General features: G+C 42.4%; 2 protein-coding genes and 1 long non-coding RNA gene across 5 annotated transcripts; 1 reads left to right on the top strand and 2 right to left on the bottom strand.

The window, feature by feature from the left end:
* Positions 1–30,234: 30,234 nt before the first annotated feature.
* Positions 30,235–105,023, top strand: Kiaa1210 (KIAA1210 ortholog). Of its 3 annotated transcripts, XM_048450394.3 has the most exons (12): positions 30,235–30,396; positions 31,877–31,913; positions 56,183–56,247; positions 62,024–62,171; positions 68,567–68,693; positions 68,874–68,999; positions 77,591–77,746; positions 88,615–88,720; positions 90,922–95,436; positions 96,372–96,559; positions 101,420–101,516; positions 103,398–105,023. In XM_048450394.3, the coding sequence occupies exons 3-12, from the start codon at positions 56,193–56,195 to the stop codon at positions 103,562–103,564; spliced, it is 5,685 nt and encodes a 1,894-aa protein (XP_048306351.3). In that variant the 5' UTR covers positions 30,235–30,396; positions 31,877–31,913; positions 56,183–56,192; the 3' UTR covers positions 103,565–105,023. The 3 variants fall into 3 exon arrangements, with proteins under 3 accessions (XP_048306351.3, XP_048306350.3, XP_048306352.3); XM_048450393.3 differs by lacking the exons at positions 30,235–30,396; positions 31,877–31,913 and adding an exon at positions 55,276–55,405; XM_048450395.3 differs by lacking the exons at positions 30,235–30,396; positions 31,877–31,913; positions 77,591–77,746 and adding an exon at positions 55,276–55,405.
* On the bottom strand, positions 80,691–91,741 carry LOC146889294 (uncharacterized). Its single transcript, XR_015000453.1, has 2 exons — positions 91,602–91,741; positions 80,691–82,120 (listed from the first exon to the last, which is right to left on the bottom strand). It is a non-coding gene; the product is annotated as an uncharacterized LOC146889294 (long non-coding RNA).
* A 29,128-nt stretch (positions 105,024–134,151) lies between the features above and the next one.
* On the bottom strand, positions 134,152–137,621 carry Ct47c1 (cancer/testis antigen family 47 member C1). Its single transcript, XM_048450302.3, has 4 exons — positions 136,537–137,621; positions 135,456–135,594; positions 134,767–134,809; positions 134,152–134,352 (listed from the first exon to the last, which is right to left on the bottom strand). The coding sequence occupies exons 1-3, from the start codon at positions 137,324–137,326 to the stop codon at positions 134,806–134,808; spliced, it is 933 nt and encodes a 310-aa protein (XP_048306259.1). The 5' UTR covers positions 137,327–137,621; the 3' UTR covers positions 134,152–134,352; positions 134,767–134,805.
* Between the last annotated feature and the right edge of the window lie 6,558 nt (positions 137,622–144,179).

Here is a 144,179-nt window from a genome sequence, read left to right as displayed (position 1 = left end):
AAGAAAGAAGGAAGTACCACACTGTCTGGCCTGGAACATATACATGCTGTTTCTCTGTACGACTGTCTTTCCTGACGTCTGAACTGGTTGACTCCTGATTAGAGTCGATTTGTTTGGTCTTTCTGGGATTTTTTTCCTTTCTTATTTTTTCCCCCCGGTGCTGGGTCTGAACTCAGGCCCTTGCACTTACTACATAAGCCTCAAGTTAAATAAGTTTTAAAGTCTCAGTTTTATAAATGTCACCTCCTCAGGGAAGTAGTCCTTGGCACTTCCACTCAGAGATATCTTTCTTATTGTACGGTCTCATTCAAATTAATTAATGTGGTCATAATTAATTAGTTATTCATGCAACTGTTAATTGTCACCTCTTTAATTGACTAGACCGTAGCTCTCTAGGAGGCCATGGCTGTGGAGTTCACTTTTTAATCTTCAGTCCCCGTAAAACTGCCAGTGTTTTGCGGCTGCTCGGATATTTCCGGAGTATGCGCATGAAGAAAAGCAGCCGTGAGCAGTTCTAAGTACTGTGCCTTTAAGGCAGGGAGGGAATTTATGGGGCTATAGGGAATAAGGGATTAGGGAATGCTGTGCAGAAACAGCTGGCTAGCCAAGAGCCCTCTCTGCAGCCCCTTTTCTCCTTCCCTAGTCAAACCCTCTTGCCTGCTGCTGAGAGGCCTCGAAAAGGGAAACGGTTTTAGAAGGTGCTAGGGACCCGTTTTCTGAGGCTTGCACTGCTGAATGCTGGCAGTTTCTCTGGGCGGCTGTTTCCCTTTCGGTTTGGCAACACTACTGGAAAGCATCTGTGGACGGTTAAGAAGTAACCCTTACAGTGTGATGTCGCGGTAATGGGAGACCTTTCTTAAACCTCCACCACAAGGAGGACCCCCCACCCCCGCCCCTTCCCTTGTTTTCTTCCCTGCTAGGCTGTGAGCCAGTACAACAGCACTGCATCTCCAGGGCTCAGTACAAGAGAGCCCATCAATTACTTACTAAGTGAAGGAACGGCTTAATGAGCACAGACAATCCCATGAATTGATTGGGAGCATCTTTCCCCTCCCCCCCACCTCCACGCCTGATCAAATAGTTTTACCTCATGCTTTCCCTGGGAGCTCTCTACCCACTTTTTGACAAAAAGCAACCAAATATGAGGCGTCCTGCTTCCTGGAACACCACATGGGGCTAGATACACAGAGAGGATTCTTTAAGGGACAGCCCAGGGACCTCCTGACTATAAAGGTTCGATGTTTAAGACTTTAAATACAACCCCAACCCTTATCCAAACCTTCATGGCCTAAGAGCTCTGCTCTGTTTTCCACACTGGCAGCCAGCAAAGGACGAACTAATGCAAGCAAAGGGCTTCTGGGAGCCCTCTTCCAAGCGCTGTTTTCATTTCCATGGCCCACTTTTCACAAGCGTTCTGGTGGGGGCACCGGTGGAGAGACAGAGAGAGAGTCTCCAGAGCCTGGTGGGAGCTAGCAGGGGTGGGGGTGGGACCCAGAGGTCTGGTACCACTTCAAGCTTCCTTTTTTAGGGAGGCCCCAATTTGGCTCTCTCTTCAGTCTGGGATGGGGAGGAGCTTTCAGGGGATGTGAGAAGAGCTGCCCCCCCCCCCCCCCCCGTTCCTGCTATGATAAAGAGAGGTTCTAAGGGAGTGCCTGAGAAGACTCTGGAGGGAGAGCTCCCCCTCCTCATGAGAGACACTGCTTGCTCAGGGAGATACTCAAACCCCAAACTGTTTTCTCTGCCTTTAAATAAGTCACTGAGCCTTCAGAGTTGGGAGGGTGGGAAGCCAGCTCAAGCAGCACCCCAAACCTGCCAGGCCCTTTTTGGCAGCAGCTCCCTCATTTAGGGAATAAGAGATGAGGGAATGACAGGAAAGCAGCTGGCTAGCCAAGAGCCCTCCCTGCAGCTGCCTCTCTCCTTCCCTAGTCAAACCCTCTTGCCTGCTGCTGAGAGGCCTCGAAAAGGGAAAAGGTTTTAGAAGGTGCTAGGGACCCGTTTTCTGAGGCTTCTAGGCTATTTCATTTTCCTGTAGAAAGAACTAGGGAGGCCCAGCTACAACTCCCTGGAAAGAGGCTCCAAGCCAGAAAAGCTACATTTCCCAAGCCTTAGCTTCTTCCTGTGGGCACTATGTGATGTGGGAAATGCCTGGCCCCAGTGGGGGCATGAGTTTATTCACTGTGTCAGCATGTCTGGCTTCAAGGATTGCAAATGGGTACTGACTGGTCCTGCTCTGCTGGTGTGGTCAGGAGCAAGGGATACAATAGAAAGGGTAGTTCCGCAGTCAAGGTGAGAAGTCTTTCTTTCCTTCCAGGCCTCACAGGACATCTCTGAGGGAAGTTATGCTGTTAGGCCACCAACCCTGAACAAAGGGCTAACTGAGGTGCCTATTTAGCATATCAAAGTGGACCTGGTCCCTAGGTTCTCCCAGCATCCCCCAGTACCTACCTGTTACTGGGTATGGCTGTCATACCATGCTCCCTACTCGAAACTTCTCCAGCCTAGGGACTGGACTGCTCTTCCTCCAGCTGCCCTTCCATATAGAATACAGCTATCTTGGTTACTCAGCCTTTTGTCCGCCTTTTACTCCCCTCTCCTCGCATGACCGCTCAGTCTGGTCATGTCCACTCTGGACTCTGCCAGATGTCCCTGCTTCTGGCTATGTTCTCCTTTTCATCTACAATGAACCTTCTCCTCCACCATATCTAGGAGCAGTCCTGTCTTTTTTTTCCCAGTCAGTGCCCACAGGGAGCTGTTTACATGGGATGCTGTAAAAGTGCCTTGAACATTTCAGTAGGCAAAGATCTCCCCTAACCAGGGAGCTGAACTTTCCTTCTCCTATATTAGAACAAACTTCTAGCTTTAAACAGTCTGCCATTAGGAAACATCGTGAGCACCCACTAAGTGCTTCCTGAGGCAGGTACTTGTGCTAAGCGTATAGAGTATAGGAATGCCTAAGACATGGTTGGCTTCTTTAGCTGAATTAATGAAGACAGCAAAAGGAGAAGGTAGGAAAGAAATCTTCCTTCAGTGTACTGGCTTATAATTTACAAAGTGAAAATATCCTCAGTGCCCCCCCTCTCTGTGTCTGTCTACACACACACACACACACACACACACACACACAGAGAGAGAGAGAGAGAGAGAGAGAGAGAGAGAGAGCAAATCTTTCTTTGTCTCACCAGTCAGATCCCAAATAATCACATGGAGACTTATTATGAATTATGAAAGCTTGACCAACAGCTCAGGCTTATTTCCAACTATCTCTTACATTTTAAATTAGCCCCACTCCCTTAATTTACATACTGCCACATGGCTCCTGACTTGTTACCTTGTTATCTCCTATACGTCATACATCCTCTGTGTCTCCTTGTGACTCCTGCTTCTTCTTCCCAGCATCCTCTGTGCCTGGAAATCCTGCCTAGTTATTGGCCATTCATCTCTTTATTAAACCAATCAGAGTGACACATTTTTATACACTGTAATCAAATATTCTGCAACACACACACACACACACACACACACACACAGTTTTTATGTTTATAACACTCACTTTCCAGACTCTAGAAATGAATTATTCTCTACTTTTGTGTCCAATAGTGTATCATAAGATTCTATACACAGACCTTTGGGGGAATGGTCCAGATCCACACTATAGCAATCCTTCTTATTAAGAAAGGGTCCTGCTCAATGCCCTGGAGAAAGGTTTGCTGTACAGAGAGTGCAAGAGTCTGAGCAGATAGACCTTCTGGTATTTCCTTAACAATCATGCCCAGGCAATGAAATCTCCATAAAAACTCAGCTGAACCCATAGAGGTTCCTGGAGGGTGGTATTGCTCAGAGGAGAAGGAAACTTCCCCCCTCTCCCACGTCCCACACCGTGTGTCTCTTCACACTGACCGTTTTCAATATCATTGAATATAAAACAGGAAGCATAACTGGCTTCCTGAGTTCTTTGAGCTGCTGGAACAATTTAATCAAACCCAGGAGGAGGTTGCGGGGAACTGTGCTGCCAGTTAATTAGAAACACTGATACAATCAACCTGTCTGTGAGATCCAGTACTCGGAAGTGTCAGAACTGAATTCCAATGGAGGACATCCAGCTATAGTTGGTCCACTACAGAATTCCTTGCCTGTGTGTTGGTAGCAAGAAACACCTAGACCTTTTGACATAATCTGTATTGTAAGTGTGCAGTGGGGGAAACTGAGAATTTGGGGGTTGCTTTTCTAATGCACAAATCGTTCCACTTAACCCCTTCAAAGTTTTTTTCTTTCTTCTCCCCATACCACATCAAACACAGGGCTGCGAACATACCAGCCAAGTGGTCCACCATTGAGTCATATCCCCAACTTCCTTTAAATGTTTTTCTGTGTGTGATGAAATGTAGTATCAGAGAGAATAAGCCCCTTTCCCAAGATTGCAAAGCATATTAAGACTAGGCTTCAAAGCACCACAATTTAAGGTCAAGGCGGGCTTTTCCCCTATAAAATATTGCCCATCTTTGATCTCCAAGATATCCTTACTAAGATATAAATGAGAACGGGGCTAACGACTGTGCCTTCATTACCCACTAGCACCTCAGCAACGATTGCCATGAAGAGACCTGAAAGAAAGACACAAACAGACGAACTAGAAGGCCCTTTCAGGCTCCAATTAAACATTTTATTTATTATTTGTGATCAATAAAGTAAATATTTTATTATTATTCACATATTTTGTAAGAACCATTGCAAAAAGACCTCAGGTACTCTTTACTCACCAGTTTGCAGTGGTGACATCTCTGCACTTCACAATTAGGACAGTAGCATCAACACAGTCAACATTCAGAACGTCCATCACTACGAGCATGCTCTCATGTTCTCGATTTGTAGCTTCGTGAACTTGCCTCTCACCCAGTCCCATCTGTAACCCTTGGAAACAACTACTTTTCCATTTCTATAACTCGATCTTTCAAGAATGCTATAGAATGCGATCATGTAACATATGGCCCTTCAGGATTGACTTGTTTTTTTTTTGTCTACTCCACACAATTTCCTAAAGATTTGTCCTAGTAGCTGCATGCATTGATACTCAGTTCTCTATTGTTGAATATTATTGCATAGTACAGACATGTCAATTTACTTAACCATTCATCTGTTGAAAAAAATATGGCCTGATTTTAGCTTTTGGCTGTAATGGATACGGATCCATATCTATATGTAGGGGTGTGAGTGTTGGGGGGGGGTGTTTGCATACACGCATGTTTTCACTTTCCTGGGACAGAGATGTAAAAATGTAATTATTGGACCATATTTTTGTTGAATACTTAAATACTTTTTATAAGAAATCATCTAACCATTTTTCCAGAGTGGTTGTATCATAGCATTTTATATACCCACCAATAACATATGAATGTCTCACATTCTCCAAGACCTCCTCAATATTTAATATTGTTACTATTTATTTATATTTTACTCTCTCTGATAAGTATCTCATTGTAATTTTGATTTTCATTTCCCTAATGGTTGGTAGCATTGAATATATATTTTTATGTACTTACTTTCTATTTATATATCTTTTTTCGGTGAAAAGTCAGTTTCTGTCACTTGGCCATTTTAGATTGATTGTATATTAGTCAATTCTCCACCATTATAACAAGAATATGAAATAGTCAACTTTTTTGACTGAGTTTTTGGGGTTTCAGTCCATAACCAGTTGCTCTGTTAGCTTAGGCCTATACTACAAATTGTGTAGCAAAACCGCTCACCACATCTAACTGATCCAGGAAGAAAAAGAGAGAAAGAAAGAATAAAAGGACCCCTTGGTTCTTTCTTTTTTTTAAAAAAAAAATTTATTTATTTATTAAAAATTTCCACCTCCTCCCCGCCTCCCTTTTCCCTCCCCCTCCCCACCTCCCGCTCCCTCTCTAGTCCTAAGAGCAGTCAGGGCTCCCTGCCCCGTTGGAAGTACAAGTTCCTCCCCCCTCCATCCAGGTCTATAAAGGTAAGCATCCAAACAAACCAGGCTCCCACAAAGTCAGTCCATGCAGTAGAATCAAAACCCAGTGCCATTGTCCTTGGCTTCTCAGTCAGCCTTCATTGCCAGCCACATTCAGAGTGACCAGTTGCCTTGGTTCTTTCAAGACACTCCTCCAATAACCTAAAACTCTCTGATGAGGTGCCATTGTCCTTGGCTTCTCAGTCAGCCTTCATTGCCAGCCACATTCAGAGTGACCAGTTGCCTTGGTTCTTTCAAGATACTCCTCCAATAACCTAAAACTCTCCGATGAGGTTCACTTCTTGAAGATTCTAGAATATATCAGTAGCTTGATGGGAACCAAGTTTTTAGTACATGGATTATATCAAAGATTCAAATTTTAACATTATTATTTAGCAAAAACTAGATATTTAACGTTGGGACTCTTACATCTCTTCACCACTGACCTGCAGCCTCAGGCCTCCAGTGAAATTTGAACATTATATATTCTAGATACTAGACCTTTATTGACTATATGGTTTGCAAATATCTGTCATCTAATCTGTAGCTTATCTTACAATTCCTTAACAGGGTCTCTCTTAGATCAAACATCTTTATTTTGATCATGTACTGCTTAGCAACTTTTCTTTTATGAATTATGCTTTTGACTGTTTGCATACTCTAACATCCTGAAGATTTTTCTCATTTTTTGTTTTCCTTTTTTGTAACTAAACTATTTTATTAACATTTTAATCCACTGACCAACTTTTTCAATGCAAAATTTTATAAAGCAAATATAATATTTATACATATATTGATTGAGATAATTGATAACTATTTATTTTTTCTATTGATTTTATTGAGCTATACATTTTTCGCCACTCCCTTCCCTTCATCTCCCCTCCCCTTCAACCCTCTCCCATGGTCCCCATACTCCCAGTTTACTCAGGAGATCTTGTCTTTTTCTACTTTCCATGTAGATTAGATCCATGTATGTCTGTCTTAGGGTTCTCGTTGTCTAGGTTCTCTGGAATTGTGAATTGTAGGCTGGTTTCCTTTGCTTTATGTCTAAAAACCACTTATGAGTGAGTACAAATGTCATTTGTCTTTCTGGGTCTGGGTTACCTCACTCAATGTGATGCCTTCTAGCTCCATCCATTTGCCTGCAAATTTCAAGGTGTCGTTATTTTTTTTCTGCTGTGTAGCACTCCATTGTGTAAAAGTGTCACATTTTTCTTATCTGCTCTTCCATCGAGGGGTATTTATGTTGTTTCCAGGTTCTGGCTATGACAAACAATGTCCTTGTGGTATGACTGAGCATCTTTTGGATTTATACCCAAAAGTGGTATTATTGGGTCTTGAGGAAAGTTGGTTCCTAATTTTCTGAGAAATCGCCACACTGACATCCAAAGGGACTGTACCAGCTTGCATTCCCACCAGCAATGCAGGAGTGTTCCCTTTTCCCCACAACCTCTCCAGCATAAGTTGTCATCAGCGTTTATTGAACTTGGCAATTCTTACAGGTGTAAGATGGAGTATCAGAGTTGTTTTGAGTTGCATTTCTCTGATGACTAAGGATGTTGAACATTTCCTTAAGTGTCTTTCAGTCATTTTAGATTCCTCTGTTGAGAGTTCTCTATTTAGATCTGTACTCCATTTTTTGGTTGGTTTTTGTTTTTTTTCTTTTTTATTGATTTTTATTGAGCTCTACATTTTTCTCTGCTCCCCTCCCTGTGTCTCCCTTCCCCTTTAACCCTCTTCCAAGGTCCCCATGCTCCCAATTTACTCAGGAGATCTTGTCTTTTTCTACTTTCTACTTCTCATGTAGATTATATCTATGTAAGTCTCTCTTGGGGCCCTCATTGATGTCTAGATTCTCTGGGATTGTGATTTGTAGGCTAGTTTTCTTTGCTTTACGTTTAAAAACCACCTATGAGTCAGTACATCTGATAATTGTCTTTCTGGGTCTGGGTTACCTCACTCAAAATTATGTTTTCTAGCTCCATCCATTTGCCTACAAAATCCGAGATCTTGTTTTTTGTTTTTGTTTTTTTTTCTGCTGTGTAGTACTCTACTGTGTAAATGTACCACATTTTCCTTATCCATTCTTCGGTCGAGGGGCATTTAGGTTGTTTCCAGTTCTGGCTATGACAAACAAGGCTACAATGAACATAGTTGAGCACATGTCGTCCTTGTGGTACGATTGAGCATCCTTTGGATATGTACCCAAAAGTGGTATTGCTGGGTCTTGAGGAAGGTTGTTTCCTAATTTTCTGTGAAATCACCACACTGACATCCAAAGGGGTTGTACCAGCTTGCATTGCCACCAGCAATGCAGAATTGTTCCCTTTACCCCATAACCTCTCCAGCATAAGTTGTCATCAGTGTTTTTGATCTTGGCCATTCTTACAGGTATAAGATGGAATCTCAGAGTTGTTTTGATTTGCATTTCTCTGATGACTAAGGATGTTGAACATTTCCTTAAGTGTCTTTCAGCCATTTTAGATTCCTCTGTTGAAAGTTCTTTGTTTAGGTCTGTACTCCATTTTTTATTGGATTATTTGTTCTTTTGGTGTCCAATTTCTTGAGTTCTTTGTTATTTTGGAGATCAGACCTCTGTCTGATATGGGGTTAGTGAAGATTTTTTTCCCTTTCTGTAGACTGTCGTTTTGTCTTGTTGACCGTGTCCTTTTGCATTAAACTAGCACATAATTTCAGAAACAGTTGACATTTTTATGTGTAAAATTTTCTAATCCACGAACAGATATATGTCTATTTATTTAGATTCTTTTATTAGTGTACCAAGTAAGTTCTATACATATTTTTGGATTAATATTTAAATATCTTCGGTTTTATAATTGGTATTGTATTTTTAATCTCTGTGTCCATGAATTTGTTGCTAGTATGAAAGAATAAGTGGGCTTTTCTGTATGGATGTCCTGTACTGCATATTCTGTGTATCCTATGTTCTGTATTATATTCTGATGTCTTACTGAATTCTTCTAAGGTTTTTTGTTTGTTTGTTAGTTTTTTTTAATTGAGTAAGATTTTCCTTTGCTTCATGTTGTATGGAAAAGTTTATTGCTACTACTCATTACTTCCTATATGATCCAAGTTATGCTCCTAATGGCCTCAGGTAAGACGGCACTTAAGCAGGATGTATCTTTTGGCATGAGGAGTGAAGGGCAAATTCTGATAAAAATAAAGTCTGCAACAACATAAACAATGACAAAAGTTACATTACTTGTAGGCATGTGACAATTAAGGCTCAACATGAAAGGGAAATCTTAGTAAAATTGTCAAGTTGCTCTAATAAATGATTATTATGTGAATGCCCTCTTAATATTTGAAAACAATAACGATTGTTAATTTATAACTTTTAATGCCAATTAAGAACCTGTTTCCCAAGGAAATACGAATTAAAACTGCTCCAATCAGAATGGCTATCTTCATGAAAAATTACAACTAATGCTGACAAGGATATGGGGAAAGAGGAGTTCTCGTTCACTGCTGGTGGCAGGGAGATGAGGGAAGAGGAGTGGGTTGTGAGGGAAAGATCATCCAAAACTAAATGCGTGTGAAAATGTCATAAAGAAACCTGGTTGAATTTTATACTAATTTTAAAAAAATTAAAAAGAAGTTTGAAAAAAATTAAAACAAAAATATATACAGACAGATTATTTCAAAAAGTATACATCAAAAAGTAAATAGGAATTGGTCATAATGGCGCACACCTTTAACCCCAGCACTCTGAAGGCAGAGGCAAGCAGAACTCTTGGATTTTGGGATCAGCCTGGTCTACACCCTGAGTTTCAGGCCTGTCAGGCCTACACAGTGAGGCCTGTCCCCCCAAATCTTTTTAAAAAGTAAATAGGAAGCTGCAGATATAGTTCACTGGTTAAGAGTGCTTTGTGCTTTTCCAGAGGACCCAAGTTGGGTTACTGGCACCTGCATCAGGTGGCTCACAACTAAGTGCAACTCAACTCCAGGAGATCTGAAGATCTGATGCCTTTTTCTGAAGACCCAGGGCAGCAGCATATGCATGGCGTATACTCACTGAGACAGACAGATGCACGTGCATTCTCTCTCTCTCTCTCTCTCTCTCTCTCTCTCTCGCTCTCTCTCTCTCACACACACACACACACACACACTCAAATTAGAAAGTGAAAAATTGTAAATACACTGAAGACATTATTTCATTTGAGCAGAGTATACATGTATATGAAGGAGAAGAACCTATTACATGAGTCCAGTAGGAAAGACCCACAACTCTCAAAAGCTCATCTTGATGAACTGTTAGACAAACTTGTTTTACAATGACCTTAAATTATTATTGATGTCATTAGAAAGATATCAGATAAAGATATTTGTGTCCACCCATGAATTCAACTCGGTTCAAAATACAAGTAGAGAAAAACTTGACTGGCCTGACTCTAAAGGACATTATTAAACTCATTCTCCAGCTTCGATTATTTCGTCATAATATTTATTTTCAAGAATGAAATAAAAAGGGCACAGCCCACAGATCTGCTTAGAGAATCAACCATTGATAATATATTTGTAACTTTTGGAGCATTTAATTCAGCTTGAACATTCCTTACAAATTGCACCATGTTCTCCTATTACAGGCGACCCAGTTTTTTTCCATAGGGAACTTTCCCAGGCCTTTGAAACTACTGTTTACTGTCAAGTTTAGCTTTTGTGTTTAGATTTTATGAAAAGCATGTGTCTTCTAACCAAAATTTCTCACTATGCTGCATTCGGGAGTATTTGGGAGTTAAACTGAGAGAACTAGAGCTGTCCCACGCATTTTATTTGGATAAAGATGGTCTTCTTTATGTCACCAGGTTTGAAAAAAAAATTGGTGCTAGTAGGGCCTCCTCATGCTCTGTCTTTAGAGATTCTCTAAGTATGGTAAGTCTTAAAGAAAAACTGGTAAAAGGTGGTTAAAAACAACAACAACAAAAAGAAAACGAAGCACAAAGAAAAAACTAAAGGTGAAGGGCTGATGTGACTGGTGTAAACGGGGATAAGGTCAGGTAGACTTGGGACGCTTGACTTTTTCTTTTGCTGATGTTGAGTCTGCCTTGCACAAGTCCAGGATGCCTCCCGGTGGCTCCAGTTTAATAGCTTCCCTTTTTTTGTGTACTAGGGGCCTCTGGTGGCCACGCTTAGTTTTTCAGCCTGTGTTCTGGGCAGGTTCTTCCATCATTTCAAGATTCCTCAGACTGCGTGCCTTGAGCTAAGGTCCTAGCAGTTAGGCTCCAGCAGCTCGCAGGGGTTCTTAACCTGGGGATCGAGTGACCCTTTCACAGGGGTCACCTAAGATCATCAGGAAACACAGATATTTACATTACAATTCGTAACAGTAGCAAAATTGCAGTTATGAAGTAAACAACGAAAATAATTTTATGGTTGGGGGGGGGTCACCACGACATGAGGGACTGTATTAAGGGGTTGCAGCATTAGGAGGGTTGGGAAGCACTGCTAACTGGAGGGTGTCTGACAAGTTTGTTGGGGGTAGGGGAAGTAAGTATAGCACTAAGACCCACACAGGCGGAAAACTCATCTTCGCCTTTGCAAACCGCCCAACCATGGAGCCCTGTGCACGGGCAATCCAGCTGCAGACACCAGGGGTGCAGCTGGAATTTCAGGGTTCTTAGGCTCTAGGCTGTAAATGGCAGAGAGGTCGTTCCAGAGGTTAACCCACCTACTGACACTAGGCACAGGAGTGTCAAAACCTAGAGCTATTTTTTACTTGATAGTTTGCTCCTAGCCACCAAGGACGGGAGTATGTTTACCCGTGTACTTCTCTGCTTGAAGCAAGCCTCCTGGTTTTTAAATGGGAAGCATCAGGCTCTCCTGTCCATAGCTGTTTTCTGGCTCTGCCTCTCAACCTGGACCATAGCAGCACTCGCTCATATTCAGTTTGTGACCCCGCTGCATTTTTTCCTTTCTGAGCACACATATGCACCGTGCACGCCACCATACCAAACCAGTGTGTGCAAAAACACGTGGACCCAGGTTAAAAATTAAGGTATGTCATAAATTATAGTGGTTTTACTGTATCTACCAAGTTTTCTGGTCTTGTAGAAGTATAATGGTTTAATTGCAGGAAATTAAAGCGTTTTAATAGTTTTCTATCATCATTCTCAGCTTATAAGAATCCAATTAGTACATCTTTCATTGTATTGTAGTGTATAATTTTAAAAATTGCTGTTTGAATTGCATGCAGACTTGAGATTTTATGAACTAATCATTAAGTGAATTTTGGCTGGCGATTAGGGCAGAATGTCCAACAGCTTTCGAGATGGGGATGACACAGCCATAGATAAGGGTGGCTTCAAAAGCTTTGGAAATGGTCTTAAACACTCTTTGTCCAGTTTGTACTATATGTATTTCTGCAAAGTCCTGTTCTCAACATTAATGACTATAAGATAAAAATATGAATCAAGTTTAAAAATCATTGTAGTTGCTCTACATCCTGCAAATCAAATATTCAGCCAAGACGTAAAAGAGCACCTCTATGTCTGTGTCATTGCTATGCAAATTTACTCTAGTATCTAATAAATGCTAAATTATATGTATGTCAGAGAATTGTTTCAAAATAAATTTCTTCTTATGTAACATCAGTAAATATTTGATTTACTTTATTTGTTTTATTCCTATATATTTTGGGTAATATAAATATTTTTTCAGATGAAAAAGAGTCATAAATGGAAACATTTTGAGAAATTCTGATGCTCTAGAGATGGATCTGTTTTTATCTTTTTAAATTTCCCCCAAGATTCTATTTATGGAAAAGCAAATATTCTTTTTTGAAAAGCAAATATTCTATATTGGTTTTTAAAATAAGGAGTTCTGCAGCTTTCTTTCAGTCTTGTTTGTTTAGTTGGCTCCTTATCAACTACAGAATACCAAAACAAAGAGGGAGTTGTTTCTTTAGGTACAGGAAACACAGCCAAGTCTGCTTGCTCGGACATGTGATAACAAGTTCTCTGGAGACTGAGGCAGGGCAATCATGAGTCTTTGGTTATCTTAGGCAATTTAGTGTGCCTCTATAAAACTTAAAAAGAGGGCTGCGAATGGAGCTCAGAGGTAGAGCTCTGTCCTAGCAGGCATGAGATCCTAAATTCAATTCCCAGAATCACAAAACAGCAACCCTTTTTTTTTAAAAAAGAGGCAAACTCCAGGGCTGTCCTTTTGATACTGTTGACTGGTAAGCCTTCAGGGAGCATCACTTACAGGGTGGGACTGGCTAAAATGTCTTCATGAGCTTCTTGATAGAAAATTTGGTTAAGGAAATAAACAGAAATTATTATAAACAGAAATGATTAACAGCAAGAGAAGAAAGAAGGAGTGCACACATAGAAGGGTGGCCCCCATTTCTCCATTTGATGCAAACCCAGTACTAAAGAAGACTTTAAAATAGGGGAGAATTAGCATGGGATTGGTAAGTACAGATTCACTGGTGTCCGTTCAGGTTATTAAATTGATAATCATCCCTGGGTAGGATGGAAAAGCGCCACCAGTCTCTGGCCATTCCCCTCTTGCTTGTTTCATATGAAGGTGAAAGGGAAGGGAAACTGTGTATCACGGGGGAGGGAAAGGACTGGGAAATGCCACTCACTAGGTCAAAGAAAGAAAAGTGACAAGCTGTGCCTGAACGTTTGAGGGAGAAAACAGATTTCTAGATCTTTCTAAGGTCAGCGAAACCCACTGCCCCTCCTAACCTTTATTTCCTTTTTCCTTCTTCATCCCAATGGGGTCCCCTGAGTAACACCAGCAGGCTGTCGCCTTATAAGTGAAGGGAGTGGGGGAGAGCCATGCAGCTGCTGCTGGCTACTTCTCTGCTTTCTCGTAGGATGGCCTAGCTTATATATACTGCAGTAACCCAGAGGAGGCAGCATTAATAAGAGCTGCCTGTATTTCCTGAGTGGATCTGTTCCCAGGCCTTTCGGGGGTCCTTACCTGAATAGTCTTCCTAAGCCTCACACCAGAGCTGGAGCTATCTCAGTGTTAGAGTGTGCCTGGTTCAATTTCAAGTGCCGCAAAAGAGGAAGCAAAGGCCCCCTAGGAACTCTCTGAGGCTTGCTATTTCTTTTTCACAAAAATTACAGTGGTAGAGAAACATATGCCGTGTGTGTGTGTGTGTGTGTGTGTGTGTGTGTGTGTGTGTGTGTGTGTGAAAACCCAGGCTGGTCTTAAATTCACCATCTTCTTGCCTTGTCCTCTTCAGCATGTACCTTCCTGGGATGTGAGGAAAGAAATGGAACAGAGGAAGGAACTCATGAGATGCAAAAGGGGAGGGGGACTATTGAGAGCAGAAGGTGCGGTGAGGTTGGGAGAGAGAGAGAGAAGGAGCCAGGGGTGGGTATTGCATCTGAAACGAACATGGATGTGTGTCTTGTCATTATTTCAGTCCCATGTCCTATTTTATAACTGGCTTCTTTGTTTTCTGAGTTCTCTGTATCTTCTAGAAACTAATCCTCCAGCAGATGTATATATATATAGGTGGCAAAGATTTTCTACCATTTTGTAGACTTCCTCTTCAGTCAGCCATCAGTTCCCTTTGCGGTAATACAAAAGGATGTTGTGTAGTAAAGTATGTAGTCAAGGTTGACCTTGCATCCCTAACCCTACTGCCTCTGACACCCAACTATTAGGATAATAGGTGTGTGTTACAACGTCTGAAACAACAGTTGCGATTCCCAGCTGAGTAACACTACTGAACTTTGTTAGCCTTCAGATGGCACATGGTATGCCAACCTCATGAGGCCACCAAGACTTTATAACTTCTGAGTGCCCCCAAGCCCCTCAGTTTGGTATGTAGTGTGCTTTCCTGTGAACCTCCCCTTCAGGTCTCTCCGTCTATAGGTCTGAAGTGGGGCCTGGAAATCTGCTTGTATTGACCAAAATCTTGTCTTGAGAAAAGGGATGCAGTGAGTAAGAGCATGGAGTTTGGAGTTCGATACATCTAGGCTTAACGCTTGGTTCTGTCTCATTATTAGCCATGTAATCTTGGATAAGTCACTGGGGTTTTCTGTGGCATGGGCTGCCTTGGAGAGCCTCTGGGCTAGTGGTGCACTAAGACTTAGGTTAAGTAGCATATCTAAAGCGTGTGCATAGTGCCACACATCCAAAATCTCTAAACCTCTTACTCTCTAATTCAAAATAAAATAAAATCGCAATCGGATGGTAATTATTATTCTTGTTTAAAACAGCCCAGAATGACAGACCATGGAAGGACTCTAGCTCTTTTCCACCCAAGGATGAAGTTTATAAGGGTTTTTTTGTTTTTCTTCTCGAATTGTAGAGGTAAAGCATCAACAGGGATGTGGTGGGACCCATCTGGGATGCCGGTCCTTAGGAAGTGGAGGCAGGAGAATGAGGAGTTCAAGGTCGCCATAAGCTACACACCAAGCTTGAGGCCAACCTGAAGTACAAGTGATTCACCCTCAAAAAAAAAACCCAAACAACAACAACAACAACAAAAAACCAACCACCACCAACAAAACAGCCTCAGAAAGATGACTGCATTGGCACATGTCTGTAATCCTTGCACTGAAGAAGCCAAGGCGAGAGGATCAATAGTCCCGGGACAGTTTGACTCCACAGCAAGGGCCTTTTTAAAAGAAGTGTGAGAAAAGTCGCTTTAAAGCACGGACGCTCAGGGTTTCATTGCCTTCTGCTGGCAAAATTGTTATTATCAAACTGCCCAGGCCAGGCTGAATCTGAAATGTTTCATTCTCTAGAGGCGCCTTTGTTAGTTGGGGACCAAGTTATCGCTATTGATTGACACTCGGCGCATCAGGCAGAAAGCCTGTGATAGCAAAGCCAGCCCAATTTGGCAAGTATGTTTCCTTAGTCACAGTGAAGATTTGATGAAAGAATGTGCCTGAGTCCGGGCTCCTCTGTCTCACCATGCAGGAAAACAACCGAAAACTCACGTCCAGCTCTGAGGAAGCAGGAACAGCGACATGTTCCATATAGCACAACTCCACTTAATGCCAACGGCCTTTATTAGCTTTAACATCTGGGGGACCCAGGGCTCTAAAACACTAGTGGTAGGTTTGAATTACCTCCCTGCCAAGAGGGGAAAAAAATCTCTGCTTAATTTCAGAGTCTCTGAGGACAAGGTTCTGGAGAGAGGCTGGACCAGAAAGCCTCTAACATCTTCCCGAGGCTGATCCTGGACTTTTAACCCAGTGATGCTGCCCATGAACCTGAGGCTTGTGGCTTTTCTGCAACTTCTCGTACCTACACCATGCTGCCTCCAAAGTAACTGAATTTTCTCACAGTTCCCTTACCATTCCTTCCTCACCCTATCTCCATCTGATACACACCTATTCTATGGGAGGGGAGGGGATGGGAGAGAGAGAAAGAGAGAGAGAGAGAGAGAGAGAGAGAGAGAGAGAGAGAGAGAGAGCGCTCTGGGGTGCTGGCCAGTTAGCTTAGCTGACCTGCTAAGGACAGTCTTTGCATGGGTGCTAGGGGTTTGAGCTCAGATTCTCAGATTTCACAGCAAGCGTGCTTACCCACTGAGCAAACGCGCCTTTCCGTCTGACTTCTATAACTCTTATCTCCTGTCTCTATGCTTGCACTAGCCTTCGGAAATTAAGACGCAACATGGCTTTAGCCTCACTGGGCTTCTGGCTTCCTACAATACAACTTGGATTTTCTTGGGATGCAGCAGGGGGTGCTTTGGGCAACCGTTCTGCCTGAGTACATGTAGCCCTGGTCGTTATGCTTAGGCAAGCATTCCCGATTGCCTCTACCCTCAGAAGGGTGAGTAGACAAGCTGCGGATGCAAAGGATTGTAAATGGGCTCCGAGAGCACACTTGTGCAGATCTCTGCAACTGAGATGACACAAGCGAATGAGCAAGTCACCCGTCCTTCTGTCCTCAACCAGGATCCCTGCCTATCCTGCAAGTCACCCGTCCTTCTGTCCTCTAACCAGGGTCCCTGCCTATCCTCCTGTGATGAAGGAATCAGAGACCAGGCAGAGGCTGGCCAGTAATAGAAAGAACTTTGAGGGCCACGCTGGGGCCATGACTAGCAAGCGTGTGGCTCCTTTTCTTTCAAGAGACCTCTGACTACAATAGAGGCAATAGAGACTTGCTTGATAGCTCTGAATTTTTCAGCAAAGGAGAAACTTAACCTGTTCAAAATCTTGTGGAAGGAGCTTGGTGGTGATTTCGGAGAAACTAAGGTGGAAGCAGAGAGCTCATTTTGTCACCCTACTTGTTAGAAGGTAACCAAATATCTGAAGCTACCATTCTGTCCTGATCAAGTCAGTCTGATAACCGTACGGAGTGTGTGTGTGTGTGTGTGTGTGTGTGTGTGTGTGTGTGTGTGTGTGTATGTATGTATGTATGTTACACCAATGTGTGTAAATGTGCTTGGAAGTGTATTTGCCTGTGTGGGAATGTTGTGTGGAAACCAGAGGTTGAGGTTGGGATGTCTTTCTCAAGTGTTTCTCCATTCTATTTCTAGAGATGGGGTCTCTCACTGAGCCAGAAGTTCATTATTTCTGCTAGTCTTGATGGCCAGCAAGCTCCAGTAACTCCACCCACCCCATAGTAATAGCTTTATAGGCATGTGCACCCATGCAGAGATTTCATGTAGGTGTTGGGAATTGGAACTTAGGTCCTCATTCCTCATGCTTGCACTAAAAATATTTTACCCACGGATCCATATTCCCATCCCTGTTAGTAAACTCTAGGAAGTGTCAAGGCCTCCTGGTTATTTGGGATTCCTGCCCAGGCTGGGCATAGACACCAATAGAGTCTAAGATTGTGATCCTAGTATATGTTCAGGTAATCGTGTCAATTTGTTTGATGATGTTCGTTTTTTTTTTTTCCCTAAAGGAAGCTTAAGAAAAGCATTTGAGGGAACCCTATATCATCCTAAGGAATAAAATCTTCCAATCTGAAATAATTTTCCTTAAGGGTAACCATGATGATGAGAAAATCAGAGCAATAGCAGCATTTGGAGATGGCTCTCAGGCTAATTCTTCCTTGATGCTCATAGACTGGTTTGAAGGTGGTTTTCTGTATCCATTGTCATGTTTTGTTTTTGTTTTTGTTTTTGATGAGGAAGCATCTTAGGTGAAGAAACCTGATATGGTGGCTAATTAACCTGATTACCAACTTGATGGGATCAAGAATCACAAAGGAGACAGAGCTCGGGGCACGCCTGTCAGGGAATTATTATATTGAGCTGAGTTGCTGAAACCCATCCTGGCAGTGAGTGGTACAATCCCATAGACTGGGATGGGAGGTCTGGATTAAATGAAGAGGAAACTTTAACTGAGCAACAATATCCATCTCACTCGAAGCTGACTGCGAATGCAATATGACCAACTGCCTCAAACACCTGCCCCTGTGGCTTCGCTCATGAACGACTGTGTCCTCCATGAGCCTTTCCTCCTCTCGTTGCCCTTTTCAGACATTTTGTTCCGGCAACAAGACAAGTAACTAATCCACCCATATAGGACCCTATCATGTTGAATATAAGAAACTAGGAAGAAAGATCCCGTGCTGCCAGATCAAGACCCCTAAATGGTAATGGGTTGTTTGGAACTCAAAAACAGCTTCCAAATCCATTCACGACACACCCTCTCTACTGAACTGCACCGACTCATCAGCTCTCTTGGAAACAAATGGTATTTGTCTCAATAGTTCCTTTGCAGTAAAAGTTTATGCCCTCACCACTATCTACAAAAACCGAATCCTTTAGCCAAATCTGCCTGAGTTAAGCCCCTGTTTCCCAAACACCTTCATGCCTTCACAGAACCTGTGAGGTAATACGAATGAGAGGATAGCCCCAGTCCCAGCTAAATCCTGTCTGACACTCTTCTTTTGAGAACTTCAGACAGTTTCTATAAACAAGAGGGGAAAGACTTGAACTGAAAGAATTCCCCTTTTCACCCCCAGTGTGATAAATCTTCACTACTTTTCAAGACCTCCTCAAGCCGGACGTGGCTTTTGGCTTCCCCTACTGCAACTTCTCCTTTGCACATGAACGCTCCCTGTGGGGCCCTGAACAGGCTATCACATTGTAACTGTCTGCTCGAACCCAGGCCCTCCGAGAGCAAGAACCATATTTTATCCCTTTCTACTTTCGGCACTCAACACAAGACTTAATCCAAGGCAGGTATTCAAATAAAGGCTTATGGATGGAATGAATTAATGGCTCCATTAAATCCTTATCCCAGAGAACAATAGGTCAGTGTATAAAGAATATTCCCTGACTTTGGAAGGGACAGAATGAGAAATTTTTTAAGGGTCTGGCCTCGACCTTGACCGGTGTTCCATGTGCTTGACTGCTTGTTCCCAGTGAAACTCTTCCACCTCCGTTCCCCAGATAAGAAGCACTCATAGTAACCATCCTGCTAGCTACTCGATCCTTTGTTTGCATAGTTGCTCTGACCTTTTCAACATCATCCCTGATCCTTTGGGCCTAATTACGACTTCCACGTGCAGAAAGACCACAACTTTCCGCATGCAGAAAGGCCATGCTCTTTTCCATTTACTCTCCTTAGGACACTTTAAGGACTCGTGGCCTGGACAAGTCCCGCACCCAGGCCAGAGCACTGTTCTGGGTTTGTTAGCTCAGATTGTCAGAGCAGAAAGAGTCCCAGGAAATCATCTGTTTCTGATGTGTCATTGCGCAGAAGGCCCTGAGATGTGGGGGGCAAAGTGCCTTGCCTGACATCCCCTGCGGAGTGCAGTGAAAAGAATCCCGGGGTGGAGGTAACACGTTTCGGTGGTTAGTTGGTACTGGAGTGCTGAGCGAGAGGACAGGACTGAGGATAACTTTCTGAGCTGCAAAATTGAGCGGCAGGGGAAAGTTTAGGGCATTGCAGATTAAGGGGTGAAAAGGGCTCAGTTTGGGGTGGGTTAAACCTTGCAGGACCCATGGGACACGCAGGTAAAGATATCTAATTGAACAAAAACATAGAAGTCAGGGTATGGGATTGAGCGCAGTGTTAGAGTGGGTTCCTAGAACATGCCAGTCCTTGGGTTTCATTTGCAGTACCAGCAAAGTGAGCGAGGGAGAGAGAGAGAGAGAGACAGAGACTTGGGACAGTTGAGTAACATGCAAGGATATATTCTCTTTTCTAATGTCACATGTTTATAATCTGCCACATGTACATCCTCGATTTCTCACAGTTCTTAATGACATTTCTCTAAATTAAGAGGGCAATGAAAAAAGGAGCCTGATTCCTTGCAGTTAGGTGCTGATGACTCGGAAGACAGCCAGGGTTTATTTAAGGTCTTTTGCTGGGGATAAGAAGTACCAATAGACCAAGCTTAGAGAGATTTTCCCGATTCTTGCCCTCTTGGGATGGGTTGATACTTCTCTCCTCACCATCAAATAGTTCATGACCTGACGCATTTCCTGGAGGATCTTACTACAGCTTGGCTCCAGATCGACAGGGTAGGGCTATCCACCCCACCTTTATGAATAAGACAAATGGCATACAGAGTGCAAGCAGCTTGCTCGAGAGTGCACATTTAGAATTCGGTACAGCCGGGCTTCTAACCTACAGCTGTCTACGCTAAAATGCTTGTTCTTAATCATATTCAGCCTACTTAGGAGGGTCATTGGACTGTAACTTCGGTTGTTTTTTATTTCAGAAACCCTCCTGTAGTAAGAGGTATGGCAAGCTGTGTCCCGCCGCCCGGCTAGCTTAACCCCTGAAATAACAACACCAAAATTGTATTAATTAGATTACTGTCTGGCCCATTATATCTAGCCTCTTACTGGCTAACTCCCACATCTTGATGTGTATCGCCACTTGACTGTGGCTTACCGGCATGAGTCTAACCAGCGTCCATCTTGGGCAGGAGAATCATGGCGTCTGCCACACTTTCCTTCTTCCTAGCATTCTGTTCTTTCTGCTCCATCCACCTAAGGGCTACCCTATCAAAAGGCCAAGGCAGCTTCTTTATTCAACCAATGAAATCAATACAAATACAGAAGGACTTTCTGCACCACCCTCCCAGTTTCCTTTCATCTTCAGGGAGTAACTGCTGGACTATTCTGTCAGTGAGTCAGCCACCTGTGACTGCTACCGACTTCTCAAGAAAAGCTCTCCTTCATGTAGAGAATAGAAGGTGAGGCCAAAGCATTCAAAATCATGCCCTGTGCTCAAGGACCCACCTATGAAAAGGGACCCATGAAATGACTTGAATGGAATGTGAATTCACAGTGTGTGCCTGGGACTGCGTGTCAATCACCAAAGGCAAAGTTTCCTAGAGGTGACAAGTGAATGTTAGCTGGTTCATACAAAAGGGGAGCATAAGGGGTGAGCTATTTGAGGTAACAGTGGGAAAATTCAGAAATCACTAGAACTTGGAAGGACCAGAAAAGTACATCATTATTAGATCCTTGCTCATTTCTTCCTCCTCTTCCTTTTTCTTCTTCTCCTCCTCTCCCTCCTTCTTCTCCTCTTTTTCCTTCTTCCTCCTTTTCCTCTTTCTCCCTTCTCTGTCTTCCCTCCTTTCCTACCCCTCAGAGTCTGACCATCTTAGCTCAATGTCTTTAAACTGCTCAAACTCGTGATTCTCATGCCTCATAAATGTTAGTATGACGGACAGGCAAGCACATTTCTCATCTTCTTCATGAGTAAACACAAAAAGAGGAGCAGGGAGCTGCCTGGATTAGGGTTCCTGTCATATCAACCAGTGTCCTTCTATTTATGGGCAGGAAAGGTGCAGGACCTCTATACATGAAGTTTTGGGGGTACTGACTAGGAGGTCAAGTGCAGGAAGAATCAGCTAAGTCCCCGCCACAAAGCTGCCTTGTTCACAGTTCTTTTGCACGTCAGCAAATCCTGGAAAGTCTTGTTTTGATTTTGCTCAGCTCCATAGGCCTTCTTGACTCTGGCAACAGCATGTGGTTTGCTCTTGCCATGTGCCCCTGCACTCCTGACCGACAGTGACCATTTCATTTGGCCCATGCCCAAACTGGAGCATCAGTGGGACATGCTTCTCGGTTCTCTTTGCCCAGCAGGAAACTTTTTCAGTAAAGAACTAAAGTCGCTTTATTCCAACGACAATTTATAGATTAAAAAAAAATGGAGCCATAGAGTTTTCATTTATAAAGTCTTGGCTGTCCTGCTGTTTGGACAGGAAATGCCAGATTTTTATACGGTGTCAAAAAGTAATTGACTTCCCCTCTGCTCCCACAAAAAATGTTGCTCTTCACATCTAAAGATGTGGGGGCTGGAGTTCCACCTTGCTTGGCTCCTAGCCTACCTCGTCATGGAGGACACATAAATTAGACACCATCCCTTTCTTCTGGGTCTGTATTGATCTCTGCTCATCAACAGAGATTGCCAAGTCACAGAGGAAAAAAACACCTCTTTCCGTTTCACATCCAGAACTTGTTGGCAGTGGGACTTAGGTTTGGGCAATGCGGATAGCAGAGGAGGTGCCATTCTTGATTCCTGAGAGGGTGTTCTGTGGGTCCCCAACTTTTCCCTGGAGTCTCAGGGCTCTGCCTCTTACCCTGACGTTTTCTTTTGCAGGTAGGACTTCACCTTCTATGCATCTCAGGACTTCAGTCTCTCAACCTTGAATACTACACTCAGAAGAACGGTCATCCTCTTGAGGTAGCTACATGATTCTAGATCAATATATGTTTCTTGTTAGGATCCAGGATGGCCTGCTTCGAGTTAAGCATCAGCACAAAGCAGACTAATTGGGCTATGGGAGGAAGGAAGTATGCAGTTCATGTGACCTATAAATCTGTCTCACCTAATCAGAATATGGTCATCTTAAGAAAGGGGACTTGAGCTAGCGGTGACTCACGTGTTTAATCACAGCCCCTGGGAGGCAGAGGCAGGCGAATCTCCGAGTTCAAGGCCAGCCTGGTCTACAGAGTGAGTTCCAGGGCAGCCAGGGATGTTACACAGAGGAAGCCTGTCTCTCACCACCCCCAAGGGACTTGGAGGACCTTTAATACTCAGAGAAAATCCCTCTGCTTTTCTCCTCTTCCTCCTTCCCTGCTTCCTCTTTTCCCATCTTGTTCCTCCTTGGCAGTGCTGAGGCTCAAACTCTAGGAGCTCATATTTAGAAGGCAAAGCACTCTACAAACTGAGCTATGATCCCAGCTCCTGGATATTTTTCTGGTTTAGGTTTGAATTTTATTTAGTGTTGATATCAAGTCTCACTGTATAACCCAGGCTGGCCTTGGAATTACTATGTAACCTAAACAGGCATTGAACTCACGATCCTCTTGCTCCAGCCCTTTCAATGTTGAGATTACAGAAGAAAACTAAAACAGCCAGCTATAATTGGGGATCTTAAGGTAAGAAATTTGTATTTTGGAAATACACCTATGTATCATTTTACTCTTCTGTAATTATTTTATTTTTAAATATTCCTTCTTTTATAAATTCATAAAGGTTTATCAAGCACTCTACTTTTTGGGCACTATGCTGTCTATGATGACAAGCCAACTCAATGAAGTGTTAGCCAACTTATTTTTAAAATTACAGCTATCCTAGTGAGTGTGAGATAGTGCATCATTATGGTTCTGATTTGCATTTTTCAAAAGACTTGTTCACTTACGTATTCTTTGAAGAAATGTCTATGTCTTTTTCTCAGATTTTAATCAGGCAGCTTGTTTTGTTTGTTGAGTTGTAGGAGTCCTTTATGTATTTTGGATATTAATCCCTTATCATATAGCTGGTTTTTAAATATTTTTTTCCATTCCATTGTTGTGCTCACGTTTATAGAATGGCTTTTCTCAAGATGACAGTACCATTTCTGATGCTCCAAGTCTACAATTGACTAAAATATGAACAACACATCATGCACCAACTAAGTAACAACAAACATTTATTAAGTGTTTACTAAGTCTCAGGCATTATTCTTAATGCTGTATATTAATTCATTTAGATAACTACTTAACATTACTTTCATACTTATTTTTCTAATGAGTAAATTGGGTTGCAGAGAGTTTGTAATTTGCCTAAAGTCATCCAGCCAGTAGGTACCCACACTGGGATGCTCCCAAACACTCCAGTTTAAATCCCATGCATGGGCCGGGTGGTGGTGGCGCACGCCTTTAATCCCAACACTCGGGAAGCAGAGGCAGGCAGATCTCTGTGAGTTCGAGGTCAGCCTGGTCCACAGAGTGAGTTCCAGGACAGGCTCCAAAGCTACAGAGAAACCCTGTCTCACCGCCTCCCCCAAATCCCATGCATGCAATCATTCTTTTATGCTACCCTATACTGTGCCTTTTCCAAGATAGGAAGGAAGCCTACGAAGTATCTAGAGAGAAGAGGTGGCTTTCGCATCTGAGGTTAGAGAAAAGTAAGGTTTTGTTGGCATGGGAAAATCCAGAGCACATTAAAGTCATTTGGAATAAGGGAGAGAGGCCTTTGTGAAGGCAAACTCAGGGTAAACTGAGAGTTTTGGGGTCCAGTCACAAGATGCGAATAGTCATTCCATCCTCCTTGGACCTTTGTCTGCTTGGAGTCACACTGGAAATATATGCTTCTTAGCTATATTTCTGTGTGGTTGTGTAACAGAAAAGTAAACATGGCTTCCCGCACAGTGTTCAATTAGACCTTTATAATGATTCTGCCATCCAGGAAATGTGGACGGCATTTCTATTATATAGATGGTGACACTGAGGCCCAGGAAGCATAAATGGCTTATCTAAAACCTCATTATGTGGCAAAGTTAGAGGACAACAAGACCCTTGGACCTTTTCATCTCCCAATGAATATTTTGTACAACTATCAAAAGGACAAGTGTTTTCTTCTGCATGTGGGCCAAATAGAAGAACAAAGCCAGATTTGCTAACCTTTCTGTGACCTGGGCCAGAACCATCCTCATGGTTCCCACACGAAAGTTTTGTGGGTCATTAACTGGTCACTCCTCAGACTCCTGCTCAGCAGGGGGTACTTGGCTAGGACCATTGGTTTAAGAATCAAGGATCCAAACATTCAGCTAACTCTCGGCATCACAGTGCCTCCCTCTGAGGAAGCAGGAATAACTCAACGTGAAAGGAGCAGAGTATAGTGTCCTCTCCACTCCAAACACGTAGCAACTGAGTAGTTGCCTAAAGCCATGCAGCTAAGTGTTGGAGCTTCGGACTTCAATACCAATCTTAGTGTTGATTTGTTCATTTTTATAGTTGCATATTCATTGTACACAGCACTGGGCTCCCTAAAGACAAACTCCCATGTACAGTAAGTACTTCAACAGGCTTCTTTATCTCCCTCTCCCTCCCCATGTTCCTTCTAACCTTCTCCCCTATCCCCAGTCTCCATTCTGCTTTGTTGCCATGTATTTATAAGTAATTTTATGCATCAATATAAAATCTACAATCCACAAATGAGAGGAAGCATGTCATGTTTGTATCTTTTCATTTTGCTTTCTTTGCTCAAGATAATGATTTCCAGTTGCATGTATTTTCGAGTAAGCCACATAATGTCCTTCTTCACTAAAACTTCCCTGTACATGTATCCCATCTTCCTTATCTGCTCATCTATTGGTGAGCTCCTAGGCTGATTCCATATCTCGGATATTGTGACTGCTGCTACAATAAACAGACATCCAAGTATTTCTGAGCCATGCTTTAGACTCCTTGAGGTAGATGTCCAGGAGCAGTATATCTGGGTAACACCAAGATACCAAGCTGCCAAGAAGCATTGCAGGGGGTGTAGACTTTCACCATGGGGCACGATATTACAATGAGGTTGAGATATTTCAAGTGTTGCCACTGAAGACCTTGTGGACAGCCTGGGTAAACGGTAGGCAGCAGGCTGGAGAGCAAGCAGCCAGCTAGTATGAATACGAATATGTGTGATAAACAAAGACCATGTAAATGAGAATCAAACAGGGCCATCTTTTCAGAACTCAGGTTGGCCTGGAACTTGCTATGCAGCTCAGGGTGCCTTTGAATTCCAATTCTAAGCTCCCAAGAGTTGTGTTACAGGCATATACCCAACTTGGAGAATTTTGATATTAACACAAATAGAGTTAAAATTATCTGATTGATACCAATTTATTCATGTGTGTACCACATTGTCAAGTGTTAAATAGTAGTTTCCTGTGTGGGGGAAAAGAAAATTCATATTAATAGTGTTTTGTGGGAGTAGGGTACAGGGCCTGGGGTCCTGAAGACGTGATCAACCTACTGAAACTAAGATGAAGAAGGGAGAAAAGTATTCAAGAACAGATGCTTCTAAATTTCAGTGGTGTGGGAGTGAGGGGAATCCAAGGCAATTTTTAGAAGGCCCTCTATTCAGAACACCTTTCTGGTCAGCCAGTTGTCTTCATTCACCTGTGCCTTGTCCCGCTTAGTACAACTGTCTTATCGAAAGGTGGATTAGATGGAGAAAGGAAAGACACTGCTCACCCCCATTTCCACCCAGAGGCAATCAATGTTAGGGAAGTTGAGAGCCACTGGTCTAGGGAAGGTACCAGGAGCTCTTTCTTCAGTGTCTTAAGGAAGGAAATGAAAACTGAAGCCCAGCAGGAGGCTGTTTGGGTAGGCCAGTGTGAATCGTTGGGTACTGACACAGGGGGTCACTTTTCTCTCAGGTGCCTGGGCAAGGAATCCTATACTGTCCTTTGCCTGCCTAGCTAAATGCTAAACATGCTGTAAAACTGAGCCAAGCAAGTCTCCTGTCACCACCAGGAGTGGCATCCTTGGCTGGGTCCTTCCTGATGGTTGGGGCAGGATGTAGGATTTGGACAGATCTGCCCATAGGGGAAGTTCCGGGCCCAGCTTCTTCTGATCCCAAAGGCAGCAGCTGGGGAGCCTCGGCAGTTCTGTTCCAAGTTCCGGGCTGAGAGTAATGCGGAAGTTAAATGTGTGTGCTTTTTCTATCCCGGTGATTTTTAGGTTGGAGATCATTTTGGCCATGGTTGAAGGCGAGAGGAAAGAAAATTGGATTTGTCCTGAACATTCTTCCATTCCCAGGTTCTTGAAGGCCAGGGGTTTGGGGAAAGTGGAAAGAATTATTTCACATTTCTCTCACAGCTAGAAGAGAGGAAATGAATGCATCCAGAAAAAAAATTGGCAAGAGCCTTCCATATTCTTTCACCTTTACTTCCAACATCTGCGGCCCCATCTGAGCCCCAGGTTCCTCTTAGGAAGACAGGCAGATCACACAGGCAAGAGGTGAACGTGCTTGGAATGCTCATGACATCTGTTTACAAACTATTGTCATCTCTACTCAGTCAAGAGGTCCCTTAGGACCACACCTGGAGCCAAGTTTGTGTTATTGACTATTTTAAACATTCGGTATAATCCAGACTTCCTCCAAGTCTGATTGCTCTCCTCTACCACACACGTAAAACCCAAACCTGACTGTGATATGTGATTGGGATGTTCCTGGCTCTTTTTTTCCCCTCAATCCCCTTCAGAGGCCTCCTAGCAAAGGTGATGCCAATGACTGAAGATTGTTTGATGATAGAGGAGGAAAAAGCAGTTTGGATTGGGAGCCCACATAGTAGGCTCCCTTTATCAGAGATTTGTTTGCAGTACTTTTCACTACCCATGGTCAACCACAGTTCAAAATTACATTGCTATAACACACACACACACACACACACACACACACACACACACACACACGAGAGAGAGAGAGAGAGAGAGAGAGAGAGAGAGAGAGAGAGAGATAACACATTCATACAACATTAATCATCATGGTATGCTGCCATAATTATCTATTCATTATTACTTCTTATTGTCACTCTCTTCTACACCATACTAGGCCAACATTTTCCTTCCAGAAGTCTGTCATAAATAATGAAATAATGATGGGTCTTGGGATATGTCATCATTTCCAATGCTATGATGATAGATTCCACAGAACAGTACCTAAGAATCATTTTACCAAAAGCTTTAGTTACTCTGCACCAGCTACTATGGTGAATGAAAAAAAAAGTGCCTGAATCTCCAGAGGCTTAAAATGTAAGCTAAGGAGACAAGGTGTGCGTGTGTGAAACAAGCTGAAAATAATAAAAGACAACACTTGACGTAAGATCAATTTCCTATCAGGGTTTGAGCCTTCTGAAGGGACCGTGTGAAGTCATATTATCATTTCGGTCCTTATAACAATTCTTTGGTCTTGGATGTGTTAGTGTCTTAATTTTGAGCCAAAGACTACATCATTTTCTCTCACACAGTTGATAAAGGCAGACAGAGCTATACCCTCAACTTCTTATTTTGGCAACACCTGACAAGTAGAGAGAAGTGGAAAAAATGCTAAAGGCTCATGTGTGTGTGTCTGTGTATTTTATTTGTGTGTATTTCACTTAGATTAACCAACTATTCACTTTTATGGTTGCTTTATCATTCTTTTCTGTCTCTGTGTACACAGAAGCACAAAACCCATGCATTTTCTGACCGAATTGAGGCTCCATTGCAAGCGTCACTGTGTTTCGTTCTGAATATTTCAGCACACATCTGAAAACATCTTCCTACAAGATCGCCATGCAGTTATCACACCGCAGAAACTTCACCTGGAGACAGGATTTGCTTGCTCCTTATTAATATTTCGGGGTACTAGGATTGAACCTGGGGCCTTGCATACAAACAACTCTAGACTGGGCTTTGTCCTAAGTTCTCTTTAGACTTTTTAATTTTGAGACAGGATCTCATCGTTTCCTATGGTGTCTTTGATCTCTCTCTCTCTCTCTCTCTCTCTCTCTCTCTCTCTCTCTCTCTCCAGTATTGGATTTTCAATCCTCCTGTCTCTGCTAGGATTCTCTGCTAGAAGCTGCCTCTTCTAGCTTCTCCTGAGAAGCTAGGATTACAGGCTGGTGCCACCAGACTCAGTGCAGATCAGAACTTGAATCTTTCTGTGACTACAGAGACTAATTCCAAGTGTTCTAGAAGACCAGTAGAGGGTTTCACCAGTAAAGTCTTGGTATTCCAGGGCAGATTTTTCTGTGGATTTTCGGTTATTCATAGGCAAACAACCATAAACTGTGCATGACATAAGAATAAAATCAACTCTGTGTGGGTTTTTGAGAAATGCTACTTATTTGTCTTCTGAATTAGCATCTCTGGCCAGTATTAAAATTGGCCCTCCTTGAGGGAGGAGGAATTATATGAGCAAAGGGGTCAAGACCATGATGGGGAAACCCGCAGAGACAGCTGACCTGAGCTAGTGGAAGCTCACTGACATCACACTGGAAGCTGGGGAACCTTTGTGGGACTGAACTAGGCCTAGCCCAGTGGTGTCTATTGATCCCTATGCGTATGTGCACAGGAAAAAGCTTGACCTTGTTTTCTGGGTCTCTTCCAAAAAGTAGAAGCCTACATCTATGTATGTTTGCTTCTCCCTCTAGACAACTCATATGTCATATGTTACACACTTGTGTATTTCAAATGCCAAGCCAGGGTCACATCTTTGTAGATCTGCATTTGGAAAAAAAATCCCCTAGTGAATGTTTCAGAGAGTGGGTTGATTGGCAATATCCTCAAATCCATGTAATGGGCTCATCTTGTATCTCAAAGAAGGGAAAGATTTTACACCCTAAAACTATTGGTGGAGACAGGGGCGTAGGGTCCTGTTATGAAGCTCAGACTGGCTTAGAACTCATGATCCTTATGCTTCAATCTCGCCCCCAATGACTAAGCAAACCTTTAATATTTTGGTTGTGGCCTCAGAATGGTTTACGGAGTAAATGACTTTCTTTACAGTCGGTTAAGGAAAGTTTTGAATTCAGTAGTTCTCAGCCTTCCTAATGCTGCTTTTTGTTGCTACTGCATGACTGTGTTTTTGCTACTGTTGTGAATCATAATGGAAATATGTGATGTGCAAAGTGGTCTTAGGTGACCCCTGTAGCCCCCTAAAGGTCTCAACCTCCCTGTAGAGAACCCTGGTTGAGACGGTTCAAAAGCAGTGAAATTCCTTTTCTGTCCCTGACACATACACACCCACCCCCGCCACACACACACTCTGCTTCCCACTCGCAGGTTAGTTTCAAATTCCAGAAATCGACTCCTTTTATATTTCCTTCCCAAAGTCCTTGAGTGTCTTTCCCTGCCCTGGTAGATTTCTACTCTGCTCTTTTCAGAATTTTCTACCTGTTCATCCCTTGGATTCCTTAGCCCTTCGGGGTTCAGAGAAATGTGAAAGAGCATGTGGAAGTTAGCACTGAGGATGCGGAGGAAAAGTGGGTGTTCACAATTCCTAATCTTATAAGAAACAAGTCCAACCCTTTCTGGATCTGGTTCAGGAGACAGTTCTTTTGGCGAGTCCTTGCATCCGCCCACAAGTTGGGAGCCGTGTGTATGTGGGAACTTGGAGAAGAAAGGTACCCCCACGTGGCAGTTACCAAGGTTGTGTCCACAGCGCAGGCTTCTAGGCACTTCAAAGGGCGAGCTGCACAAAGAACTAGCGGCTGGCTGAGAAGCTCCATGGCTGGCAAATAAGGTTGCCTGAAGACTTAATGTAAGTGGCTGGTGCTGCCGATCTGGCCCCACTAGACAATGCAGTGGTTTGTGGCAGAGGCCCGAAAGGCTGCATAGGGAGTAGAGCGTAGGGTGTAGGGTGCAGGGTGTAGGGTGTAGGGTGTTGCACCTGCTCTAGAAGGATGTTTGCAGGAAAGAGGGGAAGTGATAAGTAACCCTGGGAGGAGATGAGGGGATGCAGGAGGTGCCCTTCTTAGGAGCTGAACTTGTAGTGTCCCTCACGTGTGTGTGTGTGTGTGTGTGTGTGTGTGTGTGTGTGTGTGTACATAGGTGGAGCAGTGTACAGCTGAGAGAGCTTGCACAGAGGTGCAAGCTTGGCCCAGCTTCTAAGACTTGCCGGTCAGGGTGCTAAGCAGAGACAAGTTCATCCCTTGAGAAGCAATCTGGAGTCTCTGAAGCCTCCGGACTTCTCCGTGTTTGGGCATTTTCTTCTTCCTGCCGTACAGAGTGAGTGATTAGCAAATGCTAGTGTTTCCCCCAAACTACTGCGGTACTTGATTAATTTACTGACTTCATAAAGACACAGAGGAGGGAGGTACTGCGGGGGAAACTCTGCAGGGCTGCAGGGGATAGGAAAGTACCTGCTATTTGGGCCATTCCCTAGGTATTTTATGGCAGTTTGGCTTCACCAATATTTGTAAAAAGTGACTCAAAAATTGAAGAGGGGGGGCCTTTTACATGGAGGGTTCTGCAGGACACACAGGCTGTGGAGAGAGACTTGGACAAGAGTACAGGCCTTGACTCGCATATGTAATAAACAAAACAAAATAAAATAAAAAAAAAAACCAACCTTGTCAGGGTTTACTAAACGACTAAACGCACCTCCCAAGCCTGGATTAAAATCCTAAAGCTAAACCAGTATTAACTGACAAAAACACTCATTAGCATTCATAGTGAGGATTCCACTAAATATTGTTTTGCAATTACACTGAATAGAGTTGTTCTGACACCAGGCAACAACAGCCACAGCCTCATTGACTGAAAGTAAACAAATTTTGAGATGGAAGGGGGACCTTGGTGACAAGAGAAGAGAAAGGAACCAGAAGAAAGGAGAATTTGGAATCAAGAAAATCACCTTGTATTTTTAAAAAACCTGTCCCAAATTTCTAAATCTATTCCAAGCTTGAATCCATTTTGAAAATGTGTTCTATGTAGTTATTCGGTTACTCAACGGAGCATTTTTTTTCAAAATAGTATATTCTTTATGCGATGTGAACTCACTCTGTAGCACAGGCTAGCCTCAAGCTTAGACCTTCCTTGCCACTGCCTTCTAAGTGCTGGGGTTACAAGTGTGCGCTCTGCCACATCTGGCTTTCAGCGTATTCTTAATGTATGTGTATTGTCGCCAATAGGGAGAGTATAACCAAGACAGATATAGTCAGTCATGCACTTAATCGGTGAGAATGTTGGTAGACATGGTCATTTGCCGTTCACTAACAAAGCTATTTGTCCATTTACAGAACTCTCTCCGGCTAACGCTTCATCTTGGGTGCTAAGGTGAGCTGGTTTGGGCATGGTGATGTGGAATTAAAACCATTTTCTGCTTTTTTTTTCCCCTCAACGTCACTTGCACATCACGCTCCCAGTCCCCTGGTGGGGACAAGATATGGAGCATTAACAATTAACAGATCTATAGTAAACTTCATTAGGGCTCTATTAGGGAAAAAGGGCTCTTGGCCGAGGGTACTGATCATAGGGAGAACTTGAAACTCACTATAGTGAAAATTAACCTTGTGGCCACACATTTGTGCCTTGTGGGCCTGGTCTCTGGGAACCCTGCTGATCTCTGTAGGCAGTGTCCCTGGCAACTATTTTACAGGACCATCTCCAGATCTCTCCCCTCACTGCTGTGCCTGGTCTACGACCTTGGGCAGATGCTGTGCACATTTACAGGGCTGCTTCTGTGTAACTCGCTATATCGTCAGATGACAGAGAAGTTGAGAGTGGATGGTGAATGCTTGGACATAAAGGGTGAGGATGGTCACGATGGTGGGAGGTGACAATGTCACCACGCCCAGATGAGCTGGTCCTCTCTTGGAACTCAGGGCCAGTTCATATGAGATTTTTCTTCTTGCAAACTACTTGCTTTTTCAGGGCTCCTTCAGCCCAGCATTGGTTTTCCATGACAGGATCTGCTGCAGCCTGAGGTATTTGGGGTGGAAAAGGGAGACTCTGTGGACACAAAAGCCTGTTTTCATGGTCTCAGGTGGATAAATCTGGACTCGAGCTCAAGGGGCAGATCATTTTAAAAGCAACCCAGGGACTGTAGCTCAGTGGGGAGAGTACTTGCTTCGAATGTACAAAGTCCCCGTTTTGATCTCCAACACGGAATAACCGTGGCACGGTGTTGCACACCTGTTATCCCAGCACCTGGGAGGTAGAGGAAGGAAGATCAGAAGTTCAAGGTCATTCTCTGCCTCAGAGAGTTTGAGGCCAGCTTGTCATATATGAGGCCCTATCCATCCTCTCCCAAAATGAGAACAAGAAGGCAAAAAGTTAAAGGTGTGTGTGTGGGGGGGGAGGTTAAGCAGTCAGGGTCTATATAAATATATGGCATGGACTCTCTCACAGGACCTGAACTATGAAGGAGACCCAGTAGACAGCAACGGTATGCACTATACAGCTAGCTTTGGGCTGACTCCGCCAAGTGAAACGGTTCCGTTTCCTTCTTGGAGCCAAGCGAGCACAACATCAGCACAACATCTGGCACAAATGCCTGCAGAAGGATGTTGATTGAATCAAACTCCTAGCAGAGGAGTTAGCTTCTGAGCAGGTGCTCATCCCAGGAAATCACAGTTTGGAAGAGCTGACCTGTGGAACTGTGGCTCAGCAGAATCTAAGGAAAGGAAGACAAAGGTGCTTATAGGTAAACAGGGGGAGGAGCTTAGGTTTTCCTTTCTGCGCTTTTGTTTGAGTTCAGGAGAGGAAACCTGGGGGAAAAGCATGCTACTTAAATATTCATGACTCCGCCAGTAGCCCTGGGGCACTTGCCATGGTACCAGTCATTTACTGTTTGCGCCCCACAGGGGTTTTCCTAGAATCACCATTTGGCTGTATCACTAGGATTACATAACTTTTAAAAATCCCAATTGGCATTGCAAATGGAATCTACCAAACAAACTAACAAGCCCCCCTCAGCCCCAAACTCAGACTTGGGTCTGTCTCCTCTCTAGCTTCCAAATGCACTGGAGATTTTGTCTCTAGAAATATACATTTAGGGCTGGAGAGATGGCTCAGCGGTTAAGAGCATTGTGTGCTCTTCCAGAGGTTCTGAGTTCAATTCCCAGCAACCACACGGTGGCTCACAACCATCTGTATTGAGGTCTGGTGCCCTCTTCTGGCCTGCAGGCATACATGAACACAGAATATTGTATAATAAATAGATAAATATTTTTTAAAAAGAAATATGCATTTATTATATGAGTTGGAGGTGTTTGGGCTCTTTAGCCAGTGGTAGAAATGGGTATGTTGAAGCCACCCAGTTCCCAGCAAATGTCGACCCCCTTCTAAGGCTCTCTCTGGAACTTTGCTCGAATGGAATGAGTTGCTGGGATACCACCTTTGATGTTTAAACTGTGAACTGGCTATTGTAGGTATAGCTTTTGCTCCAGATAACTAGTTATTAAGTCTTGTCATCGCCATAGCCATAGAATGACATCAGGTAACCAGAGAATTATCAACATGTCAATAACCATGCCTAGTGAAAGAAGAAAGAAAATAGCTCCAGTCTTGCCTATGTGACGCCATGTTGTAGACGGGAGATGAAGGAGTCACAAAAGAGTTTGGAACATGATCAAAGCCTGTTAAGGGTAGGAAAACTGAGCCCACGGGTGGGAAAATGTTCTGTGGTTCATTTGTCAACTATAAGATGAGACTTCTGCATAATACAGGATAGAGAAAGGATCCTTATTAACAGTAGAACAAAAACATGTATCAAGGGAACTGTGACATCCGGGGGGTCTTCTGCAAAGATCCACTCGCCCTAAGGCAGAATAGTGTGCTATGATAAATTTGTTTTTGGCATTCTCCTATGATATACCATTCCTGTCCTGAGCACAGTTTCCACAACTGGGCTTGTGTCTTGTCAATCTCTCTGGACTTTTCTTCTCCAAGCCTCTGGAAGCCAAGGCTGTAGATTTCCCCTTGGCGGATACCTTGCCATTCTGCCGCTCAGAATGTACCTTTGGATATATTGACATGTGCTGGTAAGTCTTTGGGCATTTGTGAATTAACCCTTAATGATGTGCATTTGTGAATTAACCCTTAACGACGTGCATTTGTGAATTAACCCTTAACGATGTGCATTGATGGGCCCTGTGTGCTTACTGGTGGTCATCTGGAGGAACTGGTCAGGGTAATGAGACACTCATACCATGCTAGTCAGTTTCTCCTCAGTAAAAAATAGAATTCAGAAAGGCAAGACTGACAGCTCTGTAGTCCTGATTGTGAAATAGTTATTATTTGTCATGCACTCGTAATGCTCCCCAGACCGGATGCAAAACTTCTTTGATACCCCTGGAAGCAATGTGGATTGCTACTTGAAGTTGGAGACGACAAATAATTGACTTTTGCTGAGATCCAGTTGCTAATAATCAGGGTCCCACGCATGTCCCCAAAGTGGCCCACAGCCTTGGATCTACTTCCCGATGTCACCTGCAACCAGTTCTCCTGAACCTGAAGACTGACTGTATGCCAGCTGCATCCAGGGAACAATAATGGTGGCAAAGTTTGCCTCCACATGAGTTCTCAGTTGAGAAAGACAAGTTTAGGCCATTAGAAAGTGCCAGGAATGTGAGGCTGTGATTTCTTAGCCAGTGAGCTCAGACCCTGCTTCCCTTCCTCAACGTAACTCAGAGTGTGTTCGATGGCCATTATAATGATCCTTACAGCACTCTGATTCCCTATTCTCTCATCTTCCCTGCTTTTAAAAATTAATTTATTCGGTGCTGGAGAGAGGACTCCACAGTAAAGAGCACTGGCTACTCTTCTAGAGGACCCAAGTTCAATTCCCAGTGCCCATGGTGGTGCCAAGCTGGCTCCAGGCATGGATGCAATACACAGACATATATGCAGGCAAAATACTCACACACACAAACATAAGTACATATATACAAACATAATTTATTCTATTTCAATTAAAATATAATTACATCATTTCCCCACTGTTTACTCTGTTCAGCCCCTTCCAGGTCCCTGATGTTCCTTCTCAAATATATAGCCTCTTTTCTTTATATGTATGTACACACACACGGCACATAACTGCAATCTGATGATTCGATTTAGTGTTGCTGGTATATTTTGGTTTGGGGGCTGGCCACTCGGTATTGAATCATCAATTAGGAGGCTCATCCTTTCTGCCTCTTTCAGCATTCATTAATTGCCTGTAGCAATTCACCTAGGGGTGGGACCCCATGAGATTTCCCTCATCCACGTTGTCATGTCTAGTGGTGTTGTCCTTGCTCAGGTCTTCTTAGGCAGACACACTGTCATATCTGGAGGACAAAATCTCACAGCAGACTGCCCAGTCCTCTGGCTCTTAAAATCGTTCTGACCCCTACAGATCTTCTGTGATGTTTCTGAACCTTAGGTGTGGGGATTGTGTTGGAGATGTATCGACTGGAGCTGGACACCTCACTGTAGTGATATTTCATTTGTGTTTTAATAAATAAAGCTTGCCTGAAGTTCAGAGAGTAAAACAGCCCCACTGGTCAGCCTTACAGACGAGGCAGTGATGACACACACCTTTAATCCCAGGAGCCACACTAGTTTGCCATAGAAAACTGGGTGGTAGTAGTGCATGCATTTAATCCCAGCCCTAGAGAGGATTATAAAACAGGAGGAGACAGCTCTCGGACACAGTCTCATTCTGAGATTCCTGGAGGCAGGCTCACCATATCTGACTGAGGGAGAGGTAAGGCTGTTTTGCTTTTCTGATCTTCAGATTGAACTCCAATTTATGTCTCTGAATTTTTTCTTTCTTTTTTTTTTTTGAGACAGGGTTTTTCTGTTTAATAGTTCTGACTGTCCTGGAACTCACTTTGTAGACCAGGTTGACCTTGAACTCACTGAAATCTGCCTGTGTCTATCTTCCAAGTGCTGGGATTAAAGGCATGCGCCGCCACTGCCCCATCTCTGTCTCTGGATTTTTAATAATCATTTTATACCACATGATTGATTGTCCTCTGTAGTTTGACCAGTTGGAGCTTTCTGCAATGGTTCTGTCTGCTGCACAGGGAAACTTCCTGAGTGGTGAGAGCTAATCAACAAATCTCTCCTGTCCCCGGCCCCCACCAGGTTATTTATTTATCCATTTATTTATTCACTTATTTACTTACTTATTGTGCTGAAGGAGGAACTTGGGACCTTGTACATGCTGGAAAATCCCCATCACTGAGACAAACCCCTACTTCCCCCTAATTTTAATGGAATGATGTTTAAACTCTAATTCTCAGGCAAGTAAGACGCAGTGCACACTGCATTTTGCTAATGACATTTACCCTGTGGTCTAGGCCTATCGGGTTTTGTTCTCAAGAACAGTGTGAGGATTATTAGGTGTTAATGGAGAGACAGGCACATGGGTAGAGGATAAGTGCTGTCCCTTGGGTAATTTCTTGACTTTTGATTATTTACAGCATAGTTAAAACTATTTGCCTTTGTAAAATTCACTTAGGAGGGAACATTTTGGAAAGTGTTTTGAGATTTCTCTGATGGTACAGTTGATAGGTTTCATTTGGACTGTAGAAACATCCCAGGGAGACACCCGCTTGTCATTCCATGGTTCAGCGTCCTTTGGAAAAGTCCCGTTTCAGCAGGAACCTAAATTTCAGCCCGTTTTATAGGAATGCATATATTTGTTTGTAAACTTTTTTTTGTTTTCCAGCAGAAATGTCAAATGAATAACTGTATATGCTTATGCTATAGAGAAGGATGCAGCTTGTGTGAATGTGTAGGTGTGCACAAATGCTTTTGGTATGTGCACTGCAAGGCCCGAGAAGAAAGTCCATTGTCCTGTTTTCATTCTGTCTGTCTTATTCCCTGGAGACAGAGTTTCTCACTGAACCTCGAGTTAGACTGGATGGCCAGAAAACCCCAATGATCCTATCTCCACACTCCACAACACTGTGGTTATAGATATCCATGGACACACCTAGCTATTTTTTTCTTACACCTGGGTGCTAGAGATCTGAGCTCAGGTCCTTACGCTTGCTTGGACAGCGAGTGCATTTACCACTGAGCCATCTGTGCCACCCTCAAGCTTGATGCCTTAATGTAGTGCATACATTGCGGTATGATTAACAGGTTTGTTTCTTTACATAATTCGCTTCTCACACTAATTTCCTTGGACAGTCCTTGGACAGCACATTTTCTGCTGAGCTAACTACCATCCTAAGAGTTGGTTCACCGATTTCTCAAGTAACGTAATTCTTTGTCATTTGCTACTTCCAGAAATAAGTAACCAAAGTGTGGTGCGTAATAGCATTGTCATTTCCCGCTCAACTCTCTACACTTTCCTATCTTCTTGGTTTTACTTTATAAACCAATCTATCTCTTAAACATACATCACATAGTTCCTAGTTATGGTTCATAGCCATCCAGTTTGAAGAGCTAGTCATTCTATTTTTCCCTTCTTGCCATAATCACCATAGTTCAGATGAAGTTTTTATGACTTTAATAGCTATTAAAGCCACTCATTCAACATAAGCAAATGCACTTTCTAATCCACCAGAAAAATGTGTCAACAAGCTGGCTGACTTTCCGAAGGCCAGGTTAAGTTAGTAAGTAAAAAGCTTTGCCATTTAATTACTTCAAGTATATACGATACCCTTTATCTATAGATCCCAACTTCCAAGGGAGGTGGAGGGCACTTTTACTCCCTCCAGAACATTTGACCAAAGCCCTGAGATATTATTTTGGTTGTCAAAAGTGGAAGAAGGGTACGATACTGACATCTAGTGGGCACAGGCCAGAGATGTCACTAAAATATCCATGGGCTCTTTTCTTCCAAATGTGCTGCTAGAGAAAAATACAATCTTTAACTAAACCAAGGCATAGGTATGGAGACTAAGGTAATGAGGAAGACCAGCATTGAGAGTTTTCAGATTGTCCCTGACCAAGAGAAGTTTCTTCAGTGATGGACATAATCCCTGCCTGCGCTGTTTAATGTAACAGCCATAATATAAGTTGCCATATATGATTGGTGTCTTCTTTACAAAACTCTGCTTTGTTACCTTTAACTTTTAAATATTTATTTCTTTTTCAAAAATTGACAAAATATATTTGCTTTTAGTGTACTTATTTATAGATAATTAAGAAACGTAAGGAATTTGTGAATCATTTACTTCCAAATATCAATAAAATAGAATTTAAATTTCTCTCCATTAAAATGACAAATTAATATCAAGAGTTGAATAAGAGATTATATAATATGATGTTGCACTATGGATGAAGTCTGTTTAGATAGCATACTGAATAGTCCATCAAAACAATCTATGTTGTGTTGAGAATTGCAATATCATTAATTATTTTTTAATGTTTTTCTTTGTTATCTAAGTTATTTTGTACAATATACTTTGATGATATTATTTCCACTCTTCTAACCCTTCCCAAATTGTGCCCCCTCCTACCCATCCAACTTCATGTTCTTTCTGTTTCAAAAAAAATGAGAAAACAAACCCTGGAGTGTGGCTGATGCAGCCAGTGTCCGTCCTTTAGAGAAATCTGACTCTCCTGCTGATAGCGCTCGGTTGCCAACAGCGCCTTAGCTAGCTGTGGTCCTACATGTCTTCTTCCCCTCTTGCACGCTGGAGTTGTCTGGCTTTAGCTTGTGCAGGTCCCATGCGTGCTCTCACAGTCTCTGTGAGTTCAAATGTGCATGAGTCCTGTTGTGTCTGGAAAAGGCTGTTTCCTGGGACTCACCCACCACCTTTTACTCTTACAGTCTTTTCGTACCATTTTCCACACAGATCCCCTAGCCTCAAGGGGCGGGGTGTATATAGACATATTTTTTATGTATCTGATGTTTTGCCTACATATATATCTGTATATCATCTGTGGGCCTGATGCCCACGGAGGTCAGAAGGTGCCAAATCCCCTGGAATTGCAGTTACATGGTAAGTCATCTGATTTGGATGCTGGGAATCCAACCTGGGCCATGTGGAAGAGCAGTAAGTGTTGCTAACGACTGAGTTATCTCTCCACCCTCCACGGAATTCTGCTTTAGGGGCGCTGTCCAGTACAGCATGAGATTATGTTCACAATACCACTTCCTCGCTTTGTTGCCTTGTGTCTGTCACTTACTGTAGAAGGAGTGGCAGGCTGCGTCCCGACACCCGGCTCCCAGCTAGCTTTACCCGAAATAATTACATGGAAACTATATTCTTTTAAACGCTGCCTGGCCCATTATCTGTAGCCTCTTATTGGCTAACTCTCACATCTTGACTCAACCCATTTCTAATAATCTGTATGTCACCATGAGGTCGTGGCTTACCGGGAGGATTCTAACTCATGTCCATCTTGGGCAAGAGAAGTATGGCATCTGCCTCACTTCCCTTCTTCCCAGCATTCTATTCTGTCTACTCCACCCACCTATGTTCTGACCTATCAGGCTAAGCAGTTTCTTTATTAACCAATGAAAGTAACACATAGACAGATGACCCTCCTCTATCAACTTATGCCATTTGAGTATCAGTTCCCCCATCTCTAAAACAGGAATTAGTCAAGAGAGCACTGTTGAGGCCTGCGAGTGCCGCCTGCAATGATGGATGGGATGAACATGTGCAGTACAATCTCCAGTGCAGAGGGCTGCTGGATATAATTGACAGAGGTCTCTGGTAACGTTTAGCAGTTGGTATTATGTAAATGGAAGGCTTAAGAACAAAAACTCCCCTGAGATACCATTTAAATGCTTCTGTAGAAGCAGAGGCCTAGCTTTTGGGCCTTATAGTAACTCTAGAGGCGTGTCCCTATGCCTCTTTGGATCTTGGCTGGTGCCTCATCTCTAGGTGGGAATAATGACCATTGACCCTCACAGGAAGGCCGTTTGCCCAGTGGTCCACCACACGGAGTTGCAGGGAAATGGAAGGGGCTCACAGAGTGTTCCACCCTCTTTAAGCTTCAAGCTTAGGCTGGTAGTTTGTCCAGAGCGATGCTGTCCTATTGCTGGGGGATTATCCTCAGTCTGAAAGAAGAGTGTCCGGACTGGAGGGTTGCACTGGAGAGAAGCAGGAAGGCAGCTGCTCCTCACAGTGCTGGGTCCTACCTGCTCTTACTTACCTGGCCAGTAGCGTGGCAAAACAGCTCGTTGGATGTTTGGGGCTAGGAGACCAGAGCACTGTATGGACTGGACTGATTCCAGGTTTCTAATGAAAGAGTAAGGTACCTGGCTCAAAGGAAGAAAAGAGAGCATCTCATGGCAGCTCCTTAGCTAGGGAGCCACCATGCTGTCAGAAGCCATAGCTACTCAAGAGCTCTGTCACCTACTTAAACCAAGAGACGTGCACTTATGTATGTACTTACTTACATATACTAAAACATTTTGGCTTCATGCAGTAGAAGGAGCATGAGACTTCGGAGTCAGAGAGGAGAGGAGAAGAGAGATCATTTCTACCATGAGGAGGGAAGTCTTTCCATGGGGAAGCAGAGTCAACATGTTTGAACTATGCCTATACTGTCCCCCATGCAGAGATCTTCCCACACGCAGAGATTCATCGCATTATCTGTAATAGAAGTGCCCTTCTCCATTTTGACCACTGTTGTGAGCTTTCTAAAGTACATAGTAGGTATTCAAATGACTGTTAGTAAGTTAATGAGCCATCATCATTAGCCTACGATATAGGCACTAAACAGCTCCATTTAGCAATTTAGGCCCCAGTTCCATGTTTTGCCCAAGATCAGAATACAGAAAAGTGAGGCAGGATTCAAACCTAGATTTGTCTGACTCCATAGCTACCCCCGCTTTGCAAATGTGTTATATTTCCTCCCCCAAAAGATCATTGTGTTTGATTGCTTTGTTTCTGAGAAATATCTTCTGAGAAGCTACTGAATCAGAGAAGCAAGAGAATGGCCCAAAGACGTGATTTTATCATTTCCACATGTTTGCCTACCTACTTGAGCTATCTCCCAAATTCGGTTGCTCGACACATTCTATCGCGTCTATTTTATAGGGCAGGGAACTGAGGTGTAAGAGTGTGTCTGACTTGGTCAAGTTCATACAACTGGTCAGAGTCTACAGCAGTGCTTCTCCAGCTTCCTAGTGCTGCGACCCTTTAATCCGGTTCCTCAGGTTGTAGTGACCCCAACCATTAAAGTATTTTCATTGCAATTTCATAACTGTAATTTTGCTACTGTTAGGAATAAAATATCTGACAGTCATGTGACCCCAAAGGGGTTAAGAACGAACCCCTGGCCTACATTAACTGGAGCTTCTGATTTAAAAAAAAAAAAACAAAAAAACAACAACCTTAAATTCTGTTAGGAAGACTTTCATCCAAAGCAGTCAAGACTTGGTGGGGGAAATCAGCAATAGGCTTTGTATTGTTTGAGCCGTAACGATTTTTGAAAGTAGAAACATAAAGTAGTTTATTCATCTGATTTGAACTCAAGTATGAACATTTCATGCCGAGTTATCTGTTTCAAACAACAGCTTTTAACTATGGAACTCTGTCTACTCCAGCACGTATGGGAGATGTTCCGAGTGAGGGCTAGAGAAGAGATAGGAGCCTGGGAAAGTCTAGATATGGATAAGAAAATAACAGTGACACAGTAGGTATTGTTTTTCAGAAGAAGAATGAGGTTCCTGAAGACCAATTGACGTGTGTTGTATTTGTATAGGCTTCGTTCCTTATTCCCCACCGTGTGGCCTTCATGGGCCAAAGAGCAGATTCTACAAGCTGAGGGTCTTGGTGTTACTTCTGCATCCTCATTTGAACGTTGTTTTCCCATAAACCTACCTGTCCTGGGAAAATGGAAAGTCAGTCAGAGGGAAACTCTTTTGAGACCCATGGAGGTGGTATGGGACAAACCTGTGACCCCAGGGTTGCAGAGACCGGGAAAGGAACCCTTGGCATTATCTGGCTAGATAGCGTAGCCTAATTAACTGATCATCTCCCGGCCAGCCAGAGACTGTATTATAAAACCAGGCAGGTGGTTCTTGAGGAGGAACAACGTCTGTAGCACCCACCCACTCCTGGACAAAGGGAAAATCAAGAAAAGTTTCTTTAGAAGCAGAGGAAAGAGTTTGATGAATTTTCAAGTCTAAATCTATAAACATTTTTTAAATGGGAAAAAAGTCACTTAAATTTCTAAACTACCAGAAAAAAAAGAGTTGTACTGAAAACATAGCAGGCTTTCAGGTCCTCATCTTACAGCCAGGCCAGTGGGCTGACTTGGGCAGAATTTGTAGGGAAGCTGCAAAGTGTGACCTCACTAAGAGGAACTGGAAGTTTGGGAAGAGGATCTTGGCGACTATGGAATCCATACTGTCTGGACAGACATGAGCTCTAAACTCCAAATCTAGCTTATCCTCTGAGTGCTTAGATGAGGAAACTGAGGCCCAGTGAAAAGACTTGTTTTGCTTAAATGTCATGCATCTAACTGATGCTAGGGCTCAGGTTTATGATCTTTAAAAATCCTGGGAGTCCCCCATGGAGACTCAAATTTTGCAACTTGGCTTTTGTTTTTAAATAACCTTCTGCTAGGTCTTAGAGGCGGCTCCCTGATTAAGAATGCCTGCTGCTCTTGCAGCGGACCCAAGATAGCTTTGGAGCATCTCCAGGTCGGACGGCTTATAACAGCCTGTAACTCCAACTTCAGGAGATCCCATGTCCTCTTCCAACCCCGGCTGGTAACCGCATACACATGGCGTACATACATACAGCACTCCATACACATAAATACAAATACATCTTTAAAAAATGCCACTCTCCCCCAAACCAAAAGCTATTTTCCTTTTTTGGTCACAGTTTTGTCCGAAGCTCATTCAAATGACATTTTATTCACCTCTCTCACCTTGTCTCCTGCTTTCTTATGACTTGTGACGTTTGCTGTTGATTTATAGGCTTCTCTTTGAACTCTGACTGCCCACCATCACCCTTATCTGCAGTCAAAGTTTGCAGAACTCCCTGGGCTTCTTCTTCTGTGTGCGCATGTGCAACTCTCCACACACGATCGAATTTATTCCTCACGTATTTCCTTCACCCTAGTCACAGCAGTCTGGACGCGAGCAGGCCCATCACTGAAGTGTCCTTGCTGGGCACTTGGAGGGCAGCAGAGACTTTACTTTCAGTGTGGCCCCTTTGTTATCCAGCCCCTAATAACTAGGGATTCTTGTGCCTAAGACACAGCAGAATTTTCAGTCCTCCTGCTTCTCTTTACCACTTTCCCTCAAGGGAGTGTTCCCTAATGGAAAGAGCTTTGTAAGAATCAGTGATTTCTTACCGTGGCAGTCAGTCCTGTTTCTTTTCTTGCTTAGGAATGATGTGAAGTAAATTAGTATGGAATACTTGGAATGCAGGCCCTTGGGTTGGGTGTTTTGGGGGAGGAGGGGGCAAAAAAGAAACTCCTTTCTGCTCTTGGCTTTGGACTTTCCCTCCCTCCTTCCCTCCCTCTGTCCCTTCCTCCCTCCCTCCATCCCTCTCTCCCTCCCTTCTTCCCTCCCTCCATCCCTCTCTCCCTCCCTTCTTCCCTCCCTCCATCCCTCTCTCCCTCCCTTCTTCCCTCCCTCCATCCCTCTCTCCCTCCCTTCCATACTTTCTTCCTTATGTGTTTTGTTTTGTTTTGTTTTTTTAAAACAGCATCTGATTCTGTAGCCCCAACAGGCTGATATAGACTAAACTGGCATAAAGATCCCCTGCCTTTGCCTCCCAAGTCCTGGGATCAAAAACACACGCTACAGTGCCTAGCTTTATTCCTTTGTTTTAAGCCAAGATTTCCCTATTGTAGCTCACACTGACTTTGAACTTGAAATCCTCTTTCCTGCTTCAGCCTCCAAGGTGCTGGGATTACAGATGTGTCATCATGTCTAGGGTTCTGAACCTTTCTCCCTTCTCTTACAAGCTGCACTCTGTCCTTGCCCAGTCCTAGGCCATGTTTCAAGTCAGCCCCTTGTCTATTGTCCTGTGGAGCTCTAGGGCCCCAGGACACTCCATTTCCCAATCCATTGCTCTGCTGCCTCCTTCTGTGCCCTGCCAACACTGTTCTAGAAGTTTCACAATTTTGCTCCAACCCCGAACCAAAGAAGCATGAGTCAAATTCAACAGCAATCTTGACTCTGAACCAAAAGATCTGAGCAAGGCAGTCCCATCCCAGTGTCGAGGCTGGAGTCCTCAGGATCTTCCGAACCACCTAGAATCTGCGACTGTCATTTGCTTTCTCTGCCTCTTCTCTAGCTCTCCTGTGTTGACCCCTAGTGTCTCAGAGTTCACATGACCCACAGAGGAATTGGAACAGTAAATGGTGCATTGCTTCCATGACAAGGGCCTTTAATACTGTTGCTTTAAATAGAGTCATCCTCAGCAGCACCTCTTATGCTGGCATGTTCTCCTTAAAAAGTGCTTCTCTCTCTCTCTCTCTCTCTCTCTCTCTCTCTCTCTCTCTCTCTCTCTCTCTCTGTGTGTGTGTGTGTGTGTGTGTGTGTGTTTCTGTGGACCTGCACCTATGTGTACACATTGGCTGGAGAACAACCTCGGTTGTCTTCTTCCTTGGGTTCTGTCTACCTTGTTTTGTGAAACAGGCCCTTTCATTGATTTGGAGTTCACCAAGTAGGCTAGCTGGGCAGCCCAGTGAGCCCCAGAGATCTGCCTGTCTGCATCTCCATCCCTGGGGTTATAAGATCCCTCTGATACACCTGGCTTTTGAAAGTGCAGTTTCTAGGGATCACGTTCAGGTCCTCAATGCCGGCAAGTCAAGGGCTTTACTGGCTGAGCCATTTCTCCAGCCCAGGCCAGACCTTTTGGCGTTGTGACATAACGCTCTCTTCTACAAAGTTTATGCCTACGAACCGCAATGATCAAAATTGTAAAAGTCTCTCATAACAATTGAAATAAGTGTATGGTTTTGTGTTTAGCTGTATTCACACCTGTCCTCAGGCACATGCAACCTGTAGGCCAGGAGTGAAGCATGCCTGGAAAGTCCTCCTGTGTCCGTGGAGGTTTCCTATGATCACTTCCTTATGTCTGTTGCCTCCCCCAACATCTGCCTTTACATCTGTAGCCTCCTTCAAACCTAAATCTCAGCATCCTACTCTGGCTTGCTTGCTGACCACTAAACGTGCTTTGTGGTATATGGTGGCTACACCTCTCCAGCTTACTAACCATCCTCACCCCCAACTCTGCCCTCTGGGCCCCTGTATGATGCATGCAGACAATACACCTTGTAGTTCTCTGTCTTGTAAATCTTAGGGATGAAAATGTCTGTCTAGTTAGCTTTTCTGTGCCTCGAAGAAGTACTTTTTAAAGATTTGTTCTATTATTTTTAATGATGTATATGGGGGGTGGTCTATGTGTCAGTAAGTGTGTGTCATTTCTTGGGGCTGAAGAAGCCGAAAGCTACGGTTCTCTGGGAGCTGCCATTCCAGGTGGGTGTGAGCCACCCAATGTGGGGGATGGGAATTGATTTTAGGTTCTCTTCAAGAGCAGCGCATACTCAGAACTATCGAGCCCCCTCTCCCTTGCTCCTTCCGGGCACTCCTGTCTTCAATGTTATTTCCTAGCTCATGAAGATGGATACGAAGCTGTCTCCATGCGCTGTGGTGAATGGGTAAAAGTCAGGCTTAACAAATAGACTCTATTCCCAGGGAAGAAAGGGCAGAAGCACATTGCAGATCATAAGCGATATGATAGGACAGCTGGAAAGTGCCGCGAAATAGATGGCCGACCCAGAGAGAAGGAACAAGAAGACAGCAGCTTCAGCCCTGTAAACTCCCCATTAGAGGACGGGAAGCCAAAGCCTCCCCCAGGGTAAGGCGGGTGGTGCTGGCGAGTAAGACTAGACTCCTACAAACAGCTCTGGGATCCTCACTCCAGCAGAGGTTCCGGTGAGTGGCTGCTCTGGCTGCCCTGGTCAGCAGTGCTGAGGACATTCGTTCTGGCTTGCCCTGTGTCTTAGAAGGCTATGGCTTGGTGCTGGATCAGAAAGCACTGACATGGGTCCTGACGTAACAGATCTCAGTACTCCACCTGCTCCCCCCACCCCAGCACACTTGGGAGACATTCCTTGGCTTGGAAATTACTTACCCAAAGCATAAGTGTGTGTGTGTTCCTCTCAAGTTGGTGAGAACCTACCTAGGACATAGATGGTGTCCATGTGTAGCAGCCTCTGCAATAATTATAATACCACTGAGTAACTGACCTTCAACACCTCAGGGTTCGGCATCAGCTTGAACTGGTGAAAAAGTCACCCAGCTCAATTGACTCCCTGTAGGCCCCACTGTTAGTGAATTCAGAATGAAGCTGTGGCAATGCATTGTTTTGGAGCTTTAGGTTTTTATTCTTATTTTTGTCTTTTCCTCTTTGTGGTTTCTATTTTCCCGTATTCTTATTGTTTGCATTTTATTTTTTAAAGTGACATTATTTTTATTCCTCTTCTTACATTTATATAATGAGGCTTACACGTTTTCCTCTATTGTGAAAAAAGTTCTTTGAATCTTTTTTCTCTCGCTCTTCCTAATAGTCTTCCCGTCCCTTCTGCTTGTTTCTCTTTTCATTTAAGCTACATTCTTCTTTCCCACTCCTCTTTTATTTCATTCAATTACCCTCTCTATTTTTCACCATAAGTAATTTGACTCATGGCTCACATTTTTTTGTTCATTTATTTTTAATTAGTATACAGAACAAGTTTCACTAAGGCCTTTTTATGCCTTGATTGAGCCTCCCTCGGCCTCTCCCCATCTACCCACCTTTGCTTGTGTCCTTTTGGCTCCTGGCGGCCTTCTTTTCATCTTCACGCCTCATTTATTCCATCACCTCGCCCAGTTCTCTTCCTTCAGATGTCTGTTTTTCTCCCTGCCTTGAGACGGTTTCTGGTTCAAGAACTTTACACACACTCACTCACTCCCATATAAACACACATGCCTGAAGGTTGGACGTTACACTCTGTGTGTGACAGAACCTGCGGTATTTCCGATTTGGGGATAGCTCACATAATATACTCGTATTCCGATCAATTCTTTTCTTTTGTAATTTTTTTTGTCTTTACAGTGGAATAAAATTCCCGTGTGTGTGTGTATTGCGTTTTCGTTATCCATCAGTTGGTGGACATCGATGCTGATTCAATGTCCTTGCTCTTATGAAACGGCTGCAATAAACACAGATGAGCAAGTATCTCTGTTGGAGGACATGGAGTCCTTTGAGTGTGTGTTCAAGAGTGGGACAGCTGGGTCATATATGATTTCTAGAATTAGTCTTTTGAGAAACCTCCATGTTAATTTTCATGCTGACTCAACTAGTTTATACTCTCACCAACAATGAATACGTATTCTTCACCCCCACAGTCTTTGCAGCCTTTGTTTTCTGATGCTAGCCATTCTGACTGCAATGAGAAGGAATCTTAGAGTAATTTTTGTTTGCCTTTCCCTGATGGATAGGAATGCCAAACACCTTTCCAAGTATTTGATGTACATTTGTATTTATTATTTTTACTTAAATATTTTATTGAAAATTTTCTCATACAATATATTCTGATCATGTTGACACCACTGCCATTATCAAAATAACAATAGTAGATTTCCTTCTATGGCCTATGACTTCACCAGCCAAGAGTTTTTGGTCAGGTTTATAGTACCATGTTTAAATTCTTCCCGTGGAATGTGCCTTACATCCATCCAATCAAAAAGTGATTGGTTTCCTTGAAAACACTCATGCCACTATTGAATGAGTAGGCACATCTTTCCTGGCTGGTTGATATTTTAATTCATAGGATTCACATCTAGGGAAGACCATCAATGACTTTTCTCCCCCAGTAGCCTGCATAACATCTTCCTCAACTATGAGAAATAGCCAGCAGGGGAGAAACTTGCAGGCAAGTTCCAGCAACAGCATGTCTTCAACAATAAGATCTTACAGCCCAGTTCTAGTGGCAAACCAAGAGCAATGACAATGGCTTGTATTGCTTTGGGAGCCTTTAGGGTCTCCTATACCTGCACCCATAAGGAAGTATCCCATTGGGATTTTTCTTAAATAACATGGCTTCTGGGAGTGCATCCTTCAATCTCTCTTTTAAATTTGTATTTTTAATTAGCTTACCAAAATGTTTCCATATAGCTTTTTATACACGTTTGGCTCGGTTTAATCCTTCCCCCAGTCCATTGTCTTCCCCAACACTCACTCCCCATCCTCACTTAAACCTTTCCACCCCCATTATTCCGTGACAGCATTAGTCATGCCACATATGTTCTACTGTCCTTCTCCCCTTAAAGCCTCTCCTTCCCACCCCTACTGGTCCCTGTCTAATATATTGGCCTACACAGACATTCCAGGTTAAAAACACAGATCTCAAATTTAAAGTTGGGATTCACACGTGAAAGAGAACATGGCCCATTTGTCTTTTGGGGCCTGAGTTACTTCACTTGATATAAATATTTTTCACTTCCATTCATTTATCTGAAATTTTCACATTTTCATTTTTGTTTTCAGCAGAATCAATTTCATTGTGGACCACATTTTTATTACCCATCTATCAATTAGCAGCCATCTTTGGTGATCCCATACAGATCTTTGCATATATGCATAAGAGTGTTACGGCTGGAACGTATACATAATAGTTTTATTTTTAGCTTTTCTGAAGTTTCCATGGTAGCTGCATCAGTCCAAACTTCCACCAATAGTGAATAAGTTTTCTCCTTTCCCCACATCCTGGCAAGAAATTTCTTGTTACCCATTTTCTTTAGGGTAGACATTTAGTCTGGGATCAGATGGAATCTCAAAGAAGACTTGATTCTTGGTTCAATAGATTCTGTATACTGTTCTGCCATTTTTAGTTCTGTAATTTTTAGGGCTGTCATGATTGTTTCTTTACCCACTTCTTTTGTGTTTGGATTTTTTCTCTGAGACCCTAAGGTACATTTTAAAGTTGCTTATTTGAAACCTCTCTGAATTTTTTATTTAGGCATTTAGAGTTATGGACTTATGTCTTAAGACTTCTTCCCTTGTAAATCCTAGATTTTGGATTTTGGTATTTTGTGTCTTCATTTTCATTCAGTTCTAGGAATTTTAAAATGTTCTTGACTTTTGCAGTGACTCATTTAATAGTAACATGCTGTATAATTTCCATGAGTTTGTCAATTTTCTGTGGTTTCTCTCGCTTTTGATTTCTAGATATATTCTACTGTGATCAGATAGTATGCAAAATGTTATTTTCATTTTCCCATATATTTTGAGAAGTTCTTTGTGTCCTTAAATAGGATCTGGTTTACAGAAACTTTCATGGGCTACCGAGAAGATTCTGTATTCTGCGGTGTTTGGATAGACTGTTGTGTAGATGTTGGTTAAGTTCATTTGTTATGTGTCTTAATTACTGTTCCATTGCTATGGAGAGATACCACGACCAAGGCAACTCTTATAAAAGAAAGCATTTGATGGGTGACTTGCTTACAGTTTTAGAGGTTTAGTCCATGATCTTGATGGTGGGAAGTGTGGCGGCAGGCAGGCATGGTGCTGGAGAAGTAGCTGAGAACTTTGTATCCTGATCTGCAGGCAGAAAGAGGCCTGGTGTGATCTTTTGAAACCTCAAAGCCCACTCCCAGTGACACACCTTCTCCAACAAGGCCACAACTCTTAGTCATTCTAATCCTTCTCAAACACATTAACCATAATACTGAAATAGGATGGTTAATGTGTGACTTTATTTATGGAATGTGGTGCACCTCTGCCAAATGACTATTTGTTCAGAACCACAAGTCATCTTGGTGGACTGTCCCCTTAACTACTATGAAATGACCTTTCTGTATATTCATCAGATCTGGTTTGAAATCTATTTTGTGAGATATTAGATTAGTTCCATCTTTTTGTTTCCCAGTTCCATTTGCCTGAAATACCTTTTTTCCATCTTTCCACCCTAAGATAGCATCATCCATCTTTAAAAGCAAAATGTATTATTAAGGGCAAGAAATAATTGATTCTGTTTTTATTTTTAAGTCCAATCTGCAGGTCTGTATTTTTTAATTAGAAAGCTGAGATCATTAACATCCAGAATTATTATGGGAAAATGTATTTGGTTTCTGTCACTGTTGATTTTGTAGTGTTTGGTGGTTTTCTAATTCTCATTCGTTAAAATCCTGTGGTTGGATATTTAATCCCATTCCTGTAGACTCTTGAATGTGTTTATCACTCTCTTCCATCCAAAGCCTCTGTAGAGTTGGCTTAGTATTCATAAACCCCTTTAGTGTGCTTTTTATCATGGGGCATTTTTATCTCTCCTTACATTATGATAAATGTTTTTGCTAGATATAATAGCTTTGGCTGGCAGTGATGACCTTTCAGAACTTGAATTATATCTTGTTATGTCTTCCTGGCTTTTAGTATTTATTTATTTATAAATCAGTTATTCCGTTGGACCTGCCTTTGTATGCCACTTGGTGGTTTTTTTCTTTCTTGCCGTTCTCAATGTTCTTTCTTTGTTCTTTTCTGTCTCTGCCTATTTGTGGTTCACTTTTTCTAGACATGGAGAATTTTCTGAACAATTTTTTATTTAAAAAATTTATTTATTTTACCTCACGCTCACAGTTCCTCTCCCTCCTCTCCTCCCAGCCCCTCCCCCGACTCCCCTCTACCTCCCCACCCGCATCCACTCCTCCTCTATCTCCATTCAGAAAGGGACCGGCGTCCCATGACAGGGGAAATTTTTGCTGTGGTTGTAAAGAAAATATTTTCCATACCTTTTGCATGGAGCTCTTCTGTGTCTAGAATTTGTTAATTTGGTCATTCCAAGATGTCTCAAATATCTTTCACTTTCGATTTATGTGTTTTTAAAATATTTATTGTCATCTTTGATAGAGCGTACCAATTCCTCTACCTTGTCTCTGTACTCTGATATTTCGTCACCCCCATTCATTCAATGGTGAGACTTTCTACAGAACGTTTTGTTTGACTTACTAAAAGTTTTATTTTCAGCATTGCTTAAGTTTCACGTTTTCTTAATATTTTTATCTCCTTGCTGAATTCTGTTTTAATGTCCGGCATTTGTCTTTCTTACTTCATTCTGCTGTTTGTTTTCTCTTAAAATTCCTTAAACCATTTATTTGCTTCTTTAAATATTGTTATCATTATTCATTTGAATGATGCAGCTGGTCACATAACACCCATAATCAGAAAATAGAGATGGACGCATGCATGGATGCTGCTCGTTTTGCTTTTTCCATTTCATACATTTAGAGATCCTTTGCTCAGGGAATAGTCCTACCCACAGTTAAGATGCGTCTCTCCACATCGCTGACCGTAATGAATTTAATTCCCCCTAGGAGTGCCCAGAAGTCCACCCAAGTGATTCTAGAGTCTATCAACTTGATAATTAATTAAGTTAATATTTAGACTGTTTTCTATTTCCCTACTATTATGAATCTAGCCTCAATAAACATGGATGTGCCAGGAACTCTGCAGTACGATGTAGAATCTTTTAGGTGTTTTTTGGGAGTAGTATAGCCAAGTAGAAATGAAAACCTTAGTGAATCAAAAAAAATACAGTGAAAAGTGTCACAAATAGATTAGACCAAGCAGCAGAAAAAAATATCAGGCACAGAAGGGTGGACACAGAAGCACAGAAGGAATTTAGAGTCCCAAATAGACATGACTAGAGAAGAGTTTCTCCATAACTTAACATTGAAGTCAAGATATCAAAGTCACAAAACAAAGAACTAGTATCAAAAGCTGTAAGAGAAAAATGCCAAGCACTTAAAGAGAAAAGATATCAGAACATCATAAGTGGATCCAGCAGCAAACTAAAAGCCTGAAACACGTAATATGGAAGATGCCAAAACCCTGACAGCAAATAACTGTTATCCAGGATTGATAAATCCAGTAATGCTGTCTTTAAAATGTGTGGAGAGGGGCTGGAGAGATGTCTCAGAGCGCTTTAGAGCACTGGTTGCTCTTCCAGAGGACCCAGGTTTGATTCCCAGCAGCTACGGCTGGCTCACAACAGTCTGTGACTCCATTTCTAGGGGCTCTGACAGCTTCTTCTGGCCTCTACGGGCACTGCATGCACATGGTGCCTAGACATACATCCCAGGTTAAGCATCCAGACACATTAAATCATTTTAAAAAAGATAGGTAAATAAATCTTAAAAAATAAAAGAAAACTATGGAGAAATAAAGACATTTAAAGACAGGTAGAAAATAAAACAATCTGTGGCCACCAGGCTAGCATTTCAGGAGATAATGAAAATAATCTCAACAAGCCAGGAGGAAAAAGGCAGTAAGCAGCACGTCTTCATTGTTTTTGCATTAGCTGCTGCCTCCAGGTTCCTGCCAGAGTGCCTTCCGATGATTCTGCTCATGAGTGAGGTAGCAGCTGCTTCTTTGTGCAGTCGAAGGGATGCCTGTGGATTTAAGATCTAAGGAGATCAGAGGAGGGGTCCAGAAGGCTTGCAACTGTCAGCCTAACTGAGACTCTTCAGGGGTCTCATTTTCTGGGAGGCGTTGTTATTCATTGAGTGTACACCCACTAAGGATAGCAGAATCGCCTCTACTTAGGCCAACTCCTCCCTATTAAGAGGAATTTTTATTCAGAGGCCGCTCTATTTCACACCAGACAGAACTGAGAGAACAAAGGCTATTTGTTGAGAGCATAGGGTGACCCGCAGATTGTGTCTTCCAACCCACACAGAATGGACTAAAGGTTCTCAAGAAGAAACCAGAAAGTTACGAGTTGCTGTCACGAGGGGTACGGGTGATCCAGTGTGGGACAAAGGCACACTCTTGGGGCCTGGTTTCTCATCTTTGCTTCTTGACTCCATATCCAAGGTCCAGGGAGTGGCTTCTGGTGTCTCCCCTCCCTAGTCCCTGTTGCCGACTCCCCTCCCTGGTGTCTCTGGAATTGTAAGGACAGGGAAGAATTAAGTCAAACCCCACATAATCCGACCAGCTAAGGGAAATTCATAGCCCATGCCAACATCCACTTCACTTTCTTTTACCTCTGTTCCTGCCCCACTTTTTGAAGAGGTTCAGTTCTCTCAACTAATGTATTATTGACTGTTAAGATCTGTAATAGCAGTAACCATGGCAAAAACTAATAAAATAAAAAAAATCTGAGGCACACTCTGCTTGAAACAGAGGTGAAGGCTAGTGAGGAGTTTGGGGACAGTGCCTGTAACACATGCTCCCAGTAATACCCTCACCCAGACTTCGTCTCCAAGTTTCAGTCACCTCTCACCAATACCAGCAAATTACAAACCCATCAGTGGGTGAATTTATTTATTAGGTCAAAGCTCTTGAGTTACATTTGTTTATTTATAATAGATTCGCCTATGTAATCCAGAAACTCAGTATGTAGACCATAGTGACTGGCCTTGAACTCACAGACATCCTCCTGCCTCTGCCTCCCAAGTGTTGGGATTAAAGGAGCGCACTACCATGCCCAGCAAATCGTCTTGATGATTCTCTCCACCAGCTTCTCTTCAACAATGCCTTTGAGAGAACACTTCATAGCCAAACCCTAATACTGAAGCTAGCCCAAACTTCTGAGCTCAAGTCATCCTCCTGCCTCAGCCTTCTGAGTGCATGGATTACAGACATGCACCACTATAAGGTTTCTTGATGGCTGTTAACCAAAGGTTGCTCTCAGCCATGAGACTGAGAACACCCAGCTGCCTGATGCTCTCTGCCTTTGTGGTCTTTACACCATGACAATTTGTTCTGTCAAGGCCAACAAAAGCATCTGCGACAGCCTCAAATCTCAGACTTGTGTATCTAACATCTAGACCCTATTTTACGGGGCTCACATAGTTAGGTTAGGCCCACCCACATCCAAGGGGAGGGAAAAAACAGGGCATGCATACTGGGATTGCAAAGCTTGGGATCTAACCGCTTGTAGTGAGTACCTTGTGTGCATAGAGTTCCTAGGCAATGATGCTACTTAGCTAAGCAAGATGCTGTCCCTGACCACCAGGTGATGCCAGTTATGGAAGATGTATGTGCAAAGAGCCAAGAGCATGATGGGCTAGACATGGCTGTTTGAGTCACCAAGAACAAAAGGGAACTTAAAGGTATGGGCGTTTGGGGAGATGGTGTTCCAGGCATAATGGACAGGCTGTGCACAGTTCAGAAAAAGCAAAATAACATAGTATGTTTAGGGGATGATTCTAGGACACCACAACTTGGGGATGAGCATACAGGAGGCTGCTGGGAGATGGAGGGGAAAGGCTCCCCCTCCAGAAAGTGTAGAAAGTTAGTGTTTTAACCTTTAAGCAGCAGACACTTGGTGACTAAGTTTAAAGAGAGAAAGGAGCTAATGCAACTGGTGGGGCAGTTTAGTGTGACAAGAAAAATGCAAACCCACTGTTCATCTTTTACTGTGATTCCACGTTGAACCGATATTTTATTTCAATCAGATTCAATAAAATACCTTATCAAAAATAATTCCACCTGTTTTCAGGGTTGCTCGTTTTTAAAGTGTCGCTGCTAGGGAATTCTTAATTGTGCATATGGCTGACAATTGTGTTTCTGTTAATGTTTGTTGGGCCAGGACTTTATTGTTGATTAAAAAAAAAAAAAAGAGGGCCAAGGACAGAGCCCGGATACTATGTTTCAAAGTCAGGGCTAGGAGAATGGGCCATTAGAGGAGCCTGGGAAGGACCAGCCAATAAAAAAAGAGGAAAATTTGGGGAGTGTGATGTTCTGCACAGGAACTGATACAAATGTTTTAAAAGGGAGAGCAGGAAAGAGAGAGATACTGTGGGAAAGCTGGCTCTGGGCAGAGCAGTTCTGTTCCTGGGACCAAGGCAGGTGGCTTTGGAGTTCTCTCTGGGACAAGCACCGAGAATTCCGAGGGAAGCCATAGAAAAAGTGAGTAGAGACAACTCATGGATTTTGTCCCACAGAAGATGTGAAGGAAACAGGGAAAGACTTGCTGTAAAGGGGAAGTTTATTCACTTTGCCGTGATTGTGGACTTGGTGATGAGTGGAGATGGTCCGTGGACCCGCCTGAGATGAGGGCTTGCTGGACATGTCATGGGGCATTTAGGATCAGTTGAGGGAAATGAGACATGTATTCCAGGAAAAAAAAATTCAGACTGAACTCTGGGGTTTAAATGGAATTGCTTCTCGTAGTGACACCGAGTTGCAGGAGAGTTAAAATACCCCTTTGTCTTTGCTCCCCCTTTGTCTTTTGTAAGTTTCTCTTTATTAACTCTCCTTCTACCACTGGGGATGGTGAATCAAGGGCAGTGTGAGCCTAAGAGGGCCTGGCGTCATGTGAAAAAGGCTCCTCTGCCAGGGGCTTCTGAAGTTCAGACATAGTTTCTTCCCCTCGGTGTGGGGTGAGTGCTGAGAAGTACCGCAAGTGTCACAGTGAGTCCCCATTCATTAATCCCAAACACTACCCCCCATCCTGCAGCCCTAGGCAAGATAACTTATAAATCCATGTATTTGCCTCTTCTGATCATTTCCTATTATTGGGATTACTGTCTTTTTAAGAGATGATACCTACCTCTAGTGACAATTACATTTGTATTTTTTTCTTGAATAGTTAAAGAATATAACTTAAGGCAAGATGATTTTTTTTTTTACAGTATCCTATATATTGAAGGAATCATCTTTTTCTCTTATATTCTGCATTCCTAGTGAGTTTACCATGGCTGAGTCATTAAGTGAAGTGTCCAGCAGCATGGAAGGTTTGGAAGATGAGGGTAAGTCACCCGATAAAATCTTAATGTCCAGTGCTGGATTCACTGTGTACCATCATCAGGAAAAAGCCCAGTCTTATCAGAAAGGGGACCAATAGAGGGGACTAGAAGGGAAGAGGGGTTTTAAAGGAGGGGCGAGGAAGAAATAAAAATAGAATCTACATGACACAAAAGCAAAATGGGGGTTACTAGGTCTAGGAAGTGGACCAGTGGAGAGGATTGAAGGATGGAGGAGGGCGGGGCATGGGAGGGGAGGAGCAACAAGGCCTAAAATCTTTGCAGACACTGCTCCTCACTAAGGTAGAAGTAGTTCTGTTTCTTTAGAAATAAAAAGCAGAACAGAACCATAACATCATGAATTCCATTAAGATTTCATTGCAAATAGTAATTCAGATTCAGCCTAGGGAGGAGTAAAGGGGATAGAAACAAAAGAGGCCACCACAAGCATCTAAGTTCAGAACATGAAACAGCTCATATGCATATCCTAGCTGTCCATGTTTATGCATATGTGGGTGTGAGTGCCGAACGGGCCACCATGATGGGAACTGTGGAAGAGGCATTGAGGAAGGGAAGAGGCCGCAGAGGAACACAGCCACCAGGCTGCTGGGAGTGGAAGGGGGCGGGAAGAGTAGAATGGGGTGAGGAAATGGGAGGAGAATCCAACAACAACAACAACAACAAAACCTTACTTGAAAATGCTGCAATGAAACCTATGTGTGCTAATTAAAAAATAAAAATATTAAATTAAAAAGTAAAATTACACCTCATTTGCAAACCTTCTCCAAATACATATTCATTGACTAAGCTGTGGTGCCATCTATGAGTGATAGATGAACCTGAAAGGAACGATAGAAACAGAGAGATAAATCAGAAGGACTGATTATGATTTTCTTTCTATTATTAGTGTATATTAATTATATAAAATAATGGGTTTCATTGTCAAGGTTTTATATATGTATGTATCTCAATTTTCATATGGTCGCCCCATTACTATTTCTCTTCCAAAAGTATATTTAAATGGAACTATGAGACACAAAGTGAAAATTTACTTTAAAGATAGAACCAAATGTAATAGCTAATTGGGTTGTTATTTTTTATTTATTTGCTGAGTTTTCTTCAGTCATGCATGGCTTTAAGACTGTCTATCTAGAACTCCATATGACTTCCTGCGGGGAGGTGAGCTCACTGAACGAACGTGTGAGGTGTGACACACTGAGATTGCTCACAGAGCCTTGAGTGCTCTTGAGCTCTGGTTATCAGGGTCTCAGAGAGTTTAGGCACTCCAGAATATTCACGAAATGGATGCTTGGATGAATGAGTGAATGGATGGATGAAGGAATGAGTGGGATGCCTACTCACTAAAGCAGACCCAACTAAGTTGTCAGCTGACTGAGACTCATGCCTACGGGTGAGGGCAGCCATGTGCTAATCTTGATGAAGGGTGGATAGCGAGAAATACTTTTGCTCTGTTCTCTAGAATTTTCAAAACATTAATTTTAAAAAAAATTAAAAAGGCCATTTGGAGATGGAAGGTAGGAAAAGTTAGGTGTGTGCACATGCGCATGTGTGCACGTGTCTGTCTGTCTGTGTTTATTTCCCGAGCATCAAAGCAAGAGAATAAGGCTGTCATTTTATATTATGCATTTTAAAGCTGTGTTCAACCCAGATGGGATGGATTGCCCACGTGTATGATGGATAAACAAGCACAGGAAGCAGCAGCAACAATTTCTTCACTGGTTTTAGTTGTGATTTCTTCTGCAGGTGTTATGGAGCAGCCTTTAAAGGGCTGTTTCGTGGTACGTGACACGTTCATTCAGGTTTTGTTGAGAAATGATACTGAAAGTTGCTTGTTGTTTGGAAATCAACGGCTTTGTTAGAGAAAGCCAGATAGCTACCGCTCTCAGGTGTCACCACTGTGTTTTCTGGCTGTAATAGTGACACCTTGTGGTGACATGAGTTAAAGGCATATAGGTGACATATATACTCCTGGGTATAAAGTTTTTACCCCATACCTGCCTAACTACCCTTTATATTTTTAGTGGCTTTTGGAAACAAGAATTTTGTGGCTCATTTGCTTGGCAATTTAAAGGCAATCCTTACAAAAAGAAAACTTGAAAAAGCATCTTTATATACTCAAACATCTGGCAAACCTCTTTGACTGTATTAGGACTTCACAATTGTGTGTCTAGCAGCTGGTTACTGTCTAAGGTAGTGCCCTGCTTCCACACCACTGTTCAGGATCAGTGAGCAACCCACACGCCATGTTTTCCAGTTTGGCCTCTTTGTGTTGCCCCAAATCCCTGCTAGCAAAGCTAAGCAAACCCCATGCTCAAAGTAATTAGACCCCAAGGGTACGATGGAAACATTCTTTATCCTCTAGTGCCCCTAGTGGAAAGAGACATGCATCGTTTAAAGTATTTTGAATCCTTCTGGGAAAAGAAGTTGCTGCTTCCCTCCAAAGAATGCAGAATGGGTGAAAAATGGAATCGGTGCCTACCGGATGCTAGTACACAAGTCATCCTGTTAAGTCAGGAGGATAAGGTGTGTGAGAGTGTGATTTTTTCTGCTTGTGTCATGATTACACTTGGCAAGCTCGGTTTTGCAGCCTTAACCATTTATTGGTACTTTTACTCAGCTATCCCACGTTCACTGGTTGTGTAGCAAATGGAGCTATCGGCTGTGGCTGCATCGATCTTGTCTTTGTTGCTTTGTAAGAACCCTGAAACATCTAGCTTTGCTTTCCTGGCATCCATTCCTGGATTCTGAAGCAAGGGGGGCAGTAGGCTTTGTATTTCTAGGCATGGTGAACATTTATAAAGTCAATCTTGGTCCTCCGGTTTCGAAAGCAGATCGTAGTGCTTCTAATGGTTGCAATGTAGCAGGTTCTTTCCTGCTTAGCCCAACTCTTCCTTAAGGGCCTGCACACTAATGTGATTGGTGGGTTTGGAACTGGCTCAGGCTGGCTCAAACTGGTTCAAGCTGGTTTCAGAAACTGATTCAACATGGCCATAGTAGAAAGTGTGCACACCAGGGCATTTCCCTACGAGGGGCTAAATGTGAAGCATTTTCGAGGACAAAATCGCAATTATAATTGCATCAATTAGAACTAACTGCAGATTACCTTAGTCCTACAATCCCAGCACTGGGGGAATAGAGACAGGAAGAGCGAGGGTTTGTAGCTCCCCTCATCTGTGAAGTGAGATCCTGTATTTTTTTAACTGTATGATTTCCTAGATTTAAAAAAATTAGATTATTAAAAAAGAAAGGGAAGCCTGAGATAGAGGCACTCACCTGCATTCCAGTACTCTTGGTAACAGCAAGTGGATGGATCAACAGTCTAAGGACAGCCTAGGCTACGTATCAAAATCCTTAAAAAAAACTCATAGTTTTATAGATTTACAAATTTAAAAGATTAAGAGATTGATAGGGTAGGCCTAAAATACCAGGATTTGGAGGTGGAGGTAGGAGGGTGAAGAGTTTTGAGGCTAGCCTCATCCATATAGTGAGACCATGTTTTTTTTTTTCCCTCACAACTTTGATGTAAGAAACTAGAAACTTAAATAAGAACACCTAGCCTTGGTGGTGGCATACCACAGCGATGCCAGAACTCAGTGGTATGGAAACAGGAGGATTGTGAGTTCCAGGCCAACCTGGGCTACAGTGTGAGACTTTGGTTTTTAAACTACCACAATTTCTAAGATTTAAATAATAAAAGACTGAAAGAGGAAGCCTAGCCTGCAGTGGTGGATTATAATACATCAACTAGGGCACAGTCAAGCCTGGGGTCGTAGCAAATGCCTATAATACCAAACTCTGTATGTGGAGGGAGAAAGATCAAGAGGTTGAGGATAGTCTGGGCTATAGAGTAAGCCTCAGTTTTTCTTTGTTTGGCTGTTTTTTTTGTTTGGTTTGGTTTTTTTTTTTTTTTTTTTTTTTTTTTTTTTTTTTTTTTTTTTTTTTTTTTGAGATAGGGTTTCTCTGTAGCTATGGAGCCTGTCCTGGAACTTGCTCTATAGACCAGGCTGGCCTCGAACTCAGAGATCCACCTGTCTCTGCCTCCTGAGTGCTGGGATTAAAGGTGTGCACCATCACTGCCCTGCAAGGCTTAGTTTGTTTGTTTGTTTTTTTTTAACCACCACAGATTTCTAGATTAAAGAAATTAAAGAGTAAAACATAAGGCCAGGATTGAGTTGGTATTACTCTGGGTGTGGAGGTCAGAGAATTCCAAAAGTGAGGGCAGCCTGGGCTATAGAATGAGCCCCTGTTGCTTTAATCCCCACACTTTCCTACATTTAAGCATTTAAAAGGTTAAAAGAGATAGTCAAGCCTGGGGTGCTGGCACGGGCCTGTAATATGATCCCTGAGGGTGTAGAAGGCAGAAGGTGGAATTTAAGGACAACCTAGGCTACAAAGAGAAGCCTTTCTAGAAAAGAAACATGCGCACACAATTCCCTTAATCAGAAGATTAAGGGAGCAGGTCAAGCCTTGGTAGGTGTCATAGGCCTATAGTAGCAGCACTTGTGGTGTGGAAGCCAAAGGATCAAAGGTGCGAAGTTAGTTTAGGCTACATATTAGGACCTTAAAAATCCTCACAATTTCATTTATTAAAAATAATAGAATATTGAAAGAGAAGGCAATGCTAGAGTGGTGGCACGGGCCTGCGATACCAGAGCTTAAGTTTGGAGACGGGAATCAAGAGTATGGGGCTGGCCTTTACCACATCGTGAGCTCTCATTTTTAAAACCCCCTCAATTTTATAGATTTAAGAAATTAGTTTAAAAGAGAAGGCAAGGCCTAGGTGGTTTTATTTATTGCAGGCCTACAAGACCAAGACTTGGGGTGTGGAGGCAGGAGAATTGAAAGTTTGAGATCTGTTTTTTTTTTTTTAAAACCGCTAGAATGTCCCACATTTACAAAATTAAAACATTAAAAGACAAAGTCAGGTCTGGATGGTGGCACAGACCTGCAATCACAGCACGGGGTGCTGAGACAGGAGGATCCAGAACTTTTGACCGGTTTGATCTACAGGGTTTTGTTTGCTTGCTTTTTATTTTGTTTTGGTTTTTTTTGCTCTTGCTTTGTTTTGTTCTTATCCTCCCCACTTTCCTAGATTTGATACATTAAAAATTCAAACAGAAGGCCAAAGTCAGGGTGGTGGCATAGGGTTGTTATTCCAGCCCCCTGGCTGCACAGGCAGGAGGAACCTAAGTTTGAGGCCACCCTGGCTTACAGAGTAAGACCCTGTGCTTTTTAAAAATCCCTACAATTTCCTAGATTTGAGCAATTAGAAGAATAAAGATAAGGCCATATCTGAGGGTGAGTATCACAGGCCTGTAATATCAGCACTAGGGAGCTTCAGGCAGGAAGATCACAATTTCGAGGCCAGGTGGTCTATATATATTGACATCCTGGGCCTTCCCTTCAACAAATTTAAATAAAATAAAATAAAGAAGGATGAAAGCTAAAAAAATAAAATGTAGATGAGCTTTCTCAGTCATTGAAATTAACAAGCAAATTGGTACTTTGTGAGTATTGGCCTGGATTGAAGCTACCTTAAGACCCCAAGCTATATCCTGGGTTGTTCCTTCCCACAGCAATCCAGACACCTGCTTACAGAGTTTCTAAGGAAGTCACAAACACATGAGGTATGGTGGGTACCAGAGGCAAAATCTTCAAGGCACCTGAGACCATAGCCCTCTTCCTGCCGCCACAGCTCGGTTTCTGCCCTACCTTCACTTCTTCTGCCGCACTCAGCCTCATGTCCGTTTCTCAATTCCAGGAAAGAAGAAATTCAAGTTTAAAGCCTTTAAGAGCCTTTTTGGCAAGAAGAAGAAGAAAGAGCCAGAAGATGTCCAGGAAGGGAGAGTGACAAAGCCAAGTTTTTCCAGTAGCAGTCTGAAGCCAGTTATGGAAATCAAAGTGCACACGTAAGCCCAGATGGGGTCAGGGACCGGGGCTGGAGCTGGATCCAAACATGCACAAGCAGGTAGAACAATCAGACTCCAGGCCTACTGTTCACAAGGAGCTCGTGGTCCTTTTCAGAAAGTCAGGATGGCTCATGTCATGCAGAGGTTTGGTCTTTTGGCCTGTTTTGTTTACCTCATCTCCAGACTGCAGATCAGGAAAATGGAATCTAGGTTCCTAAGTAATAAAATCTCAGGAAAAGGAGTGTTGAAGCATAGAAGAACTTAGCCATAAAATCTTTGGTTGCTTTAAAGTACACAATCAAACTAGCATGCTCAATCCATCTTTCAGCCTCCCCCCCACACTGCCCCAGACACTGGGCGGTCATAGGGATATGGGGAAACTGTTTCTCAGCCACTCATTGACATCCATTCACATTATATATGGTGTTCCAATTTAAACATTACCTTTCTCTTTCATTGGGATCTCCTGTACCTGCAGCTGTCCCTCTAAGGAACACTTTGGTCAATTCTCAGGATGTTAAGCTGCAGACATCTGGAGGTGCCACACAGAGTTCATTATTGCTCCTCACCATTCTCTGAGGCTCTGCCATACCAAGACTTTCCCAGTACTCCCCTCTCCCAAACACTTGCCATGGCATTATGACATTAAAGTATCTGTGATTCTTTAATGAATGTATCCACGATGAGGACTTTCAGATAGCTTTGCTAAGAGGAAGGGTGTTGAAAAAAAGGGCTCATTTCATACTGTTCAAGCAATACCATTGTAGAACATTGTCTCAGAGTTCAAAGTAAGACTAGAAGAAGTCTGTCTACACAACAGAGGGGTGGGGGATGGAGGGAATATCTAGCATATTCTGCATTGTTTCTGCAAATTGGTAATGACTATTTCTATAAAAATGGTAACTTCTCACTCCCAAATGGTTTGTTTACTCTGCTGTTTTTGCCACTGTCTTAGTTAGGGTTTCTGTTGCTGTGAAGAGACATGATTACCATGGCAACTCTTATGAAGGAAAATATTTATTTGAAGTGGGGGCTTACAGTTACAGAGATTTAGACCATTATCATCACTGTAGGACATGGCAGCATGCAGGCAGACATGATGCCAAAGAAGGAGCTGAGAGTTAATACATCTTGACCCTCAGGCAACAGGAAGTAGTCTGAGACACTGTGCTTGGCTTGAGCATGTAGGAAGAGGGCCTGCTTGTTCACTCCAACCACCCAGCTAGCTTAGCCCTGAAATAACCACACAGAAACTGTATTAATTAAATCACTGCTTGGCCCATTAGCTCTAACTTCTTATTGGCTAACTCTTGCATCTTAATTTAACCCATTTCTATTAATCTGTGCATCACCACAAGGTCATGGCCTACCAGCAAAGTTTCAGCACATCTATTTCCAGCAGCTCCATGGTGTCTCTCTGACTCTGCCCTTCTTCCTACCAGCATTCAGTTCCATCTTCCCCGCCTACCTAAGTTCTGTCCTATCAACAGGCCAAGGCAGTTTCTTTATTCATTAATGCTAATCACAACACACAGAAGGGACTCCCACATCATGAGTATATATGAGACCTCAAATCCACCCCCACAGTGACACACTTCCTCCAACAAGGCCATACCCACTCCAACAAGGCTACATCTCCTAACAGTGCCATTCCCTATGAGCTTATGAGGACCATACATTCAAAGTACTATAGCCATACTAAGAAAGGTTGAAAGAGACAGCAGGCTGTACATATATATATCCATATATTTTTGTATGTATGTAACAATAGTAATTAAAGAAAACGACCCTGAATTTGCAAGGGAGGGAAGGTTTAGAGGTAAGAAGAGCGAGGGGAAAATGTAGGTGGAGTTTTTCTATAATAAGAGGTACTTACAAATTACCACACAGAGGCTTACATTACCTATAAATGCTCAGCTGATGGCTTAGGGTTATTACTAACTAGCTCTAATATTTAAATTAATCCATTTTTTAATCTACATTTTGCCACTTGGCTTGTGGCTTGTTACCTCCTTTTCTACACGTCCTGCTTGCTCAGCAGTTGATTGGCATCTGCTGTGACTGCCCTGACTCTGCCCTTCTCTCTCAGCATTCTCCCAGTGTCAGGATGCCTTGTCCAATCTCTTTCTGCCCTGCTATTGACCAGTCAACTTTATTATTAATAATGAGTAAAATCCACATTTTCCCCCTTTTTGTTTAGTTAAAGGGGAAGGTTTTAACTTTAACATAGTAAGATTATATATAACAAAACAGTTATTAAGACTTACAGTAACAATATCCAATTCATTTGTATTTGGCAAAATTAGAGAAAATAATCTATTATCTATCTTATTTTGGTGAATATCTAATTTACATTTTATCCTAACTAAGGAAAACTTTAACTATGACTATTTAGTCTTCAACTCTGTCAAAGACTCCAGAAGGGTGAAATGTTACCTAATGACAGGGACATCAGGTTGCCTGGACAGTCACCCAAAGTTCCCTGTAATATTGTGGCATCCAACTCTGCCCTACAGGCCTAGCATATCTGACAGACTATCCTGTGAAGAAGGGAATTTTGAAGAACTGTCCTACCTTGTCTTGGCAAAGTTTGGCATTCACCTTTCTTGAGTCCTACTGGTCCAATTTGAACAGTGACTACTAGCAACTGAAGCAAGGGAAGTTTATTTGTCTATGACTAGATTTTGCCATAAAGAAAGAAAACTCTATAAAGAGTTTCTTCAATGCCTATTTTCTTCTCTGAAATATATTGATGCTGCCAGGAACAGATGTGTCTCATTGTCATGAAAAGCCTTAGGTTATTAACCATATTAAATGTCATATTCTGTAGGTCTTTGAAATGTTCAAAGATCATCTATCTATCTAAATATATGTTTATGACTTTGAAAATGTATCTAGCATGACTGTAAGTTTGACTATTATAAATGACTATTAATCTGTATTTTTAAATTACATATTACATTTTTAATTGAGCTGTATAAACATAATACCTTAAACAAGAGTAGAAATATGCATACAGTATAATAAAATTAACTAAATTTGTATCGATAAACTAAAATCAATATCAATGTAAAATGTTTTGAGATTAACTATTGTTTTTTTGGTTTAAAGTAGATTAAATAATCTACCCCTTCTCCCCATCATTTTTATAGTGTATTCACCTTTTTCTTTTAGAAAGAGACATTTAATTTTTTGTTTAGTCCTTTTTGACCATGACCAATAACAATTTATAACCAACCCACCTTAAATGTAAACAAACTTATAATCAGCATTTTGGAAATGTGGGTGTAGTTTTCTAAACTACTTCCTGCTGATTGAGGGCACTGGTAATCTTTGGAGAAACCCTAAGGTAAAGAGAATAATTGTTAAGTCTTAGCTGGAGTATTTTGTGAGACTGGATGATCTCAGCCTTGAAGTTGGGTCATCTGGACTGTCTTTATTGGTATATTGTCCCCTTGCTCTGAAAATATATAAACTTTTAAAGGTAACATACATATCTGTATCAATCTAAGTATTGACTGTGCAGAGTACACAAGTTAGCCAATGAATCTTTGTTTTATGTGTTTAAGCAGGCAAAATATACATTACATGTCTTGTAGTTTCTTTAGGTTTATTTTCTCATATCTGTAGTCAAGATTTCAGGGGCTCTTCCTTGATCAAACCTGATTTTCTTTAACCAAGAATGAATCCATAGCCCCTTATTTTATGTGAAAATAAAAGCATAACCTTTCCCCCAAAGTAACATATCTTTTAACTTAAATTTTGAAGTTATTTTTAAAATATAGAGGTTGATTCAATCTATTGGTTTTTATTGTCCAGTGTCTCTTAGAAGCCAAAAATTTCGAAGATAACACAATAATATACAGTATTCAGACTCTGTGTATTTTACATTTTATGTGACTTATTTTTATTACTCTATTCTTTTTTAAGGATTTTATTTTAAAACTATATTATTTTACATCTAAGATTGTATATATTCTTTTTTCTGTCTCCCAAGCCTACACACATTTTTTAATACATTGTGACCCATTTAGAGGCTTTTTTTTGTTTGAATTGGTTCTTACTGTGCATCTTTAATCCTTCCTGTCTACATGTGTAAAAGGAGCAGCAGGCTGCATTCCAACTGCCTGGCTCCCTGGCTAGTTTACACCTGAAATAATTACATGGAAACTGTATTCATTTAAACATTGCCTGGCCCATTAGATCTAGCCTCTTATTGGCTAACTCTCATATCTTGACTAACCCATTTCTAGTAATCTGTATGCCACCACAAGGTCGTGGCTTACCGGCATGAGTCTAGCCAGCGTCCTTCTTGGGAAGGGGTGTCTGCCTCATTGCCTTCTTCCCAGCATCCTGTTCGCTCTACTCCACCTATATAAATTCTGTCCTATCAAAAAGCCAAGGCAGTTTCTTCATTAACCAATGAAAGTAACACATAGACAGATGACCCTCCTATATCATGCATGAGCAAAACTCATAAACCCATCATGCAGTGTGCTGGCAGAGCTCTCAAGCCTGTAGGCAGCTGTAATATGACGGGGCTGGCTTGTTGGGGTATCTGTTCCCGCCCGGTACACCACAGCCGTCAAGTCCCAGAGAAAATCAATCACACAGAGATCTCTATAAGTTATAAAGCTGATTGGCCCATTAGGTCAGGCTACTTATTAGCTCTTATAACTTATGTTACCCCATTATCCTTATCTACGTTAGCACATGGCTCAGTACATTTTTCAGTGGGGCGGCTTACATCTTTCCTCTCTGGTGGTCTGGGCAGAACTGGGGAGGGAGCTTCCTGCTTCCCAGAATACTTCCAGTCTCTTTGCTCCACCTCTACTTCCTGTCTGGCTTTCCCACCTATACTTCCTGCCTGGCCAATCAGCATTTTATTAAAATATGGTTGACAGACTACAGACAATTCTCCCGCAGGCAGCAGCTAGGAGAAGCCTCTCTGTGCTGAGACCCATGGGAGAGATTGCAGGAATCCACTATGCCATTTAAGCTCAAGACCACGTGCTGCAGCCTGGAGATGTGTCTCTGTACCATGGCCTACATGAGAGACACAAATTAGGAAGCTGTTCTTTGTTATATTTCTGTGTGTCTAGAATCCCTCCCTTTTTAAAAGTCTTTTCAGGCTTTATGTGGACGTATGCCTGCCACAGAGTGCCACATGTAGGCAGAGTTTTCCTGTCCTGGGAGTCGCTTACAAATTATCACACAGAGACTTATATTACTTATAAATGCTCAGCTGATGACTAGGGTTATTACTAACTAGATCTTACATTTGAATTAACTCATTTTTATTAATCTACATTTTGCCATGTGGCTCATGGCTGGTTACCTCATTTTCTACACGCCTTGTTTGCTTGGCAGCTGGCTGGTGTCTGTTATGTGATGCTTTAATCTTTTGGCTTTTTGAGGGGCTCACCACCCAGCTCTCAAATAAATCGTACACTGAGGCTTATTCTTACTTATAATTGCCCAGCCTTAACTTGACTTGTTTCTTGACAGTTTTTCTTAACTTAAATTATCTTGATTACCTTTTGCCTCTGGGCCTTTATCTTTTCCTATTTTTATATACCTTTCTTTACTTCTTTCTCTATGGCTTGCTGACCTCTTCTTGTTCTTTTGCCCCTTCTCTTCATCATTTCTCCTTTCTTTTTTTATACTGTCTGCCTGCCAGCCCTGACTATTCTTTCGCCTGACTCACTATTGGCCATTTAGCTCTTCATTAAGCCATCAGGTGTTTTAGACAGGCAAAGAATCACAGCTTCACAGAGTTAAACAAATGTATCATAAACAAAATTCATACACCTTAAAATAATATTCTCCAGCACTACCCTGACTCCTTCTCTCCCAGTATTCTCCCTGTGTCTGGCTGTCTTGGCCAATCTCTTTCTTCCCTGCTATCAGTCTTTATTTTTAACAAGTATAATCTCCAACAGGGAAATGACATACTTATATTTATGAGGCTTCACTAAGAAACTGATAGAAACAGATTCAGAGACCCACAACCAAACATTAGGCAGAACTTGGGGAATCCAGCTTTCAGAAAAGGGGTAGGAAAGATTGTAGGAGTCAGTGGGGGTCAAAGGCATCACAAGAAATCCCACAGAATCAACTAACCTGGGCTCGCAGGGACTCACAGAGACTGAATCGACAATCAGGAAGCCTGCATGGAATTAACCTAGGTCCTCTGCACATATGCTAAAGTTGTGTATCTTGGTCTTTGTGTTTTTGTATTCTTACTGCCCATCTCACAGACTGATTTATGGTTCAATACATATGCATCTCTGCATTCTTTTTGCGCTGTCTCTGGTATCTATATCACGAAAATACCTTGTACTTTGATTCTTAATCTTGGACTGCTTTTAAAAGACTTTTTTCTTTCCATGTAGGCCTAAGAGTAGCATGGGAGCCAAGTCCATATCCCATGATAGTGTCTTCTGTTTGGAATCTGAGCCTGAAAAATTGGCAAACAAACTGCTCTTGCCTCCAGGGCCCCAGAGAAGCAGACCACAGGAGGTAACGATGAATTTGACCTCAGTATTTAAATAGGTGTGTACTTATGTAACATGGCCAACACAGAGTGTTGGCTGCTGTTAGTGTACTTAACACACTACAAGGATACCATCATTATTTTGATAGTGGGGCGTTCACTATGTGCTAACATACCAAACTCAAGCTTTTCTCTCTCTCCCACAGAGATTTCCTATTTCCAGAACTCTGCCTAGAGTGACAGGAACTGATGTCCTTGGAGCTCTGAGTAGATCTGTGGGCCACTGTGATCCTAGAAGTGAACTCTGGGTGTCAGGCTCCAAGGTTGCTGAGGTAATACCATGGAAATGTGTGGAGCATGGGCAACTAAGTTAGATAGACAGATTGTCTTAGTCAGAATTTCTATTGTTGTGAAGAGATACCGTGACCATGAAAAAACTCTTCTAAAGGAAAACATTTAACTGGGGATGACTTATAATCTCAGAGGTTTAGTCCATTATTATCATGGCAACAAACATGACAACATGCAGGTAGACATGGTGTTGGAGAAAAAGATAAAAATTCTATATCTTTATCCATAGGAAGAGACTGTGTGCCATAATGGGCATAGTTTGAACATATAAGACCTCAAAGCCTTCCCCCATAGTGATATATTTCCTCCAGTAAGGCCACACCTACTCCAACAAGGCCACACCTCCTAACTTTGCCATTCCTTATGTGCCTATGGGGGCCATTTTCATTCAAACCAGTACATTCTACTCCTTGACCCCTATATACTCATAGCCATGCCATAGTCCAATTTCAAAAGTCCCCATAGTCTATAACAGTGCCAGTATTGTTTAGAAGTCTGAAGTTCAAAGTCTCTTCTGAGACTCATGCGATCTCTTAACTGTAATTCCTTGTAAAATCAAAATGAAAAAGCAGATCACACACTTCTAATGCATAATAACACATGGCATAGATTACAATTTCAAAATGTAGTTAAATGAACATAAATGAGAAAATCCTGGACCAAAGCAAGACCAAAAACAAACTGGGCAAACTCCAAAGTGCTCCAAAGTTGAAGATCAAAGTGCTCCTCAGATCTTCAACTCTCTTCAGTCTTGTTGACTGGTTTTCTCTCTTGGACTGGTTCCACTTCCTGCTATCAGCTCTGCTCAACAGGTATCCCATAGTTTCAGCATCTCCAAGATTTGGGGTCTCCAAGGCAATTCAGGCTTTACCTTCACAGCTTCACACAGTGGTGTCTCTGGTCCTCCATACAGGGACACCCTGCCACCTACATGGCCTCAGAAGCTTTTTTAGCTGTATGAGGAGATTCCATAATTCATATCTTCTATTCTTGACCCTAAAGCAAGAACAGTGTGACTGAAGCTGCCAAGTTCTGCTCCTTGCTGGGGCTGAAACAGGGCCCCCTTGTTCAAATATATTTTCACCAGCTTTTTGTTTTCAATGGTTTCCTTCACAGCCTAATATTGACTTTCCTGGAACTAGTGCTGTAGACAGACCAGGCTGACTTTGAACTCAGAGATTTGCCCGCTTCTGCCTTCTGAGTGCTGGGATTAAAGGTGTGTACCACCACACCTGGCCCTAAACTTTTCTCTCACCCCCTTTCACAAACTGGAAGCTTAGCTGGGTGTGGTCTTGCTCTGAGGTCACCACTCCCATTGTTCCACTTAGCATCAGGCTTTTCTTTAATCTGTTTACACTTCCTGGTGTCCCTTTTTCATCCAACTGGACATTTTGTAATTTTTTTGTTCAGCTTGCTTGTTTTCATTATAGATTTGCATAAGACTTGCCACTAATTACCACATAAGGCAGTTAATCCTAAATTGTTTGAAAATGTTCTCTGCCAAAGCTGTTAATCCATAATTTTTTAATTTAGCCTCTGGCAGATTTTTTTTTAACAAGGGCAGAAAATAGCCTCATTCTTCACCAAAACTTCATAATAATGATCTCTAGGCAACCTACTAATACTCTTCTCTGAAACCCCATGTGCCAGGCCCCCACAGTTCACAACACCCTCAGCACTACTGCCTTTCATGCTCCTACTAGTATGGTCCATTAAGGCCTACTTAAAGCATTCAGATGTTTTTTAAATACAAAGTCTCAAAGCCCATATTCTTCCAAACAGAAGTACGGTCAGGCCCATCACAGCAATACCCCAGTACCTTGTATCAACTTCTGTCTTAGGTTTCTATTGCTGTGCAGAGACACCATGACCATGACAACTCTTCTAAAGGAAAACATTTAACTGGGGCTGGCTTACAGCTCAGAAGTTTAGTCCATTCTTAGCATGGCAGCAGGCGGGCAGGCATGGTGCTAGAGAGGGAGTTGAGAGTTGGGATGAGAGTGAAACTAGGCTTGGCTTGAGCATCTGAAACCTCAAAACCCACCCTAAATGTCATACTTCCTCTAACAAAGCCACACCTCCTCCAACAAAGTTACACCTATTTCAGCAAGGCCACACCTCCTAATAGTGCTACTGCCTATGAGCCTATGGGGACCATTTCTATCAAATAACTACATAAATCTATGCTTGAATTATTGTCCTGCAACTTAGTGGCTGTGACCGTAAGACCTTAACTTCTCTGAGACTTCCTTTGTTTATTTACAATATACAGCATTGATAACTTCCTCAAAAATTTACTTATGGGGATTGAGTGAAGACTCTGAAAGTTTAAATAAGTAATTAAAGGGGCTGGAGGTATGGTTCAGTGATTAAAGGCACTCTTCCAGAGGATGTAGGTTTGATTCCCAGTACCCCATGATAGCTTATAACTGTCTGTAACTCCAGTTCCAGGGAATCCAATACCTTCCTCTGGCCTCCATGGACACCAGGGACATGGTGTACAGACATACATACAGGCAAAATGCTCACACATATAAAAGGAATGTAAATCCATCTAATAAATATTTTTAAAATAAATGATTCACCCAGCTAGTACATTGTTCACTTAGACATGTATTTCAGGTGTAGTAACCTCAAAATCCCTATACCTCACTTCCTAAAATTCTCTAATTCTTCATATCTGCCCAGATATGGTAGCACTCTTAACAGTCCCAGGAAAATATATCATTTACATTAAGACAGCCCCTTACCTCCAACTAATCCTAAACTTGTAAGATGCATCCATTCCTCAGCCAGACACTTCTAGAACTCTGATCCAGGAGTGTTCTTCATGGAGTTGGATTAAATGCCAGGGCATCAATTTTTTAGCAGCTTGTTTCTTGTTTATGGGTGGGTTTCTGCCCGAGCATCCCTGTGAAACTGGGGAAGCCGCACAAGGAGATTATTCTCCACTGGGAAGCTGTTTTGATATGATTTTTGTATTTGGCAAAAAAAGAAGTTGAGTTTATTTCTGTCACATCTGTTTGAGGCTTCAGGTGACTGGCTCTGGCTTATGCAGTGTGTGCAAATTCTGCTGGGGGCTTTCATCTTGAAGGGTAGGGAAGACGGCACTGAGGAAATCAGCAGAGGGCATGGCTCTGCGGTGGGGGTCCTCAGTGCCACTGGAGTGTTGACTTCTTGCAGCTCGTTAGGGAAAGCCTCTTCTCCCGTACTTTCTAATATCCAGTCTGAAACAGCAACACCAGCTTTGGCATGCCTGCAGCTACACTTCCTACCCGTTCTTGGCCATGGCAAGTGTTACGGGTTGTTTCTTATATTTGGAAGCAAATAGCCTAGTTCCTGGTCTCTGTGCTCTTTCCCTCTTCTCTTTCTCCAGCAAGCGAGAAACTCCTGTAGTAGAGTTTCAGACATTAACTGTACAGACATTCAGTTAAAAGCAAAGATCATTTTTTGAGAAGAATGCAAGGAAATATTATATAGGAACTTTATTTGTCATGATGAAGGGGACGGGAAAACCACAATAGTTCAAAAGCAAGTTTTCTTTTTTCTCCCCAACTCAATCAACTTAAATGGGTTTTACTTGCTTTCCACTAACAAATATTTATTTCCATTCATGAGAGCAGTACGTCGACCATATTCAGCTTCCTTGCCCAGTAATTCAAAGGAAAACCCCAAAAAGATTAGTAAAGAAAAATGGAGGAATTAGTACCCCCTAAATTTTTAAAAAGCATGTTTAAGGTTGAAAAGTGTTTATAATTCCTAGTAGGAAAACATTATCTGAATGAAGACCCTAATGGCAAACCACAGTAAAATGCTTCAGCCGCATTTGATGCAGAAGGGTAGGGATAGTCTTCAAAGCACCCCAGCTCTCCCGATGAGGTCAGAGGTACACTGGTTTGTGTCACTGCAGCATCCAGTAAGCGAGCAAAGCTGCTCTTCATTCAGCAAGGGCTCTGTTTGACCTTACGCTTGACCTCCAAACTTGGCTGACAATTTACTGATGAGATTCATAACCTTTGGCTTGCTCTCATATTGTGACATGTTTGCTGGGTTCTGGGTCACATCCTTAAATGACCAGTGTGGGTCTACACCTCATGCGTTGATTGGGCCTGTCTGATCCTTCAGGCCTCTTCCTGTCAAACATGTTCAGGGACAGCAGAGGGCGCTGCATTAGTTATTTTTTTCCTTTTACTGTGATAAAGACCATGACCAAAAACAACTTGGAGGGGGGGGAGGAAATGGTTTATTTCATCTTCTACTTCCAGGTAAAGAATCCATCACTGAGGGAAGTTAGGGCAGGAACTCAAGGCAGGAGCATGGGGGCAGGAACTGAAGCAGAGGACACGGAGGAACACAGGTTACTGGCTTGCTCTGCATGGTGTTCTCAGCCTGCTTTCTAATACCAGCAGTAAGGATCACCCACCCAGGGGTGGCACTGCCCACAATGGGCTGGGCCCTCTTCTATCAAGAAGCGATCAATTCCCCACAGACTTGTCTACAGGCAATCTGTAGGAGCATTTTCTCAATTGAGGTTTCTCTTTCTAGGTAACTCTGGCTTGTGTCAAGTTATGTGTGTGTGTGCGTGTGTGTGTGTGTGTGCGTGTGTGTGTGTGTGTGTGTGTGTGTAAGCCAACTAGGCTAAGTGACAATAAATCCTCAATGTCCATTTTAACCTCTGGGTAGAAAACTCTCAAGTGCCAAGATGACCGCACTTCATGAAGGTTAGTTGATGGCAAGTGTCCCAGATGCCCAGCAAGGTGGCTATCACGTTTTTATAATATAAACATTTATGATGCTGAGGCAGGAGGATCATAAGTTCAAGACTTGTTTCTTCTACACAGTGAATTTCAGATTGCCCTGGAGTATGTTTTGAGGCCTTGTCTCAAAGCACTAAGCACACATACACACACAAAACTAAAAGAATCAAGGCTTCTAGCACGCAGGGCTCCAGAGATCCTGCTGGAAGTATAGAATTGTCCAGTGTCTGGGTCCCTTGAAGAGTTTGGGTTCATTTTTAAATTTAAAAAATATCTATATGTGTCTATATGTGTGTGGGGGTATGTACACATAAGTACAATTGCCCACAGAGGTCAGAGGTGTTGCATTCCTCTGGAGCTGGAGTTACAGGCTGTTGTGAGCTGCCTGATGTGGATCCTGATTGCTGAGCAATCCCTCCAGCCCCAGAGCAGGGTTCTTAGTGGTTCATAAATGACCTTCGTGGCATCTAAAGAGTGGGAGAGGGGAAATCCAGGTATCCACTTGTGTTCCAAATACTAAAATGAAGCCAAGTTTCTTCACTTCCAGACATTCACCCAATGCTCTCTTTGATGTGCTGGGAAAATGTGTGCTTAGATGAGGCTTTCGTTATTTGATTGCAAACAGTTAAGATGTGATAGTGTATTAACAGCATCTTCCTGCCGTTGAGTTTATCATTTAAAAAACCCTGTAAGAAACAACTTTCTTACTGCTCTCAGGCCCAACCCTCCTTCTGCAGTTCTTCTTTCTTTCATTTTTTAAATATTTATTTTATGTGTATTTATATTTTGCCATGGGTGTTGGGTCCCCTGGAACTGGAATTATAGACAGTTGTGAGCTGCAATGTGGGTGCTGGGAATTGAACCCGGGTCCTCTGGAGGAACAGTCAGTGCTCTTAACCACTGAGCCACATTTACAGACTTCTGCAGTCCTTCTAAATGGAGCAAATAGACCATTGGCTCTTCCTGTTGCCTTTCAGCTTCCTAAACATGCCCTTCAATATGGGACCTCCCATCTTTGGCACTTATTGCTGGTGAGGAAACAAGAGTGCATAGTGGGTAAGAACACAAGCTATCAATTTGGCAAGAGATTCCAAATACTTGCCTTATAACTGGTAGAACTATGATCCGTTACATCATCTCTCAAATCTCATTTCCCACCACCAGATAATGGAGCTCATACTAGCAAACACTTCTAAGAACTGTGATTTTTAAATGAGCTACACCCGCGGAGATTTCTCACTGCCTGGCATTTTATCATCCATTAGTGAAAGTCATTTGTCGTCATTTGTAACTATTATCATTAGACCTGGCCTTAGGTGTTGTGGGAGTAACTTCAGCTGCCTCAACCAATAGTCGCTGAAATATGAGCCCACAGTGCAGCGGGGAGCGACTTCCACTCCGTCAGCCAATAGCTGCTGAAATACCAGCCCACTGGGGCGTGGTATATTTCTCTTTTGAAAAGAGAAGCAGATCCGGATCAGGCCCTCTTGGTTCCGGCTCTTGGTTCCGGTGCTTGGTCCCGGCTCCTGCTCCCGGCTCCTGCTCCCGGCTCCTGCTCCAGCGACTAGGTTCCCTTCCTGACGGTTTATGGTGTATGTAAGTTTTACCCCCCAAAATAAATAACCCCTTAAAACATAACTGGTGTGGGATTGATTCGCCGATACTTAGGGATGGTTGATTGTAGCAATAGTTGATTTAGGCTTAGTTCCTAAATTCCCAGTAAAGACTGGCAGCAATAAAGGAGTACCAGAAACCCTAGCCAGGAGTTATCCGGGAGCAAAATCTTGGCAAACCTCTATCGTGTCTATTTTTCTTTGGCTAATGTCTGGAGGCTCTACGTCCTGAGCTATGCAGACCCTTAGACAGAAGCAAGAAATATTAACTCTAAACAATAAAGAGCCATGTTTCATGAGTTATTGTAGCCCAGTTCATAGGATTGGGTGAGGCAAGCTGCAAATGATGCCGTCTTGCTGAGCACCAATGAGAGGCTCTCGCTTTGATCTCCTACAACAGATGAACAAATAGATAAATAAAATTTAAAATCTATAGTCTAGTGACCATGATGCACTTGCCTGGCCATGGTCCTCTTGTATCATGGTCATTAGTCTGAAATTAGTCTATGCCACAAACAGACCATTTTTTATCTTTGTTTATAAAATTAAAGATTGAACTATACATTTTATTTTTTAAAGATTTATTTATTTATTTTTAAAATTCATTTTACATACTAACCACAGTTTCCCCCTCTGTTTTCTCCCCCCCACTTTCCCCCACCTCCTCCACACCTCACATTCACTCCTCAGAGAGGATAAGGCTTCCCATGGAGAGTCAACAAAGCCTGGCATATCAAGTTGAGGCAGGACCAAGGCCCTCCTTCCTGTATCTAGGCTGAGCATGGTATCCCACCATAGGGAAAGGTCTCCAAAAAGCCAAGAACTACAGGTTTCAGATTTTATTTATTTATCTAATGCTAAAGATCAAACCTAAAGCCTTTCATTCATGCTCATCAAAACTGTACCGTTGAGTCTTATATCCAGTCTCAATGATACAGTCTTGCTGAGCATGAATCTCTAGATTTTTGTTTAGCATTCCCAGAAAGATCAATCTTAATAATATGAAGACAAGAAGTGAATATTGTTAAGATCCAGGCCAGACAATTCTTGGAGTAAAAGGACTAGTGATTATATGTAGTGTGGAAGTCAATCTCAGATCATAATCTCAAGATTTGCTTCTGTAAGCACTAGGCTCCAAAGACACAGCCAATACTGAAAGAAAGATCAGAATGAAGCAAGCTTTCTAGACAGAATCCAGAAGGGCCTAAAACCAAGACTCTGGCTTTAATTAAGCATACTTCTGACTTTGTTTGGGGATTGGCAAAGGTGTGCAGAAACCCAGAGGTAAACCCAAGGCTGCTGGTCGTTGATTTAAGTAGGTATTAGACGTGAAGTCAAGGAGGCAGGAGATTCTTTCTTGAACCTATTTCTCAGTTGTTATTTTATACACACACACACACATATATACATATTTATATATAAATACATAAATAAAGGTATACATACATATAGACAATTCATGTCTACCCACATAAACACATATGTATATATCCACGCGCGCACACACACACACACACACACACACACACACACACACACACACACACATATCCCGATGACTAAGCATTCCAATATTTGAGCCTGTGGCGGCCATTCTTAATCAAACTACCACACAGCACTTTCAGCTTAGACATTGATCTACAGAGACTCCATGGGCATTGCTCACATTAGACACATGTATACACACACACACACACACACACACACACACACATTCAACGTGTGTGGATGTGCACGCATTCAAGGCACATTTGTAATAGTTAGAGGACAAACTCACAACCTCAGGTGTCTATTCTTGCCTTTCAACCCCCTTGGTTTCAGGCAGGGGTTCTTTGCTGTTTTTCTATTGTATCCATCAGGCCACTTTTCAGAGATTCTCCTATCTCTGACTCCCATCTTGCCATCGAGGCAGTGGCATTACAGGTGCTTCTTCTACCCATTCTAATTTTACATAAGTTCTAGAGATTTGAACTCAGGTCCTCGTCTTTGCATAGTGGGCACTTTTATCTACTGAGTCATCTCCCAGTCCGTATTAGAATCTATTAATTTTACATAATGCTAGATTTTATGATGACATTTTTTATATGTGTCATTTTTTTTTGGCCTGTCAGTCTTTCACCTGGTTAAGGAACAAAAGAACACCAGTAGCCGGGGGAGGGGGGAATGCCTAAGCTTGAACCTCTTCTATTCTCCTTTTAACAGATCCCACCACTGCAGTCACAGAGACCCAGTATCAGTTCCAGTGCTACCCAAGCTAAGAAAGACTTTAAGGACTTGGAAATAGACTTTGCCAGTGACAAGATATCCAAGGGCTCCCCAAAGAAGTTTTCAGCACAACATTCAGCGACATGGAGCAAGGTGAATTTTAGTTCTACTCTCAGGGATAGGTTTGAGAGTGGCCACCCATCAAAGTCATCATTTCTTGTTCTAGTTTCTATTTGCCATGCCTCAACTCCAGGGGCAAACCAGAGTGGTACTTTGGGAAAGAAATTGCCACTCTTGGTTTTTGATTTGCATCAAAAATGATTTACATTTTCCATTCAATCATACAAATCAAATAATCATCAGTTTAACTCATAAACAATGGAAGATATTGTTTCTGAAATACACAATAGTTTGTGTATACCTTCAGTTGTTTTATGAAAACTAAAATAGAGATTCTTTAATGAATAAACACTATGCACTTTTCAATACAAAGTCAGAGGTTAAGTAATACAATATTATTTCCTAATAACCAACCATAATAAAAGTGAGTTGGCATACATACATACGTGTTTTGTATGTTTAGATCTGCCAACCAAATAGTATCTATTAACAATTGGCAAATTAGTAGATTGTATTCATATTAACAGCTCCATTCTCAAATTAATTTGTGTTTATCTTAATTCATTGTTGTGAACTTAGATTGATTTAGAATTTGGAGCCATTAATACTGGGAACTAAAAGTGAACAGAAACATAATTTATTCCAAAACCAACTAGCCTGCTGGAGCAACACTATTTTGTTGCTAAAAGATCCTGTAAAAGCACCTGGGAACGTAGCCCAGATATTTTATACTTGCTTAGATTTGTAAGGCCCTGACTTAAAAAAAAAGGTTGCATGGAGAAAAGCAGCCTTTGGCTACCGATGTCCAAAATTAGGTTAGACCAAAATTAGGTTTGACTAAAGTTAAAGCACAGACTGATAGTAAGTGAATGGGAAATCATTAATTTATGAAATTGGTTATGACTATTTTCTGCAGAGCACCACTAAATCAGATGGATTGAAATGGGCAGTCTGAGTTGGTGGAAGGATTAGATTAGAAACTATTTTTATTGTGGGAAAATGTGGTTCGCATAAAATCAATCATGCAAACTATTTTAGAGTATGATTTGGTGGGATTATGAAGCCCCCCATCGTTATCTGGGTCCAGAGTTTGTTTGACTCTCCCAAATGGAAACCTGTGAAGCAGTGGCCCCTCTTTCCTCTCTTCTAGCAACTCCTGACAGCACCAATTCAATTTCTCTGTCTTTAGTTTTCTATTTGATAGGAGTGGAATGAATACTATGAGGTCTTTATCGATAGCTTCTTTCTTTAGCATATTGGTTTTGAAGTTCATCCATGTTGTAGCGTGCATTAGAGCTTCATTCCTGTTCAAGGCTGAGCCATTGTCCTTTGCTTGTACGTATCATACTTGGTTTAGTCATCAATCCTTTTATGGATTTTGTGTCTCAAAAACAAAACCCAGATCCTCAAATCGAACTACGTTGAGGCGGGCTGCTATAAGGTAGTTATTGGGCCGTCAGGTAAAAGTCAAGTCTTTGGTATTACAGTGTAATTCCTAATTATCCCCAGACATGAGTGCCTCTACTCTGTCATGACGCCACACTTGTTACTTTACTATGGTAAACCCCAGGGGCGTGTAGTTGGCAGCACGCAGTTTTTAAAGAAGCGACTCTCATAGGCATTGGGAAACAAACTAGCCTGGGTAGAAGATTCTTTAACCAGATAGGTTGCTCAACTTACCCATTCTGGCCCCTAACTCCTATCCCCAAATGCTTCCCCAGCGCCTTCTCACCGAATAACACGCAGAAAACTAAACAGAATAGACAACATCTAGATAGATTGGAGTAAACAATGGCTTTTTCTTCTCTCAGCTCCCTCTGCTGGCGGAATGGGGAAATGCATGTCATCAATTATTGCCCTAGGTGCTCAGGCTTGCTTTCCTAGAGTGCCCTGGGTTGGAAATGGGAGGCTTGCTTAAGCAGTTGCCTCTGCAGTTTCTTCCTCCCTCAAGTACTTTGGTGGAGAGTGGGGTTCCCAGTATGTTTCAGCTCCAGTCTGCAAAGCACGTAGTTTCCTCCCGGATTACCGCCCCCCCCCCCCCCCCCCCCCCCCCCCCCCCCCCCCCCCGCCGCACGACTTAGGCTTCTACCCTAGTACGGGGTCTCCAGGTCTTTACATTAAGCAAGAAAGACAGCGAGTATGAACAGGTATCTCAGGATGTCACATGCGACATGTGACTGTGTCTGATCTCAGTGTTTGTCATGCAGAGGAATCTAAACATCCCCTAGTAGATATTACTACTGAGCAGGGCATAATTCATCTTACACTTTAACCAGGGGATCTCCTTGCCTAATGCTTCCCAGCACCCCATCATCCCCAGAACTTTGGTCATCTCCAGCCATAATGCAGTGATGGAACTCTTTTTTTCCTTCAGTATTGCGTTTAAGAGGAAAAGTAATTGTATGGTAAAGAAATCACGCACACAGGATCAGTACATTTTCTCACTTGTGAACAGGATGGAATGGGTTAAAGGAAAAGAAGATATAAAAGCCCAGCCTCATGCCCCTGAAGGGTAAATGTTTCTGTGGTCACATGTTGCAGGTTAGGTTGTTTTCAGTTCTTCCATTATTTCAACTACTGGAGTTCATTTAGATTGCCGCCCAGCTGCTTCCTTCAATCGCGATTCTTGTGTTATTTTTGGCCGCTTTCTTCATAATTAATTCACTCTTAATGTTGATCAGTAAGCCTCTGAAACTTAGAGCATTTCTTGTTAAATTCATGTGATAAATCAGAGGAGAGTGGAATAACACCTTCCAATTATCACATGGAAATGGGCAGTTCACAGAGCACTTGGTTTTCTTTAGGAGACTTTAAGATATAAAAGGAAAGATGCTGTCTGCCCATTTTAGATGAAACAAGAGAAGTTCGGAGAGGTAAAAGATGACTTGGACAAGGCCACAGAGCTGCTCAGTGATAAAGCTGAGATGTGAACCTGGGATCCCTACCCATATTCCATAGCATTTTTCATTGAGCCATGTGACAGTAGCAATGACATTCTTTATTAGCTAATACAATGGGGAAGCTGACAATTATCTCAACTCCAATATGAATATGGAATAACACAGGAGGGTTTTCTTGTGTGAAAGGCACTGGGCTAAGCACTTCTCATGTATCACCTTATTTATTCTTTGCAACACCACATCAATGTCTCTAATATTGATTATGACTTAAAGAGGTTAGGGAACTTGAGTCAGGAAATGATACAGCCAGAACCTCAAATTAATTTCAAATCCCCTGTGTATGTGCATGCAAACACACACACACACACACACACACACACACACACACACACACGAAACCCAGGGCTTTAGGTGGAGACTGCTTGTTCATTTCCCGCCCACTCAGACCCAAATAATCACACAGAAACTATATTAATTATAACACTGTTTGGTCAATGACTCAAGCATATTTTTAGCTAGCTCTTACATCTTGAATTAACCCATTTTTATTAATCTGTGTATCACCATGAGGTTGTGTCTTACTGGATAAGGTTCTAGCTGGCGTCTTTCTCCTTCAGCAACTACATGGCATCTCCCTGACTCAGCCTACTCTCTACCTAGATCTCTGTTTGGATTTCCTGCCTGCCTTCATTCTGCTGTGCCATAGACTGAAGCAGCATTATTCATCAACCAATAAATCAACACATATACAGAAGGACATCTCACATCATTTGCTCTTTTCTGTCTAATTAAAGAGGAAGGCTTTAACTTTAACATAGTATAATTACATATACAAAATATCTATAAAGCAAGAATTACAGTTACAATATTTAGTTCATTTACATGTGGCAAAATAAGGAAAATACTCTATCATCTATCCTATCTTTGTGTGTCTAAAGCTTTATATCTAATTTAACCTTTATCATAACTAAGCAAAACTATAACTATCTGTCTTTAACTCTTTAAAGACCCCAGAAGGATATAATATTACCTAAGTAATCAGGAAATACATTGTAAACAACTTCCAAAACTCTAGAATTAACAGAGATATCTTGCTGCCTGGACAGTCACGCAAAGTTCCTCTGCAGTGTTGGGGTATCCATCTTCAGCCTACAGGCCCATAGTATCTGGCAGACTTTTTCATGATGCAGGAAATTTGAGAGACTGTTTTGCCTATCTTGGCAGTTTGTCAGTCACTTTCTTCTGTATCCTACAGAATGTCTGGCAGTTTTTCTATGAAGCAGGAACCCTGAAGGACAATCCCATCTTTTGGAAAGTTTAGCAGTCACTTTTCTGTGGGTCCTGCATGTCCAGTTCATACAGCAGACCATCAAGCAGTCCAGGCAAGAGCAGTTTCTTGCCAAGATGGCTAACCTTGCCACATTGAAGACAAATTCCATAACGAGTTTCTTTAATGTCCATCAGCTTCTCTGAAGTAATTGGTGCTGCCAGACGCAGACAAGTTTCACTGTTGAGAAAAGTTTAAGTTTTTAAAATCTTTTAAATGTCATATTTTGTAGGTCTTTGAAAGGTCTGAAGAATACCTATCCACCTGAAATATATCTTTGTATATCTAGAAAACCTAATATGACTATATTATAGATGACTATCGATTAATCTGTAATTCTTAATTATACATTACATTTTTAAACGTGTTGCACAAACATTACTTTTACTGTCTCTTTAAAGATTTTGTTTTATCTATACTTTTTTCTTCTCTCTCCCAAGCCTATGTACATTTTTAAGCACACTGTGTCTCATTTAGACGTCTTTTATGTCTGAATGTGTCCTATTGTGTATCTGAAATCCTTTTCTGACAAGCAGCATTTTAAAATGGTAAGCATTGTGGTCATGGCAGCCCTGGCTCCTGGCTCCACCTCTCTCGGCCTTTAACATGGTGGTGGTAGTTCACCTCCAGCTCTGAGACCGCCGGGCGGGAGCCATGCTCACCACCTCAACTCTGGGAAGCAGTTGTCCCATGCCACCATCAAGCAACTTACAGCATGCTGCCCACAAAACCCATTTAAGTGCAGGACCTCTCAAAAGAACCAGAGTTTATGCTGCCAGCATGAACCAGAAAGCCTTCCCTTAAAGAAGCTGAGTGTTTTTTTTCCTCTAACACTGAGTCAGGATGAATTCTCTAAAGGAGTTGTGCCTCTGCTTGCTGCCAGCAAACAGAGCCGATCTGAAAAAAATGCCTACTATGAAGTTTTACTTAACTTTGTTTTTTATGTCTAGAATTCTTTTCCAAGCTCTCTCAGATTTTATGTGGATGTAGTCACCCCATGTTGGGTGCCCTTTGTAGGCAGAGACTGCTCATTCATTTCCCTGCCACTCAGAACCAAATAATCACACAGAAACTATATTAATTACAATCCCTATATCTCTGTTAATATTTCCTGTCTGTTTTTATTCTTCCCTGGTATAGGCCTAAGCAGTTTTATTCATCAACAAATAAAGCAACACATATACAAAAGGACATTTCACATCACAGGGCATCATGTTCACAGAGCACATGCCCCTGTGCTCCATGTTCTTATATTCTATTTGAGTTAAGAAATGGAAGTGATTATAGTAGGAGGGAGGATGCAGGCTACATCTAAACTTTATCCTCCTAGGACTTTAAGTTGGAAAAGTGCTGGCCTCAACGATTTCTATGTACCAAGGATTTGAGTGAATCAGTAGCTGAGTGGGCACCATCAAGAATGGGAACACACTCTTCTTTAGCACACCCAGAGAATAAACAACAATAATAAAACCCAACCAGTTAATAGTCAGTCTTATACCCTATGCCAGCATCTCTTAGCACAAACACCTCTTACTGAGAGCAGTTTCTCCAGCAAGATCTGGGATTTCTCTGGAGACATTACTAAGGCAGTGTGTTTTACAATCTCTGCTCACACAGACCCAGGCTTCACAGCATCTCAACGTCAGACCCCCCTAAATACCTGCAGAATATCTTTTCCACAAAGTGCCAACCTTCTCCAAAATGTTTGATGAAACCTCGGTCTAACAGTTCCCAGGTTTTCCAATTTTTAAAGGTTGACTCTCATCACATAGCCTAGACTGGTCATACACTTCAAATTCTCCTGCTGCAGCCTCTCAATTGCTGGATTTACAGACAGTGCCACAGTACATGACTGTTACTCTTATTTAACACAAGACACAACTTTTCTCCATCCTGAGAAGCAGACTCAACTGCTCTCTCTCTCTCTGTTAATCCCAAAAATACAAAGAGAAGGACCATCAACTCAAATCACCATGGTCATATAAATTAAAGGATGTTTTTGCTTTCACATACATGGGCTGCCTTCCCCTAACGTGGGCTTCAAGAGGTCATCATTGGATGTGAGGAAGACAAGAATTGTTTACAGCTCAGGGGTAGGGGGTACAGGAGCAGAATATAAGCATAACAAGTTAGTCATAACAAACACCTGAAACAAAGACATGATTGCAAGGTGGTCATAACATGGTAGTCACAGTAGTCATAGGTGCTCATATAACCTTTTAAAACAAAGGCAGGGTTGCAAGATGGTTATAAACATTTTTTTTTTGAAATGAGGACATAAATACCATTACTGGACCAGACAGGCAGGACAGAATCATTTGTCGTTAAGGTTACAGGTGGGGCATAATCCAACACTTGAGAAACATAATAAATCATAAACAGGAATGAACCTAGTTTGTCTTTACTATAAGATGCCTTTTAAACCTATGATGGAGGCAGGCTGGTTGTTCATATCCCTTCACCAGTATCTTATTAACTGCAAAGAAAGACATGGAAGTCTAACAACACACAGAGAAAATGCTGTAGTCATTGGAAGGATGACCTAAGGATTCATCATTGAACGAGCTGCTTCCTCCTATGTCTAGATACTTGACAGGAGGGGAAATGGGACTGAAATGTGTTTTAATTTTTCAAAGCACCCCAGTTAACCTAGCTGATAGTGAGAGTGTTCAGTCCAGTCACAACAAACCAGTACTGAGGGATCCCTTCGTTTTGCCCAAAGCCCTAACCAGCTTTCTTTCCCAGGACGAATGTCCATATCCAATCCCCTTACCCACAGATGTGAGGAAAACACCTCCATCTACCTCAACACTGTGCACATGGGTACAGATAGTGCGAGCTGTAAAAAGGAGTTCGATCCCCTTTCCTCCCTTTTCCTTCCAGAGCCCTACCAGAAGGGGATATGATTTGCTCTTCCTGGGTAACTCACACTCTCTTATGATTGACTCCCTTGGTAACTATTTTAGGGAGACAGTAAACAATATGGCTGATGGTAGAGATGAGGCATAAAAAGGAACCAGGAGAAATCTGTACATTCCTCTAAGACAATTGATGGGATTATTTAAGAGCTCCATGTGCTTTCCTTTGAAGATGTGCTAGGTCAGTTGTCAGGTTTTATTCTCCACTCTGGCCCTAAATTGTCTATCATAAAAATCAGAGAGTCTGTCAAACCATTTGAAGGCCCTTCGTCTGATATTCTTATCCTCCAGATCTGTTTTATTTTGTTCTGATACTGGGTATTGAACTCAGGGCTTTTCACATGCTAAACATATGTTCTACCCCTGAGTTACACCTCCAGCTACTGTCAAGTCTTGATATGTCCCCCCAAATGTACATTTCAATACTCACTTCTAGATGATTTTAATATGGGGGAGTCCCTGAATCCTATGCTAAGAAATACTGTCCAGAGCTTCAGAGAATATACAGTTTATTTAACCCACTGGTGGGGTAAAGGAACTATGTAAATATAAAGATATGCCACTTCTACACAACATACCGTGAACCTACAAAACAGTCTTTGAAGGCTAGTTTGAATCGTATGTCTGAGTGCAAGGCCCCATAGTCAGACTTTTCTTTGTTGTTTTTAGTTCGGGTTGGATGATATATGCAGGTCAGAGCTTACAATGATAGCTTCTTGACCTAGTACAAGAAGACTACTGGTTGGGGTTAAGTTTGATAGCTTCTTGGTTTTGACTGTGATTGGGAATAAATTAACTCCCACTTCTATACACCCAGTTTGGAAAATGACAGGTTTTTCCTTGGCCTGATCATTCTGTTGTACTATTAGAATGTCACTGGAGCAAAGAATGCTATTATGTAGTGTTCATACTACAAGGTTTGAGAGACCAGTCAAATGAAAAGTGGTCTGTATTGTTTACGATTTTCACATCCTACTTTGACTTTCATACAAAGCAAGTTGCAAGTTGCATGGTATGGTATCCTTTTAGTGTTTCACATGTAGATCTTTTTGTTTTTCTTTTCTTTTCTTGCTTTTTTTTTTCTTTTTTGCGATAGGGTTTCTCTGTGTAACAGTCCTGGAACTGACTATTTAGACCAGGCTGGCCTTGAACTCACAGAGATCTGCCTATCTCTATCTCCCAAGTTCTGGGATTAAAGGCATGTAGATCTTTTTCTTTTAATTGGAAATAGTGAGGTCTAAGCATGACTAAAATGACCCAGGAAACAGAGGAGCTTGCTCGGCAAATCTGGTGGAAGCTTTTAACACAATGAATCCACCAGCTGAAATCATTGCTTAACAACAGCTATGCACTCACACACACGGAAAGTGTGTATAAAGAGTATATTTTATAAGAAGTACACTCAGTATAAAGAGGCGAAACAAGGGGTGGGCAGTTAGCACGTTTCTGATCATGTCATCACAAGGAATTGGGTTTGACCCTCAAATTCATTTCCAAAAAAGAAAAAAGAGAAAGTCAGGTGTGGTGACATTCACTTAGAATTGTAGCTCTGGAGAAGTGGAGACAGGTGGATCTCTAAGGCTGGCCAGCTACCCCTACTAGCCTACTTCATGAGTTCCAGGCCAGTGAGAGAACCTTTCTCAAAGGGAAAAGGCAGTTAGCACTCGAGAAGCAATATCTGAACTTATCCTCTGGTCTCTGTGTGCATACTTGTTCACAAGATGCACAGAATAAATAAATAAATAAATAAAGATAAAACCTCTTCCTTATGGAGTTCAAACTGTAATGGGGGAGTATGGGCAATGAAAGAGATTAGGAAGGAAACACATAAGACAGTGATGAAAGTGTCAGGGGACAGACAATGCAAGAAAGAGGATCCTAAGATGTCAGAGCTGGAGCTGGGGAGATGGCTCAATGGGCAAAGTTCTTTCTGTACAAGCAGGAGAACCTGAACTCAGAACTTATGGAAAAACCAGGTGTGGCAGCACCTACATCTGTCACCTCAGTGCCAGCAGGAAGGGGGCAGAGACGGATGGCTCCCAGGGGCTCACCTGCCAGTCTAGACAAAATGGCAAGTTCTAAGTTCATTGAAAGACCTTTTCTCAAGAAATAAGGTGGAGTGTAGTTTAGGTTTTTTTGTTGTTGTTGTTTGCTTGTTTTTTACACTCTGGGGGCCAATCACCCAGCTCCCAAATAAAAACATGGAGACTTATTCTTACTTATGAGTGCCTGGTCTTAGCCTGGCTTGTTTCAAGCCAGCTTTCCCAATTTAAACTAACCCATTTTTCTTCTTATGCAATTTGCCTCTGAAATTTTTATCTTTCTTTATTTTATATGCCTTTATTCTCTTCTTACTCCGTGGCTGGTTGTGCGATTGGGTTTTTGGTCCCTGGCATCTTCCTCTCCTCCTCCTTTTCTCGCTCCTTGCTCTCTCTTGAGCCTAGACTTCTCCTCCTATTTATTCTCTCTGCCTGACATGTGGGCTTTTTTTCGGTTTGTTTATATGGTGGATCACATGACAAATTTTTGTATGTTGAAACATCCCTCCATCTCTGGGATGAAGGCCTCTTGGTCATGCTGGATGAATTTTTTGATGTGTTCTCGGATTTGGTTTGCAAGTATTCTGTTGAATATTTTTGTATCAGGGCTTACAGAGACTGCACCAACAGCTGGGGAGCCTACATGAGATTGACCTAAGTTCTCTGAGTATATGTTAAAGCTGTGTAACTTTGTGTTCTTGTAGGACTCTTAGCATTGGGAACAGAGGCTATCCCTAACACTTTGTCTTGCTCTTGGGACCCTACTCCTCATACTGGGTCACCTTCCCTGGTCTTAATACATGAGGAGGTGCTTGGTCTTACTGCAACTTGATATACATGGCTGGTTGATATCCATGGGAGGCCTGCTCTTTTCTGAATAGAAAAGGAGAAAGTGTGTGTGTGTGTGTGTGTGTGTGTGTGTGTGTGTGTGTGTGTGGTGTGAGGTGGTTGGGACTGTGAGGGGAGGGAGGGGAAACTGCAGTTGAGTTGTAAAATAAATAAATAAAAATAAAAATATCACATGTGTGAGAACCTAAGTTTGATTCCCAATACCCTTTTAAAAAGCTGGGTACAAAGAAAGACCAGCGGAACAGTGACACATCCATAGACATGTCAAAGTAACTGGGACAAATCCTATGATGCCTCAGCCTGCCACAAGTAACTACAGACAGCTAAGAAATACTAAGATTGGGAAAAATAGTCTTCTCCAGGGAAAAACATACCAATTAATTTACCAAATGATGAGCCCTGAAAACATACAAATAAGCAGCATTATATAGATCTAACAGGTAATATTTAGGAATATATGTGCACACATAATATATGTGAGCACATAATAATAATTAATGAAAAAATAGACCATAAATGTGAAAGAGAATGAAGAGGGGGATGTGGAAGGGTTTGGAGGGAGGAGAAGAAAGGGAGGAATGTTGTAATTATATTATAATCTCAAAAATAAAAATTATAAAAGATATCTCAATTTTGCTTTTAAAACAGATGAAATATGAGTTGAGAGGGCAGCTCTCAACTGGGGAGCCTATTCATGTATTGGGCCCCTGGACACCTCCCCACCACCCAGAGAGGCAAGCTCTCCACTATGGGAGACTTCCTGTGAGCCTTCTGGCATTCTGCCTCTGCCTAGGTCACTTGTGTAAAGATCCAAGATGCATGGCAGTTGGAATGAAGTTCTTTGTTTTTCTTTTAAACTTTGTTTCAGGCCAAAGCAAAGCAGGAAGAACAGCATGCTTCACTGGCAACTAAAGAAAAGGTCACAACCAAGACAAAACACGCAGACCGGAAGGACCACAAAAGGGACAGCACAGGTTAGCATCCCTTCACTGCCCATCCGTGGATCTCGGCCTTCGATGAACAGTACAGTGTGCTGGGAGTAGAAACCAAAACGCCCCCTCCCCAGCGCTGCTACCCTGGGTCCTCTTGTGTGTCGGAGGCACACAAATGAGCTGGAGAGAGGGTTCTGCAGCTAAGAGCGTGCATCGCTCTTACAGAGGACCCCAGTTTGGTTCTCAGCACTCAAGTAAGGCAGCTCATAACTGTGCATAAGTCCCGCCCCAGGGGGATCTGACACTTATGAATTCTGTGGGCGCCTACATGTACATACCCATACCCAGAATTAGAAAATAATGAAAGCCTATGAATGTATTAGGGCCCTGGGCACCTCACCACAACTTAAGGAGGCAGGCTTTCCACTGTGGGAGACTCTGTGTGATCCTTCTGGCATACTGCTTGCTGTCTATCTCAGTAGTGAAAAGGGTTAAGGATCCTCTGTGAGGTTTATTCCCAGATGCATTACTTAAAAAAAATCACAAAACCAAAACTTTTAATTAAAGATCTGTTCACAAAAGTATGGCCCAAGATTCTCCTCCTAAACCGAAAGAAGCAATGGTTATACGGGCTTTGTGGAAAGGATCACACATGATTTTCTATCTTATCTAAATGAACTTCCAACTTGAGAGGCATGTTGTTTGTAAATGTGTTCAGTTCTTTCAAATGACTAAGCTTGCTGAGTTCTGTGGAGTGCAGCTAGTGATGGCCTATTCAGTGTTCTTCCCCGACAATGCAAGAAGATAGGAACAATGGAACTGGCTCCTCCAAATTATTCTCGTAGGAGTTACAGTTCTCTTCCGGTTTAGAGAAATTTTGCTGTTCTTGGCGACTTCGTGACTGATGGCCATGTCCACAGCTCTCAGAGCTGTGTGCAGCTGTAGCCAGATATCCACGGCAAGCTAATTCCGTGCAGTGTTTGATAAAATTAAATTTCAGTTCTGTCACTTATGTTGTATGGTTGTCAGAGTTTTCCACAAATGATTTCACATGTGGTGTCAAAGATAGGACTCCTTTAAGTATGTTTTTCCCAGAAAGACAAAACACTAAAAAGGTCTTTTAAAGAAGCATGAGAGGGAGGAAGAAAGGGACATAGATCTCATTTTTCACACATGGAGATAGAACGGAGTCAATAGCCCTGGGGTAACTTTGGTTGCTATTCCACAGGGAGGGCCTGATTTAGAAAGAGCACAGGCTCCAAATCAAGGAGCTCGGTGCTGTATGTTGCAGATGCAACCACTAGGTGGCACGACAGACTCATTGTCTGTGAAGAAGGACCCAGCACGGTGGCTGTTACTTAGCTCAAACTAAACTGTAGAGGAAAGTCCCGAAGGAGTACCCTCACAGACGCAATTGCTGGGGTGTTGGGAGTGCTACTTTGCATGTATTCAAAGAACTGCTTTACATGTGTGTCACATAGGAGTGTTTTAAGACAAAGAGGCAGAAAACAGATGAAATGGGGGGGGGCATAATCCTAACCTCTCAATGAATTACTTTGACTTTTATTTTTCTGAAAAAAATCATGAATCCATACAATATAGAATTTTCAAGAAGTTTGGATAAGTAGTATATGGAAAATAGGAATACTAATCAGAAAGCAAAATTTTTCCCTTGCTGGACTGAAGAGACAGATCAGAGGTTAAGAACAATTGCTGCCCTTCCAGGGGACCCGGGTTCGATTTCCCCACTTGGAGGCTCACAAACATCTGTAACTCCAGTTCCAGGGCATCTGAGGTCTCTTCTGGCCTCTCCAGACACCAGGCACACATGTCATGCAAAGACTTACATGCAGGCAAAATATCCACATCCACAAAATATTAATAATATAAAAGTCATTCAAAAAGAATTCCCCTTGCTCCTGTTCCAGTTAGGTTTCTCAAATGTAATCATTGTTACGAAATCACAATTTGCCTCCTTTTCAATCTCACACCTAATGGTCAACCAGACTACTGATGGAATGCTAACGAGCCAGACCGAGACTATCTGCTCATAGGATCGAAATTGCCCTTTACTATAAACATTTTTCATCGCTTAAAGCTGGTAGTGAACAAGAGAATGTCTCCTGCATAGTTACATGTTCATATCAGGGAATTCGGTAGCAAACATAGCCATGAAAGACTGGTACTCTTTTAGGAAATCGAAAGCACACATATCTCACCTTTCCTTTTTACATTTGGTACAGGGCCTTCGATCCAGGAGCAGAGCTATAACCCTGACTCTCAGGAGAAGAAGAAGACAAGAAATCAGTCTCTAAGTACTGATGCTGCCTCGAGCACAGGCCATTCGGCTTCAGAATCCCATCCAAAAAGACGCAGAAGAAGAGTCAAAAACGAGTTGTGTTTCGTAGAGAAAAGCCCTCTAAAATCCACGAAAGAACATGGGAAAGCTGGCTCCTCACCTACTGAAGAGTTGCCTGGTAGGGAGCACTCTTTCTTGAAGCTTTATCTGGAGAAGCAAAACACAGAGCAGAACCCAACTGCAGAGGCAGCAGTTACTACTCAGAAGATGCCTTCAGATAAAGGGAATGTGAAGGGGGAAACGACTGCCATAGACGTGGAAGCCCAAAGAACACCAGCACCACAGCCTACACCTACACATGTGGCAGAATTCACAGTCAACAGTCCACCACTCAGCCGTGAAGAAGGGGTTTCTGAAGGCAAGAAGAAAAAGGAGAAAGCCAGTTTGGTGTCACGGATAAGAGGACCATCCACAAGCCAAGAAGAGGCCACTGTCTTGAAGACAGCAGAGGCCCAAGCGTGTACGCCTCCTTCTCAAGTCCATGGAGAAGAGGAAGAAGCATCCAGCCTTGATTTGCAAAAGTTTCTGCCAAGAAAGGAATTATCCTTGGAGAGCACAACTTACCACAAAGGAAGGCATCCCAGAGGTGGCCTTCGGGCCTTTTCAGCAAGTGTTTCAAGCACTACCGCAGAGGATGTTTCTATGCCCATGTCGCCTCTTCCCCTCAGGAGGTGGCCAAATGCAGAGGAAATCTCCTCTGATTCATACAGTAGTTCAGAGTATGAGAGTAGTTCTGAAGTGCAACTGGGCTCCGCACATTCTTTCCAGCTCCTGTGGAACCCTCAAGATGATGATGTCTTCCTCAAAGCAGGAAATGCAGATGCTGAACTGAGCAAGATGGCGTGGCAGCAGTCTCTCAGCTATTCCTCCCAATCTTTAGGAAAACTCAAAGCTAGAGAACTCTCCTCAGACTCAGACAGTTCCTCAGGTGATCAGAGAAGCTGCGAGATGACATCTGCCCAGTCCTTCCAGTCCTTGGACGAGTTTGAAGGATGCTCAGAATCAGCAAGTTTTATCATCGATTCTGCCTCTGAAGAGAAGTTGACTCCTGGGAGATATTCCCAGGCCTTGCTGGAGTCTGAAGAAAATGAAGTCTCCACAGAGTCAAGCAGTTACTTTGAGAAGTATCACAGTTCTGAGGATATGAGCAGCTCGGAGGAAGAGCACCCTCCTGAACCTTCCAAGCAGGCCCTGGCTCAGTTCAGAGACCAGCAAGAAGTGACCCCAGTTTCGAGGAGTACGCCAAAAGAGTCGAGTGGTTCTGCCAAGCCAGTGCACCCTGTACACACTTCTCCACCCATTGTGAGCCCTAGTACTCAGCAGCAACCCCCCATTTTGGGGAACGTTTCTGGAGCACAAAGCAGACCCGTGGAGTCACTACCTCCCAGCCATACTGTCAGGTCATGGATGAGCCCTCAGTCTGAGCATCAAGCATTTGCAGAGGTCACTGCTGCTGACTGGGGCATTTTTATGCAGCCACCATCCCCTAGAAGGGCTTTGAAGCACCCAGTGAGGCACACGGTTGAGCAAAATGTCCCCACAAGTACAGACGTCTCAACCATGGGAGAGGTGGCTTCTGTGGAGACTCTGCCTCGCAGACACCACTCTCAGCCCCCAGTCAGACCAGTACTTGAGCAAGATATTTCTGTAGGCCCAGAGCTTGGCGTTTTTGAAGAATCTGTTGCTGCACAGTCTCCCAGATACCCTTCTCAGCCTTCAGTGGGGCCAAACATCAAAAAAGAAGCTTCACTGGGTGCTGAAAGTGCTGCATTTGAGGGAAGCCATTTTATGGAGTTCCTGCCTCCTCAGCATCCTTCTCAACCCCTGTTGAAACCCTTCACCCAGCACCAGGCTTTTGAAAGAGGTGTTTCTGTGGATTCAAGGCTTCTGGTACAATCTTCCCAGCCATGGATGAAGCCTCAAGGGAAGCAACCATTTTCAGGTTCAGAGAGCACAGCTTTAGAAGGGAACTCATCTATGGAGCATGTGCCCCCTCCTCTTTCCCAGCCTATGAAGCAGCCTTATCAAAATGTGCATTTCGAATCTGAGACTGTCGCCACTAAGATCATTACCATGGGCCCACTGCACACCAAATATTCTACTCATTCCTTACTAACCCCTCAAAGTCAACCAGTCTCAGAAAGTACCTCAGTAGAAGGTGCCTCTTTGGTGGAGCTACTGCCTCCTCAACCCTCAGTAAAGCCCAAATTCCAGTCACAGATGACCCGAGATCCAGTGAGTGCTTCCACTCAAGGGGGCAGCCCTATGGAGTCAGCACCTGCTCAACATACCTTCCAAACACAGCCTTTCCCTAAATTTAAGCAAGTGCCTACAGGTTCAGATGGTCCTGAGGCCCAAGGGATCATGCCTATACAGCCAGGGTCTTCCAGAAGCCCTTCCCAGCTATGGTTGAATCCTACCTTTGAGCAAATATCTGTACTCCCTGGCAATATCCCTGCTTCATGGGCCATTCCTGTTTATCCACCAGCTCCCAGAATGCCTTCTCAGCCCTTGATGGGATCAGTAGTCCGACAGTCAGCCTCCACAGGATCCGTGAACACATCTATACAACAAGTCGCTGTGGAGCCATTGGCTCCTAGAAACCCTTTGCAGCCATGGCCAACTTGTCCATTTGAACAAATCTCTGCACCCCCAGACCAGGCTGCAAAAGCAGCATGGAGCATTCCGGTTGATCCACAAGCTCCCAGAGTGCTTTCTCAGCTCTTGGTGGAATCAGTAGTCCAACAGCCAATCTCCACGGAGTTAGTGGGTACTTCTGTGCCCCAGAGCAGCTCTGTGGAGCTCCTGCCTTCTAGATTCTCTTTCCAGTCAAGAGTAGACCCGGAGACTTATGTAGCAGATGAAGGAGTTTCTGCAATTGTGAAGCCTGGAAGGCATCATTCTCAACCCCCAAGAAGCACAGAATTCAAGGAAGAAGTTTCCTCAGATTCATTGGGAGCTTCTGGAGAATGGGGCATTCCTATCGAGCCAAAGCCTTCGAAATATGCTCCTCATCCATGGTTGGGCCCTGAGTCTGAGCGCCAAGCCTCAAGTCTAGAAGGTTTTGCCAAAGAGGGGGACGTTTATAAGGAGGCATGGATTCCCAGAAATCCTTCCCAAAGCATTACAAAACAGCAAGTCCAGAAAACACCCTCAAGGTGTGAGAGTCCCTCTTTTGAAGGAGACATTCCCTGGAAGCCACCACCTCCCAAAGCTACTACCCAGTTCTTAATGAGTTCGAAAGTTAAGGACATGTCCTCCAGTCTAGAGAGTGCTGATGATCAAGACAGCTCTAAGAAACAACAGGGTAGAGGTGCCCCTTCCCAGTCCTTTGTGAAATTTATGACAGATCAAATCTTTGTCGAGAGTACTGCTGGGGAGACAGCCATTTATGGAAAGCCTGTGCTTCAGAATCGAAGCCGTCCTCCCAGATCTTTGTTGAAGCCTAAGCTGGAGGAGCAAGCCTTCTTATGTAACTGGGATGAGGAACCTCAGGAAGACACCACTTTGAAGAAGCTGCCCCTGAAGCAGCCTCCGCAGTCGCCCAGAAGACCGAGGTCACAGGAAGTTCTGTCATATTCGAAGGGCGCCCCTCTGAGGTGGAGCAGCTCCGCAGTAGACAGCACTCAGCCCCTGGGAAAGCTTGATCACCGGCAGAAAGTCTCCATTTCTGTCAGTTTTCCAGAAGAGCGGAAGAGGTCTGAAGGACAGCTGCCTTCCACACAGCCTTCTCAAGGCTTCGATGTTGCTAGGTCGCAGGCACCGGTTTTATCAACAGCTTATGCAAATGTTCCCGTGGAGTGGCACAGTCCTGAGGGGCGGCGGCCTCCCAGCCTGCCTGCTCAGGCTTCAGTGATCGCTGACTCTCAGCAACAAGCTTACGTAGGTTCTGCCAGTGCTGCCACTGAAGGAATCATTTCTAGGAAGAATACTGGCAGCTGGTCCATGCCAAAAGGCCCAGATTCTACAAAGAAAGCCATGAAAGACACACAAGGCTATGGGGACTTCATTAAAAGCACCCCAACTTCTGTTACCAAACCTGGCAAGTTCATTTCGGTTCCTGCCCAGAAAGCATTTGCTTCAACTGGCACTTACTCTACGGAGGAAGTTCCTCAGCGTCGTGATGAAAAAAAGCGTTCTTCGTTTCTCTCCACCAGCAAGTCTGATGTCGAAAATGTTTTCGGAGTGCGACTGCGGAAAATCTCCCAGAGGAGTGGGCTCCCAGAGCCCATTGCGCCAGTTGTCCCAGCAGGCAAAGAACAGATGAACAAAGGAACTCCCCAGGGCTCCAGTGGAGGCCAAGAGAAGTCCAGCCAAGCATTTAGCTGTGCACAAAAGCAAGGAAACAGGCCCAGACATGAAGGCTCTTTCAAGAAACTACCAGTTTTCAGACCCCCAGGTGAGAGTTTTGTCTCTCCAGAGAGAAGACCTGTAAGGCAAAGCCTTGGATGAATGGGCCATGAACTCGGTGGCCTCTAGGTTTCCAACTGTACTGTCGCTTTGACAGACTAGCTGTGGATTTAGAGGTGGGCTAGTGCTCCATCCTGGATGACGATATTCAGAAGTAACTCCTTTGCACTCTTCCTTTTCCCCAGGAGGCAGCAGTCAGGGCATCCATTTACTTCTCATTAATAGATGCAGGACCCCCTCCTCTTCCTTCTCCATCTACCTCATGTATAGCATTCTTTGGGCAGAATCCCAATGAGTTCCTAAAAAATAAACAATAACTTTACATATACCATGTCACTTTAATCTGTCAAACAGATCTCCAAAACCCAGTTCATCAAGAGCAATATGTTGACACTCTTTCCCTGAAATCATCTTAATTTACTCCAGATCAAGGTGACCTGTTGAGCACTACTCTTTTAGAAAAACATTGTGTCCTTAGCATCATCCCTGCCTGTTATTGTCTCTGCCTCTGATCACACCTATTTCACAAGAGACCAAGAAATAACAGAATCTGTAAGATTTTTCTTAGAGTTGGAGGAATTGTATCAATGGTCTGAGTCTTTGGCATCTTGAGAATTTTCTCAGCCTGTCTGACAACCATTGTTCTGTCCTGATTTGGGGATGGGAAGAGGGATGGCTAAAGGAAAGAAGGGATTGAGTAAGAGACAGTATGCCCATTTGAACGCGTAACTATTTGACTACTTAATCCTGCCTTCCCACTTTGTAGGAAGGGTACAAAAGAGAACGGCCCTTCCCTAAATGGTATCAATTTTTGATTGGCAACCGGAGACGATCCTATTTGAAACACTATTGTGGGCAACCTAAATCAGACTGAAAACTCTTTCTGCCTGGCTTCCTTTCTAATTCTTTTCCTTTCTTTTTCAGAAATGATCTCTAGTTTGAAGTCAGATTACACTACAGAACCATCTTGGATCAGTGTGGCAAAACAGAGACAAAAGGGCTTTGCCTCCCACTTTTCTAAAAAACCCAGGACCAGAGCTGAAATTAGGACTGAGACCAAGGAGCAAAAGTATGAGTCAAAATATAATCCAGATGTGGAGACTCCACCAAAGGTTAGTGAATCCACTGATGGAGCTTGCACGGGGAGTTATGCCAGACATGCAGTGACCATCTCTTACTGGGAGCATTAGTCAAGGACAAGTCTTCTTTATTTTGTATTCACACAGATGTGACAGCCTTGATGCTTTTGCAGCATTTATGAGAAGTAATGGATATGAAGAGAGTCTATAAATCAAGCCTCATCCTAAATATTCTAAAGTGGAATTCCATGAAATTGGGTGCATAAAAAAGTAGATAAAACAACAGCCCTATTACTATAAGCAGCGATAATAAAACAGATAATAAACCAGTAGGGTAAAAATTCAGCAGCTGTATGCTTTACCTTTAAGTACATGCACATGTTTTTCATAAATGAGAATCAAACCACGAACACAGAAGGCCCCTTTATCACAAGAGTCTGAGGATACCTGGAGCTGTACACAGTAAAGAGTCCTATAGTTGAATGCCCTTTCCACTTTAACTCATTATTTGTATGTTATGATGGTTAACTTTTAAAATCTGAGCTCAAAAATTGTATTCCTCCCAATTTTAAAGTTTAATTTGTTTTTGCTATATGTTTTAACAACCTCAGCCTAAGCTGTTTCTAAATTTTCCTAGTAAGTCCAGGACTTTTGCTTGTTTGTGCAATGGAGGCACTTTAGAGCTTCTCTCTCTTGGATCTGAATGACCAGCATCATTGCTCTTACACTTTGGGGCACTCATGATGACATCATCCCAGGGCATCAGACATTTAAGACAGCTAAGTAAAAAAACAGGAAACATGAGTGTATAGTGTGGGATGCTGGACCAAAGGGAGAATCACAGACAGGTGGGTATGAGAAGGAATGAGGATTCTGGGCTGCTAGCAATGGCAGTCAGTGTAAAGTTTATCAAGTGTTTATTTACGAAAAATCTCATTGAATAATTTTGGACTGTGATTGACCATGTGTAATCAAAACTGGGCAGTGAAAGCTTAGGGAAGGGGAGCTCTTTTTCATTTAATGTTTCATTATGCACTCCTTTCCATATCAGTCCCTAAATGCGTACTTTTAGGTGTTGATGTTCACACTTCTACATACCGATTTGGTTTGGTTTCACACTTACCTGTAGATTTGAAAATGTTCCAGGATGCAGACATGAGGATAGGGATGATGGAATGATGCCTTCTTCTTAGGAAATCTGCAGAAAATGAACCTCAAGAAAGCATACTACATTTATACATCAGAAGCTGTTTCTGAGATCCTATAGAAGTGCTTACTAAATTTATTAAGGGAGTCGTGCCTTAATCATTGCTCTGCTTTAAAGATCTGTCCTTTTTTTTTTTTGTCATTGGTAACCTCTTTTGTCAGAAGAAAATACCCTAGCGTGTGTAAACTGTTGACTTAGAACAGTCTTGTAGATATCAACTTTAAATGCCTACACAATACAGTTACATCATTTTCTAGTGGAAAAAGCACTTCTAGTCGTATACCAACAAGTTTTGGAAGGTAGAAATCATATAGTGCTTACTTCAACCAACTGGATCAGATTTGCTTATAACCGTCACATCTTGTTAGCTCACAGCTAAGTGATGGCACAGTGTTATAGAGAAGGTTGTTCTCCCATCCAAGTAATAACCAGCTCCAGCACTACTTAGCTTCTGAGATAAGAAGACACTGGGTACAGTCAGGATGCTTTGGCCATAGGCAAGAGAGAAGGTATTCTCATATCTGTTTGCTTACACTATTTGTATCACTAGACAGCTTTTCTTCCTGGTCTGAAAGAAAGGTGGCAAACTTGATCCAGTTTGGGATTTGTTAATAATTTAAGTTTTGGTACTGGAGAGATTGCACAGTGGTTATGAACATTTAGTACTCTTTCAGAGGACATGGAGTCCGTTCCCAACACCCCCATAGCAGCTCACAACCAAATGTAACTCCAGTTCCAGGGACGCAATACTCTCTTCTGGCCTCAGCGGCAGTGCCTGGGGTGCACACACATATATGCAGCAAAACACTTGAATATACACACAAAATAGATATGTAATTAAATAATATATGCCAAATAAATCATTAAATATATATATGTATTATATATATGTGTGTGTGTGCGTGTGTGTGTGTTACAAGCCCAAGGAGTTTTGTGCTATCTTTTATTATTGATCTATATAATCAATTTTTATAGTTATAGATTTCTATTCAGATGTATACTTCTGCATCAATATCTATATCCTCTATCTCTTTTCTTCTGATTATTGTTGAACTCATAGTATCCAGGACAGGGTCCACGCCATATTGTCTTCTAAGTAGTTTGCTGTCTTTCTTTTTTTTTTTTTTTGAAAGTAATTTTATTAAATTATAAAAAGTTTCCATTTACGCCCCTCCTCCCAACACCCTCCCACTCCCCCCCTCCCTCTTCTCCTCCCTCTTTGTCCCCAAGGGCAGTCAGGGTCTCCTGCCCTGTGGGAAGTCCAAGTTCCTCCCCCCTCCCTCCAGGTCCAGGAAGGTGAGCATCCAAACAGACTGGGTCCCAAAAATCCAGTATATGCAGAGGAAACCAGTCCCAGTGTCATTGTCAATGGCTTCTCAGTAAGACTGCAGGCCAGCCACATTCAGAAAATACGGCCACATTCAGAGAATCTGGTTGGATCACATGCTCGTTCAGTCACGGTCCATCTGGCCTTGGTAAACTCTCATTAGATCCGACCCCTTGTATCAGTGGGTGATAGTATCCCTCGCAGTCCTTCGTCATTTTCTTCCTCCTTCTGCTCCTCATTTGGATCTTGGGGGGGCTCAGTTCGGTGCTCCAACGCGGGCCTCCATCTGTATCGCCATCCAACGCCAGATGAAGGATCTATGGTGATAAGCAAAATATTCATCAGTATAGTCACGGGCCAAGGCCGGTTCAGTCACCCCCTCCTCTGTCCAGAGAACAATCTGGGGATCTCTCCTTGGACCTGGGATCCCATATATAATCAAGTTTCCTGTAAACTCTAATATGACTCCCTTAGTTGAAATATATTCTTCCCTGATCCCACATTCATCCTTCCTCCCTTCCCCCCATCCCGGTCAACCGAGCTTTCTCCATTCCTCCCTACTCAGAGAAACATCACCTTTCACGATAGCCACAAACACCATAAAATATCTTGGGGTTACTCTAACCAAGGACGTGAAAGACCTATTTGACAAGAACTTTAAGCCTTTGAAAAGAGAAATTGAGGAGGATACCAGAAAATGGAAAGACCTCCCCTGCTCTTGGATTGGGAGAATCAACATAGTAAAAATGGCAATTCTACCAAAAGCAATCTACAGATTCAATGCAATCCCCATCAAAATCCCATCAAACTTCTTCACAGACCTTGAGAGAACAATAATCAAGTTTATATGGCAAAACAAAAAACCCAGGATAGCCAAAACAATCTTATACAATAAAAGAACTTCTGGAGGCATTACCATCCCTAACTTCAAACTCTATTACAGAGCTACAGTATTGAAAACAGCTTGGTATTGGCATAAGAACAGAGAAGTCGACCTATGGAATCGAATAGAAGACCCAGATACTAACCCTCAAACCTATGAACACCTAATTTTTGACAAGGGAGCTAAAGGTATACAATGGAAGAAGGAAAGCGTCTTTAACAAATGGTGCTGGCATAACTGGATGTCAACCTGTAGAAGAATGAAAATAGATCCATATCTATCACCATGCACAAAACTCAAGTCCAAATGGATTAAAGACATCAACATCAATCTGTCCACTTTGAACCTGATAGAAGAGAAATTGGGAAGTAGTCTACAAGATATAGGCACAGGAGTCCACTTCCTAAGTAGGACCCCAGTAGCACAGACAATAAGAGAAACAATGAATAAATGGGACCTGCTGAAACTGAGAAGCTTCTGTAAAGCAAAGGACACTGTCAGTAAGACAAAAAGGCTGCCTTCTGACTGGGAGAAGATCTTCACCAACCCCTCATCAGACAAAGGTCTGATCTCCAGAATATACAAAGAACTCAAGAAACTAGACACTAAAACTCTAATTAACCCAATTAAAAAATGGGGTACTGATCTGAACAGAGAATTCACAACAGATGAATTTCGAATGGCCAGAAGACACTTAAGGTCATGCTCAACCTCCTTAGCGATCAGGGAAATGCAAATCAAAACCACTTTGAGATACCATCTTACACCTGTCAGAATAGCTAAAGTTAAAAACACCAATGATAGCCTATGCTGGAGAGGATGTGGAATGAGGGGAACACTCATCCATTGTTGGTGGGAATGCAAACTTGTGCAGCCACTTTGGAAATCAGTGTGGCGGTTTCTCAGGAAACTGGGAGTCAACCTCCCTCAGGACCCAGCAATTCCTCTCTTGGGAATATACCCTAGAGATGCCCAAACATACTACAAAAGCGTTTGTTCAACTATGTTCATAGCAGCACTATTTGTAATAGCCAGAACCTGGAAACAGCCTAGGTGCCCCTCAATAGAAGAATGGTTAAAAAAGGTGTGGAACATATACACATTAGAGTTTTACTCAGCGGTAAAAAATAATGACATCTTGAATTTTGCATGCAAATGGATGGACATAGAAAACGCTTTACTGAGTGAGGTAAGCCAGACCCAAAAAGAGGAACACGGTATGTATTCACTCATAAGTGGATTCTAACCATAATTAAAGGTCTTTGAGCCTATTATTCGTGATCCTAGAGAAGCTAAATAAGAAGACGAACCTGATGAAGATTATTTAGCTATCTGCCAGGAGGTAGGAAATAGTCAAGAGTCCCAGGTAACCTTGGGTGCATGGGGGGGGGGGTGGGAGGGTTGTTGGAAGGGGAGAGAGTTTGCTGTCTTTCTTGTCAGGGCTTACAAAGGTTTTCTTTTCATTTTGCCATACAGGAACCCGAACCCACAACTGATATCCCCCCGAGAATGACTTTTTCTTCTACTGTTCCCAGAGAGGAGATGTCAAGGCTGTCTAAGTCTACAAAATCAGGTGAAAAGCATTCATTCTCACCTGTCAAAAAAGCCCGGAGGAATGTGATGAAACATTTTGCAATTTCAAGTTCAGGCAATGTTATTGATCAAATCAGCTTCATGATACTTTCATGTCTCTTTCATGAAATGCAACGGACATTAGCTTACTTTAAGGAAATCCAGTTGTTATAGCTGAGTCCAGTGTGCAATCTCCATAGCCCTTTCTAGTCTCTCACCTCACTGAAGAAGCGATCAAGGCAAGGCACAAAATGCTCTTGTGGCTAGGAAGGAGAGGAAAATACCAAGCCATTTTCAAAGCAGTGTTTCTTCACCTGTTCTAACCTCAATGAAATCTGTTGACAATTATCCACTGTATAGGCCCATCAGCATTGATTCATGATTATTGAAAAGGCTTGCCTCACATGCTCTACATTCTGACTGAGGATGTGAGACATGGGGGTATGTTAAAAGCTGCAAAGAAATGTGTCAGGAAAGGATAGACTATGACCTCATCGGCGAGAGTTATGTACCAGAGGGATTTCCTCAGCAGGAGCTGAAGTTGAGGAGGATGAGGGTTTTTTTTTAATATAACATAATTACTTATTGATTTTTTTAGAAATTTCACATCATGTACCCCAATCCTGTTCACCTACCAGTCCCTCCACATCTATCCCTCACTCCTGCAGCACCCCTCAAAAGAAACATCCTCCAAAATTTAATTTAAAACAAAACAAACAAACAAACAAACAAACATCAAACCCCACCTTGGTCCTCCATCATTCCGGCCTCAGTTCATCCCAGCGACGTTGAGAACTGCGGTGTGTCACACAGTGTACCCTTTGTCCAATCAGCCCCATCTACAAATGTTCATTGCAATGAGTCATTGGTCTGGTTCAAGGTCTCTGGCCTCTGGCACACCTCATCCCTGGACCCTCACCAAAACTGGAGAGGAGAATGGATTTACATTCAACTCAGGAAACCATTATTTGGCTGTGGTAATAGCTGTGATCATACTGATCCTTGTCTTAGGAGCAGTATATTCCCAAGATGTGGTTCTTAGCTCCCCTGAAGAATAGATCCACCAGGAATATTGTTAAATCATAGACAGCCCTTGCTCCATCCCTACTGATTCAGTTGGTTCAAGAAATTGCATAAGCACTGCCGGTTTTTGTGTTTCTTTGTGTTGCTTTTTTTGGGGGGGGGCGTTGTAGTTGTCATTTGATTTCAACAATATAGCCCAAGCTAGAGCATCGAACTCCTGGTCCTCCTGCCACAGCATCTGAACTGTTGGAATTAGAGGCATGGACCATCACATTCAGACACATTGGCATTTTTAAATGCTCCTAGATGTTTCCAATGTGTAGTTAGAATTGAGAAACACTTGTTTAGTCAAAGGGAGTGGAGTTGGGAAACAGATAGTAGTCTGTCGGACCACAGGAGTTGATAGAGTATTATTTCTCTGGATTTTATTAGATAAATTTATTGAGTCATCAGTCATTTTCACAATGTCAGTGACTGGTGAAAACAGATCTGACGTATATAAAAAAAGGAATAGGTAAAATGTTTCCCTTTGGGTGTCAGTTCGAAAGTATAAGCTAGTGAAATAATAAAAGTTAAAAGATGGGCTGTTACACTGCAAGAATCATCTCACATGCCTTCCCATGGCTATGATCCTACAGTTATTTCGAACCCGATGCTGCCCCTAGACATACATACTTACTGTGCCATTTGCCCAAGCTCTGATTTTTACAAGTCTGCCTTCTAAGAGAACAATGGTTGGAAAGTACTAAGAACTGGGTGATCAGAGCAAACCTGAAAGAATGGCCCATTGCATTTCATTTTCAAACGTGCTCTAGTGTCTCTGGGGTTTCTGACAGTGCATTGTTTGCTGTGATTCCAGTTGCGTTTGAGGATCAGTACAAGCTTCATCCATATACCAGGGAGAGAGACACCAGACGCTCTTCAAGTGTGCCACCCAAAATTTCATCACCCAAGGAGCCTGTGTGGTTCTCAATGGCCAAGAAGAAAGCCCAAGCATGGAGTCAAATGTCAGACATCATGCAATAAATAGCTCCTGGCTGGAGCCTCAGAATTTTCAGTAGCGATTGCCAGTCGCTGCGGTAATTCCATACAACAGCTTTTCTAGGGCTAGTTTTTATTAAGGAAAATAACTTTAGAAGTAGCAATTAACGTTTTTAATTGTTCGAGTGAAATACATCCTACTAATATCTAACCCTCAGAAAGTCACTACCAATATCCCCAAACCCAGCATGTTCTCCAGAAAAGTTAGGCTAGAGAGTTACAAAATCATTAACTTCAGACATTGTGTCTTAGAAGAAAGAAAACAACCACATTTTGCTTCAGCAAATTAAAGGCTGTCATTCCTTTCAACCAAAGAATTTTAATGGAAAGATTCAGGTGATTTAGCCCAGATAATGGATGTACTTTCAACCAGGAAGATGGCAAGTTCACTAGCTAGACTGTGTCTGGGTCCTCTGGAGAGCATCCTTCCTCTCTGGCTCCAGGCTGAAGGCAAAGAACTGTGTGTAACTCAACGTCTTAGTTCCTTTCCTGTTGCTGTAGTACATTCTCTGCTAAGACCAACCTAAGGAAGAAAGGGCTTATTTTGGCATAGAGTTTGAGTGCACAGCCCACCATAGCATGGAATTCCTGGCAGCAGAAACTTGAGGAAGTTGGTCACATTTTTTAGTCAAGAAATAGAGAGCAATGAATTTCTGTGTTCAACTTCCTTTCTCTTTTTATATTTTTTAGTCCAGGATCCAAGCCTAGGGAATGGTGTCATCTATGGCAGATGGGTTTTCTCCACCTTAATTAACCTTTCCATTGTCAAATTCTACACATTTATTCTATCTCTCAAGTCCAACAAACATTATGAGAAATCTGCATTTAGAAGCCTTAACAGTAAATCTAGCTCCTTTTTCCTAGATCCAAAGGACATCTACTTCTGTCGTATGCTTGCTGTGCTTAAACAGACATGCATTTTGAACATCTATGTTGGATGCTTCCCCATTCAAAACTATGTCTAGAAAGGCAATGAGAGTCTAAGGCTAACTTAAATAACTGGTGCTGGGTTTTGCTGATGATGCTATAATGACACACTGTACAACATGCTGAATTTTTTCATTTAATCTGTAAGACATCTCCTTATTTTGATCCTCTAGCTTTGCCCTTTTGATAATGTTAAGTTTTTCGTTGACTGGGTTTCATTCCATTTTTGTTTCTATGGTGAATAGTTTATTTAAACTAATGCTCTTAACATAGATAATTGCAGTATGTTAGTTCTAACACTTCCCTTCTGCAGTTTTGCCCATGCAGTCATTGCGTCATTCTCACTATGAGAACTCCCCATTAATGATATCTCTCCCATTACTAACAAGTCTCAGTTTTTAATCATAATCTTAAGGTTTTTCATTGCCTAGAAATGTATTCTGATGGGTTTGTTTCTTTTAGCTTTCTTGTTTTTTGGTTTTGATTAGCACAAAGCAAATAAATTCAATAAAGCTTATTCTGTAGTTTATTTATGTCTTGGGAATGGGGAAGGAAGGGGAATAGAATATGGACAACTCAGATTGAAGATTGTCAGTGGACCAAAATATTTTAAGAAGTTGCCTTATATAGAAGTAGTTTCCACACTGATGTGACCGACCAAGCTGATGGCCTCCATGTGGGCTTTGGTGGGTGGGGAAAGGGACCCAGCACATGGTGACTGCAAACCAGGAAGTTTGAGGACTGTATCAAAATCTTACACAAAGATAGGCTTCTAAACCAATCACTTTCAAAATCTTAGAAGCACTGGGCTCATGCAGAAATGGATGGTACACAGTAAAGGAGGAAAAGGTACTGTGGGACAATGGTCTTGTATCCTGTAAAGATTTATCACTTGTATTGGTTTAATAAATGCTGATTGGCCAGTAGCCAGGCAGGAAGTATAGGTGGGGTAACCAGAACAGGAAAATTCTGGGAAGAGGAAAGACTCAGTCTGCAGTCATGACCCAGACTTAGAGGAAGCAACATGAGAATACCTCACTGATAAAAGTACCAAGCCACATGGCTAGCACAGACAAGAATTATGGGTTAATTTAAGATGTAAGAGTTAATAAGAAGCCTGAACTAATAGGCCAACCAGTTTATAATTAGTGTAGGCCTCTGTGTACTTCTTTGAGACTGAATGGCTGTGAGACCTGGTGGGACAGAAACCTCTGTCAACAAAAAGGAGTTATAACATCAACTATTTATTGAGTCTGGCTAGTGAGACAGTTGAATTTCATAACAGGAGCTCAGTCAGAGAAATCCACATTTTAATCAACCAATAAAACATGTTTTATACAATGGGCTATCTTTTTTCATGTATATTAATAATGACCAGAGAGACTAGAATGGATTTTAGAACATTCAAATTACTAAAAACCTAACCAATGATATGAGCCTTATTTCCCACTCCCATTCTGCCTCTAGACCCTAGCCTATCCCCTAGACCAAGCTCCAGGTCCTATTCTAACCACACTTAGCTCTGGGAGCCTATGCCTTGATAGGACAGTAAGATTTATCAAAAATGGACCATCCTAAGGGCAGAGTGCAGCCTCTAGAAGCAGAGGAAATAGTCAGAGATATTAACTACATGGGCTGTATTCTAGCAGGATTAGGAAATGTTGTTTTCATAGGTTTCTGACCCTCTAAAGAAGAATAAGATTGGAAAATGGCCAACGCGTCACTTAAGAAATATGGAGGTCAAGGAAGGCATCCTTTATAATTAGATCTAAGAGCAATGCTATTTTAACAGCTTATCCAACACAAACTACACTATGCTAATACCCATCTATTGACTCATTCTGTCCTTCCAATGTAGGTAATAGGGACAAGAGTCTCTGTGCCTCTGCTTCATTATTTAGTCCTAGCCATAAGGAATGCTATATGATGGTATGCTTTAAACATCAACACTGATGTTAATAAAACAGGTTACAGAATGGTCAAGTCTACTTCAACATGTGTGCTAAGAGAGTATCCATTCAGTACAAAAACCAGTGCCTAGGGCTTTGGGAGGGTAAGACAAATAAAACCATTTAATAGACCCAGAAAGTGTAATGAGATGAAAGCAGTGATTAAGATTCCTGGCAAGGAAACCCACAACTGGATGTCTTCACTGGCAAATCGTGTGATTTTTTGAAGAAGAGCTAATATCGACGCTCCTCAAACTTTCCCACAAATTAGAAAGGAAAAGATAGCCACAAAAATGCTCTATGAAGCCAATACTGCACTGATATGGAAACTAAAGAGAAAATTGCAGACCATTTTCCTTGATCAACATAAGTGTAAAATTTCTTTTAAAAATTTTTTCAAAGTAAAGAGGAAATAAATTTGAAAGAGGGTAGGGAGGGGTATATGAGAGAATTTGGAAGGAGGAAATGGAAGGGGGAATGGTATAATTGTAATCTCAAAAAATTAAAGAAATGATTTTAAAAATCCTTGCAAGTTATAGAACACATTAAGAAGATTGTACATCAAGCCAACCAAGTTGGGGTTTCCTTCCATGGTTACAGGATTGGGTCAGCACTTCCGGAGGCTCCAGTGATACCTCCTTCACCAGGACCCCAGGTGTTGAAGAATGACCACTGCTCCCGGGCCTCTCGGCTCAGTCAAGGTCTTTGGAACATAGAAGTGTGCACCCTTGACTGGATTTTGGGGTCTTATTCCAGTGGTCAAGGGAACTGTGAGATCCAAAAGTGGAAAAAAAAAAGCAAGACTAAGCTGGACATTCAGATCAGGTAAGGACACCTGGGAAGATAGGCAAGAAAGTCAGACAGGCTTGATCACCCAACAGGAGATTGCATCTGAAGCCTGGCCATGGCAGTGTTACACTGCCAGGCTCACAATGAGTCAATGTCCAGTGAGTTAGGGAAACCAACTGGCAGACCAGGCAGCCAAACAGTCTGTCTTCCATGAGGACAAAGGTCCCCAGTCCCCTCTCACTATCTGCTAAGGCTGTTTTAACAATTGATGAAGAAGCTACTAAAAATCAGGATTGGCTGATTGCTACAGATAATAATCCCAGGGACAACAGCTCCCAGTCTAATCCCGAAAGCTTATGAAGCAATCCATATGGGAAAAAAAACTGCCGTCCAATTTTTTTTATAAGTCATGTGATTTTATTTTTTTCTTGTTTTGTTTTGTTTTTTTCTTTTATTATTATTATTATTATTATTAAGAATTTTCACCTCCTCCCCTCCTTCCATTTTCCTCTCCCTCCCCTCATTCCCCCTCTCCAGTCCAAAGAGCACTCAGGGTTCCCTGCCCTGTGGAAAGTCCAAGGGCCTCCCCCTCCATCCAGGTCTAGGAAGGTGATTTTTATTGAACTCTACATTTTTCTCTGTTCCCCTCCCTACCTCTCCTTTCCCCTTCACTCTTCTCCCAAGGTCCTTATGCTCCCAATCTACTCAGGAGATCTTGTCTTTTTCTACTTCCCATTTATATTAGATCCATGACCATACAAGAATTATTGCAAAGATATTTGGTGGTGCCAAAGTTGCCAACACTGACCTGATGAACTAGCAAAGACTGTGTGTTATTGAAAAAATCTCAAGCAGGGATTCAAGGTACCCATGTTGACATAAAACAGGGCTCCTACTTATTTAATATATATAGTGGACTTTTCAGACACTCAACCCAGGAGAAATTAACAATAACTGGTAGTGGTTGTATGCATTTTTGGGGCTACATAGCTTATTCTATCTGCACAGAGAAGTAACTAAGAAACTTGCACATGCAGTACCACTCCCCTAATCTTCAGGCCTGGTTGAGAAAATAAAAGGACTTTAACTCTACCATATATACTGTTTAGGATGCATTGCGCATCCTGTAAATGATTACTGCCTTTTTGAGATCATGGTTGCTAGCCACCTCCACTACTCCTAAAGGACTCAGGGGAACTCTGAGAGTATGGATGCTGTGGGAGCTCCTTCTGCTCCTTCAGCCAATAGCCTTTAAGATACCAGCCCACTTGGGCGTGGTCTTGTTTGCTTTAAAAAGCAGTGGTAGCCCTGTGCTCACTTTCTTGCTTCCAGCTCTGCTTCCAGCTACTAGACTCCTTTCCTGATCACGCAGAGGGCTGTTGTCTGGGACGGTGATCTGTAAGTTTTTTCCCTTTAAATAAATAACCATTCTATTAATCATAATTCCAAACTGGTGTGAGATTGTTTGTGACTTACACCTTCTTATGGACACAACCACCTCTAGAGGTTCTTGAAGACTTGGCTGACACTGCACAAAAAAATGCCCAATTCTCATCACCTCCTCATCTCTTAAAGTTGTAGGCGTCAAGTCATGGATATACCACACTCAACCACGGCTGCTGAGGATCCAAGTCAGGAGTGGGCTGTGAGAGCCCACTTCAGAGTAGCCACTGAAACTGACCATATCAAAAACGACCTAGAAATAAGGACAGTGGCTCAGCTCCTGACATCCCACTGGATCCCATGAATGTGCATCCAAGCCAGTTCCCACTCAGCCTCTCTGACTCGGTTACATACATTAGTATGGAGTTCTAAGGAAGCCCCAATTCCTGGATGCCCATCATTATAACTTACTAACTCCTACAGATGGTGCTACTTTGGAATAAACAGTCATGGAATACCCCTGAGAGCTAGTGTGATGGAACTGCCCACACCAGTAAAACAATAAAACTAATAAAACTGTGGTCCCTTTGACTATGGCTCCAGCTAGTAACAGCCTTGGATGAGTAGTCAGAGGACAAAATAACTATTGTGAGGAAACCTGGTCACTGATGTAGGAGGGTCATCTCTCTTATATGTTATTTTCACTGGTTAATAAAGAAACTGCCTTGGATTTTGATAGGACAGCAGCTTAGATAAGCGGAGTAGACAGAACAGGATGCTGGGGAAAGAAGCAGAGTCAGGCAGACACCATGAAGCTCTGGCCCAAGATGAACACAAGTTAGAATCTTCTCGGTAAGCCACCACCTCGTGATGCTACACACATTAATAGAAATGGGTTAATCAAGATGTGAGAGTTAGCCAGTAAGAGGCTAGAGTTAATGGGCCAGGTCGTGTTTAAATGAATACAATTTGTGTGTTGTTATTTCGGGTGTAAAACTAGCCAGTTGGGAGCCGGACACCGGGAACGCATCCTGCCACTCCTTATACAACAGGTCACATGCAGACTTCCTCACAAAAGGGGCCTTGAAGTGGGGGCCTCCCATAGAGTGACAAGGAGATAAGACCATAATGGGCCTTGAGGGTAAAGAGGAATAACATGGAAACTGACCATTGAGAAGCCCTTCGTGTGGGAAAGCCATGTCTCAAAATGCTGGCTTTACTAAATGTCAGCCTTCATCCCCTAAATCTAGACCAAAACTGTATGTATGCATACAGGCAAACATGTTTACTTATACTGGAGCAGGAATGACTTGACCAAAGCCTGACTATCAACAACACAAAAGGAACATATATAATTGGGCCACCTGTTGAAGTCGTAGGAAAAGCCCAGCGTGTGAAAAATGAAAAGGGCTGTACCAGACTAGCTAAAAGACAATAGGACATAGTTAGCCTGTCCCAAGGGTTTTATACTTACTACCCAGGAGAGAGGCACACATTAGTATTATTGGCACTTAGTTGTGCTCACAAGAAATAAGGTCCAGCAATAATTGTATCCCTTACATTCACGAAATAAGAGAAGGCTGGGCCTTGTGTTGCATGCCTTTAATTCCAGCACTGAGCAGGCAGAGACAGGAGAATCTCTAAGTTTGAGGTCATAATGAGCTTCAGGACAGCTGGGGCAACATCATGAAGCCCAGTTTCAAACAACAACAACAACAAAAAAAACTTAGATAGTATGCCCTCACACCAGTCATGCACATGTACAAGAATAAAGCTAGATTCCTACTTATCACCCTGAGTAAAATCAATGCAAGATTTTTAGCTATACAGCAGTCAGATTAACTGATCAGTCAGATCAATATCTAGAAAATACAAAGGAATAGAAAGATTTAACAACCAAAATTTATCATACCAACGAATGGACTATTGTAATGAACGAGCATTTCTCAAAAGAAATACAAGTCGTCTATAAATATCTGAAAATAGTGGTCAATATCCTTACCCAACAGGGAAGGTAGTTTTGAGATTGCCCCTCACTAGTCCGAGTGGCTCTTATGAAGAAAGGAAATGATAACAAATATTGGCGAGGATATGGGGAAAGAGGAGCTTTTATACACTGGTGAGAGGAATGTAATCTAGTGAAAGGAAAATCATTGTGGAGGTTCCTCCAAAAACAAAGCAAAAAATACCCCAGAAATATCAAATGCTCAATTATATTAATCCCTGATACATACTTAAAGACTCCAAGTCAACAGAGCACAGAGATGTATGCAATCCATATTTACTGCTGCCCTATTTAAAATAGGTAAAAAACAGCAAAGCTGTTCAAAAGATGAATGGACCAAGAAAACAAGGAGCATATACAAAATGGAATGTTTTTCTCCATTTGCGTTAAAAAATGAAACCAGGCCGGGTGATGGTGGTGCACACCATTAATCCCAGCACCCAGGAGGCAGAGGCAGATAAATCTCTGTGAGTTTGAGGCCAGCTTGGTCTACAGAGCAAGTTCCAGGACAGGCTCGAAGGCTACAGAGAAACCCTGTTTCGACCCCCCACCCCAAAAGAAATGAAAGAAATGAAATCAGAAAGATGGATGAAATAATAATTATGCTAAGCAAAATAAGCCACACCCGGAAAAATGTTTTCTCCTATATGTGGAATTTAGACTTAAGTGTGTGTGTGTATGTTTGTGTCTCATGGAAATAGGATGGGGACCCTGAAAGTAGAGGAAGAGACTCAAGAGAGATGAGCCGAGAGAAAAAGGGAAGAAAATCAAATACCCGTAATGGAAAAGCAGAGGGAAGCCTTTGTAAGCGGAGGAAGATATCTGGCAAGAGTAGGGCAAGGGAGATAAGGCAGAGTAACTGGAAAGGGATAAGTAAGAACAAAGAAAACCACACACACACACACACACACACACATACACACACACACAAGCCACAATGAGACACACCATTTTGTATGCTAACCTAAACTGTTCATTTGAAAATTACACTCGTTTCCAAAGAGCACCTCTAAAATCCAAGTGACGCCATTTCAAGTAAGTACTCAGTTGTCATGTGAACTTAGTGACTAATGTCGAGAACAGTACAGCTCAGAAGGCTTGCCTCCATCTCCCTCTTTACAAAAATTGTTTTAGGCACGATATTTTAATCTACTTTGGGTTATATAATGTAACTTGAAATCAGGTCATTTTTCAATGAAATTAAAAGTGTCCAAAGAGGAAAAACACAGATTTTAGTCAAGATTATGTAAATAAAACATGACAGTATTTCTGCCTATGCATCAAATTTAATTCTAACATTAGCAAACATCATGAGATACGTTTCCAACAGGAAGAAGAAACAGCATGTGCCATTGAAAGCCACCTTTGAGTGATGAAAAACAGACTGACTGATGTCTGTCTTGCAATATCTGGGGCCTTCTGAGAACAGAAAATCCTAAAAACAGCGACGAGCCAGCCATCTTTCTTCTCATTCCTCCTTCCTTTGATATCTCGTAACTGTGGAATCAGATGAAAGAACGGCAAATCACTAAACGTCGAACAGTCACAATGACTCCCTAAACAAAATAAAGTAGACAGAGAGTTCCATAGATCTTAGACATCTGTCTTCTTCGTAACCAACAGAGGACACGTTTTCCTTTTGGAGCTTGTATGTTCCAATGTCAGGGTCTTATGCAACTGATAGCTTCAACACGTGATGCCAACAGCCTTGTATCCTTTCCTAACTAAGTAAAGTTTTTTACTTGCCCGAGAGCATTTGGAGATTTAAAGAAATTCCACCAACCTTTAAGATCCTGATTATAAAAAAAAAAGACAGGAGGAAAACATGAAGATGAGGGAGGAATGTAGGGAGGGGAATCAGGGAGGAGAGGGGGAGAGAAGGGGAGATTTAGGAACTACGCAACTGAAACCACGAGGGCAGGAAAAATGAAAATGTACAACTGAAGCTGGGCATGGGTGTTTGCCCTTGTGATCCCAGGAGTTCAGAACCTAAGATGGGAAGACTTTCCTGAGTGTGATGCCAGTGTGATCTAGATAGTGAATTTCAGGACAGCCTGGCCTAAATATTAAGACCCTGTCACAAAACACATATATCTTACTAAAAACAAAATAGAATAGAGTACAAAAAAATTCCTGATCACCTAAGCTTAATTAAAAACAAGACAGAAGGTAAAGCTTACCACTTTAGTGATAATACTAAGGTTAACTCGTACTTGGCTATATATATATATATATATATATATATATATATATCACTGTTAGTTATTAGTCACACGCTTGGTTCAGTGTGCAATCAACAACTTTCCTGTTTGTCAGCCATAGCAGTCTAAAAGTTATTGTCTTCTCGTCATTACAGGAGAATGGCTATGTAATGCAAGCTGCTTCTGGTAACCTGTTCACTAAAGCGATACTGGCCCAGGTAGAACACATCTACTAAGTCTGATATACTAACCGCTTGCTAAAGGTCTTTTTAAAAAAGAGGTACTGAAGAACTATCCTATATATTTCAAAACAAACTGCACTTTCTATTACTAACAATATCAATAATGTGGCAACATTTCAAAAAGGATCAACCGAATTTCTATCTAAATTTAAATATATATTTTTCTCAGCTTCTTGAGTAGACTTGAAACAATAAAGGTATGACAAACACAGGGATGGGGAGTGATGCTCAAAATGGCGCACCTGGAGGAGCTGAAACAGACTTGTGCCGGAGCCGCTTCTCCTGGCCGCCTCTTTTCTTCCGTCTGGTTCTTTCTATTACTTCCATCATCTTGGTAGATTTCCTCGAAATGATCAAACTCATACAGACTTATGGCTAGGGTGAAGAAGAGCGGTTTGAGAAGAGATGTGGAAAAATTACTCAGCATGTAATAGTAGCAGCATCCTTGGGAAAAGTTGGCGAGAGAAGCCACTAGGAAAAGAATAGCTGGGCACCTTTCCTGGCCCTCACGTTTCAGACACTTGACCATTACCATGGCTCTGTTTCTTTCCTTTTTCCAGTAACCTGCTCAGCCCATTGCTGATTACTTCCTGAAGGAAGGAAGGCACCAGAGTCATGGATGGGGTCAGCTTGCTTTCTTTTACACTATGGGGACAGATGTGCTGGTAAGATATTGTTTGCCTCAAAGGCAAACTTTATGGTAAAGCTGATTGTTTTCTCACCTCCTTGTGGATTTCCTTCCCACAAAGGGACCCTTAACCAGCTAATCACATTGAGGGACCAAATCTCCAAGAATCTCTCCACACAGGTCAGAATAGGGCCTTGGGTCCCCTGGAAATTAGAGTTACATATGATTTTGAAGTAGCATGTGAGAGCTGGGAACCAAACCCTGCTCTTCTGCATGAGCAGTAAGTGCTCTTAACTGAGTTATAGCTCTCCAGCCCCTCTTAACAATTTTCAAAGGTCTAATTTGTTATCCAATACCAAGTGGTCAGCCCTAAAAACATACATATATGAGCAACACTGTAGGACTCAACAGTTCATTTACACACACACACACACACACACACACACACACACACACACACACGCACGCACGCACACACACACACGGGGGGAGAGAGAGAGACAGAGAAAGACAGAGAGAGACAGAGAGAGAGAGGCTAATAAGGAGAAGTGGATATGAATTTGAGAGAAAGTGGGTGAGGGAACAGAGGTCACGGGCTTGGGAGGAGCTAGAGGAGAGAGAGAGTAAAGTTATGCAAATATAATACTCATATATAGAATTCTCAAAAGTTAAAATGGAAGGGGCTGGAGGAAAGAAAGGGAATGGGGAAACAATGTAATTATATTTTAAATTAAAACTTTTAAATCAAATGAAAATTTAAAAAGCCTTGTACTTAAAATGAGAAACATATCTACCTATTCTTTTTCTTCAGCTTTCTTCACAATTTCACCCAAGCACCCTGACCCCCACCTCTTTCCCATGAACAGTCAATTGTGGGCTCACAAGTTTAGAATTTCAGCTCTCTTGTTAAATACAAGTTTTTAGAGAGCAGATGTACTCCTGGATCTTAAAATGTCCTCCTAGAACTTTTCTGACCCATGCAACTTCCGCTTTAGAGGAAAGAACCATTTAGCACTTCCCCAGTCCTAGGCCAGAGCTGAGCAGGGTCTGCAGATGGGGCGTGCACCAAGGCTACTTCATCTGAGTCTATAGCCCGGATGCCTCTCTGCCACCCTCTCATGTACCCCTTCCTGCCTCCTGACCACTGGCCACCACTTAGTGCCTTGCTAGCAACCCACTGGCCCTTTGGTTCCTTACCCCACACATCTTTAACCAGTATGTCCATACCCTCTTCTAGCAATTCTTCCTTTTCTTTCTTCTTTATTGATGACTCCACAGAAGGATGGGGAAGGTGGGGAAGGCTGAATCCCATTTGTCTAATTCCTCAACTTCGTTTAACTCCATGTGTTCCTTGACTTCAGGAGCCTCTTCGGGCATCCCTAGGCCTAGACAGATGTACAAGAACAGTCCCAAGAAGGAGGCAAGAGTAAGTTCCGGGCTGAAGATCAGGCTCAAGGCCAAGATCAAGGCTAAAATAAGGCTTAGACCTTGGCCTTCACCATCCCAGAAAGCAACCATCATATTTAACCTTCAGGACACCTGGAATAAATAAAAATGTAATACAGTAGACAAGGTGCCGAGTGAAGTGGAAATATCCAAAGTCATGAAAAGAAAGCCAACCATAGGGTACTGAAAGTTGTCTACAGTTATGCTCTGTCCTGATCGCCTCCTCTTTTTCAGGTATACTAGACCAGTCTTCCTCCAAATAAAAACCCTCTTGATCTCTGGCCAGGATCAATGTTCCTCCACCTCATTCTTCCTTGGAGCCTTTCTCAGACCCATGAACTTCTGTTATTCAGTCTGCAGTGTGGCTTCCCAGATTACCAATGGCATGGGGCTCAAGTCCTGGCTGGGATTTCAGCCTACCTCATTACATTCTCTAATTATACTTCAACACTCATCTAACCATTTTTACCCGACCAGGTCCAGTTTCCATCCCTGGGGGCAGGGAATACAATAGGTAACTGCTGCAATGGGCCTGGAACCACCAAGACTGTGAAGAAAAATAGTTACCCTAGTGAAGATGGTGCCTGCCAATGCCAAGCTGGGGGCAGGTGAGGAGAACCCATGGGTGTTGTGAGAAAGTGAGAGCTGAGGAAAGGGGTAGGGGCTGAGGTGAAGAGGTGTGTGTGAAAAAAAGAAATAGGGGCAGAGTGAGAGTGGGCTAAAGCAAAGGGCCAGGCCGAAGTGAGAGAATGTGACGAAGGGAGAGGAGCTGAGGTGAAAGGGTAGCGGAAGTGAGAAGAAATCTGAGGAGGGGGTGAGAGTGAAGTAGAGACCTGAGGACAGAAGTGAAGGGTGGGGCTGTGTGGCAAGGGGTGGTTGAAAAACATGGGAAGAGATTGGGTGAAACCCGAAGTCTCAAATTCCTGGGAAGCTGAGGTGAGGGACGGAGCTAGAATGAGAGGTACAGAGTAATGTGAGAGGTGGGGACTGGGGTGTAGGACTGGGGCTGAGGTAAGAGGTGCCTGATGTGAAGGGGCCTGGGGATGCTGAGGTGGTGGGCCCGAAGTGAAGTGTAGGGGTCAAGGTGAGTAGTGAGAAAGGAGGTGAAAGGGCTGAAAAGAGAGCTAGAGCTAGGGCGGAAGTGAGAGAGAGGGACAAGAGCAAGGACTGGAGGTAATGGGGTCGCTGAAGCTAGAAGTCGAAGCTGAGGTGAGAGCAGATCTGAAAAGAGCCATGAAAATCAACAAGGAATAGGGGCTAAGGGGAAAGGGGCGGAGGAGGCAAGAGGGTAGGGGCTGAGGTAAGAAGTAGGGGCTCAGGTAATGGTGAGGGCTGAGGGTAGTGTGGAGGAGATAATCTATAAATTGAGATTCTAATTTAGTGTTACGCGAGAAGTTCCACGGGAAGACAGGAGTACAATCTCAGGAACCAAAAACCGAAACTTCTTTCTGCAAGTCGGAGTAGAAGAAAAAGATAAACCTATAGCAGACTATAGGGGGCAGTGTTACCAAGGCCCAACCAAGAGCCATTTCTCCTCCCCTTTGCATAACAAACTCTACATTGATTTGCTGAAAAATTGAGTGGTGTGCCCATTAATATGAACGTCTCACTTTTTTCTAGGGTCTGTTACCAAGGTTACCTTTTAGATACAAACATATACAGCCTTTCTGATTTTATATGTAGTCCCGATAGCACAGGGAGTTAGTATAGACTTGATCCTGCGACAGGTTTAAAGGGAGTAATTTGTCAGTTCCCACCTGATACTGCTTCTCGCAAGCAGAATCATCTTAAAAGTGCACAGAATACCACTCAAATTTCAGCAATAGAAAAACATTCTGAAGATTTAGATTTTGTTTAATTTGACAAGGCCAAATTTACTTTTAAAAGGTTCTGGGGAGATGATTCATTGAGTGAAATTCCGGTGTTCAAACATGGAGACCTGAGTTGGATGGGAGCACCAACTAGTGGTGGCATGTGTTTGTAATCACAGCCCTAGGGGAGCCCAGACAGTTCCAGGGGACTACCTGCACATGTGCCTGTAATGTGTGCCCCCTCCACATACACTCCTACTTAAGGACAGAGGTAAAAGAGGCATAGTCAGACCTCAGTATTTCCCAGTCACATGGAACTCTAAGTTTCCTTCCTATACAATTTATAAACCATTTTCAGTCAGTTCAGTTTAACAGGTAGATAAAAGTAGATAAATTTAGGGATTTATTGAAAATACTACCTAGTTTGATTTGATTTTGTAAGTTGGTTAATGTTTGTAATTACACAGTTTTTCTTTATGTTGCAAAATCAAACAACTTTGCCTTTTTCATGGCATTGAAAATTAGCTTCATGCTAAGCTTGAAATAATTTTATGCTCCAAAGAAATTTTTATTATATGTTCCTTTTATGGTCTCTTCTCTTTTTTTGAGACAGTTTCTCTGTGTAGCCCTGGCTGTTCTGGAACTCACTCTGTTGATCAGGTGGCCTCGAACTCGCAGAGATTCGCCTGCCTCTGCCTCCCAAGTGCTGTGGTGTGGTAGGCCTTCTGTCTATGTGTTGCTTTTATTGGTTAATGAATAAAGAACTTGCTTTCCCTATAGCATGGGAGGAGGAGGGTGGAGTCAGAGAGACACCATGTAGCTGCCAGAGACAGATGTGCTGAAACTTTGCTGGTAGACCACGACCTTGTGGTGATACACAGACTAATAGAAATGGCTTACACTAATATGAGAGTTAGCCAATAAGAAGCTGGAGCTAATGAGCCAAGCAGTGATTTAATTAATACAGTTTCTGTGTGATTATTTCAGGACTGAGCAGCTGGGAACCAACAAGCAGCCTCTCTCCCTACAACAGTGCTGGGATTAAAGGCCTGCACCACCACCTCCCGGTTTTGGTGGCCTACTGAATGCTTACAATTCACTCTGATTTATAGTGGGAGATTAAAACTTTGATTGCTTTTTACATCATATTTTCTTTTTCTCCTCTTCCACCTCCCGCGAGTTCTCTCCTTCATCTTCCCCGTTCTGATTTTATGATCTACACAAGTGTATATACACACACATTTGAACCTAAACTGTGAGTATAAGAAAATGTGATATTAGTTTTTCTCAATTTTGTTTAACATGATGATGTCTAGTTTCTTCCATTATCCTGCTAATGTCAGTCACAATTTTGATTTTAAGTGTTTGATTATATTATTTATTTATTGAGTGTGTACACAAGTGTGGGTATGATGAGTGTATGGTGGGTCAGGGGTTGAGGGAGGATGCTGTGGCCTATGTGTGGAAGCCCAAGGACAACTTTCAGGAGCCATTTGTCTCCTTCCATTACGTGAGCCCCAGGGATGAAACTCAGGTACTCAGGCCTGGTGGCAGGTGCCGCTACCCATGGAACCTTCATTTTTTAATAAAGTGAAAGTGTTTCAGTGACTCTGTGCAGCATGTTGAGGCATTCATGTTTTAAAAAGCTGTGCTGGCTCCATTTCTTAGCGAAGCTGTGTAGTGCAGGAATAAAATGTATGTGTCTGTGTCTCTGACATGTTGCTGAGAATCCTACAGCCTTAGGTTGAGCTGTTTCATGTTAGTTCCACTGTTGTTTTTCTTTTTTGCTTTTTGCTTTTTAAGACCCATTTATACTTATTTCCACAGTGACTGTTCAAGTTTACATCACTCTCAGCAGTGTATAAGACTTCATCTTTTTTGTTTCGTGTTGTGTTGTTTTTGAGACAGGGTTTCTCTGTAGCTTTGGAGCCTGTCCTGGAACTAGCTCTTGTAGACTAGCCTGGCCTCGAACTCAGAGATCCACCTGCCTCTGTCTTCTGAGTGCTGGGATTAAAGGTGTGCGCCACTACCACCTGGCTAAGACTTAATCTTTTTCTTTATCCCCATCAGCATCATTGCCATTTGTTTTCTTTTTTTATTTTAATTGATTCTTTGTGGATGTTATACCATACATTCTGATCTGACTTATCTTCCTGTCCCCTTGCATCTGACCTTGCAACCCCCCTCGCCCCTCCCCGCAAAAAACCCAACAAGAAAAACCATAAACCAAACATAATAAAAAGGGAATAGAATCTTGTTGTAACAGCTGGAGTGTGGCCCATTGGGTCCCACAGTTTACCCTTTAGTTCATTCATCTTTACTTGTAAGTGTTCATTGCCACAAGTCATTGGTCTGGCTTGAGGACTCTGGCTTCTGCTATACTACCGATAATGGACTATCACTGGAACTAGTCTTGGCTATCATCCTGTTGTTGTCCTGTGTTATGGAGATCCTGCTGTTTTAGATCTGTAGGTCTGCCTCCTTCCAAAAGTCCATAGATGAAGTGGATGTGGAGGTGGGCCAACTCATAGCCCTGGTTCTGGGCCTGGGTGGTGGCTGGGTTGGTCAGTTTGCCAGCTTTCCCTCACTGTCACTACTCAGGTGAGCCCTCCGGCATTGCCCAGGCTAGTTCACCCAGTGCAGCCTGCAGTCAGGAGGAGGAACCAGTTCTCTGGCTTTTAGGTTCTCAGATCCAGGACAACCACACTCACACCAACAGAGGCATGTGACTGAGGGGTGGTCAGCTCTCCTGTTCTCACACCCTCAGGATTGCCTCATCTGTGTCCCTGACCACAGGGTCAACTCTAATGTGCTGTCTAGGTGAGGGCACACCCGTGGTGAGGGATGGGGTTATCTTTCCCTAGTGTGGGGACACTCTCTACCTTGAGAGGCTGTACCAGCTCTCCTGCTGCAGTATCCGGTGAGGAGCAGTACCAGCTACCCCAGGGTCAGTGAAGAGTGGGGCTTGCTGAGCACAGCATGCTGCCAATGACCTTTTGTGCTCACAAGGACTGTGGACATCATTACAGATCCCAGCTGCAGAACCACGGACCCAAACATGACCCTTGGCAGCAGCTCAGGCCGGGACATCACTATGGCCCTGGTGGTGGCACAGGCCACCCAGATCAGTATGACCCCTGTGACAGCATGGCCCTCAGGCACCAATATGTCTCAGGTGGCTGACCAGACCTTGAACATCTGCAGAGCCCTCAGTGATAACAGAAGCCATGGATACTACCCAGACCCTGGCTGTCAAAATCCCAGATATGGCTCCAGGCAGCAGCCCTGGCACAGATGTCTCCATGACCACAAGTGACAGGACTGGCCTCCCAGATCAATATGTCCCTGGCAGCAGAATGACCCTCAGGCACCAACATGATCTCAGGTGACTGACCAGACGCCAGTCATCTGCATGGCCCTCACTGGCAACGGGATCCCTGGACATCAACTGAGACCCTAGATGCTGTAGGGTAACAGACCCAGACATGTCCCTCAGCAGTAGCCCTGGCTCAGAGGACACTATGGCCCTGGGTGACAGTGCAGGCCACTCAGATCAGCATGGTCCTGGAGGTGGCACAGCCCTTGAATACCCTCATGGCCACAGATTGCAGACCAGACCCCAGGCATCTATATAGTCTTTGGTGGCAATTTGGGTCACGGACATCAACACAGACTGTGGCTGTGGTAGAACCTTGGACCCAGACATGGTCCTAGGCTGTAGCTCTGGCCTGAATGTCACTATGGTCCCAGTTGGCAACAGAGGCTACTCAGATTTGAATGGCACCTGCAGGAGCATGGGCATCGGACACTAACATGGCCCTAGGTGGTAGCCCAGACCCCTGGCATCTGCACAGCCTCTGATGTTCTCAGGAGCTACAAACATCAACACAGACTCTGTATTCAGAAGGGCTGTGAACCCAGACATGACCCTTCCTCGTGTGACCTTGTCCATGGCCCTGGTCAAGATGCTACCATGGCCCCAGATGGTAGCACTGGCCACTCAAATTGGCTTGTCCTTGGTGGTGGCACAGCCTTTGGACACCAACATGGTCACAGGTTGTGACCTAGCCCCTAGGCATCTTGTGGCTTTTGGTGGCAACATGGGCCAGGGAGATCAACACAGACCCTGGCTATGGTAGGACCATGGACCCAGATATGGTCCTCAGCAGCAGCCTGGGCCAGGATGTCATCGTGTGCCAAGGCAGCAGCGCAGACCACTCAGATTGGCATGGACCTGTGGCATTGTGGCCCTTGGATACCAGCACAGCCCCAAAAGGTGACCCAGACTACAGACCTCTGCATGGCCTTCAGTGGTAATAAGAACCACAGATGTCAACACAGGCCCCCTTGGTTTCTTCAGATCTTGGCCCAAGAATTGGGCCGTTGGCAACAGCCCAGGTCTAGACATCACCTTGGACTCAGGTCCATTGACGTCGGCCTGTTCCTCACCACCCTCTCCTCTTCAGATCTGCCTCTCCCCCAACCCATAAACCATTCTGCCTTTTCTTACATTTTTCCCACCCTGTACTCTCTCAGCATAATGGTGCCCAACCACACTGCACCAGGGCTCTTGGTTGGGTCACAGGTGGCGTGTAATCATGCCTGTACCAGCCTCAAGGCATAGTAAGGAGCTGTTGCTCTTCTTCTCTTATGTGCTTGGACCTATAAACCTTGGGTGGCACTAGGTATGATGATACCCAACATGTGCAGAGGTGCCAGGCAGGTTCCTAGTTGAATGTGCACACCCAAACCCCAGATCTCTAGAAGTCTGTGGGCATCCATCTGTGTCCTCCATCAGTTCAGGTCAGGAAACGGTCAGGAACTTCTGTTTTTTTTTTTATCATAGCCATTTTGTCATTCTGACTGGGGATGAGATGAACTATCAAAGCATTTCCCCATTAGGTAAGGATGTTTGAGCACCTTTGTTGAAAATTGGGTTGCTGAAGCTACGTGAGTTTATTTCTGAGTCATCTAATACATTCCATTTGTCTAGATATCTGCTTTTGATCCCATACAACATAGTTTTCGTTGCTTTGAGGTTGTAGTAGAATTTGAGATCTAATATTCTTTTTTCTGTATAGGGTTGCCTTGGTTATATAGATTCAATGGTGATTCCTTAAGAACCTATGAGTGTTTCATAGTTCTGTAAAGAATACCATTCAAACTTTAATGGAATTGTATTGAATCTATAGATTGCTTTCAGGGATATAGTCATCATTTTAACTCTGTAAGTCATGAGCATGGGTATTCTTTCCTTCTTCTATTGTCCTTTTCAGTGTTTTCACTCATTATCTAAAAGCTATTATGAATGGTATGTGTGTTGCTTTGGAATAATATTTTTGTACACTGTGAAGATTTGTTGCTGTGATTTACTTAATCAACAAGCTGACTACAGCTGAACAGGATAAAGTTAGGCGGGAACGCCAAATTGAAATTGCTGGGAAGAGGAAGAAGACGGGCAGAGTCTGGAGTTGCCAGCCAGATGCAGATGGAGCAGATGAATGTGACATGTTAATAAAGATACTGACACATGGGGACTGTATAAATAAGGAATATGGGCTAACTTCAAAAGTAAGAGCTAGTTACCAATAAGCCTGAGTTATTGGCTGAGAATTTGTTATTTATATTAAGCCTCTGAGTGTTACTTGAAAGTAGCTATGAGACAGGAAATTTCTACTTACAAATGGTGCCCACTGTCTGGCATAAATCCACATAAGACCTTAAAAAGCTTTAAAATGTTTCTAAACACACAAATATGGACCCAAATACAGTTTCCTAGTTCACAGCTTCACAGCAGCTGCAATGCAGAGACGCAACTTCCAACAGCTGCCTGTGAAATGGAGCCAGCTGCCAACTGCCATGAGCTATGCTGCATGGTGGGGTCCTGCAGTCTCTCACAAAGGCTGCAATTCAGAGAGGCGCCTCCCAGCTGCTGCCTGCAGACTGAAACCACCAGCACGATCTCTGGCAGCATTCTGCGTGGCAGGTTTGGGGTTTTATGCTGACAGAAAAGTTACGGATAGACAGTAAAGATAGATTCAGATGATAAAAACTTCTAAATGGGTTACAGTATGTTAAAAAATATACTTGGGAAGAGAAAAGAAAACGGGTAGAGAAAGTTATTTTAAAAGGAATAGAATAATATGAATAGAATAAGCCACATAAAGATGAGAAATACACAGAGAGTCTGGATCCTGCATGTTATTGGGTTATCTTTGATGGTTTCAGCTGCTAAGAGACACTGGACTATAAAACCTGCTATATTCAAAAAACCTATATATTTAAAAAATATATTGACTACAAAATTCAAGTCAAAAGTTATGTTACTTTGGGGGAGAGTTTATGCTTTCATTTCCAGAGGAAATGAGAGGCTATGGATTCAGTCCAGGATAAGAAAAATTAGGTCTGATAGCAGAAGACCCCCTGAAAAATCTGACTGCATACATAAAGAAATAAACCTAAAAGAGCTACAAGACACATGATATATATTTTATCTGATCAAACATAAAACAAAAAAAAATCTTTGGCTGACTTACGTAAAATACACAGTTTATACTTGTATCAGTGCAGATCTAATGTTTGAAACCTTGAAAAGTTTATGTGTTTTCACAGCTAGGGGGTCAAACATCAATAAAAACAGATGACCCAGGTGTTTAAAAGCTGAACAAAGGCGATTAGATTCTGAGATCTTATTCTGAAAAAAAAGGGAGAAATAATAGGATAAAAGGGTATATTATTGAATTGACTTTAATCCAAAACAACTATTCATCTTAAATATTTTACACTGGTATGCATTTTGGTTTATTGAAACAAATTTAAAGTTATTTTTGTTATACTGTATGTATATTTCTACTCTTGTTTAAGGTATTGTGTTTATAAATCTCACTTAAAATGTAATGTATAATTAAGAAATACAGATTGAGAGTCATCCATAATAGTCAAGCTTATATTCATATTTGGTATGTATTCAAGGTCATACAAAGATATATTTTGATAGAATATACAGAATATGACATTTAATATATGTTTAAAACCTAAGGCTTTTCATGACAGTGAAACATACCTGCTTCTGGTAGCACCAATCTACTTCAGAGAATATGATGGGCATTGAGAAAACTCCATATAAAGTTTGTTTTCTTTATGTCCAAAGCTATCCATGCGGACAAAGAAACTTCGTTTAATCTCAGTTGCTGACAGGTACTATCCAAACTGAACCAGCAGGACACAAGAAAGGTGACTGCTAAGCTTTTTGCTAAGATAAGGTAGGGCAGTCCTTCAAAATTCCCTACTTCACAGGAAAGTCTGTCAGATATGCTAGGTCTGTAAACCAGAGCTGGATGCCACAATATTACAGAGGAACTTTGGGTGACTGTCCAGGCAGCCTGATGTCCCTGTCATTAGGTAACCTTTCATCTTTCTGGGATCTTTGATGGAATTGAAGACTAGATAATTACAGTTTTCCTTAGTTAGGATAGAAAGTAAATTAAGTAAAAACTTTGGAGTCACAAAGATAAGATAAATAATAGAATATTTTCTTTAATTTTGTCAAATACCAATGGACTGGATACTGTAACTGCAATTCTTAATTAATAACTGGTTTTTGTATATAATTTTACTATGTTAAAGTTAGAAGCCTTCCATTTTAATCTGACAAAAGAAGGAAATGCTGTGGAATTATCTTTCTGTACACTGTGAAAATTTGTCATTGTGACTGGTTTAATAAAGGAGCTGACTGGCCAATAGCTGAACAGGATAAAGTTAGGCAGTAAAGTATACAGACAATATAAGGATTAAGTAGGTTGTATATAGGTACATACTAACACACACATATATTCATATATATGTACACACACAAATCTATATATATAAAAGACAAGGTCAGACAGCCCTTCAAAATTTCCTGCTTCACAGGAAAGTCTGTCAGTAACAGTAATTAAGAAAAGAGGACATGAATTTGGAAGAAATCAGTAGGTATATAGGAGGGTTCAAATGAGGGAAAGGGGAGGGGTTAAATGATATGTCTTAATTAAAATAATGGGAGAGCTGGAGACATGGCTCAACAGTTAAGAGCATTGACTGTTCATCCAGAGGTCCTGAGTTCAATTCCCAGCAACCACATGACCAACTATAGTGGAATCTGGTGCTCTCTTCTGGTAGAAATTTGTAAATGCAGATAGAGCATAAATATTTTTTTTTTAAAAAAAACTAAAGAATTTAAAAATCTCTGGTCTCTGTCCAGAAGGTCCCTGGAAGAGAGTACAGGGAACCTCTAGCTCCTGCTACAGGGGCTTCTTTGTTCCACATGACCCTGCAAACCCCCGAAGTTTGTCCTTTTGTCTGCGGGATCCTGAGTGTTCCAGGAGTCCCTGTTATTGTGCTGAGGAGATCCATCCAGACTGGTGTGTGTGTGTGTGTCAACCCTGGGTAGACTGTCCAGGAAGGGAGCATAGGGCCTCACCAGCTCCTGTTGCAGGGGCTTCTTTGTTCCACACAAGCCTGCCTCCCCCAAGCCTGTCTGTGAGGTCCTTGGCCCAGGAACAGTTTCTGCTCCCGCACTGAGGAGATCCACCCAGAGAGTCAGTCACAGCAAAGACTGGATGAAGATGCCAAGACTCTCCTTGTTGCATTTGGAGGAAGATATGGGCAGGCACGAATGCAAGAATTCCTCCAACAACCTGAAAGTCAACATGACAACACCAGAACCCAGGGATCATGCAGCAAGAGGACTTCAACACCCTAGAAGTCCAGGGTGTTGGACTTCCAGAGAAGTAGAAGAAATTGACTTTAAATGTAACATTATGAAAATAATAGAGGACCTTAAACAGGATGTGAAAAACTGCTTTAAAGAAACGGAGAAGACAAAAAGGGAGAAGAAATGAATAAGTCTCTCAAAGATACCCAAGAAAACCAAGAAAAAGCAATCAAACAGGTAATGGAAACAGTTCAAGACTTGAAAAATGAAATGGAGGTAATGAAGAAAACACAAACTGAGGGAAGACTGGGTAAATGAACAGGAACTACAGAGACAAGTATTACCAACAGAATACAAGAGATAGAAGAAAGAATTTCGGATGCTGAAGATACTATAGAGGAAATAAATTCATTGATTAAAGAAAATAACAAATCCAACAAAATTTTAACACAAATCTGGACCCAATGAAAAGACCAAACCTAACCATAATAGGGGTAGAAGAAGGAGAAGAATTACAGCTCAAAGGCCCAGAAAATATATTCAACAAAATTATAGAAGAAGACTTTCCCAACCTAAAGAAGGCTATTCCTATGAAGGTACAAGAAGCATACAGAACACCAAATAGACTGGATCAAAAAACCACATCCCCTCTCCATATAATAATCAAAACACAAATCATACAGAATAAAGAACGAATATTAAGAGCTACAAGGGAAAATGTTCAAATAACATATAAATGGAAACCTATCAGAATTACGCCTGAATTCTCAATGGAAACCATGGTCTTGGATAGAAGTGCTTCAGACACGAAGAGACCATGGATGCAAGCCCAGACTACTATACCCAGCAAAGCTTGCATTCACCATCGATGGAGAAAACAAGATATTCAATGACAAAAACAGATTTAAACAATACATAGCCACAAACCCAGCCTTACAGAAAACACTAGAAGGAAAACCACAAACCAAGGAAGCCAACAACACCCATAATAACACAAGCATCTGAAAACCATCCACCAGCACAACTCAAAGAATGGAAACACACAAACTCTACCACCAGAAAAAATTAACGGAGTTAATAACCACTGGTCATTAATATCACTTAATATCAATGGACTCAATTCACCTATAAAAAGGCACAGGTTAAGAGAATGGATACAAAAACAAGATCCAACATTCTGCTGTTTACAAGAGACACACCTCAACCTCAAAGACAGACACTACCTCAGAGTTAAGGGTTGGAAAAAGGTTTTCCAATCAAATGGACCAAAGAAACAAGTGGGTGTGGCTATACTAATATCCAACAAAATTAATTTCAAACTAAAATCAATCAGAAGAGATGGAGAATGACACTTTATACTCATAACAGGAACAATTAATCAGGAGGAAGACTCAATCCTGAAAATCTGTGCCCCTAATATAAAAGCACCCACATATGTAAAAGAAATGTTACTAGAACTCAAAGCATATATCAAACCCCAGAGAATCCAAAGAATCAATGAAACAAAAAGCTGTTTCTTGGAGAAAATCAACAAGATTGACAAATCCTATCCAAACTAATCAAATGGAAGAGAGAGAACAAACGAATTAGCAAGATTAGAAACGAAAAGGGGGACATAACAACAGACACAGAGGAAATTCAGAAAATCCTTAGGTCTTACTCCAAAGGCCTATATGCCACAAAGTTGGAAAATATGAGAGAAATGGACATTTTTTAAGATAAGTATCATATACCAAAATTAAATCAACACCACGTGAACAATTTAAATAGACCTGTAAGTCTTAAGGAATTAGAAGCTGTAATCATAAATCTCCCTATCAAAAAAAAAAAAGCCCAGGACCAGATGGTTTCAATGCAGAATTCTACCAGAACTTCCAAGAAGAGTTAATACCTATACTCCTTAATGTGTTTCACAAAATAGAAACAGAAGAGTCATAAACTCCTTTTATGAAGCTACAGTCACCCTGATACCAAAACCACACAAAGAGTCAACCAGGAAAGAGAATTACAGACCAATCTCATTCATGAACATCAATGCAAAAATTCTCAATAAGCCTTCCCCAATCCTCCCCCTCTCCCCTCTCCCTGAACATTTTCCCTTACTTCCACCCTCCCACCCCCCATGCACCCGAGTTTCCCTGGCAATCTTGCCTAGTTCCACTATCCAGGAGGATAACTATATGATTTTCTTCAGGTTCACCTTCTTATTTAGCTTTTCTAGGATCACAAATTATAGACTCAAAGACCTTTAACTATGGCTAGAATCCACTTATGAGTGAGTACATACCATATTCCTCTTTTTGGGTCTGGGTTACCTCACTCAGTAAAGCATTTTCTATTTCCATCCATTTGCATGCAAAATTCAAGATGTCATTGTTTTTTACCGCTAAGTAAAACTCTAATGTATATATGTTCCACACCTTCTTTAACCATTCTTCTATTGAGGGGCACCTAGGTTGTTTCCATGTTCTGGCTATTACAAATAGTGCAGCTATGAACATAGTTGAACAAATACTTTTGTAGTATGATAGGGCATCTCTTGGGTATAATCCCAAGAGTAGAATTGCTGGGTCCTGAGGGAGGTTGACTCCCAGTTTCCTGAGAAACCGCCACACTGATTTCCACAGTGGCTGCACAAGTTTGCATTCCCACCAACAATGGATGAGTGTTCCCCTCACTCCACATCCTCTCCAGCATAGGCTATCATTGGTGTTTTTGAGTTTAGCTATTCTGACAGGTGTAAGATGATATCTCAAAGTGGTTTTGATTTGCATTTCCCTGATCGCTAAGGAGGTTGAGCATGACCTTAAGTGTCTTCTGGCCATTCGAAGTTCATCTGTTGTGAATTCTCTGCAGCCAGATTCTCTGAATGAGGCCGAATTCTCTGAATGTGGCTGGCCCGGAGTCTTTCTGAAAAGCCATTGACAATGACACTGGGACTTGTTTCCTCTGCATATACTGGATTTCTGGGATCCAGTCTGTTTGGATGCTCACCTTCCTGGACCTGGAGGGAGGGAGGAGGAGCTTGAACTACCCACAGGGTGGGAGACCCTGACTGCTCTTGGGGATGGAGAGGGAGGAGGGGAGGGAGTGGGGGGAGTGGGAGGGGGTTGGGAGGAAGGGCGGAAATGGAGACTTTTGTATTTTAATAAACTTTGAGAAAAAAATTCTCAATAAAATACTGGCAAACATAATCCAAGAATACATCCAAGAAATTATACATTATGATCAAGTAGGCTTCATCCCCGAGAGGCAGGGCTGGTTTAAAATACAAAAATCTATCAGTGTAATAAACTGAAAGAAAAAAAATTTGATCATTTCATTAGATACTGAAAAAACATTTGACAAAATTCAACACCCCTTTATGATAAAGGTCTTGGAGAGATTAGGGATACAAGGTTCATACCTAAATATATTAAAAACAATATACAGCAAGCTGCCAGCTACCATCAAATTAAATGGAGAGAAACTCAAAGCCATTCCACTAAAATCAGGAACAAGTCAAGGCTGTCCACTCTCTCCAAACGTCTTAAATATAGTGCTTGAAGTTCTAGCAATAGCAATAAGACAACATAAGGAGATCAAGGGGATTTGAATTGGAAAGGAAGAAGTCAAAGTTTCGTTATTTGCAAATGATATGATAGTGTACATAAGCGCAAGATCAACTCCAAAAAATCAGTTGCCCTCCTATACACAAAAAAACAAAGAAGCAAAGAGGGAAATCAGAGAAACATCACCTTTCACAATAACCACAAATAGCATAAAGTGTGTTGGGGTAACTCTAACCAAGGAAGTAAAAGATCTGTTTGACAAGAACTTTAAGTCTTTGAAGAAAGAAATTGAAGAGGATACCAGAAAATGGATGGATCTCCAATGCTCTTGGATTGGGAGGATCAACATAGTAAAAATGGCAATTCTACCTGAAGCAATCTATAAATTCAATGAAATTCCCATAAAAATCCCAACAAAATTCTTCACAGACCTTGAGAGAACAATAATCAACTTCATATGGAAAAAAAAACAACCCAGGATAGCCCAAACAATCCTATACAATAAAAGTACTTCCGGAGGCATTACCATCCCTAACTTCAAACTTTATTACAGAGCCACAGTAACGAAAACAGCTTGGTATTGGCATAAAAATAGAGATGTTGACCAATGGAATCGAATCGAGGACCTGGATATTAATCCACAAACCTATGAACACCTGATTTTCGACAAAGGAGCTAAAAGTATACAATGGAAGAAAGAGAGCATCTTTAACAAATGGTGCTGGCATAACTGCATGTCAACCTGTAGAAGAATGAAAATAGATCCATATCTATCACCATGCACAAAACTCAAGTCCAAATGGATTACAGACCTCAATATAAATCTGACCACACTGAACCTGATAGAAGAGAAAGTGGGAAGTAGTCTACAATACATGGGCACAGGAGTCCACTTCCTAAGTATAACCCCAGTAGCACAGACAATAAGAGCAGCAATGAATAAATGGGATCTCATGAAGCTGAGAAGCTTCTGTAATGAAAAGGACACTGTCATTAAGACAAAAGGGCAACCTACTGAATGGGAGAACATCTTCACCAACCCCACATCAGACAAAGGTCTGATCTCCAAAATATTTAAAGAACTCAAGAAACTAGACATTAAAACTCTAACTAACCCAATTAAAAAATGGGGTACTGAACTGGACAGAGAATTCTCAACAGAAGACATTCAAATGGCCAAAAGGCACTTAAAGTCATGCTCAACCTCCTTAGCGATCAGGGAAATGCAAATCAAAACCACTTTGAGATACCATCTGACACCTGTCAGAATAGCTAAAGTCAAAACCACCAACGATAGCCTATGTTGGAGAGGATGTGGAGTGAGGGGAGCACTCATCCATTGTTGGTAGGAATGCAAACTTGTGCAGCCACTGTGGAAATCAGTGTGGCGGTTTCTCAGGAAACTGGGAGTCAACCTCCCTCAGGACCCAGCAATTCCACTCTTGGGAATATATCAAAGAGATGCCCAATCATACTACAAAAGCATTTGTTCAACTATGTTCATAGCTGCACTATTTGTAATAGCCAGAACATGGAAACAACCTAGGTGCCCCTCAATAGAAGAATGGATAAAGAAGGTGTGGCACACATACACTTAAGAGTTCTACTCAGCGGTAAAAAACAATGACATCTTGAATTTTGCATGCAAATGGATGGAAACAGAAAACACTTTACTGAGTGAGACAACCCAGACCCCAAAAGAGGAATAAGATATGTACTCACTTGTAAGTGGATTCTAGCCATATACAAAGGAAATTGAGCCTATGATTCATGATCTTTGTTGTAAGGGGCTGCGGGCAGGCCTGCTTTTCATCCTGCCCAGCTCCCGCACGGCTAGCTTAGTCCCAGAAATAACAACACACAAATTGTATTCATTTAAGCACTGCCTGTCCCATTATCTCTAGAGAGTTAGTTACTGACTAACTCTCATATCTTGATATTAACCCATTTCTAATAATCTGTAGCACCACGAGGTGGTGGCTTACCGGAAAAGATTCAGCATGTCTGACCTGGTGGCTGGCTCCATGGCTTCTGGCTCATAGCCCTCTTCCCAGCATTTTGTTCTGTTTACTCCTCTTACCTAATTTTCTGTCCTATCAAGGGGCCAAGGCAGTCTCTTTATTGACCAATGAAAATAACACAATAGACAGATAACCCTTCTCCATCAGATCTTAGAGAAGCTAAAGAAGAAGGTGAACCCAAAGTAAAACATATATTTATCCTCCTGGATATTGGAAGCAGACAAGATCACCAGGCAAAAGTTGGGAGCACAGGATGGGGGTGAGTTGGGGAGAAGGGTAGGTAGGGAGAGAGAAGAGAGAGGGGAGGATAGGGGAGAGCTTGGGGGAATGGAATGTTTGAGATGGAGGAAGGGTGGATATGGGAGCAGGGAAGAAGATATCTTAATTAAGGGAGCCATTTTAGGGTTGGCAAGAGACTTGGGTCTAGAGGGGTTCCCAGGTGTCCAAGGAGATGTCCCCAGCTATGTCCTTGGGCAGCAGAGGAGAGGGTGCCTGAACTGGCTTTATCCCATAGCCACACTGATAAACATCTTGCATATTACCATAGAACTTTCATTGGGCGATGGATGAAGATAGAAACAGAGACCCACATTGGAGCACTGGACTGAGCTCCCAAGGTCCAGATGAAGAGCAGAAGGAGGGAGAACACGAGCAAGGAAGTCGGGACCATGAGGTGTGTGTCCACCCACAGAGACAGTGGGACTGATCTAATGGGAGCTCACCAAGGCCAGCAGGACTGGAAGTGATGGGGCATGTGATCAAACCGGACCCTCTGAATGTGGCTGGCAATGAAGGCTGACTGAGACGCCAGTGATAATGACACATGGTTTTGATTCTACTGCATGTACTGACTTTTTGGGGTAGACTCTTTGGATGCACACCTGCCTAGACCTGGATGGAAGGGGGAGGGCCTTGGACTTCCCACAGGGCAGGGTACCCTGACTTCTCTGAGGAATGGAGAGGGAGGGCAAGGGTGAGGGGTGGAGTGCAAGGGAAATGGAAGGACGGGAGGACGTGGAAATTTTTAATAAATAAATAAATTTTAAAAAATCAGGGGTCTGGAGAGATGACTCAGTGGTTAAGAGCACTGCTTGCTCTTCCAAAGGTCCTGAGTTCAATTCCCAGCAATCGCATGGTGGTTCACAACCACCTGTAATGAGATCTTGTGCCATCTTCTGGCCTGTAGGCATGCATGCAGGCAGACCACTGTATATTTAAATAAATAAATCTTAAAAAAAAAACACAATGGTCTCATAAAGGAAAACCGAGTCCAATCACTGATATAAAAATAACATCCACTGACTTCTCCGTGGAAAAGTTAGAAGTCAGAAAAGCCTAAAGCAATGTTATCCACATTGTGAGACCACAGATGCCAACCCAGCTAACTTGACCAAGCAAAACTACCTTCTAGAGTTGAAGAAGAAAGAATTTTCCACAATACAAACCAGCTAAAAGAATTTGTGTCCACTAAACAAGCCCTGCAGAAAATATTGGAAGTAATACTTCCAACTGAAGAGAGTACTAAGTGTAGCCAGAAGGACATTGGCTGAAAACAAATCAAGCTATAATTACTAAAACAAAAAATATGCCTATGAACACAAACAGAAAAAAAAGAGCAATGGACACACACCTTTCAATAACTATTTTATTTTATTCACCAAAAACCACAGTTTACTTCAATGAATTCAGAAACAAAGCCCTTTTATTCTGTTAGCTACCAACAGTTCATCTTAGAACAGGCAGCCCCTTACAGAGAAAAAAAATAGAGAAAACTGTTCCAAGCAAATGGGACCAGGAAAAAAGCAGGTGCTGCTATCCCAATATCTGACAAAATAGTATATAAATTCAATCTAGTAAGGTGAGATAAAGAACACATTCTTATAAGGGAACAATTAATCAGGAAAGCATTACAGGGATTGGATGGTTAGAAGAGTACTTGCTCTTCTTCCAGAGGACCAGAGTTTGGGTCCCAGCATCTGTGTTGGGTGTCTCAAGCTTATTGTATCTCCAGTTCCAAGGGATCTGGTGCCTTCTTCTATTCTGTATGGGTACCCACTCACACACTAAGATACACACACATAAATAACAGTAAAAATAAATCTTTTGAAAAGTCTCTTGAAATTCTCAAATAATAAAATTATCACAATCAAAAAGGCAAATAAAATATTTTATAAATAAGCACGTGAATAATTTTCATAGTTTTTTGGTTAATCCATTAGGTTGTCATTTATGCATGTAGTAAATGAGATATTGTCCATTGTTTTCCACATAGCATATGTCAAATCAGATTAGTCATATGTTAAGTACTCAATGGGTACCTGAGAGTAGTGACTCACAGAGGAGGGAACACAGCCTTAAAGTTTTGCTGCCTCACATATAAAAATTGTTTTAAGGGCACATGCCTTGAATCCCAGCACTCAACAGGCAGAGGCAGGTGGATCTCTGTGAGTTTGAGACCAGCCTGGACTACAGAGCTAGTTCCAGGACAGGTCCCAAAGGAAACCATGCCTCAAAAACAAAAGACTAAAAAAAAATTCTTTTAGAATTGGCCTTGAATTTCATTTGGTCCACCATAAAATAAAACAGGTTCACCTTTCAGTGAAAGTAAGGCAATAAAAGGGAAAAGTAGAAACGAATGAGAAGTATTTATCTAAATAAAAGCTACCAATATTTCTGTTCATTTCTTTTTAAAAATCACATTTTTCACTTTATCAAATATTATCAAACATATCTGTAACAGGTAAGAAAATGCACATGTAACTGGATAGATTCATGGAGCTTCAACTAAAACCTTAAACTTCATCTTCCTGTCTATAAAATTGTCCTAGGCTTGTTATATTAATTACTTAGCTGAAATAAAGTAATTGAAAGCAGGTATTAAATGCTTGTTATCCCTGTCAAATGAACACGAAAGAAGTCAAATAGAATTACAGTGCTGCTTCTAAATCATGCCTAGGTTTTATTTTATCGCACGAAACTGTTTCGTTTGGAACTTGAGAGAACGATGTTAAATTCATAAGGAGAACTATCACTATCAGATAACGAACTTAAAGACATTGGTGATGAAACGTTGCTGGTTACATTCAAGAAGCCTTTCTTCTTCATCCTTTTCTTCCTATTCTTCTTAACTACAGATAAAAATGAGAGAAAATGACCAATTATACAAAGTTAATCTGCTTCCTGTATTTAAGAAAATAACCAGCCACTGGTGCATGTCTGCCATATTTGTGTTTTATCTCAACAGCTACAGAAAATCAACATGCTTTTCTCTTATAAATTAAACCCAGAACTATTGGGGTGCTTATGCAACAAATCAAGTGATTACACGAACTTTTTGGTTATTGGGGTGTGTGTGTGTGTGTGTGTGTGTGTGTGTGCTCATCTCTGAATTGAACTTAGAGCCCTGCCCATGCCAACCCCATGAGCCACAACCTCAGTCTGGTGTGTGGTTTGTTTATTCTACTTGAAAGTTGTGCTGTCATGGAAAGAAAACTGTCAAGCTAGAAAAGCCAGTGCTATTTGCACAGGTGATGCTTCCTTACCGTCCTGGGCACTTGGCTTCTGCATGCTTTATGGAGCACTCAACTGTGAAAATACAGGAAAAAAAGAAAAGAAAGAAGGACATAAAAAAGACAGAGAAAAAAATGCTAATCACTTAAAGATACTGAAAGAAAAGATGTCTTCAATTTTAATTGTCATTTGGTGCTAAATGGTCATATTAGGACTAAATTTCTTTTGACTGGTATAAAATATAAAAATCTATAGCTAAATGAATATTTAGTTGTTGACCATTAAAAATGATTAATTTAAGTACCTGCTGTTTACTATTTGTCTGTAGGAGGTGACCACATAACTGTGGCTGAGCACTGAGGACTCAGCGAGTGCCCAACCGAGCTACCACCACCGTTATTCTGACAATTGTTCTCCATACAGATATTGGTCTGTATTTGATACGGATGTTAAGTCTAATAGCTTTACTCCTTGTTATTAGTCTTACACTGATGGACAAAAGACCTCAGAATAACCAAGGAATCGCCATGAAGCACACACTACATTTCAGATTAGGAAACATATGGCGATTTTGTCTCATTCTAAAAAAAAGTTAAACTGAATTTTGTTTGAATTCAAAGTAAAGTTTCCTCAATTAATTAATTAGAATTTAAAACGAGATGGCACAACTGAAATGTAACTTCAGGGATGGTGATTAATACTCAAAAGTCAGCACAGGAACCTGGATTTTCCGGTGCTGCAGTCTGCTGGATCTGGGCCAACTTCATCATGTGCTTCTTGGTTCTTCTGTTCTTCTCCTTTTCCTTCCTCCTCCTCAAAGATGTTGCACTCGTCATTCCAGGCACTACAATGGCATGCACCTGTTTATTTAGTAAAGAGCATTAAAAACCAGACAGAAAAAAATATAGCCTAATTCCCTACCAATAGTGCCACCCACATCTACTCTCAGGATAAAGAGGGAGACATGAGTAACTACAAAACCAGTAAGTAGGTACCTTCTTTCTGTTCACGCTACCCCTTCCCTAATCTTCACACTTCTGCCACCTGATCATTCCCACAGTGACATTTCTTTCCCTTTCTCAGCAAATATTCCAAGCAATGATGTTCCCTTCTCCTCCTTTGAAAAGCACATCAGAAGCATCGGTCACCTTTGCACTCATTACACGTTGGGCAGGACCTTGGCAGGAAGATCCTTGTTTGCCTCAAGTACGAAATCTGGGGTAAATTTTTCTCCAGTCATGAATACTAACACTCCCTACCCCAGCAAGTACTTCCAAACTAGTTCATCAATGTAGAGCTTCCAATTCCTAAGAGCCTTGACACTTTCTAAAGCCATAAACAAAATGAGGAACACCATTTGCTTGTTCGTTTACTGTCAGATTTCCCTTCTATTAGCTCCCAAGCTCTCTTTTGGACATCTTGGCCATATAGTGAGCTCAAGGCCAATCTAGGCTACATGAGACTGTCTCAAATCAAAAACTTGTAAAGGTTGTTAGAGACCTGGCCTCGATCACAGAGATCCCTCTGCCTCTGTCTCCTGAGTGCTGGGTGTCAAAGCTTTCCCCACTACTGCCTGGCATGAACTAATTTTTTAACCAGAGCCATTTGACCTTAGAGGCATTACCCGCCCAGCCATTACTTTTCCCACTAGCGGCCAGCACTGAGCAGAGTCAATTGTTGCACCCAGAGAAGCCCTGGCCTCAGTCTCCCTGTCAGTGACAATCTTTGTCCATATTTCCTGCCTCCCAACCGCTGCCTGGCACCAATGTCCTCATCTAGACCCCTAGAGCTTGTTTCCTTACCCTCTGAAGTCATGACTTGCTCTAGCACTTCCTTTTTTGGCTCTTCTTCTGTCGCCTTTGCTGCCATCTCTTCTCCTGCTTGCTCCTCGGCTGCTGCCCTAACAGATGGTGCCTGCATGCAATGACGTGGCTCTGGCAGGTAATAATCTTCTTCCTCGATGTCTAGAAGCTCCTCCAGCTCCGGAAATGTAGAGATAATCTCCGGCAGGTCTCGGGCCAGGCCTGAAGAGTATGAGGCCTGGCCCTCATACTCCGCGGCCCTCACTGTTGATGGAATGGGCCCGGATGGTACTTGGACCTCACTTGAGTGGCCAGATGCAGAAGGGCCAGGTGTTTCCATCACTCTGTCGTCTTCACGGGGGCGCCTAATCGTGGCATGGTTGTTGTAATAGACACGGTTGAGAATGGCATGGATCACATCCAGGAACATAAATCGGAAGCCAGCCATTGGGAATCGATGAGCATCCACCACTTCTCGATCTCTTAAATTTTCCATCTCCTCCTCTCCTCCCTCCTCCTCAACAGGTTCAATATCTGAGTCTTCCTCAACATCCATGCCCTCTCTCCTATCACCCGCTTCTTCCTGGTTTCTTTCAGGCCCAACATTGTCCACCCCCCTAGGATGAACGGCCACCATTTCTTCAAGGGCAGGTGTAGCAGAGGCCCCATCGTGGCCGGACTCGTGATCTATCTCGCTGCCCCCTGCAGCTTCTTGTACCCACTCTCCCTCAAGGGCTACTGGGTTATCTCGGGTCTCTCTGGTTGGATCTTGATACCCTGTGGCAGACATGACACTATCAGATCCCTCACCAAGGCCTTGAATGAGTTGGGTTAACGATGATAATGGCTACTCGAACCGTAAAGGCCAGGACGATGCTAGATGACTACGGACGACGATGACAGGACAAACAGGAAGTTGCTGGCCCCAAAAGACAGTTAACCAGGGCCTTAAAGCAGAGGGGGCTTTGGAAGAGACAGTTGGTGAAAGGACAAAATCTATGATGGTACCTGTGGTGGTCCCATGGAAGTAGCTGGGACATAAGACGAGAGGAGGCTGAACAAGGTGGAGGCCAACCCGCGAGGCTCTTCTAACATCCGGGTACTAGATAGGAAGTATCATGTCACAAGTGGGAGGGGCGGGGCTTATGAAGGCTAATAGATGATTTTGTTACCACATATCTTTAAGATGATTTGTTGAAAAGAGAAGATTGCCGTGGCCACCATCCAGTGATTGATGGAAAATCCACCATTTCTAGAAAACACCATCCTTTGTTTCTTTGGGTCCTTAGAAAAGCAGGGCTCTCTTTATGTCAAAGTTAGTCCTATCCCTCCTCTCCCCTCCTATTTCAAAGCTATCTGTGCCAGTGTATGCCAATGAGTGCTGGAACCTAATGGTATCAAAAGATGGCATAGTATTCCTGCTAGAACTCGTGTTAACCTCATTTAGGAGCAGGGAAGTCAGTTCTGGGGACAGAACCCGGGTCCTCTCGAAGAGAAGCAAGTGTTCTTAACCACTGAGCTATTTCTCTCCTGACCATACCCTATCCTCTTGATTCTATGGTTATCAACTAAAATATAGTTGTCCAATATGAAGCATCTTAAGTCAGGGAAGCTTCTTCTGTAGTCTAGACAGTATTTTAGGCTCTGAAGTTCCCAGAGAAAGCTAAAATTTGTAGTGTGCATTTCTACAAAAGGAAAGAAAACAAATTTCCACAAACACTTTAAATTAAAACACAATAAATGCATTAACTTCAAAAGGAATTAAGGCCTATGGAGGGCAAGCACTGAACTCTTGGGAGGCCAATATTGCCTAAATGGAGTTCAATTTTTAGTATTCTCTTTCATCAAAATTGATTGTAAATGTTCATCTGTTGATTTGTGTGTGTGTGTGTGTGTGTGTGTGTGTGTGTGTGTAATGTTTTTTGAGACACTGTTTCTCTGTAGTTTTGGAGCCTGTTCTGGTACTAGCTCTTGAAGATCAGCCTATCCTCAAACTCACAGAGATCTGCCTGCCTCTGCCTCCCGAGTGCTAGGATTGAAGGCATGTGTCACCATTGCCTGGCAAGCTTTATATATTTTTTAAAAATTAGAATATTTTATTAAGACTACAAATTAATGGGCTGGAGATGTAGCTCCAGCTTGAGAGAACCTGGCTGCTCTTCTGAGGACTCTGATCAATTCCCAGCACCCATAAGGTAGTCCCAACTGTCAGGAACTCTAACCCCAGAGAATCCGAGCCCTCTTCTGGCCTTCATGGGCACTGCATGGACATGGTGCACAGTCATAGTTAGAGACCAAACACCCACACATAACAATTATAAGAAATATTATTATTACTATTATTTGAATTTTCAAGACAGGGTTTCTCAAAATAGTCCTGGAATCTTGGAATTCACTCTGTAGACCAGGTTGATCTTGAGCTCACGGAGAGACTAGCTTGCTTCTGCCTCTGAGTCCTGGGATTAAATGCATGTACCACCACCACCCATATACAAAATATTGTTTTTTAAAAAATATAATAAATTAACTTTATAAACATCTCTGATCTATTGACTTTATGTGCCAAGAATATAGTATCTTCCACTTCTTCTATCTTCTCCATGATTTCAAATATATTTCTGACACCCTCTGTGGTTTTGATATTTTCATACATTTATTTCTGTTATGACAAAAATCTTCATTTTATATGTTTTAAAATTGCAGTTGAAAAACAGTTTTGCATAACTAACTTTATCTCAGAGTATGTGTTAGAACGTAAATTAAGGCGTATTTGAATTCCTATACAAATTATTTGTCACTCAATAATTAAATTGGTGATTAGTTTTTCTATACTTTTCAAAAAATTACATACTATTTCTATTAATTATTTGGGAAGTTCATACAACATATTTTAATCATATTTATCTCACAGTCCCCTCCATACTCTTCCCAGATTCACCCCTATTGCCTAACCCACCCCACTTTTATCCTTTTTTTGAGACTGTCTTGATCCTATGACTCTTATAATCGCTGTGTTTCTCTCCCTTTCTGAGATATTCCCTGAGTCTTACATGTAGGGGCTGTGTTATCAATGTGTTACTTGGAAGCAGACACTCCACGGTCAGTTCATCGCTGCATTTTTACTGGTTGTGATTTTCTAAGATGATTTCCATCTGTTGAAAAACGAGGAAGATTGTTTGATGAGGAATGAAAGCTACCTTTATCTGTGGATACAAGATACATTTGGTTACAGATTACACTGGCTTAAGAAAATGACAGGAGTAGCAGGTTCTCCTCTAGGCTTCGTGGCCTCACCAGGCGGTTGGTTAGTAGTGCCAAGCATGAATTCCTTTCTACTGAGTGGGTCTGAAGTCTAATTAGCTAGCTGTTGGCTCCCCTCGGGCTATAAGTGCCACTACTGCACCTTTCGGAATATCATGCCATGCTGCCTTTTGTGTTGTAGCTCAAAGACAATAGGGATGAACAGGACTACTGATGGCCTTTTGCCCTTGGCAGCTTGCATGGCTCTTTCTGATACTATGAGATCTAGCCTTCAGGGAAGCAGCTTTGAGCTGAGATCCAGATGCATTCTTTCAAATCCTGTATTTGACGTGCATCGTGTTTTCAGCAACAGGGCCTTGTCTTCTTTTTTCTGGAAGGCATTAAGGGCAAGGGTCTATATTACTTTAGGTGTCTCTTGGACTGCACTGACGAACAACTCTAAATGAGGTTTACCACACAAGGCACTGGGATTTTTATTGGATAATTAAGGAAATTTCGAGGAGAGCATTGTCACCCCAAGTGATGTAACTTCAATTAAACTACACATATATGATATATACAATGTATGTATACACACTATATATCTTATTATATACAATATGTAATATATGCATATATGTAGTATAAACTACATCTATATGATATATAATATATGCATATATGTAGTATAAACAGTCCTTGATGACCTACAACTTACTTAGTAGATCAGGCTGGTCTCAAACTCAGAGGTCCACCAGCCTCTGCCTCTGTATGCTGAGATTAAAGGCGTGCACTGCCACATTCAGCTTATATTATATGAAATTTTAACTAAGCATTAAATAATAGTACTCCCTATGTCTTGTTTGAGGCATTCTTAATTTTATTTCAATTTTTTATTAGCTCTTTGAGAATTTCAAGTGTTGTACAACGTTTTTTTTGATCATATTCATCCTTCCCGAACTCATTCAAATCCACTCCCTCATCTTGCCCATCCACCTTGGTGCCCTTTCATTCTTTTAACCCGTCAAGACTCACTTCAAATATTGCTGCCTAAACATTCTTGGCTGTGTGGTCCTCCACTCATCGACTTACCAGGGTCTACATATATTCTAAAAGCAAACTGTCTCTTCCTTCCCCAGCAGCTAGCAATTTCTAAACACTCCATGGCTAGTGGGAGAATTGTTTGCTCGATGCCCCTCTCTGTGCTGGAAATTGGTCTGGCCTGGGCTTGAGCAGGGTTTGTGCATATTGTCACAACCACCGGGAGATTGCATGCGTAGGTACCCTGCTGGGTCTCGAAGATGAGCCCTTCCATGGAATGTGTTATTTTACATGGTCCTCTCTTTAAGGACACACAATGATTTATTATATCTTAAGAATATTCCTTTCAGCTGGATGTGGCGGTGCACGCCTTTAATCCCAGCATTCGAGAGGCAGAGGCTGATGCACCTCTGTGAGTTTGAGACCAGTCCAGTCTACAAAGTAAGTTCTAGGTCAGCCAAGACTATTACATCGAGAAACTCTGTCTTGAAAAAAAAAGCAAGTATTCCCTTCAGACCCTTCTGTGCTTCTCTTCCTTACTCCACCCCCGTCAGTCCCCTTTGTTCCTCTAGACAGCTTCATTCTACTCTCATGCCACATGTCTGTCACACATATGGTTTTATACATTTATATAAAATTAAAGAACTGAATATATTGTGAGTGACTGACCTTGAAACCAAGTTACTGCCATCTTGGAGCATTCATCTGTGTCTCTGCTGGAAAGGATTATCCTAGCTGGGCTTGTTGACAGTCTACAACCCTTCCTCTGCCATAACTGCTCCCTTCCAACAGGAAACTCAACTCATGGCCTTAAGAGGTAGGTGTGTGTGTGTGTGTGTGTGTGTGTGTGTGTGTGTGTGTGTGTTGTGCATGCTGAAGGGTACTAGAGTGGGCTACAGGGAAGCCCTTATCCCTGCTGGGTAAGGCTTTCAGGTATGACCAGATGGAGGAGACATGCCTACAACCCTGTAAGTAACTCCTCATCCAGGCTCTGTGAGGAAGCCTAATAAACTCATTCGTTCCGTAGAATAAACTTTGGCTGAATTGTGGCTTAGTTTGTTTCTTGGGATCCCAGGAGTAGGAGTAGACATCTCTTCATGTCTATCTCAGAGAAAGGCAATTTAGCAACACTTGGCATTATTGACAAGATACGATAGAAATAAGAATGAACCATGAAGGGAAATTGTGAGTTACATAGTCTCTCATGTGGAGAATGAGCCAAGCAGGGAAATGGAAGCTGTGTGAGGGATGAAAGTTTGCCGAGGGAATTTTGATGCAATGGTTTATCCCTAATGGGTCTGTAGGCACAGTGCCCAGGGCATGGAAAGTGCAGAGAGCACTGAGGCGCATAAGTAAGGTGATACGCACTGGGGCAGGAGCTGTCAGGGTGAGGGGAGTGGGGTGGAAAGCCAAGGATGGTATCTTCTAGGTGTTATGGAATGGCATACTGCTTGACAGGTGGCTATGATGATGTTTTGAGAACTGCTGAGGGTCTGCAGCAGACATTTTAAGTCCTGTAAGGGAGGCGTTATGGACGGAGGTGTCAGCAAGCTGCTGTATGGGCACCCTGGCCGCTAATATGGGTAACGAGAGACCTAGCCTCTATCCAAGGTGGAAGATATCCTTGAGGGAGACTGCAGTGTGAGATGAGAATTGAGTGAGAAAGGGCTATGAAGTTGGGGGCTTTAGCATTGGCTTCTTAATTCATGGGTAAATTGGATCAAAGAGATGGAGAAATGGAGGTATTGTCCTGCCATTTTTTTATGCCTAGATGTCTAAAATGGGAGAGTCCCATATTAAGCCAGTAATATAAAGCCCCCTCCCGAACCCCAAACCTACAACCTATGGTGGCGGGGGCAAGAAAGCAAAGAGGGACTTACCTCCAAGCAATAAAAGTTATCCCTCAAGTCTGACCTATGATACAGAGAAAGGGAAAATCCATGACCCAGGAGGCAGGCAGGGGTCTTAACAATGGTCCTGTGGGAGGGACCATAGTCATCAAAGAATATTCAACACAAATCGCTGGAATTAGGGGAAAGCTTTAAACAAACAAGAATCTATCACAGCCTACTTATAGAACTATGGGATGTGTAGCAAACTCGATTCGTGTGTGTGCTGCGAAAGCAGAGAAACTGAGCAATACAACCACACATCCCTCCTTGAGACACAAGCTGCATAGCTTGATGGTGTAGGAGGTCCCTCTTTATATGTGTTGCTTGTATTGGTTAATTAATAAAGAAAACTGCTTTGGGCCCTTGATAGGGCAGAACTTAGGTAGGCATAGAACACAGAACTGAATGCTGGGAGAAAGAAAGCAGAGTCAGGGAGCAGCCATGGATTCTCTGCCTGAGACAGATGCAGGTTAGAATCTTTTCTGGTAAACCTCTGCAATGTGGCGTTATACATATTAATAGAAATGATTTAAATTAAGATGCAAGAATTAGCAAATAAGAAACTAGAGATAATGGGCCAAGCAGTGTTTTAATGAATACAGTTTCTGTGTGGTTATTTCGGGGCTAAGCTGCTGGGCGGCCAGGAAGAACAAGCAGGCCCTCTCCCTACAACAGCCTGAGGCAGTACAAGGGGAGCCAACCATTTTACAAGCCATCAGAGACAGATTCAAAGAGAACCTAGAAATAGAGCTTTAGCAGCTTTGCTGAGCCCTTTAGTGGGGCAGGATCTTTATGAAGTAGGAACAGCTTTAGAGGATATAAACGACTTCTACCAACAAGCAAAAGGTGTCCTTAATGTGGGAGAACAACCTAGAGTAAGAAAAATTCAAATTTGAAAAAGAGGTCTGTCTGGGTTACTCAAAGACAAATGTGACAAGATTTGTGGTAGGCCCAAATTCCTAAGGAGGGGAAGATGGCGGTAAGCCAAATTTCATGCTAAATAACTTCTGGAAGGCCTTAAAGCCAAAGAAGCAGTTCTCAGAAGGCTTTCATGATTAAAAAGAAGAAAAGAAATCACAATATAGGTGCAGACAATAAAGTTTGTGTAGGGGTTGGCAATTATCCCTCCAGACTAAGCAGAACTTACTCTCCTGCATACTTCCCGAGTGTATGCTAGGAGTGGAGATGGTTTTCCCAGAATGGGCCTTTCCCCGGAGCCAGGTGTGGTGGGTGGAGTGATGGAAGCTGCAGCTACAGCCTCAGCCTCAGTCCAAAGCCTCTCTGACCCAGGAAACCAGATGGAGCTGCACAGATAGCAGGGGGAGAATAGGACTCCACTTATCATTAGCCCCGAGCATGCCTGAGCCACATGAACCAGCCTCACCAAGTTCATCAGGGCTGGGGAAACGCAGGGAAGCTCCATGAAAGGTCTCCAGGGGATGGAAATAGAATGGCTCAGAATGACTGATG

The sequence above is a fragment of the Myodes glareolus genome, chromosome X (genome assembly GCF_982192425.1).
Source record: "Myodes glareolus chromosome X, mMyoGla1.1, whole genome shotgun sequence".
NCBI classification, from domain to species: Eukaryota; Metazoa; Chordata; class Mammalia; order Rodentia; family Cricetidae; genus Myodes; species Myodes glareolus.
The sequence above is the reverse complement of the archived record's forward strand: the minus strand, read 5'-3'. Positions and strand labels throughout refer to the sequence as shown.

Coding starts and splice junctions, on each gene's coding strand:
- Kiaa1210 (XM_048450394.3), top strand. CDS start 56,193: ATGGCTGAGTCATTAAGTGAAGTGTCCAGCAGCATGGAAGGTTTGGAA. Junction 62,172..68,566: donor ATGGAAATCAAAGTGCACAC/GTAAGCCCAGAT, acceptor CTTTCCATGTAG/GCCTAAGAGTAGCATGGGAG. Junction 96,560..101,419: donor ATGTGGAGACTCCACCAAAG/GTTAGTGAATCC, acceptor TTTGCCATACAG/GAACCCGAACCCACAACTGA.
- Ct47c1 (XM_048450302.3), bottom strand. CDS start 137,326: ATGTCTGCCACAGGGTATCAAGATCCAACCAGAGAGACCCGAGATAAC. Junction 135,595..136,536: donor GCAAGTCATGACTTCAGAGG/GTAAGGAAACAA, acceptor CTAAATAAACAG/GTGCATGCCATTGTAGTGCC.